The sequence below is a fragment of the Phodopus roborovskii genome, unplaced genomic scaffold, assembly GCF_943737965.1.
Source record: "Phodopus roborovskii unplaced genomic scaffold, PHOROB, whole genome shotgun sequence".
NCBI classification, from domain to species: Eukaryota; Metazoa; Chordata; class Mammalia; order Rodentia; family Cricetidae; genus Phodopus; species Phodopus roborovskii.
Genome location: NW_026126433.1, coordinates 2,057,363 through 2,162,322, shown reverse-complemented (window position 1 = coordinate 2,162,322; position 104,960 = coordinate 2,057,363). Strand labels below are relative to the sequence as shown.

Below are 104,960 nucleotides of genomic sequence, written 5' to 3'. Positions count from 1 at the left end.
GTATGTCTCTGTGTGTGTGTGTTGGGGGGGGGTGTTGCACGTCGAAATCAGAGGACACTTTCAGGAATCAGTTCTTTCCTTCTGCCCTGTGGGTCTGGGACTAGAACTCACTTTGCTGAGCTTGTTAGCAAGTGCTTTTAACTGCTGGGCCATGTTACCAGTTCCCTTTCATCCATTCCCCCACCCACCTGCAGGGCCACAGTACAAGACTCTGGGCCAAACAAATCAAATCAAAACATAACATTAATACTAAATAAATGAGTTTGAAACAATAGAGTAAATATAGAACCTGAATGGTAATGACACAGAAAATCTGAAAAACTAATAACACCTAAAGAGAGAGGGACTTCAAACAAAAACACCAGTTCTTCCCAAACAATTCCCTAAAATTGAAAAGGATGGGACTTTTCCAAACTCTTGTAGGCCAGCATTTCCTTACACCCAAATCAGACAATGACCCAAGACACACACACTACACATACACACACATACCTACACACATACACACACCTACACACATACCCCCACACACATACCTACACACACACACACACACACACACACACACACACACAGCCTCTTGTGTGTATTGTCTTGTGTTACCCTGAGTCTCTGCTAACAAAAAGACCTTCATCAGGTGTAACCCTTCCTTTCCAACTGGTATGTACCAGAATTCTGAGCAAAAACAAATCTACTTTTTCTAAAACTTGAAAATAGAAACAAAAGAAGGAGAAGATAGGTGGGACTAGGAGACAAGGAGGATTCGAGGAAGGAGTAAGAAGGAGTCATCATGGAGAGACTGGGGAGATGAGACACCGGCCCCACTCCCCGGTAAGATGAGACCACATGGAAATACTTAGATTAATAGAAATGGGTTAATAATTAAGACAGAGCTAGGTGATAAGAAACAAGTAACTGGCCAAGAGCCTTATATCAAATACAGAGTCTCTGTATGTTAATTGGGGCTGGCGCCAGGGTGGGTCCAGCTGCAGGAAAAACTACTCACATCAATATGGCGCTGCAACGTGGCTAATAAGAACTTCCACTTCAAATTTAACAAAAGCTTAAAAAAGGGTTTTAGAAACAAAAGAACAGAGACAAGCAAAGCTTCTTGCTAACACATTAATCAAAAAAGCAAACCAAATGAAAACTCTAGGTAGAAATCAATCACTAACAAAACAGAGATGTAAAAATCTCAAAAATAAATAACCCCTCCAAACCTAGCAATGACTCCAGCAGCACTCCAGCCACAGTCATTCCGTGTGATAACGCACACCTGTAATTCTAGCTCCTCATAGGTCTGGGGAAGGGATCACAGATTAAAAGCCCCAGGCAACATGATGAAAATCTGTCTTAAAAATAAAAAGTGAAATTTCAGCATTCTTTTGTGACAAACACTCTTGTTGTGGACTTGTGTTATATACCAATGTCAAAATGAAGGGGGGGTGTCTGGAAGCATTTCCCCTAATATCTGGATGAGCATTCCCTTTTGCCACTCTTAGTATAGTACTGGACTGTAGAACAACCAGGAAGAGAAAGAAATAAAAGTATACAAATGGGAAAAGAGGATAAATTGTCTCTCTTTGAGATAATATGATCTAGTCATAGAAAGACCTCACTAAGAGTGAAATAAATTTAGTCAATGAAATTGAGATATACAAAATTAACATACAAAATCTTTGTTTTTGTGCATTAATAACGAACTTCCTGAGAAATGATGAAGGCAATCCCATCACCATAGTTATAAAATAAGTAAATAAATTGCTTATGGGGTCTGGGTACGTGACTCAGTTGGTAGAGTGCTCGCCTAGTATTCAGAAGGCTCTAGGTTTGATTGCTAACACTATATAAGTTGGGTGTGATGGCACAAGACTGTAAACTGCTTAGGGATAAACTTTATTAAGGAGATGCAGGTGTGGCACTCGACTTTAATCCCATCTCTAAGGAGGCAGAGGCAGGTGGGATGTCTTCCAATTTCAGGCCAGCCTCGTCTACTACACAATAAGTTCCAGGACAGCCAGGGTTATATAGTGAGACACTGTCTCAAGAAACAAACATTTAGAAAGCATATGAGTAACACTAATGAAAGAATTGAAAGACATACAAGAAACCACCCCATATTCTTGAATTGGAAGAATTAATACTGTGAAGATAACCATGCTACTCATAGTGACACATAGATACAACACAATCTCACCAAAATATCAAAGAACTAGAAAAAAAATCACAAAATATATATGGAAATAAAAAAGACCCAAATACCAAAAAAGGATACGGCTAGAGGAATTACAATGCCAAATCTCAAGATACACACAGTGCTATATCATGGTAATGACCTGGATCCTACAAATAGACAAAAGGAACAGAATAAATAGACAAAAGGAACAGAATAAAAAGTTTAGAAATAATTCAAAACATCTACAGCCAATTGATCATCAATAAAAGTGTTCAAAACAGCACTAGAGAAAATAGAAACTCTTTGCAGATGGTGCTGGGAAAACAGGAATGAAACCTGATTCTTATCTCCAACTCTACACAAAAACCAACAGAAAACAGATATGAAGATAATACCTGAAGCTACAAAACCACAGTGAGAGGCTGGTCATGGTGACCTCCACCTCTATCCCAGCACTCTGAGGCAGAAGCAGGCAAACCTGTGAGTTCAAGGTCGGTTTAGTCTACACAATGAGTTCCAAGACAGTCAAGTATATACAGAGAAATCCCATCTCAAAAACAACAAACAAAAGTCTACCAGGGGTGGGGGTGGGGGATGGGTGGGGTGGGATAGAGTGGGGGAAGATAAGGGAAATACATCAGGACTTTGATACAGATGATGATTATTTTTGGACAAAATCCAAAAAGCCCAGGAAACAAATGCAATAAAGAGACAAACAGGATTGTATAGGGCCAAGACACTTCCGGCAAAAAGGAAGCAAACAAAAGAGTAAAGAGACAATTTACAGAACAGCGGATGTTTGTAAATTATTGATCTGATAAAGACTTAATGTCAAGAATATATTGTGGACTGAGTTTCTTAGAGAGAGAGAGAGAGAGAGAGAGAGAGAGAGAGAGAGAGAGAGAGAGAGAGAGAGCAAGCCAAGGACAACTGATTAGAACTTTTCAATTGTGGAGAATTACAGGTCTATAGCCAAAATTACCTGGTATGATTTTTAGTACTCTTATAGCTATTTGTTCCCACACCTGTGTTTGATTTAATTTCCTTTCAACTACCGGCTAAAATACTTTTAAATGCATAACATAATAGCATTATCTCCCACCACCCAAACTTAAGGATGCTATCAGAAAGTATCTGGAGACTGCATTCCTGATTCCCCAAATGCCTTGATTTATGACTTTCTTTAGTTTTGGACCCAGAAAAATTTGTGTGACCCTTTCCATGTACCAAATTTGTTAAATATACTATTAAAACCATGACTTGAGTATTATTTTTTATCTTGTTTTTGACTAAGAAAGAAAAAAAAAGAACAAAATAAAAGTAAAAAAGCAAGACATAACAGAACAGAAGTCCTGAGTCTGACAATCCTTTGACTGAGAGCGTCTAAATGTCATTTTGCGGACAGGGTGATTTTGGTCTTGTTAGCTTTTCCTCTCTGAACTGTGCCAGCACATTGCTGAACGCTCCTTCCTGGAGTTCTCTGCCTCTAAAACAGATGGTGGGGCTAAGGATGGCTGACTCACAGCCCTCTTTAAGCCCCAAAGAAATAATTACTCCTGACAGTAATCCTTTATCTAACCCTCACAGTGACCTATGCCTTAGGGTGTATTTCCAGAAGCAAAACTTAGTTAAGACTTGGGGATCAGCGATTCCGTGTGGGAATCTCCCAAGTAAAAAGGAGTAAGAAAAGGCAGGGTAAAAGTTAAACACATCTATCAAGTTTTGTTAGTCAACTAAGAACAATTCCGGAACTAGGTTCCTCCTGCATTCAGTGACTCAGTGGCCCCCATCACCACTCATGCAACATGTTTCCGTTCCAACATTTGCACATTTTCCCTTTGCACATGCTCCATACCCACTGTGAAGCCTGCCATCAGGACATGGTCTCTCCCTTATTTTGCCCTCCCCTCCCAACACACACAATTCCTGCTCAGAGGCAACCTTTTGCATCCTGCACTCCTGCCTAATATATCCCTTGTGTGAGGTCTGTTGCACGGTGTGATTTTCATGTCATTCTTTGGCCCTAATTGTCAAGATAGGCTTTTGCCATAAAACCCTTTCAACTTTGAGTCTGGCTTCTCTTCATCCCTTTGGAAGCTCTCCTAGGTCAAGGATTGTGCCAAAAGTTTAGCCTTACCTTGGGGGAGGGCAGCCTTTTGTACCCACAACCAGGCAGTTACTAACCATAGGAGAAGCTACTTCCTTTTGGTAGAAGGCAGAGACTCGCTGGGAACTGCTCAGGAGTATCAGGGAGTTGGGTGTGCATCCCAGTACAGGGGATGGGGCAGGGTAAAAGCAGTGCCCACCGAGCCTGTCATTACCTCCCTTCTCTACTAGTAACTCGAAACTACGAAGAAGGAAAAAAAAAATGAAACACAAGATAATGTGCTGGGAGAAGAAAGGAAGCTATCAGAAGGGAGCAGGAACCATGGTGGGCTGCAGTGAGCAAGAGAACAAAGTATAATGACACAGACACGACAATGCTATGATCAAACCCATTGCTAACCTAAGCCATAACCGTAAGTGAGGTAAATACAAAACAACAGGATGCCAGTTTTATACAAGTGAGGTAAATGGATAGAAATTGTATCTCAAGAGCTCTCTAGCTGCAAGGGAGGCATGGCCAAAAAGAAAAGAAAAAAAAAATGAAAATACATAAATGGTAGGGAAGCCATGGGCTTTACCTACGTACTCCTGCAATTCTGGATTCTGAGACTCTTCTGCTGTTTTCAGCCTTTTTCTAACCTCTATTAGGAAATTATTAACTATGTGTTCCGTTCCCTAGTTACAAACAAACATTTCAACATTTGGAACCTTAGACCATAATGTGAAAAAGAGAGAGGAATCGGGTGTGGTCCTTGTCATCACTGTTTCAATGCACCCATCGTAGCATTGTGAAGGGTCAGCAGACTGCATTGTTTTCTCCCTTTTCTAAACATAATGTTAGAATTTATTTCTATATTGTTCCCTATGGTGTTTTTCTCTAATCATGTCCCAAGCTAACGGCCAACTTGTTTTGTTTGTTTGTTTCTGACTGGTTCTTCCTCTATAATCTTGTGATTTACACACTGTAAATTGTTTTCATTGTTTTATGGTTATGTTCCAAGAACTGGCTAACTATAAAAATTACATATACTTTTTCCTATGATCATGAAAATAGCTAACTAAAGTAACAAATATTATGCTTTTGTAACCAAAGGTCAGAGCCTGACTATAGAAAGGCTCCCCAGCTTTTAGTCAGGCCATTTCTCTCTCAGACTTTCAAGGAGACTGGCATTTCAGTGTCTGATCCTGGTTTAGATACCATAACAACATGTCACAATGAAAAAAAATCACTATTTTATTCTGTTCAGAGGCATTGCATGAATTTCATAAAATTTGAACTGAAACTGATGAAATAATTCTACAGCAGTATACACACACACACACACACACACACACACACATATATATATATATATATATATTTTTTCTTAACTCCCCTAAGGTAGAAATTAGTTAATCTATGAGTTATAGGAAGCTGCAGTTGGTGTTCATTTTTATCTTCATGTCTAGTAAGTCTTTCTGTGTGAAAGCAATGATATCATTGTTTGTTTGTTTTTAAGACTAGAAAGTCATGTTGATCATGCCAGGCTCGGGGTCCCTCCATGCTGCTTGTGGATCAGGATGTTGAACTCTGAGCTCCTTCTCCAGCACCATGTCTGCCAGTGTACTGCCCTCCATGATGATAATGGACTAAACCTTTGGCACTATAAGCAACCACCTAATTAAATGGTTTCTTTTATGTGTTGCCTTGATCATATCTTTTCATAGCAATAGAATAGTGATTAAGATGCTCCCCATGGATTCAAAACCCAGAAAGGAGCAGAGGCAAGATAAGGAGTCAGCTGTTGATCTTATTTAGCAATAAAATATCAGAGATACACACTAGAAGATTACAAATAAATAAATAAATAAAATAAAAATAAAGCCTACAATAACCCCTAACATAAAAAATAAAACAAAACACTTCTTTATTGACTAAGTTCACATCATCAAACCACAAATACAAAGAGAATGGACACAAGCATCTATTTTAGAAAAATCTTTAATGATTGTTTTTGAACAACACTATGAAACTTAAATATGTAGAATAACTGTATTTCCAATCAGTTCATTTCACTGTTAAGTTCTTCACTTGAGTTTCAAAGGTCTTAGGATTGTCAGTGATGCCTAAAAGTCTAAGAAAAATCTCAATAAGTCGTAGCTCAGTGTAAAACTTCCTCAGTTTCTATTTTTTTAAAAAATTGCTTCAGCATTTGGATGAGAGGGTATGCTACATCACAACGGTCTTTTATCTGTTTTTGGATGCTATTGGCTGTTCAGGCCAGTTGGTTTCAACATTTACCAAGCACCTACTATGTACCAGGCACTGCACTAAATGCTGGAGACATAAAGATGAGATTGATGTGGTCCCTGTCCCCCAAGGAGCTTATAGTCTCTTAGAGGCCAACGGGCAATATAAAGAAAAAAATGACAAACATGTCAGTGACCTTAACACTGGGCTTCTAAATACAATAGCATGTCACTGCTTGCAGTGGTGAGGTCAATTGCTGTAATCAGTTTCATGTAATGGAAATCATTACCACCTAGCTTAATTTTAAAGTTTTGTATGATAAACGCAGTTAACACTAGAACTTTACACCATAGATTTTCAAGTATTTCATACTTAGGAGTATTATTGCCCACATTTGTGCTATAGTCAGAGCTTGACTGCGGGTTGCTGCCTCATTCACATCATTCACATCTCAGCACACTGGGGTTCAGTTTCTCACTGAGTTTATGAATCAAGAGAGCTAATTCTTCCGTTGCTTGGCTCTTGTCTTCCAAAAGTTCATAACGAAGGCTGGAGATATCCTGCTTGATTTCTTTCAGTTCACCTAGAGTATTTGTATTAAAAAAAAATGTGTAAATGGTGATTTGCTCTTCATATTTAGACAAAAAAACACCAAGTGAAATTTACTCAACCTGAATACATTTGCTTCACAGAGTCTCCAAGGTAGATATTTCAAATTATTCTTTAAGTTGTTTAAGAAAAGCCAACCTTAGCAGGATGGTGATGGCACAGGCCTTTAATCCCACCACGCAGGCAGGCAGAGGCAATAGGATCTCTGTGAGTTCAAGGCCAGTTTGGTCTACAAAGTGAGTTCCAGGACAGTCAGGGCTATACAGAGAAACCCTGTCTTGAAAAGCAAAAAAACAAAACAAAAAGGGAGGGAGGGAGGAAGGGAAGAAAGGAGGGAAGGAGAGAGGGAGGGAGGGAGGGAGGGAGGGAAAATCCAGCCTTTAAAGGCATAATGACCTTTAAAGGAGCTCTAAAGTATTTTGTGTCTGTAATAGTAAAACTCAGTTTCAAGAAGTGCCTTTTGTTGTTTAAGATCAAATCCTGTGTAAGTCAGGCAAGTACACCTGCCACTGGGTTATGGCCCAGCCTTTCTTTAAGGTACAGGGTTAGCCAACTACAACATTACTCATAATGTTAAAGCAAATGATTAAGATGTGTTTTCATAGGATTAAAGTAAAAGCACACTTTTGGAGTGCATGATGATGCATGCCTTCAATCTTAACAGTTGGGAGGCAGAGGTAGGTAGATGTCTGTGAGTTTGAGACCAGCCTGATGTACAAAGCAAGATAGGAGACCCTATCTCCAAAACCAAAAAACAAACAAACAACCCCTCCCCCCCAAACAATCATGCTGTTCCCTTGCTAGACACAAGGAGTCCTTTTGTTCCCTTTTGGCAGATGGTTGACACACAAACATCTGTCAGCTTCCATTGCTCAACTAAAAATAAATTGCATTAATGTGCAAATACATAGAAGTGAATTTATGTCAAACTTGGTGAAGAGAAAGGAAAGATACAAAGGGAGCTGCTCATTAGATAGTGGTAAGAACATTGGGCTGGGTCTGCCTGGTGCAGAGGCAGGTTGTCAGGAGCAGAGGAAGCCAGTGGAGATGTCCCCTGCAGCATGCAAACTCCTGTCTCTCCAGGAGAGACAGTGCTGAGAGGTTAAAGCCCAGCTGCTCCAAAAATTCAGTGGGGCAGTACTCTGAGCATACATGGATTGCAATGGAAAACAGGACTGTTCTGGGGAGTCACTTAACTGTGATGTAGAGAAATCATTGGCATTGAAAGTAAATTTAGAGACAGAGATCCTAAGAATCCATCCTGATAACCCATGAAACTCAGATTTCATCTTTTTTTTTTTTAAATAATAGACTAATATGAAAAGATATCTCTGAGGATATTTCCCTTTATTAATAATCTTTATTTTTAAGTGACAAATAGTGATTATAAATATCCATTGGATACAATGTAGGGTAGTTGTTTATCAGGACAGTTTCATGATGCTTTTTAAGTTTAATTTGTATGATTAATGATTATAATTATGGAGACAGAGCCCCATGTAACCCAAGCCTCCACCTCACTGTGTAGCTAAAGCTGGCCTTGAACTCCTGACACTGTTGCTTCCACCACCTGACTTCTGGCATGACAGGCATGTGTTACATGCTCCAGTATGTATGTTTTTTTTATTATATAAAATGTCAAATGAACTATAATTCAGTAGTAGAGCATGTGCATAACATAGCATGTATGGAGTCATGGATTCAATTCTTAACATCACAAAACAACAACAAAAAACAAAACTAAAGATACCATGAAAATCTTTTCATTTTAAGAAAGTCTTAATAACTCTTATTCAAGAGTATATATCAGCCATTTGTGAATTCATTTTGTGGCACAAAAAAAAATCAAAAAGTACTTCCTGTGGCATATGGGAAAATAGAGGAATAATGTGGTCTGGTTTGAAATAAGTCTCGTGTGCTGAGTGAAGGTTCTCCCACAGTGAGCTCCTTCATCTCTAGTCCCTCTTTCTTTGCTTCTGAATCCACTGAATATAGGATTCAGCCTTGGACTTTAGCCTCCCAGATAAAAAAAAGAATTGCCTCATCAAATATGCTTATGTGCTATTAGTCAACTTTCTTATTAAGAACTTCCTTCAAACTTGATCTTTACCAATTTCCCTTTTGGGGCAAGGGTTCAAATGCTGATCATTTTTGGCACTATTACAGTCACATGACTTTCCATGTACATTAGCTAGCTCTGTATTCTGAAAGAGGCTATAGAACAACTGATAAGATTTCTTTTTCTACATTGTCCATTCCAATATCACCTTCTTGAGCCTATTTATAGGCCAGCATAATAGGATATTTTTCCCGGTCCTTCATTATATATTAATAGTTTTTTTTCCTATTAACATATCCCACTGGTTTGACTCAGATTTAAAAGGGACTCATTATGTTCACCAGGAAATGGTTTCAAAGCCCATTCATCAATACCATTTGCTAAGTTAGCCGTTCTCTTATCAGGACACACAGATCTAGTGGCAATTTATCTGGGTTGGAAAGAAGCTTCCATTTATTTTTAATTATGTATCTCTGTGTGTGTGTGTGTGTGTGTGTGTGTGTACATGTGTGTGTGTGTATGTGTGTGTTTGTGTAGGTGTCTGCAAATGAGTACAGGTGTCTGCAGAGGTCAGAGGCATTGCAAAGTCCCTGGAGCTGGAATTACAGGTAGTTGTGAGCTTCCCCAGCATGGATGATGGGAATCAAACTCAGGTCCTCTATAAGACTAGCACTTGCTCTTACCTCTCCAGCTCCAGGTTTATTTCTTTCTGATTCTAGTCCTGTGCTGTGGTGCTAGCCTTCAATCTTTATTTATTTATGGTTTGGGGCTTAAAAACCTTTTCTTGACAGTGTTTTGCTATGCCATTCTGATTGACCTAGTACTCACTATGTAACCCAAGGCAGCCTTGAACTTGCAGCAATAACCCTGCCTTAGCTCCCATGTTCCTTAAATTAGCTATGAAGAAAGGTGTTTCTCAACTGGAGATGCTTACCTTCATTCACTTCATCGTTTTCTTTGTCGACTTGTGCTTTCAAAACATACCGTTTTATGAGTCTTTTCATTATCTGCTGTTAGGCGAAAAGAAATAATTGAATCAGTAATGATACACATAAGAACATTCAGTCTACTCTGCAGAGCCTTACATGCCTGTAGAGCAAACAACACGGGACTGGGCTTTATATGACCATTCTCAAGAATTGTCCAAGGTGCAGAATTTAGCTCTTTCACTTTCTGCTGGAACTTACTACATAGCCCACATGCTCTTTTCTTTTTTAATCTTGCAGTGAAAGAGCTTTTGTAAAAGTTGGGTTGGAAGATATTAACGGTTATCTTTCAATGGATAGTTTCTCTCTAAAGTGCTTTGAACTCTGTTATCACCATATACACAATGTTATTTATCTCTATTTGAAAAAATAAGTTAATATAGGGTCAAGGCAGAGCATTTGGAAAATAGAACAACAACAGAAATAAACAAAATCACCGATAACCACCATCCAAACATAATTACTGTTGTTATTTGGGAGCGGGTTATTCTAGTATCTTTGTGTTAGATTTTATGTGTGTGTGAATATATTTATAGTTATTGTTACATTTAGTGTTTTCTGGATTTCACATATTTTGTTGCATTACATGTTTGTCATCATAGCAACACATTTTGTGACTATTTCTCTAAGCCAAAATAAATATTCTTAAAAATGTTCTTAGATGATAATTGTTTATTCATGAGAAAAAATTAATTAATACCATATATAAAAATGAATTCCAGTTGACTGTACATGTGAAAAATAAAGCCTTTTAATCTTTTAGGAAAAAAATCATTATTTCAGATTATATTTCTTTGGTTTTGGTTTTATTTTTTTTGAGACAGGGTTTCTCTGTGTAGTCCTGGCTTTCCTGGAACTCACTCTTTAGACCAGGCAGGCCTCGAACTGGCAAAGATCCACCTGCTTCTGCCTTTGCCTCCCAAGTGCTGGGATTGAAGGTGTACACCACTACTGCCAGGCACAGATTATATTTTTTTAAAAAATGAGATAAAAATTCTATTTACAATAGAAACAATGGTAAATTGAACTTCATTGTGATTTAGGAACTTCTACTTATACAGATACTACTAAAAAAACAGAAAAGGAGGTCACAAATTGGGTGAAAATATTAGTAATTTCTATAGTTGAGAAGAAATTTAGAATCAAATACAATAACTTTAACAAAGAAAATTTCAAATAATCAGTATTTTTCAACGGGGAAAAAGACACCTAGATATTTCACAGAAACGGAATCATAATTGGTAACAAACTTACAGAACACCCTTACAGTCTATTCTAAGGACACACATATTATAACAAAGAGGAGATGCAGGTTGACATTTCATAAAGAAAATGAACAAGACATACATATGATAATGACAAGGGCTGGAGAAGCTATGAATCAATGACAATTGTTAAATTGTCCTGGCTTGAGAGCAAATGGACAAGACACTTTGGAAACAATTTGGTGTTATTTTCTAGAGTCCAACACTGGCAGAAAGTTCACTGCACACGTGGCCAAGAGACATGACAACAGAGTTAGAAGCAATGTTATCCTAAGCAGCAAGAAGCAAACAATCCAGACAAGCATCAGGAAGCAAGGAAAATCGAGTCTCATAGAGTGTGATCTTCCTGTGTTCCTTCATCTAATTAATGAGCCACAGCCACACACACGGGGTGAATCTTAGAAGCCCGATGCTGAAGTTGGGCATGGTGGCACCTGCCTTTCATTCCAGTATTTGGGCACATTTGGGACTTTGAGGACAGCCTGGTCTACATAGCAAGACCATGTCTCAAAACAAAACCAAGCAAACAGGAAAAGAAACATGATGATGAATGAAAAAAAAAAAAAAAGCTGTGTTATAGAGCTCAGGACCTGGTAAGTCTAGGTTATATATATTCCTGGAATATTCCTACATGGCATGAACCTACATTTGAAAAGAAAACCAAGAGGGTAGGAACCCACACTTCAGGAGAACAATTGCCTCTTAGATGTTGGCAGAGATGTAAGTAAGACAAGGGAAGTGACAACTAAGGGCAACAAACCAATACTGCTGTTACTAGGCTGGGTGTGGCTTTGCACATTCACTAAGTTGCTTCATAATTCAGTATGTGCTGTAGTATTCTTGTGCATACATATATCACACTTAAAAGATAATTCAGGAAAGGAGTGAAAGAATTGTGAGAATGGAGAAAACAAGTTTTAAGGCAGTAAAACATTTGAAGCTAAGTGAAGTGTGAGATACTAAGGTGAATAAAAGGGGGTGGAGATTTAGGGCAATCTGCCAGTGTCAGAGAAAAACGACAGCTAGGAGACAACAGGGGTCACATGGTATTAAAAGGCCCATGTTCCCAGTCGTACTACAACCCAAACCTGCAGGAATCAGCACCCCAAACTGCAAGTGGGGAGGACTGGGGATGAGAAAGCACAGAAGGCAGATCTGGGACCAGGATGCCTTGTATGATCTGAGGGTTAATGTCAAGCAAATTTATTAAGAAGTACATCATCCTATATGCTATTTATAAGAGGAGAATGGGCCAAGGTGAGCAGAAAACTAAGTCAAACAATGTTGTCAAAGAGAATGTAGGATATCTCAGACACAGCTGCCTCAAGACTGTTGAGCACAGGCCTTCAGAGGGAAAGGTTGGGTTTCCAGGAGCTGAAACCTTAACTCCTTCAAGACCGTGGCCCTAGCCCCAGCTGCAGCCTTGCCAACTGTGGCCCCAGGCAAGGACACAGAACTAGTGTTCCCTTTGTCCATTCATCAGAGCCTCTGAGAAAGTTCTGGATCCACCCAGCGCTCCATTCAAAGGAAACCAGACTAGGAAAGACAGATCTAAAGCTCACTGAATCATTTACCATTTACTGAGAGCTAGTTTTGTACTGTAGCATACACACATGCACTCTCTCTCTTTCTAAATAAATAAATAATGGTGGAGAGACGGCTCAGTCATCAAGAGCACTGGCTGCTCTTGCAGAGGACCAAGTGCAGTTTCCAGTACCCACCGTGTGGCTCACAACCATTTGTAACACCAGTTCTAGGGCATTGATGTCTTTTCTGAACTCTATAGGTATCAGGCATATATATGGTACACAGACATAAATGAAGGCAAAATACCCACTCACATAAAATAAAATGATGACTAATAATGATAGTAATAAATTAAGCAATGACTATTTTATGAGACTGACACGCCCCCTATTGCGCTAACAAGGTACCTAACAACTATTTTTTAAAAGAGTTGGGGAATATTATTAACAAGTGATGCTGAGTCATGGACTATCCTATAGGAAAGCCAACAAGTTGATCCTTGCCTCACACAGTATTTTACAAATGCGGCAAGTGGATTGAAGACATAAATGTATGAATTAAAACTTTTAGGGAAGCATTCTTGGTGCTCTAAAACAGTGGTTCTCAACTTGTGGGTTGCATATCGGATATTCACATTATGATTCATAACAGTAGCAAAATTGCAGTTATTGAAGTAGCAGAGAGTAATTCTATGGTTGGGGTTAGCACAATGTGGGGAACTGTATTGAAGGTTGCAGCACAAGGAAGGTTGAGAACCACTGCTCTAAAAGATATCCATGAGATGCACTTTCAAGTCAAATGAGATATTTTCCCCTATTGTCCTAGGATTAATAATAAGTTCCAAACTTGTTAGAGAGAACACCAGTTACCTTACATCTAAGGACAAGTTTTCACCACCATCTGATCCACACCACTCCCTCGGGGCAGTGATTCAGACCAAAATGGAATTTGCCTCCTACCCTCTACAGACTCACAAGGAAAAGGCCTCCTGAGAAACAAGGGCTCCTGGGTCCTATAACTCCTTTATCCTCTAATTGTTCTGTGTGAAAGGGAAGGAATGCTGCCTCTGAAGCCTTCTGTCTCTGAGAAAAGGAGCTGAGTGACCTGATCTCTGCTAACTGCAGTCCTATGGACATCAGGCTTGCTGGAGGCCATTAAGACACAGGCAGGAACAAGTATGAACTACCCTGTGCTCTGACTGACAAACATCTAATCTCACTGTGGAAATCAGGGTGGAAGGTCCTGGAGAAACTAACCGAGAACTACCATATGATCCAGCTCTGCTTCTCTTGAGTATGTATGTATGTCAGGGCCCTACTTCAACACAGCAGAGAGATTCCCGAACATTCTAATTTATTGCTGCACTCTTCGCTATTGACAGGGAATGAAACCTGCCTAATGTCCATCAATAGATGGATGGATAAAGAAAATATACAGGTGGAAGTTTGTTCTGTTCTAAAAAAAAAGAATGAAATCATAATATTTGTAGGAAAAAAAGAACAGAACTGGAGATCATTATAGTAAGAGAAATATTTCTCTCATATGCAGAACCTAGACTTAAATTAATATAGACCCAATGTTCTTTTTAAACACCTTGCATTATTTATTTGTTTACTAACCAATAAACTAGTTAATCTGTGTATGTGTGTGATGTGTGCATGTCTGTGTGAAGGGGGCTGCATGCACAGGTAACAGCATGAGTATGGAAGCCAGAGTGTGGTCCTTGTCTTCTACCTCAGGTGAGGGGTTTTTGTTTGCCAGTGCACACACCATGGCAGCTAGCCTGAGTTTCTGGGGGCTCTCCTGTCCCCTACCCATCTCACAGGAGGAGCACTGGGATTACAGATATGCAAGCATGACGGTATTCAGTTTTATACAAGTTCTAGGGATTCCAACTCAAGTTTTCATGATTGTGTGGCAAGTACTTTACCTAGTGAGCCATTTCTCCAACCCAGTGTTGACCCCAACACAGTGTCACTCTAGCCTGGGTTTTTCTCACATTCATGAAATCTTAAGGAAAAAATAAACTTTTATTTTTAATTGTGTGTGTGTGTGTGTGTGTGTGTGTGTGTGTGTGTGTGTGTGTGTGAGAGAGAGAGAGAGTTTCTGGGGGTGGGTTGCGATTTGCCTGTGAGTAGCCAGAAGAGGGACCCAGAATCCCAGGATCTGGAATTCTAGGTGGTTATGAGCCGCCTTGCATGAGTGCTGGGAAGTGAACTCAAGTCCTCTGCAAGAGTATATGTGCTAATGAGCACCTCACCAGCCCCTATGGCAATCTTCTTGCCTCTGCCTCCTGGGCGTTAAGGTTATAGGCACACACCATAATGCCTGGCTTTCTTTGGTCTTTCATTTTTGGAGCAGATAGGCCATGTGTTTTGTAGTTGACATTCCTTATCTTTTTTTCTTTTTTAATTCTGAGTTCAAGTGCTTGTAAGGAAGCTAAGAAATCCTTATGTTATCTACTGCTCAAAATAGAACTACAACCACCAAGCATGTAATTAGAAAAAACTCTTGTAATGTGAAAAAAGACATACCCTCAGATAGTCATTATCTATATTCATTATCACATGACTATATTTGTAATAGTCAAAAGGTAAAAAATGAACTAGATATTCTTTGAAAAAATGAACAAAATGGTTGATTGACACAGCAGAAGTTTTACAATAATAAAGAATGAGATATTCGTGTAGCAATATGGAAAACTCTTGGCAGCAAAAAGAAGTATCTGCAACAATTTTTATTATATTATTTACATACTTAGAAAATACACAAGTAAGGAGCTAGAGAGATAGCTCAACATTTAAGAGTGCGTACAGCTCTTCCAGGGGTACCAAGTTCAATTCCTTATTTATACCCATGCTGGGCAACTCACAACCACCTGTAACTCTGGCTCCAGAGGATCCGATGCCTTTTTTTCTAGTTTCCACAGGCACTGTATTCAGTGTACACATACCATCCTCCCTACATAATTAAAGATAATAAATCTTTACAAACTAATCCAAGCAAACAAACAACCCCCACAAAGCTAGTGTATAGAGCTATGAATATAGTTATGTAACTGGTAAATATACAAAAGCAGGCATGAGAAAAGCACACATAAGACATAAGGAGAAGGTGAAGCTCTCCATGAAGGGGAGGAGACAAATTAGCAGAGCAGGAGTGTTTTAATTGCACTGATGACTGAACAATGCCAGAAGAATATGTCAGAACATTAACATTTGTTAAAGCAAGGTGTAGTAGCATAGATAAGGTCACAACAAGTAAATAAGCACTTTTCTTGGTGCTATAAGCATTTCAGCTGTCAAAGAAAATGAGAATAACTCTGGATTTAAAATTGTCTTCTGCTGAACCAGGCCCCCTGAACATGGGTGTCAGTTGGGCAGTTGGGGGCCTTGGGCAGTCTATGGGGCCATTGGCAGTGGAACTAGTATTTATCCCTAGTGCATGAATGGGCTTCGGAAACCTACTCCCTATGAAGGGATAATCTCTCAGCCTAGGTACACGGGGGTGGGGGTGGGGGGGTTGGGGAGGTAGGAGGGTGCTAGATCCTGCCCCAAATGATGAGACAGACTTTGATGATCCCCATGGGAGGCATCACCCTCCCTAGGAGTGGATGGGGTGGGTGGGATGGGGAGATGGGGGGAGGAATGGGAGGATAGGAGAGAGAGTGAACTGGGATTGGTATGTAAAATTAGATTTTTTAAAAAATTTAAATAAATATTAATTAAAAAATAAAATTATCTTCTATAAAATGATTTTTCTTAAAAACCTCTTGCCAAATTGTTTATGGAGACAAGGTCTTGGTTATGTAGTTCAGGCTGGCACCAAATCCATTATACTCCTCTCTTAGCTTTATAAATACTGAAATCACAGATGTGTACTTGCTTTCAAGCCTGGACTAAAACCTCTTAAAAATTAAGGTGGGGGATTACTCAATTGGTAAAGTGCTAGCTGTATAAGAATGATGTCCTAGGCTGGGTGTGGTGACTCACACCTTAAATCCCATCACTCAAGAGGCAGAGGCAGAGGCAGAGGCAGGCAGATCTCTGAGTTCAAGGCCAGTTTGATCTACAGAGTGAGTTCCAGGATGACCAGGGCTACATAGGGAGACCTTGTCTAAAAAAAAAAAAAAATGAGGACCTGAGTTTAGGTTTATAACACCCTCATAAAACCATTGACAGGGGAGGGACAGACTGGTCCCCAGAGCTCACTGGCTAGCCATCTAGCCAAATCTGGAAGTGTTGGGTTCCTTGAGATATAAGATAGAAAGTGACTCAGGAAGACACCTACAATTGACTTTTGGTCTCCACATTCACAATACACCTGCACATATACAAACCTTTGTGAACTTGTAATAAACATACACAAATAAGAATTGAGGGGGAGGCAGATGTCTGGGAATAACAAAAAAAAAAAAAAAAAAAAAATCTCTGAATTTGAATAAAAGTCTTTACCAGATGAAGTTCCATTGGTATTATTCAAGAAAGCCTAGAAGCTAAATTTTCACACTCTCTAATGTAATCTGCTGCAAGATATTTTACATGTCTCCTGAAACTATGCTTAGAAAAAGTCTATGGAAGCTTGCACTTACTGCCCGAAGGGAAAAATGACAGAAAATAGATTGTTTTAAAAATTCATCTGGAGTTCACATGTTTCTAGAAGCAGTCTGAACAAGGTCTCTCTCATCAACAAATCCTCACCAAAGGGAAAATAAATAAGCTTTTTATCTCGGGGAAAATTACGTATAGAGGTATAAAACTTTCCCCTTCAAAATTTGCTGTGTTCAAAGCTAGGCTCAGTGGTACTCATCCTCTGTCACAGCAACAGCAATAGATAGAGAAGGCCAGTCTCAGCCATCCTCAGTCACATTCCAGAAGAGCTGGGTGACCTGAACTTTTGAACATTAGAAATAAATTGTGTCTTCTTCCAGCCATTCAGTAGTTGCTATTTGGCAGTTCTGGGAGACTTCTTAACAAACTAAATGTAATAAATATAATGACACAAGACCCAAGAACCTGTACAAATCTGGGCATGATGGCACACACACACCTGTAAATCCCAGCATTCATTGGGCAGAGGCAGTAAGATCAGGAGTTCAAGGCCAACTTCTACTTACTGAGTTTAAAGACAACCTGGGCTATAGGAGACCACATCTCAGATAAACACCAAACCAACCAATCAACCAAGCACCCCCCCCAAAATAAAAAAGGGACATCAGAAAGAGCCAAGTGTCAACTCTTGAAACACTAACCTAATATTCATAAAAATATCAGCCAGAGATTTTTTGTGAACAAGACAGACTAACTAAAATTCCAAACTTCAAAGAAAAAAATGAATAGTCAGGTAATTTTGCAAAATAAAAGTCATGAAGTAAAGGATATCAATTTGTACATGCTTTTTTGTGTTTGACTTTGTTTTAAAGTTATGTATGATCATAAAGCATTTGCAGATAGATCAACAGAACATAACAACAACAACAACAAACCCTCCCAGGAATAAGTCAATTTGGTATAGGAGTTTAGTAAATGAAAAGCCAATAGAAAACAAAATAGTATTCAACATAATGAACACAGATGAACCTAATCATCAGGAAAAACTAATTTAGACCTCCATACCTCATTACATTCAAGTATATTCTACATGGATTAACTATTTCATATGAAATAGTGAAAGAACCAAATGCATGTAAGTTTAAAGGTCATTTACATAATATGTCTTTTAAAGTACCACATTAGATCCCAAAGCCATTAAAGCCTTTTAATGTTGACTGCAAAAATTAAAAAGTCCAGGACATGAAAATAACAGACAAAACAATTTAAGGCATTCACATATTGATGAAAAACCTTCTTAGCTCATGTCACTGGTAAAGGTTGATAGTTTAACTATTAAATTTTTTATCTTAATTGGTAACAGAAAGGCACATAGATCATTAAACATGACATGGCCAAGTTTAATCACAATAATCACACAGTAAAAGCACTTGACTATTTCTGTGAGGCTGAAATAAAATCCCTGGCTGGCTTTATTTCTAGCAATAGAAGACAGGGAAATGAAATAAACTAAGTACCACCATCTGGCAGACTGTAGTCATCAAAGAAAGGCTTCAACAAGCAATTAGTCAATAGAGCTTGCCAAGTTTTCCTCTTCTAAAGAAATTACCAAGAGGTGAGTTATGCCCATTAATTAACATCACAGACATGTTTTGATCCTCTCTACACCTTAGATATACTAGAATCTAAAAGAATTGAGGGTCAAAATGACTAGTCAGATGAAACAAAGAACTATAGTCTCGTCTGTTCTAGATAACAGTGTTCAAATCTGCATGTAACATCATCATTCAAAAGATATTGTAAAGCTATACTGACATAATAATAGAGCTCAGCAATCATTTGCAAAATAGATTTCATGGAAATAAAAGTCAGTGAGGTATACCAGATCTTATACTGAGAATATCACTTATTCTAGTATACTATATCCTCTACTCCTTTCCCCAGAGCAGAGTCCATACAAATATTTGTTTTTTTTGGAAATTATAGAAATGCTTAGTGGTTGCTTTTGCTGAGGGTCAAGGTTTGATTCCCAGTACCCACATGGTAGTTTACAACCACTTGTAACTCCAGTTCCAGGGGAGCCGATGCCCTCTCTGGCCTCCATGGGCACTAAGCATTTATGTGGTGCACAGACATACACATACACACTCACACAACATATAGAACTATAACTTAAAAAACACACTCACATAAAATATAGAAATATAACTTAAAAAAAAAAAAACTTCGTTGCCAACACTGCAAAGGAAATCCTTCTTGCTGAGCCTGGTGGTACAGGCCTGTACTTCAGATTCTGGAGAGATTGAGGAAGGGGGACTGAAAAATCCTTCCTGGGCAACTAAGTTGGAAGTTAAGCCAAGAAACTTAGAGAGACTCTATCTCAAAATAAAATAAAATAAATAAAAAGACTAGCACTGTAGCTTGGGCAAGGCCCTCGGTTCAAACTTCAATCTTAAGAAAATAAGAAGTAAGGAATTTTGATCTTAAGAAAATAAGAACTAAAGAAACAACAAAAGCCCTCTTTTTTTTTTTAGCAAAACAAACAAACAAAAAACAAACACAAAGAGAAAAAAACAAAACAAAGAGGTTGAGTTTTTAAAGTCCCTGAAGGCTTTACAGTATATATGAAGAATGTATGATTCCACACATACAGAGACACACAAGGAATCACACATGATAGAGAATGGCTAAGGAGTGCTTACCTGATAGCGTGTTGGCTGATTGAGAATGCTGTTAAAACTGTGTGATTCAAAAACTCTCGAGTTAGACTGAGTGAAGAGGTTTAACTAGGAAAAAATACAATTAACCTAGTAAATTAGAATACATTCATTTGGAATAAGAAATATAGTCTATTTGATTCTCTTGGATGGCATTTCTGGAGCCAGCACGTTTGAGGAACATTTTGTGTGGGCTGATTTTATGAGGGGTGGGGGTTTAAATATTTCCAAAGGCAAATATCTGTGTGAGACATGTGTACCTTCATTAAAGCACTGGCAAGATACAGTGTAACAGAGCTGTTTATTAAGAATGTATGTTAGAAGTTTGCCCATACCTGGCATAAGTTTTCCTGGGGATATGCATCAACCATCCAGAACCCCAATGCCCCTGAAGTGGCTTGATTGGTTGCTGAGCTCAAGTTCCTCTCCTAAGTTGAACAGAAACCTACCATGGGTGTGGGTAGCCTTACAAGTATTTTGAAGCCCTACAATACCACCTAAAATAATACTTCTTCCCAAGCATCTTGCCTTACTCTGAGCAAGGATCAGACCTTTGGAAAGAACTGGGTTCAAGAATGAGGCTTTGCTCTCTGTCTCATCTATCTATCTATCTATCTATCTATCTATCTATCTATCTATCATCTATCTGTCATCTATCAATTATCTTCCATCTATCATCTATTTTTTCTGTCATTTATTTTCTACCTATTATCTATTTGTCTGTCTGTCTACTATATCATCTATCTATCTGATATCTATTTCTCTATCATCTATATCACCTATCTACCTATCTATCTATCATCATATATCCTCTCTCTGTATGTGTTTGTATGTGTGTGTCTCTTTCTCTGTCCCTGTGTCTCACCTCAAGTTTTGAGTAGGCAGGAGAAGAATGCTAGCACTGAGCCTAACCCTGTCCATCCTTCACACAGGCACGAGCAGGGCCATCATATCATTCAAGGGCAAGCTGCCATGTACAGGAGGTGATTCAAAAGTGCCCCCCCCCACAATTATATTCTCTCTACCTCCTGAACATCACGGTGGCAATTCAGGAAGGTATGGCAGGCCAGGGCAGAAGTGACAGGACTGGACAAGTCCTCTTGTTCACTTTTTTGCTAGGACCTGCTACTTTTCTCTCGGCCACTGGAGGCCAGTATCTGCCTGCTGACAGAGCTTAGCTGACCCAGCAGGGAATCGTTTCTTAAAGTCCTTCTAAAGAACAGTACAATAAAAAGGAGTTCAACTCAGTGTTTAGCTGTGGGTGTCTGCTTCTGCTTCCATCAGCTACTGAATGGCTTTCTGGCAGTACACGCTTAGCCCTTTTTCATTCACTGGGGAGGGGTGGTGGTGGTGGAGGGGTAGCCAGCTTTCGATGACCTGGGTGGCTCTGCCTACTGTTAGGACTGACAGTGTTTGATAAAGGTTTTGTCATTTTAGGGAAGTTCAGCTACTTAAGTCTTTATTATTACAAAAAAAATCCTCTCAAGAGTGGGGTTTACACTGTTTTGTGCATCAGAGAACATCCCTTGAAGTTTTCTTTCTGTAGGTAGCAGAATTCATGGACTTTGGACTTGAAACGGTCATAATGCACATGGTGGCACCAAAAACCAAGGGAGTAGAGACTTAGGCTTCACTGAAGGCATACAAGGAGAGCTGGCCAAAGGGTGCCCACTCCTGCCAAACTCCTGGATTCCAGTTGCAGAGAGGGAGGAGTGATGAGCAAAGGGGTCAAGACCAGGCTGGAGAAACCCACAGAGACAGCTGACCTGAACTAGGGGGAGTTCATGGACCCCAGTCTGATAGCTGGGAAACCAGCATTGTACTGTCTCAGACCCCCTGAATGTGGGTCTCAGTTAGAAGGCCTGGGCAGTCTATTGGACCTCTGACAATTAAACCAGGATGTATCCCTGGTGCACAAAAGGACTTTGGGAGCACATTCCCCATGGAGGGATACTCCCTTAACCTAGAGGCAGGAAGGCCCTACCCCAAATGACTTGACTGACTTTGAAGATCTCTTCTGGAAGGCCTCACCCTCCCTGGGCAGTGGATGGGTGATGGGATGTGGGGATGTGGGGGTTGGTGGGGGGCATGGGAGGATGGGAGGGAGAGGGACCTGGGATTGATATGTAAAATAAGAAAAAAAGTCAAAGAAAGAAAGAAAGAAAAAGGAAGGAAGGAAGGAAAGAAGGAAGGAAGGAAGCCTGGATTCCACCCATGCTCTGTACTGGCTTCAAGCCAGGTGACCTGGCAAGGGGTGAGTTACTCAAATGGCTTCAGGTGTCTCAGCTATAAAACTGGCTGGGATAATGATATCCACTTCACACAACTGCATGAAGTTTAAACACACAGCAAAGCAGCGTGGAATCTGACAAGGATGGGCACGGATGTTTGATGAGCTGGAGTGGGGGACACCCCATTTAACCCTCTCAGAAGCCCCATGACTTTTCCTCTTTTAGCTGAAGCAATTTATCTGTGTGGCTTGCTGATAGGTCTTAAGAGCCAGAGCTCAGACCCAGGTTTATTTAACCCAGCAGCGTCCCCTTCCTCACATGTTCCCGCATCTCGACATGTGTGTGAGATGTTATTTGAACAAGGCAGGGACAGCCAGTCACTGATGCAGGGTCTACTAGCACTGAGAGACCACATCCTAGTCACACAAAATGTATCGAGTAGTCACTTTCTTTTCAGCTTATTTTTAGGTGCTGGAGTTCAAACCGAGGGCATGCTAGGAGGCACTCCAAGCACAATGTCACTTTCTGTAGGAGTGAGATTCTTGGAAACACACGTCTACCTTTAAAAAAATAAGGAATTAAGTTGCATTAGAGAGAAAGCCTCTAACTTTGCTCAAGAAGGCCCATGTTTGCTCCCTAGGTGTCTACAGTGTTACAGTTGGAGACCATTTTCATCGTTTTTTTTTTTTTTTTTTTTTTGAGAAAGAATCTCACTCTAACTGGTCTCAAAAATCACAATATAGTTCAACCTGGCTTCAGACTCGGTATCCTCCTGCCTCTACCAAGTGCTGGGATTATGAGCATGCAGCACCACACCAGGCTCCGTTTTCACAATTTTAGACAGAAACAACAGTCTCATTCATTTGTTCCCATCTGCTTCCTTCCCTGTTATTTTAAATATGCCCGCAATGTTGTGTCTCCTACCCCAGTTCTATATATGGAAACTAAGTTCCTAGTGATGAAGTGTCACCATGAAACTCTCACTTTCCTAGTTAATGAATGGCTTCAGTGGGTCAATTCAAAGCTTTATTCTTCTTTATAAAGAGCATTCATTGCTATTTGGGAATATGCTCACGCTCGTATCTATGACATGGCACTACAGGAAAGATGATTTTGCTCAGTCTCTCTAAATATAGTGCTAGTGACTATGCATATGCCAAGGGGAAGGCCTGAAGTTAGAGTTACTTAACTTCAGGGTGACTGCTTCGAAGCACGGGAACATGGACGGACAATAACTTCTGCTTTCATGTTTAACAAGCTTTTCGTTTGCTTGTTTATATTATGGCACTTTACATAGGGCATAGACTAAGTGACTATTTGAAACACTCTGCAGATAGTATTAGTCTATGAGAGACCATGGAATAGACAGCTAACTTCAATATCTTGTAAGATCTCAACAGAAATGAATGAACAAGCATCAAAAGACAAAGGCATGGAACATTTGTTTTCGGATCTTGGCATCTTCTCAATACCTACCCTGGACTTCGAGTTACCCATGCCCAACTCCAGATCCTTCTGAAGTCTTCTCCTCCTGCATTTGGAAAAGTTAGTGATCCGCATGATGAAATAAACAAAGGATTTTGGACTAGGGACCAGACTGAAGGGTGGAGGTAATGTTTTTCCATCATCAAAGTAGGATAACCAAAGTTTTGAACGTGCAAACTTCCATTCTACATCGCTGTCATCCTGTCATAGAGCAAAACTCATTGTTAAAGTAGTAATGAATTTCTAAAATTTATTTTATTGTGTGTGTGTGTGTGTGTGTGTTTCTATGTGCTTGTGTGTGTGTGTGTGTGTGTACACATATCCCTGTGATGGCCAGAAGAGGGGACTGTAGTTATAACTGTGTAGTTGTGAGCCACCTCACAACTGTGGGTCCTGGGAACTAAAGTCTGGTTCTCATTCCCTTCAAGAACAGTGTTTGCTCTTAACTTCTAAGACATCTCTCCAGCCCCACAGTTACTAAATTTTACTAGACCTGATGTATGTTCTTACAGTAACTACATCATGTTTTAAACAATTAAGTAATTAATTGCATTTATCTGCATGTGATTCCTACATGTGTACATGATATAGAATCACATATATGCTATTCAAATGCTTTCTCTTCTACACATCTCTGTCTGTACCTACTGAAACGTAACCAGCAATTCCCATTCCTCATTCCAAGGTAAAGCAAAAAGGCAAGAAAAAAAATTCAGAGTCAAAGAAGGATAAAACTATTAGTCACTGTCTCCCTCTGTCATCCCAACCATTTCTTCACATTCATCATTGTTTCTCATTCTCTGCCTCCCTCCCTCGTTTCCCAGGCCCATCTATTCCAGGTGGGTATAGATGCTGTGTGCTTTACTCTAAAGGCTGCATTGATTTTTGCCTTATTCATCTTAATTTGTTTTGTATTGAGGATTTCACACTATCACAGGCTGGCCTGGAACTCACACTCTAGCTTAGGTTACCCCCTGCCACTTCCTCCTAAGTGCTGGAAAACAAGCATATGCCAACACTCTTCACTGGATCAATTGCATTCTGAAGTTTGTGTTTGTACTACATGTCACCAAATGTCACATAAATCCTACCAAGGCCAGGACTTGTCTCCATCTTTGCTTGTTCCTAATGTTCCCCAGGGTGATTGGCTCAAACGTCCTCATTGACAAAGAACATGAAGCAGGGTCACAGGTTTAGGAAGTGGGCACCTTTAATCCCCAGAGCCTATACTGATGCGACCATACATTCAGACATCTACAGTGCTGTACCTTTGGCTTCTGTAGGATCTACTGCACTGGTTAACCCTGATTGGCACTGTGACAGGATCTAGGCTCACTTAAAAGATAAATCCTGGGGCATTCTTGTGAGAGAGATTTTAGGGTGAGTTAATTTAGGTAGGATGGCCTACCATAAATATGGGTAGTTGTGGTCCAGGACTGCATAAAATGGAGAAAATGAGGTAAGGACCAATATTCATCTTTCTCTGTGTCCCAGCTGAGACTGCAGTGTGACCAGCTGCCTGAAGCTCTTGCTTTCCCCCACCTCGATGTACTGTCTGTCAGCCCAAACCAAACTCTTCCTTCCTTAATTTGCATTTGCCACAGCAACAAGAAAAATTACTAATACGCCAGCCCCCTGTGTTGAGGACACTATATAAGGAACAGCCATTACCGAAATGTGCTTAGACGCTAACTGTGGTGCTGCACACCTGTAATTCCAGCACCTGGGAACATGAAGCAGACAGGACATCATGAGTTTGAGGTCTTGGTAACATAGTGAGGTCCTGGGAAGCCTGGCTATAGAGTGAGACTCTGTCTTCAAAAAACCAGATTAGCATAGCTGTTCGGTGGAGGTAACACATGTCTAAGCAAAGACACTAAATCCAAAAGAGGGAGACATTTAAAAAGTGCAAAACCATGAAGAAGGCTATGGAACCAACACGTCCAAATTCCAATGCAGAGTAGTTTCCAGGGACTGAACATTTTGTCTAAAGAGTCACCTCAACTGCCGTATCCTCCACCAGGAGCAGTGCTGGGTGGCTTAGGAGTAATAATCCCCCTATAGGCAATATTTCCAGTCAATAGTCTTAAAGCTTTTGAGACACAGGGGGTGGGAAACACTTACCTCAATTTCTTGGTATGAGCTATTTATCATAGCAATTAGCATGTTGAGTAAAACAACTACCATAGTTACATTGTATATTCCATAAAGAACATATCCAATATTCTCTATGAATTTGTGGTCATATTTGAGGACAACAGAAGTCACTTCGGACAGTCCAAATATGGACCAAAACAAAGTCTTGAAACTTTCTTCCACACTGTTGAAAAATTAAACAAAGTAGTGAATAGTTTTTAGCGTTAAAAAGTAAAAATCAAAATGTTAGTATCTGATGCTACACAGATGTAAAATATTATTGTAAAATACTGTCATCATAAACTCCTAACAGTTACTTTAAAAGAAAAATTATTACTATTTACTTCATGTGTACTGGTGTTTGTTTACATGTATGTGTATGCACCACATGCATGCAGTGCCTGTAGAGGCCAGAAGAGGGCGTCAGATACCCTGGAACTGGAGTTATGAAGTATGTGGATGCTGGGACTTGAACCCAGGTCCTCTGCAAGAGCAACCAGAGCTCTTAACTGCTGAGTCATCTCTCTAGCTCCTTAATAATTGTTTCTAATAAAACATTTTAAGATAATGTTATGATATTTTATTTTTCAATTTTTTTGAGACAGTATTTCACTATGTGGCCCAGGCTGGCCTTGAACTGATCATCCTCCATCCAACTTCTAAGTGGTAGGTTTCCAGGCACATGCTACCATGTCCACATTGTTACTGTACTCAGTAGCAAGTATCCCCTGAGATTTGCAGGAGGTGGTATCAATGCTCAGCTTCACTCAACAGGAGGAAGATTAAGTGACGTCAAAACACCCACGCTTTCCTTCTGGAAGGATGGAAGTTAAGAGACTGATTTTGGAAGTGGTTTGGAAGTTTAAATCAAATTTAAATCAAATTAAAACTAAATATCCACTTCAAAAGAGGATGTGCAACTCACCATGACTTGCAATGAAGTAATTTGCGCCTAGAATAAAAACAAACTCAATACCCAGAGAACATACTAAAGAGCTTTGGTACATCCCGATGGTGGGATGCTGTGCCCACTGGGGATAACGGGGCAGGTTTATCTTCATACATTCATAATATAAACAACAGCAAAGATGTATCAAGTGAAAAAAATGTGGCAAGTGTGAGCGAACTGCTTAGTCATCTAAATACAAAAGAGAGGGCTATATAAATGCTTACATTCTTCTTTTTGGGGAAAAGAAATATCTGAAAGTATTCAAAGAAACCATGGCTTCCAAGAATGAAAGGCAACTTATGGATTGAGGGTCAGAGTATGAAGGAGAGGCTTTCCACTGTAAACACCCTCCTGTTTGTTTTTTAGCACAAGAACCTGCAGTCACCCCTTGTCATTTGTGGGGAGTTGGTTCCTGAGGCCCTCATGGGTATCAGCATCTCTGAGGATGTGCATGGGAACTCCAAATAAATGGTATTGTACTTCCAGGTTACCACTGTGCCATTTCTGGTATTATTTAAGCCATCTCTTGGTCACTTACAATAGCAAACATAATGCGAAGCTATGCAACTAATTGTTATACTATAGTGTTTAGGGAATAATGTCAGGAAAAGAATGTGCAAGCTCAATACAGATGCAGTTCCTTAAAATAATCATTTGACCCATAGTTGGTTGCACACGGGTTACGGATTCTGAAAGCCAGCTGCACTTCCTCCACAAAAATACTGCGCAGTTGGAAGAGGAGGGAGACAACCGAATGAGAGTACCCCCAGTCCTTCTAGCACAGGTAGTGTGCAAGCCCTGGCCAGACTGAGCTCCAAATTTCATCCCTCACATGACTTTTATCCACTGCATTGAGCTTGTTTTGCCACATGATCTTCAGATCTGTGCAATGAATAAAGACTCCTTAAAACAGTTCCACAGGTCAAGTTCATTGTGGAGCACAGGTGGAAAACTCTTACCCCTCACCCCAGAAAATCATTTATGAAACCAGTACTCAAAATATTTTAACAGATTTTTAAATAATAATGAAGCCTATAAACATGCAGTTTTAAATACTTGTTTACTTACTTATTCATTTAACCACTCACCTACGATTGCTTAACAATCTTGTATGTTCTAGAAATGTTGCTAGTCCCTGGGGATAGAGGCTGAGAATAAAGAATTCTGTTCCAATAGAAAGTTTCCCCTGACACAAAACTTTAGAGTGTGAAGTTGCAGCATGCGGAGGCAAGAGGCTGCACTCTTTAGCCTCAGTTTCTGAATTTGTTAAACCTGTCATGGCACAACCCTGCCCCTTCCTCTTGCTCCTTTACAAACTTCCCTGCCTGGGCTCCTTGCAGTATCTGTGGGTTGGGCTTGTATGGGGAAAGAGGGACGATGGGATGGAGCGGACACTGCAGTTCTGAGCTCCTACTGTGGGCAAGGGGCTTTATATAACCAGCCTTACGAAATCCTCACAACGACCTTATTTAAAAATCTATCATGCTTCTTTTAAAAATGAGGAAAAGGACACCAAGACATGTTCAGTAATTTAAACAAAGGGCACAGTTAGAAAATAGCAGAACTGTGTTAAAATCCTGGCCTGCCAGACTTCCCAGCCGATATTCCTTCCACTATAATATGTTGCCAGGCCTCCATTCAAAAGAGAAAAGAAAAATGTAATCTATCATATGAACTATTGTGAGGCAGGGGACACAGGGAATGGTCCAGGTCCTGTCTATTCACTAATGGAGTCACAGGATTCTTTTGTTTTGTTATTTATTACAAAGGACACGATGCTGTGCGGTATCTACGGGGAACTTACTGTGTAGCTGGCACTATGCGGAACAAAGGGGAGCTGGAGAGAGTTTATGATATTCCTGCTTTGCTTACAAGGGCTGAACACACAGGGAGGGACCCATCCCCAAGACAACCAAATGCCTATGGGTGACAGAGAGAATCTAACAGTCTAGGTAGCTCCATGGTGGGGGACCTTACAGTGACAGTGACTATGGAGGCTAATCAAGAAAGGCTTCAGAGAGGAGGTGACTCTTCAGGGCAGGAGGTGGAACTCTTTTTAGAGGAGCTGTCTTTCTGCTTCCTCTAGTCCCTGTACTCACTACTGATGAACACATTAACACAGAAGCTGAAAATGTAATAGACCTCAAAATGATGAAGCTAAATTTAGTGTCTATAAAAAAAGAGAGACATCCACTATTAGACATTTGCCATCCAGTTTCCTTAAAATGGCCCCTCTGGTCTGGTATTTTTCCAAATCCTGATCAATTCTTCACTTGCTGGACCTGCTGGAATTTCTTTTTTACATCTTTTTAGGATGATGTCTTACTTACGTGGTAAAAGCAGGATTGACTTTGGCCCCAAGGTAGTAAGAATAAAGGATGAACATGCCAATCATGAAAGCCAGAAACACCATAATGAACAGAACCATGAACTTGAATATGTCCTTCACAGTCCTTCCAAGGGAGATCTGCAAGGGCCCGAAGCTCTCGTTTGCAGGGAGGATGTATGCAATCCTGGAGAAGCTTAGAACCACAGCTATGGCATAGAGGCCTTCAGATATGATCTGAGGGTCAGAAGGGAGCCATTTATCTCTAGCTAGAAGAGGGGGAGAGAGGGATTTTAAAAATGGAGTTTTTAATTTATTCGTAACTATGCAAAGCAAATACTGCAAACAGATCTATTATAATGACAAGTGGTTCTTGCTTCAGCTGAAACTACTGGCAATTTAATTAACTGTCCAGGCATTATTTTTTAATGTTAAACTAGAAACAACATTTTTATTTCAGTGGATGAAACCCTATTATGAAGACACCAAGATGGCCTTAAAAGGCACAGAAACAGAATAACCAGTGTTCTTAGTTCATTAAGACTCTTGCTTGTTGATGTCAATAGATAATGTTTAAATTGCAGGTACTGCAATATTGCATACTTTGGAGACTTCCTTAAAATGTTAAAGTGTCTGTACTCTTCACGACATTGAGTCCTAGTCATACAGAGTCTTCCTCCCAAAAAACCACAACACTTCTAAATTCTGTGTTTTAGGCTTTCTTACCTGTAAAATGAGTGCCAGGTAATAATTTATTCTATCTTAATTAATTTATTATGGTAATTGGGTGAGGCAAGCACTCTAGGACTATGCAATATCCCTGTGCCTTTATTTATTTATTTGTTTGTTTGTTGGTTTATTTTTATTCACATGCAGGCTCTCACTAAGTTGCCCTAACTGACCTTGATCAATGTAGCCTGGCAGGTTTTGGGCTTATGGCCTTTCTGTCTTAGCCTCCTGTGTAGCTGGGATTGCAGGCCTGGCTAAAACACAACTATAATGCAAATTCACCAGTTATAGCTCCGTAATGCTGGCTTGTGCCAGCAAAGAAGCCATAAGTCTCTTCCACTTGGATGCCCTTGCCCTGGCCCAGACAGTGTCTACTGTTTCCACATCCAACCTTGTCATATGTATGGACTTTAGCTTCTGCATCCTGCCTCTGTCGGATTCCATTCATCTTATTCTACATCCCTGAGCATCTAGATTCCCAGATTCTGGAGCTCATGCTCTCCCTACTGCCCACAAACACTCTACATATTTCTCATGCAAAGCATACAGTGGCTACCTATTAATCTGAGGTTTGGCATTCCATAATTTCAGTGATTGATGATCAACTGTAGTCTGAAAATATCAAACAGCAAATCCCAGAAGCAAAGAATGTATATGTTTTAAACTGTCCAGCCTTCTAAGCATCATAATGGTCCAGTCTCCACCTGCTCCATCCTTCCTATCCTTCATCCTCTGTCCAGTGATCCACAGTGTATAGGCTGTCTGCCCCTTCCTTAGTGCCTGAGTAGCAGTGGAGCTTATCAGACTGACAGTCTCTACACAGTAGGTGTAGAAGCTTTTATCTTAATCATAATCCTAGAACTCAGAAGTAGTGATGCTGGCAATTTTATTATAGTAGACTATTATAATCTTTGTGTTTTATTAATTACCAATCAATCATGGGCTCTAATTTATAAACTAAGCTTTATCACAAGCATGTATTTACACGTGAGAGAGGACACAGTATATGTATGGATTGATTCTATCATGGTTTCTGGCATCTTAGAATATCCCCAACTCAGACAGGAGAGCTACCATGACTTTTGGGTTGTGAGCCTATTTTAAGGGCTGAGCTGTCCCTCCAGCCATTTCTTTCCAAAATGCCCTTCCTGAAATGCAAAGAGACCCTGCAGCTAACAACTCACCATAGGTGAAATACTGAACCTCAGGTGGGAGTGTGACTTCACTCAGGTCACTCTCTTGTACGTGGTTGTCCACATACTGCTGTGCTTTGGTTGCCTGCAGGAAGGCTAGGAACCGGGCCGTGAACGCAGCAATGAAGATGGAGAGCATGCCGAAATCAAGCACGTTCCACAGCTGCACGATGTACTCCCGAGGGCCTTCCAGCCAGAGCTCCTTGCACTCAGACCACATCATCCCTGCACAAGAAACCAGAGGCTGAGCCAATACTCTGTCCACAACCAGGAAAGGTGAAACTCCAGCACCTTCTGTGTGGAAGGACGCTGTGAGGCCCTGTTTGTAGCTGAAAGGAAGCTTCTGCTCAGGGGCTGATAGACTCCAGCATGTCAGAGTTTAAAGAAATACACATGACACCAGGATCGCTGCTCATACGTGTACAGATGACACAGAATGGGGGACAGGAAAGAAGCAAAGGGAAGTGCCAGTCCAGGGCTTTGTTCCATGAGGTTTTGGAGGAGCAGCGAGAAGGGAGTCTAGGAAATCAAAGATCACAGCAATGTAGAGGTACAAGTAAGGCTGGAAATGGAAAATGCACTGCAGACATTTAACAAGAACTGTGCCCTGTTACCCAGGAGCCCACCCTCCTGTAACTCCCTGCCTACAGGGGAGGCCAGAAAGGATCCAATTCTAGAAGAAACTCATTTGAGTAAAAAAAAAAAAAAATGAAGCATTCAGTTTAACAAATTATCCTGACTATGTACACATGGATCGGACACCTTTTGGTAAAATGATATGTCATTTACAGATGCGTTGGGTTACATTAATAGCCATGGTAGAGTGTGTGCACCTGAGGACCACAGCTGGTTGAGGCCATGAGGTAACTGAGTTAAGAACTGGCCTCCTCACTCAGAACAAGAGCATACAGGTGGGGGCAGAACACAGAACCACTCTGGGAGAGAAATCAATGCACAGGGTGTTCCATTTCCTGGGATGGAGCAGAAATTTTTTTCCCCCTCACACTACAAATTTTCCTTTTAACACAGCTACTCCAAATGAGTTATCAGAAGTTAAATAACAAACATCCTAAAAGTGGGAACACTCCCAAAATCCCTGAAACAAAACAAATGTATATCAAAGCTTCTTTAGTCACAAGTTTTTCAATTAAATACTTACGCCTATGTTAGCAATTTGGTGTCACCATATACCTTTCTGCATTGTCCACTATTGAATCATTCAGTTATTTTCTAATTTAGCTGATGTTTAATGGTGATGCCCTCATCATATATAGCATAACAGTTTTAGAACAAAATGGCAATCATTTCAGTAACTATGTTTTTAAAACAGAAATTAGGGAACTTAAAAGGCTTACCAAGAACCCAGACCATAATTAGCATTTCCGTCCACGTGAACTGGGTGGTCTTCACCCTGAAGATCTGCTTGGGATAGTCAATAACAGTGATGTTTGGCAGTGTGGTGATACCCTCAAATCTGTCTGAGGCATTGAACACAAGCAGACCCAGAAAGATGATGAAGGAGGCAGCGTGCGCCACGAACTTCATGAAAGGGCTTCGAAGAATTTTCCCCAGCTGTAATAGGACAACACAGAGAGGAAGAGGGTGATATGAGGGAGGGGGAGATTGGAAGGAGGGGGAGATAGGAGGGAGAGGGAGGGGGAAATAAGGGGGAGAGGGAGGTGGTAGAGGAGGAAATGGGGGAGGGAAAGACAAGAGGGAGATAGAGATGCTCTAGAAAATTTGGCTTCTACTTGCAACCATCACTATACAGAATAAAAATGAGTAAATGAAGGAAGTTGGAAAACTTTCTGTTGGCTTCAGAAGAGCTATTCAGGCTCGTCCAACCTTTGCATAGTTATGAATATTGCCTAACACATGTGTAGACATCAAGTCACAATGTCAGAAGGCTGGACTCCCTTGACTGGTATGCACTGTGAAAATTATTCTTTTTAAGGGGAAATTTCCCCCTAAAAAATAATGTCAAGTCTTGGAAATTCAGTTTCTAAATGTCTCCTCCTTTGTAAACTCTGCCACTCTTCTGCAAACTCCAGTATGGGGGGGGGGGTAGTTCTTACTCTTATTTTTGCATGGAAAAACTACTGCAAAGTCAAAATTCTTAGCCTGGAAAGGACACCAGTAGATTAACATAAGGCATTAAAAGTGGTTTTTTTTTTTTTTTTTTTTTTTTTTTTTGAGACAATTCTGTGTACCCTTGGCTCTCCTGGAACTTGCTTTGCAGACAGGGTGGCCTTGAACTCACAGAGATCCACCTGCCTCTGCCTCCTGAGTGCTGGGATTAAAGGCATGTGCTACCACTGTCTGGTACATTAAAAACTTTTTGAAGAGTAAAATGATTACTACACAGAGCCAGGCAGTAGTGGCACATGTCTTTAATCCCAGCACTCAGGAGGCAGAGGCAGGCAGATCTCTGTGAGTTAGAGGCCAACCTGGTCTACAGAGCAAGTTCCATGACAGTCTCCAAAACAATACAGAGAAACCCTGTCTTGCAACCCCTCCAAAAAATTACTACACTGTAAATAAATTTTAGTTCTCACTTCCAAATAATCCAGAATCATCATGCCATAATCATATTTTAAAAGGAAGAAAATATAAGAATCAAGATAAATATCTTATTAATTACTACCTATATAACAGGGAAATACAAAATAACTAGAACTTCCAAGTAAGGTAGCTTGATTAAAAATAATAGAGTTTTGAAAATTATACATATAAGAAAGACATTTTTAATGGCTATCTTACAATTATGTGAAGGTGGTTCCTTAAAATATCCTGTGACACACTGTCCTTAAAATTCCCTCATTCTAACAGAAAATGAGAAGCAATTCCTCTTGTCCCCAGGGCATCCACAGTCATCCAAGGATGAGGCACATTGGACATATTTGTCAAGTTTGTTCTCTATTCTGCACACTCTGAGCCTGGTTTTTAACTCACTCTGTGACCTTAGAAACAGATTTGGTTCACATTTGTAAGACTAACTTCAAAGGAATGTCCAGAACCTTAATCTACTATCAACAAATGACCAAAGAATGTTAAGTATTTCTGAATTTGAGCATGTATGCACACAGTTGTTACATTTCCATACCAGACATAGAAAAATAAGCAACAATACAACCACACATCTTGGAGCTGAGACAGCTATAGAGGGTGTGTTTAACAACACTGCCAAGTCACATGTAATTTTTGGGAGTTGCCAAAACTGTTTTCCTTAAAGAGTGACTTTTGAAACTTTAAATGAGATGAAAATAAAAAGCATACCCATCTTTCAAATGTGGAGGTTTTGTTTGTTTGTTCACAGTATTGGAGCCAGGGCTCATGCACACTAGGCAAATATCTAATGATGAATTTTGTCCCAACCTAAGACCCCCTCACCCAGGTCTGTGTGCAGAGGCTGGAGGTCAGAATCAAGTGCCATTCTTCTGGGGCTGTCCACCTTGGTTTTGAACCTAGAGTTCACCAGTTAGCTAGACTGGCTGGCTAGCAAGTCCAGGAACTTTCCACCTGCAGCTCTCCAGCACTTTGATGGAAGACACATGCTATCACCTCTAGCTTTGTATGAGGATAGTGGGGATGGAACTTGGGTATCCATGCTTACAAGGCAAACTCTTTATCAGCTAAGGTTTCCCCAGCTCCAGAATTTTCTAGTTGTCTCTCCACTCTGTGTAATAAGCACAGCCATGCATGGGCTCTGTGTATGGCTAAGTTTCCAGCTTTATTTTCTTATGACAAAACATCACTACTCAGAGAGCTGTTATTTTATAAGTGGTAAAAATGTTCATCCCAAAATTCCCACTGCAGCACTAACCTGCTGTAATTGACTGAGACACCTAAAGACAGACTCTCCAGTACCAGAACTTTGGGATTCATTTCCTCCAGAAAAGGGAAACTGGTTGGGTTATAATTTTCTGCTGACTGCAGGCTCTTACGTGTTTTATTTTCTAGTCTTTAGTGTTTATGTATTTAAAGAATTGTACAGTAGCTCCTCCATGGTACATAACAAAGAATCCATCAGTCATCAAACTTGCTCAAAATGACAAACGTTCTACCTTTTATTGTATGGGGCAGCTCAACAAGGAAATGAGACAGATAAGGGAGTTTTCACACACCGGGAGGAGGCTGCTTAGCCATGAGGCAATGCTAGCCTTACAGGGTCATTTATAAGTGATCTTGACTAATTTTGCCTGAAACAGATTCTGATTTAAATAAAATTAGACTTGAGAATATAAATGCGAGATTAAAGGATCTGAGGGCAGCTCCTTCTCCAGGAAGTGCCTCTTATTACCAGAATGCAGATTCTGTTAGCATGATTCACATGTTCTCTATACATCTTGTGTAGGAGATTTCTTAATCACAACCAAATTAGCTCCTCTTGGGAAGGTTGAGAGGAGAAAGGCATCAAAGTGAACCAAGCAAAATCAAGCAGTTAGAAAAAAATGAAAGCACCCTCAGTCCAAGTCTACTCATGTTGCAACTTTCCAGAAGAAGAAAGGACTTGAGGACCAGCCATGGGCATGATTGAAGGTTAAATGGTACCTCTGATACCCCCCCCCCCCCCCCCCCCCCCGGTTTCTAATGGGTTCAGATGAATGCACTGAAAACAGCTGTTTTGCGCTCTCACTGAATACAGCGGTCTACTTCCGGTCCCCTCTTCCAGCCAGCCCCACCCACGTTCTCCTTACTATGCTGTCAAGTAACTGCACAAATGCTTCTTCTCTCCAGCCACTTATTGCTTCCTGTCTACCACGGGGATTTGACCCTAAAACCGTTACTTATGCCTTCAGCTTTTGCACTTTCCCAACAGCGATACACATTGCACCCAGCACAGAAGGGAGACGGAGCTAGTACCCTGCTACAAGGTGCAATCCAATAGCCGATAGCAAGGAACGGAAGGCCCAAGGCCACGACCAACACGACCAGGCACTTGATAGCGATGGTCTGCTCCCGGAGGCCAGAGAGGTTCTCATACCAGATGGTCAAAAGCTGTTGTTGGCAGTTGGGGTGAGCCACAAACTGTTGGGAGTAGAGTGAGAGAAAGGTTAGCCTTCCCCTGTCCACAGTGGAACATCCCAATTCACTCTTTTCCAGAACACAGCCTGCCAAAGCCTCTTGTGTCTTAGTCAAACCTGCTTCCCGTGAGAACTAAGGTGGGAAACCAAAGGAGAAAGCTGATGCTGTCCTTACTCATAGTCCTTCCTGGTAGCTGACTCCTCTCTGGCAACGGGTGACATTGGCTTTCTTTTGTGAAAGTGCCCCCTCCATGCTACTTGTCAGCTCTCTTGCATTCATTTCAAAATGGAAAAGGGAGACAGTTGTTGACTAGAAGTAAGAAAAAGGTTACTAAATTTCTGAGTTGCTCCTAAAAAATGCACGGAAGATACATAAACGATGAAGGTTTGAGCCTCTGTACTGTGGCCAAATATGAAAAGAGCTGCAGAGTTGTTACCCAGCTAGCAGATACCAAGCAGGGCTCACTCTAGCACCACCCTTAACCACTGAGCTACCTCCCCAGCCCTGTTTTTGTTTCTTAAACCTCGTCCATTTAATTTCTATATACTTATATCTTGACTCTAACACATTTTTAATGTTCTCAAAAAAGGGTCTCAGACTGTATTTCAGGCAGACCTAGCAGCGATTTCTTTCTTTGTTGGATGACTTATTGTGAAAACATTGTTGCTTTGGGACAAATACTGTGTCTTCAAATTCACATTTTGAACTCCTTACTCTCAACTACTGCCCTTGCGAGGCAGGGCTTCAGGGAAGATTGGGGCTTGGGGAGAGAGTACATGAAATCATGAGATTTGTGTCTATGTATAACAGACACTCCCCCCGCCCAAACACACACAAGGCTCTGTTTTTGCCACATGAATTACAAAGAGAAGTGAGTACTTTGCAACTCAATGGGTGGCCCTGCTGCCATCTTAACCTCAAATTCCCAGCCTTGTGCTATAAGGAATGAGTTCCTGTTGTCTATAAATCACACTAGTTATGGTGCCTTGTTTTAGCTCCAAAACTGCCTAAGAAATACCTGACTGAAGGTCCTTTCTGATTAGCCCACTATTGCTAGCTGCTAGGGGTATGTTAGGTCTTCTTTCCGAACCGTTTACTTACTGTCTTCCTCTCTCTTCTCCTCTCCATTTTTCTTTTAAGATGGTGTCTCACTCACTATGAGCCTAACTTCTCTTGAAATTGGGATCCTGCTTCAAGGCTCTTGAATACTGAGATTAAAGATGCATGCCACCACATCTGTACAGTTCACAATCTCAAAACTGTCTCACACGCTAACATAGTCATTAAGTGACCTCTCGGGAAATGCTGCAGACACAGTCAGGACTGAAGAATTCCCAGGTCTGTGTTCCCTTGGATTCCGAGACAGCCCCAAAGCTCCACTTTTGCCCTTTGCTATATTTAGACTTTCTTTTCTGTTTCACCCCTTCCTCTGCAGCTCCTAAATGTCTATCCTGTTTATTTATTCACTCTTCAGAATGCTTTATACACTCACTATCAGCCAGCTACTGCATTGGACATTTAGTATAAAATTAAAATAGGAGAGTCATCTGGTACTGATGGTGCACACCTTTAATCCCAGCACTAAGTTGACAAAGACAGGTCGATCTTTGTGAGTTCAAGGCCAGTCTGGTCTACATACCAAGTTCCAAGACAGACTCCAAAGCTACAGAGAAATACTGTCTCGAAAAACCAGAGAGAGAGAGAGAGAGAGAGAGAGAGAGAGAGAGAGAGAGAGAGAGGAGTGGGTGTGGGGGAGAGGGAGATGGAATGGGAGGATAGGAGGAAACTGAAGAAACTGCAGTCAGGATGTAAAATAAATAAATAAAATTAACAGAAAAAATTAGAATTGATATTATTTTAAACCATGAGCAGACATTTCTTCAGAGCACATGGCAGGCTTTTGCAGAATTTTTGTTTGTGCAAAGATGTGTTGCATTTGTTTAATTATGTTGCTATATTACTTTGCCTGCCTAAGGCACCTGATTGGTCTAGTGAAAAGCTGAATGACCAATAGTAAGGGAGGAAGTATAGGTGGAACTCCCCAGCAGGGAGAGTAAGTAGGGGGAGCAATTTAGGATCGAGAAAGAAAGAAAAGGAGACACCAGGGAGATGCCAGGGGCCAGTCAGACACAGAAGAAGCAGGAAAATGGGTCATACAGAATGAAAAAAGGAAAAAGCCCTGAGGCAAAATGTAGAGGAATCAAAACAAGCCAGATTAAGTTAAAAGAGCTAGTGGGACAAGCCTAAGCTAAGTTGAGCATTCATAATTAAGAATAAGTCTCTGTGTCTTTATTTGGTAGCTACTAGGTAGCCCAAAGAAAATTCCAACTATAGCAGGCTATCAATAAATGCAATGTAAGCCATTTTAATAAAACCAAACTCCACGTCTTTATCAAGACAATAAGTTGGAACAAAACTGTCTTAGTAGAAACATCTCAGTACCTAAGAGGTCCGTGTTTGTGAGACAAGATGCTGCACGGATCCAAGCCCTCTGGAGACCCCAGCCATCCAAGCTAAGGACAAGGAGATGGGCACACCAAGAAGCCACAGGGTGAGCATTGAGTACCACTGTATTGATTACTGTTTGGGGGAGTCAAGCATGTATTTTCTGGGGCAACCTAAAAGTTTCTATAAGGCACAGAGTAACCACACTGCTACCAGACAAAAGCACTGTTTCCATCTGGGTGGATGAACTCGCTTCCCTCTAGGGAGCATCTGCTTGCTGTGGTCTGAGAGCATCTCCTTTAGAATTCTTGTCTTGTCATGTGACATTCTGAAGAGGTGAGAGAGGTAAGGGCTAGAGGAGGTGGTGAGAGCTTCCAGTACCGCCCATCTGTAGTTTCAGCTAGTTACAAGACTGGAGGCAGAGGATCACTTGAGTCCAGGAGTTCAAGACTGGTCTGGGTAACTCAGCAAGATCCTGTGCTTAAAAATAGCAATCCAACTAAGAGGTGGCACAGCCATTGCTGAAGGATAAAGACCCCATTCTTCCTCCACAGAGGACACCGCTAACGCTTCTGGAGGGTACGGCCCTGCCTGCCAGTACCTTCATCTTGGGCTTTCCACCCCAGAACTGAAAAAACACATTCTGTTTTGTAATCCACCCTGACTCAGTTATTGTCACAGCAGAACAAATGAACCAAGACACTGCTTTCCTTACAGTCTAAACTGTACCAAAAAAAAAAAAATTGTATTATTACTATTGTCTCTGCATGTGTGTGTGATCAGGAGGTTGCCATGGAGATAAGGTGAGGGTCAGAAGACAACCTGTGGGGTCTATTCCAGGATTTGCAGTGTTTTAGTTAGGGTTTTTATTGTTGTGATGATGACCATAAATGAAAGCAACTTATAACTCTCAGACAACCCTCCATCACGAACGAAGGGCAGGAACTCAAGGCAGGCACCAAGAGGCAGAAGCTGAAGCAGAAACCGTGGAGGGGTGCTGCTTAGCCGCTTGCTGCTCCCTGGCTTGCCTAAGTTGTTTTTTTTTTTTTTAAATATATAACCTAGGGCCATCCTCCTAGGGGTGTTATTGCCCATAATGGGCTGGGCCCTCCCTTATCCCCATAGACTTGCCTACAGGCAACATGATGGCGACATTTCCTCAACTACGGTTCTTCTTCCCAGATAACTATAGCTTGTGTCAAGTTGACACACCAATCAGGGCATGGGGGTTGAACTCTGGTGGCCAAGCTCTTCCAGCAAACACTTTTCCTCACTGAGCCATCCCACCAGCCTGCTTTTGTTTGTTTTGATTTTGAGACAGGGTCTCAGTCTGTAGCCCAAGCTGGTCCAGAGCAAAAAGCAGTCCTCCTGCATCAGTCTCCCTCAAGCCAGAATTATAGGTCTGAGCAGCTCCCAACACTTGAAGACAGAAATACTGTTTGGTTTTGGACTTTTCCTTCCCACTTCTCCCAACAAGGCCATCTGTAAATCCAAGGAAGTGCACCAGGGCCCTAATCACCCTTTCCACATGGTGTGTGTGAGATGATCCACAACCACACTTGTGGCCGGCACCGCATGCTGCCAATACTCACTATATGTTAAAACCTAACATTTTACCTGTTATAAAATTGACCTATTTCCTGTCAATAGGATCACAGCCTATGCTCTTCTTGAGATGTATAATACATCCATTTAAAAGCCAAACAAATAGATTTTCCTCAACAATTTAAAACTTCTAATACAAATACATAAGACACATTTTAAAAATAAAACCAATACAATATTAGCAAGTGAGAGCAAAAAAAAAAAAAAAAAAAAAAAAAAAAAAAAAAAAACCCTAACCCATCAGGAGATGCCTTTGTTTTTTCTTTTCACAACTTCAAAATATGACAGTGCCCTTTAGCTCTTAAACCACTCTATTTCCTGGAAAAATATCCTCATGATACCACACTATCATAGCTGGCTGCACCAGATTTGTACATTTTTTTTCCAACTGCAGCGGACCAGCAAATTGAAGTCATTACAAAAATAATACCCAGATTTGAGGTTTTCTGATTCGAAAAGAAAATGCTTGACACATAAGAACATTTCAATCTTTCAATGGAGCAAAACTATCACAGCGTTACAAAACACACACACACACACACACACACAAAGAGAGAGAGAGAGAAAGAGAAAGAGAAAGAGAGAGAGAGATGACTAATAAAATGTAAGCTGAACCACCAACCAGGGCAGGAGATGGAAAAAAATAGGCTTATAGTTAAAAATTATTATGGTATACTATCCTTTTCAACTGTCCTCAAACAGGTTTACTGTTGTGCAAGCTCCCCCCCACCCCGGGGGAGCTTCTGCTCTTGTCTTAATGACATTGTTATGTTAGTCACATGTACATCCCCCATTCTCCCTCTGAACCGCTCAGGTCTGAGGCCTCTTACACTTTCTGAAGAGAAGCACACCCGTGGATAACTGAATGTGTCCGTATTGCTGCAGGTCTAATTTTCAGATTACTTTTCTGTTAAGGATGAAATTGGAGCACTGGGGGAGAACTCGGGAAATTATTTTTCTCTAGAGCCTAGTTTTACAGACCAAATAGCTTACCATATCCTGTAAACAAATCTCCTATAATAAACAGTGCTCACCGTGACGCAGGTGTGTTGGGGACGGGGACAGGCCCTGCTTTCATGGCATGGATAATAGAGAGGTATGACCAGAGTTAGAATGCAAGGGAGACAATCCACTTGAAGGCAGTAAAGACACAATTAAGTTACTGATTTCATCAACACCACCAAGTACTGTAACTATTCTTTGAGAGCAGGAAAATGGACTTATATATTAGCATTTATTTATTTTGGCAGAGGGTTAAAACAGGTTTCCATATGGACCCCAGGCTGGCCTGGGGTTAGTGGTCCTCCTATCTCAGCCTTGTGAAGCACAGTCATGTGCCACAGCTAGCCGATATTTATTACCACAGGGTTTAAAATTTTATTGAAACTGTTTTTACATTTATGCATTTTATGTGTGTGTGTGTGTGTGTGTGTTTTGCCTTCATATGCACCATGTGCATGCCAACAGATGGTTGTGAACCATCATGTAGGTGCTGAGAACTAAAACCACATCCTCTGCAAGAACAGCATACTCTCTTAACCATGGAGGAATCTCTCCAGCCCCTTTCTTTCAGATTTTGTTGATGCACAGAAGTTTCAAACAATATGCTGTCAAGCTATTTGTAATTTTGTTTTAAGGCTTACTTTAAAACAATTTTTATATCTATAAAGGTGTTTTTACATATATGTATGTACATTACATATGTGCCTAGTGCCCACAGTGGCCAGAAGACAGTGTTGGATTCCCTGGAACGGGACTTATGAATGGTTGTGAGCCACCATGTCAATAAGGGTAACCAAACCTGGGACTTCTGCAAGAGCAGCGAGTGCCCTTAACCTCTGAGTCATCGCTCCAGCACCTCCAGATTTCTAATATAAATATATCAAAAAGTCCTTTCCTAATAAATAAACATTAAAGTCATAGTCATATATGTTGATTGGTTACAAATTCATTGTTAACAATACCACACACATTGCTTGTTTGCTTAAAAAATGTTTAAAATTAAGTAAGGTGTTCACTTTGCAAGGTGGGTTGGCTAACATGAGCTGTTTCTGCTAATATGACACTTTCAATGGAATGATAAAAAGCTTGTGACAACTGAAATCAATTTTCCCCCTCTCAGGTGCCAAACAGAAGAGATTCATATTACAAAATCCGTGACTTTGTCTGGACACTTTTCTAAAAATGGCTTGCCATCAATCTTGTTTAAAAGTACCTTCCCCAAAACATAAGGAAAACCTCCCAGGATGAACACTCTAAGGAGGGATTTAATTATCTTAGAATGGATCTGTTCCTTTAAAAGTTGTTTTCTTTCCATTTCTAGTGAAAATAAATCTTCACATCATTAATGACTGACCCAAATCCCATGGATATGACACAAAAAATCCTTGTGTTGTGGTGTATGTGTGTGTGTGTGTGTGAAAGAGAGAGAGAGAGAAGGAGAGAGAGAGAGGAAGAGACACAGAGAGAAAAACAGAGAGTGAGATAGACAGACAGATAGACAGACTGACGGACCAGAGCCTAGTCCACAGCCAGTCAAGAGCCCAAGGTGACATCTGGACTTGACCCTGGAAGCTCAGGTCTACTTCATGAGAACACACCACAGAAAGAACAGAAGCCACCACTGTTCACTGATGACCAGATCATACTCTAGATACAACCCTCTTAAACTGCTGCTTTGTCAGCTTCTATCTTTTATTATTAAAGATTTAGCGTGTGTGTGTGTGTCCAGCATTAGATCCCCTGGATCTGGAGTTACATATAGTTGTGGGGTGCTCAACATGGTTGTTAGGAACCAAGCTTGAGTCATCTGGAAGAGCAGTACATGTTCCTGACCACTAAGCCCTCGCCAGTCCCTGCCAGCTTCTCTTAAGTACAAAAAAAAAAAAAAAAAAAAAAAAACCAAAACCAAACAAACAAAAACAAAACAAAACAAAAACCTCTCTGTTATATAACATACTTACATTATCCAATTCTAGAAACTGAGCCTTCCACCACATGAGATACTTTGACTACTGTTTTCATGAATTGTTTAATAGCTCAATGCAAACTAGAAAATGAAAACACAAAAGTTTTTCTGTAGTAACCATAATGAAATTAACTGTAGTCTTTTTTTATGGCTGACATGACTACCTCCGTATCTGTGTTACATCAGAAACATCACTACTATAGTTCCCTACTATAGTAGAACCTTATTATCTATCTTACCTGGTTTATAGGTAAAATAAATAACAGGATCAACATGGAATTACATATATTATGGTATCTTACAAATGCATAAAGTAGCAGCATTATCATCATTCTATTTTTAATTTGTTTTGTTTCTGAGACTGTGTCTCATGTAGCCCAGAGTGGACCCAGACTTGCTGGGTAGCTGAGACTGGCTTTGAACTCATGAGTCTGCTGCCTCTACTTTCCAAATGCTGGGATTAGAAATGTGTGCCACCATGCTACTATTATTACAGACAATGAAATTCAGTTTGTGGAGTGCTTGGTTTATCCTAATCCATTGAAATTACACTAAAACTCAGAGGCACATAAAAGATAGAATCCTCTTATATGAGGAAACTGAAATGCTATCAAGAAGTCCTGGATCCTATAATGGGTAACAGCTGGGAAGGGTCAGGACCTGAAGACATTTATTTACTGCGATACCCCCTCAATCCTTCCATCTGTTCTGAGTTCTTTCCAAGTGTTCCTTTGGATTGCATAGACGTCACCACTTGACGTCTATGGATGACTGGCTCACTCACCTTTTTTACTTCATACTTAATGGCAAGTTTGACACGACTCAGTGAAGCCTTGTGCCTGTGTGTCTCCAGGCCTTCTGCTGACTCCAGATCTCCATTCAGAATGGCTTCCACCTCCTCGGAGTCTCGACACAGGTCCAGCACGCCCACTACAAAGTCTTTGCATTGCATGGAGAGCTTCCTGTAGTCATTCTAAAATAAGAGGTTTGGTATTTAATGTCAAGAATTCCTCTAATTCAACAGCAAGTGCTTGGGAATGGGGGGGGGTGGTTAAAGAAGTCCCTGCCTGGGCAGGATAGGCAGCCCCTATCTGGATACAAGGCTGGTTAAGGCTGATATAGTTGTATTTCCCTGTCCTGGCTGAGTTTCCTTCTGCACAGCTACATGAGAGCTCTGAAAATTACATGGTCATGATCTTACCTACATGTGGAATCTTAAAAAGTAAACTCACAGAAACAAAGAATAGAATGGTGCTAAGCAAGAGGCCAGGAGGTAGAATTGGTCAAAGGGACGATATGCTAATTGGTTTGATTTAACCATTCATCATTGTATACATGTATCAGCACACTATATGGTATACCCAAATACATTCAATTGGTTTTTTTGTTTTGTTTTGTTTTGTTTTTGTTTTTGTCAATTTCAGATTTTAGCTGGGCTGTATCTTTTAGTACAGGGCTTGCCTGATACGCATTTAGCGCTGAGATAGGGTCTCACTATTAGATTATACTGGCTTGGAACTCACTGTGTAGCCACAGCTGGCCTTAAATTATAAATCTTCCTGGTTCTATCTATCCAGTACTGTGATTGCAGTTGTAAACCACCACATCAGCTTTTAAAACTAAAACTTCTCCAAAAAATCCAGAGATAAGTGCTTATATAGGAGGACTACCATGGATTTGAGGCAAGCTTGGGCTCTGTAGTGAATTTGAGGTCAGTCTAGGCTACTGTGTAAGGGTCCATCTCAAAAAAAAAAAAAAAAAAAAAAAAAAAACCAGAAAGACAAAAAACAAAACATACAAACAAAAAAAACCAACCAACAAACAAAACCAAACCTCCCAAAACAAAATTAGCTCCAAAACAGAACTCCCCAAAACAAAATATGGTATGCATGCAAGTCATTGGTATGTATTAAAAAAATAACTAAAGTATAATTGCACATCTTAATGCCAAAATCAGTCCTGTTGCCTCAGGATTTCAGCTCCAGAGAGCATGGAAGCTAGCATTCACAGGACACAGGGGGTCTGTCAATGTGTGGCATGTTTGTAAGTTCATCTGGAACACTGGGATTTTGTCCTTTTCTGTGTTTTGTTTATTTTTCCTTCTCTACCTATTTTTCTTCCTCTTTCATAAAGGTAATTAACTAGACCCAGGGAGGACACTTCTGTTATTTAAAAGTTTGTTTTATGAAGAAAAAAAGAGACATTGGCTAGGTGCCATTGTTTTGACCAAAAGTCAAAACAAGTTTGTCTCTTTGTATAAGCAATAGTTATTTTGAAGCTAAAGCAGGGACACTTCCATAATGGAAACTTTCTAAAGTGGCAGATTGATGCAAAAAAAGTGGTCATTATGAAAATGTGCCCAGTTTCTTATCCATGGCCTTTCAGGAAACATTGCTTGTCAAAGATAGTTCTGATATCAACAGTATCAGTGGTACAAAGAACCTGCCAGAAATGCAAGTAGGTCCTGCCCTAAAGTAAAAACTAAGGAAGGACCCAGCAATCTGGTACAAGTCAGAGTTTGCAGATGACTGATGCTAACTGGACAGGAGGCGGGGCCCAATAGAGAGCCATCTTTCTGGTTCAGCTGAAGGTCATGTTACTGTTCCTTGCAGAAATGGAAGGAGAGAAATGGCTGATTATATGGAATTGGATTCTCCAGGGTTACAGAATATCAATACCTGAGAGAAAAGTTTCCAGGCCACTGGAACTAACACTTTGCTAAAAATAATCTGTGAATCTTTAATTCCATTTGCATATTTATTTGGTGTGATGGATAGCTGGCAGCCTCCCTGTTACCTTCTGAATGGAGCTCTATTTTTAGCCCATTGCATCCAGTTAAGGTACCACTGGCCATCTTCTGGGGAAGTGCCTCACTTTTGGAAACCCCATTTCTACCTTGGTGACTTTGACTAAAATTTAGGATATAGAGAAAATTAAACCAGACACTCTATAATTCCAGCATTTAAGAAGTGGGGGCAGAAGAATGGTAAGTTGGAGATTAGTCTGGGCTATACAGTCAGACACTGTCAGAAAAAACTTAAAAGTTAGCCATATAATAACTCAAATGATGCATCGAGGAAGTAGAATTCCTCATTTTGATGTGTTCTCAGATCCTGTGTCTTGATAAAGAAATGATGCTTCACACAGCAGAATTTCTAGGCTTCCAAAACATCATATTTCAGGAAGACACGAAGAATCCAATTTTCTTCCCTTAAATAATTTGGTTTGGTAGGCAAAAGCCACACCACCAACTAAAATAAACAAGAAGAGAGAAGCTGTTTAAAGGGTACACAGACTGGAATAGTTTCCACTTCAATTATCAGTAAATTCAGACAAAGAACATAACAGTTAATGCTTATTCCCTCATAAGGGAAAAGATAAAACAAATAAAATCCCAGTCTCCATTCAAGCTGGGACCATTAACATGATAGTATTAATAAAACACAAAGCTTCTGATTCCTATGCAAAGTGGGTGTCAGTTAAACATCCATCTGCCTCCCATTCCTGAAAGCTAATGCAATATTTTATTATAGCTTCCAGGAGGATTACGTCCACGATGTTTCCATATACAGCTCCTTTCTTAGCACAGTGTTGTAACTGGAGTTTCCTACTGCCAGTTGGTTGAGTGTTCTGTAGAATTCCGTGTAACAGAGGTTGTCAGAGAGACTTCCCATGCTCTGAACCAAGCTTTGTACTGGTAGACCGGAGGTGCTTCATTACTTCTTAGAGTTAGAACCTCGAAGATGTTCGGTTGAAAGCAATCTGAGTGATGTTTCGTTTCCCATAGCCTGACTGATCAGTCGAGAAAGAAACAAACAAAAGGCTTAGGGACCATACAGGCAGTAAGGAAAATGGCTTGTTTGTACAGATTAAACTTCCACTGACTGCTGAAAGATGTCTATTATACTGAAAGCAACCAGAGGAACTGATAATGATGATTTTTTTAAAACAGGATTTTATTCTGTTGCCCAAGATAGCTTCCAACTCTCTCGGCTCCAGGTCTCCTCTCGTTTTCACTTTCCTTAGCCACTTAGACTAAAGGCACGTGCCACCTCACCTGGCTACTTCAGTCATGGTGTTTAGATCTACCCAGAGTGCTCAGGCAAAGATGGAGAACTCTGGCCAATGATACCCTTTTCCCCCATTGTTAAAGTCTGCACTGTCTTCCAGGCCTCCCTGGGCTCCTCCCTGCCTTGTACAGCCTCACAACCCAGATCACACTGAAACAGAGACACCAAACTGCTCTCACGTTAGTTTTGTTGATTCAAATTCATGGTTCTTTCCCAGCACCATGGTCCTCTTTACAAAGTCAGGTGACCAGAACATGGACGAAAAACTCAAGGACCGTAAGGCTGAGCAATGAGGTCCAGTTTCATCCCAGCCTCTCTACACTCTTAATAACATATATGGTTTAATCTCCGTTCGGATCATGTACCAACTGGGTAATGTACTTGGATTTCCTCAACCTTTTCCGTAAATGGAATCCTACCTTCTGTTTGTCCTGTGAGGACTGAACGCCCAGCGCATGCTCAGAGTGCATTAGGAAGCTTATGTGCTTCAGTGTCAGAAGGCATGTTATTTTGGACATAAAGCCCAAGCTTGGGGGTGGAGAGATGGCCAGTGGTTTAGAGCACTGGCTGTTCTTCCAGGGGGCCTGAGCTTGGTTTCCAGCCCTTAAATGGCAGCCTATAACCATGTGTAACTCTAGTTCCAGGGGACCTCACACTCTCCTCTGGCCTCCAAGGGCACCAGACACACATGTGGTGCACACACATAAATGCACAGGTGACACATACACATACAAAAAAAATCTTAATAAATAAAATCTGGGCCAGGGATCCAAGGTGCCCAGACAAGTTTAGTCAGTATGATCTTGACCTCAGTTTTCCCACTTGTATATTGGGAGGTCTGTGTGATTCCCAGAGTCTATTCCTGCTATAAACAGCCTTCTAACTTTGGGTCATGTTTGTTTTCCCTTTTCCTTCTAACTCTACTGTGGTAAGAATTGAATCTTCTTTCTACTTTGGAAGAAAAGCAGAGGCACAGGGAGGGAAGATAGCTTTGTGTCCTTCCCTCCTTCCTTTCTTCCCTCCCTCCCTCCCTGCCAGAAAAGTCCATCACCAGTTCAATTAGAATCTGGAAATTTCCATTTGTGTTCTTGTATCTTAATAAACCACAGGCCTCCTTGCCATTGATGGTTAGACTTGAGTCTCCGCTTTTCGGAACAGCTATAGACATCATTTTGCACATCCACACTGCCACTTTGATAACATGTCACTGGCTGTCCTCCACCAATTCCTCTAAATGTATGACCTTGAGTGCCCAGGCTCCTGAGACAGTGACCTTCACATGTCCTCTGTACTCCCCGAGGGACTGTGGAGTGTGCAGAGGGTGAGAAAGTTTGCCTTCCAGGTCATCGCTAAGATGCTGGAACAGGTGTCTAAAAGGGGAAAAGATCCCCATGCTTCACCAGGGAGCAGCACACTGTCTGTCTCTTCCTTTTCAGGCCAGGACTCTGAGCTGACAGTCCCTCTGGGAAGGAATATAGTGAACAGCACAGAACAGGGCAAATTAGGTTACCTGCTTTCCTCAGGAACCAGCTTCCCTGGACCCATCATTCCTGTCAGAGCACAGCGGGGCTAGATTAGGGTTTTGACTGTCTACAGCCCTGACAGACGGATAGACGGAGTGCGGGGGTGAGGGTAAAGGGAAGATGGGATAAGAAAGAACCAAAAAAGATGGCCAGGGATGGGGAAGAAAAGCATGTGGCGAGGCAGAGTGACTACTCCAGAGACTGACTCCCGAGGAGCTGCCCTGTCCTGGCTCACAGAGGGCTCTGCCACTCCCAGGCTCACAGTGTAAGCTGGACCAGGGGCATCTGAGACACAGATGGCTTTGCACATCCTTGGCTATGGTACCTAACTGGGATTGTGCCCTCTCCTCTTTGGCGTTTTTACCTGTGGTATTTTCCCACCTCCGGGAGGTTCTCAGACATGACCCTTTGAATCAGAGTAAAGGAGATTCTAATCTGAGCATTACTAACGTGGACTTACATGGCTTCAGGGGGAAACTATGAATAACAAATTCTCTTCCATTGCTCCACCAAGGCGACTTCTCTAAGGGGAACTGCAAACATCACCATCTTTAGTAAATTATTAAAACATAATCCTAGAAAATATTTCCTTTTATGGAAGTTCTCTTGCAGAGTTTCAACATATATCAAATAAAGAACACAAGACAAGTTTCTCTGACATTTGAAGTGTCAAATAAGCAAATTTAGAATTATGCTTTTATGACTATCTCCAAAATGTTTGGAAGTATTTTTCCAAGATACTTTTCTATTCTCTTTGATAAATTTGAAGCTTAAATTTGCTCTACCTATGATCTGTCTAAAAAGTTTTCAAGCCTGGTATGGTGGTGGGGCATGTCTGTAATCCAAGCACTTGAGAGATGGTGACAGGAGGATCAGAGACCCAAGGTTTCCCTCAGCTACATGGCAAGGTTAAGGCCAGCTTGGGCTACACGAGACCCTGTCTTAAAACTCAGACCTGAAACAAAATCAAATGCATGGTGAATTCAAGGAAATAATTCTTTTCATGTAGTACATTATAGTTGTCCTTACAGGGAGTAGATATTAATCAAGACTTATTTTATTCTTCAATTTTCCTACATTTCCCCAATGATTTTTTTTTAACCACAGAAAAAAGCACTAATAGATTAACAAGATGGTTATACTGAGGCAAGAACTCCAAGACACAGCAAGGGTTGACAAAAGAATTTGTTATAGATTGAAAGTAGACAACCTAACTAGTGCCATTTTCTTGAAACTCTAGAGAAAGCAGGTTTTCCTTAGCTTGAATTATATTGCCATTGTGCTTGGGGGAAAAAACCATTTAACTATGAAAAACAATGTTAAGATGTGAAGGACAAAATAAACACTGATTCTGATACTATTTCTCTATGCTAAAAAGATTAGATGCTGAGGAGCCAGTGCTTTTGACCACTTCCTTACCCGGAGAACAAGAGAGTGGCGATCTGCTGAAGAGAGCTGATGGAGCTTACCTTTGTAAAAAAGTACCCACTTTACTTTAGCTCTAAAGATTTAAAATGCATAGGAAGGGGGCAGCAATGGAATAAAAATTTTAAATGGTCCATCATGAATGGAAAAACCCCGTGAGGAAGCAAACCATTCTGCTGGCCTTTGTGTCTCTGGATTGACTCTATAGTCACAGCTCACCACTCTAAATATGCTCCTGGAATTCAAGGTGAGACATTTGTCCCGTTAGCAAAGCAACTTTAATATCAACAATAACAGAGTTCCAGTGTTATTCTATATTTGCCTTTTGAATTTTGATTCTGGCAGGGGTGCCTAGTCCTGACTTGGCCATACACCACTGTCATCTACAAATGTGTTGAGTAGAAATCATAACCATCCTGGGATACACACAGCCCATGAAGCACATGTTGGACATGGTTACATCTAAAAATATACAGAGGCTTGGGGTCATGAACAGAACTTCAAAGAAACGAACACTATACCCCAGAAAAGAAAGCAGAGCTCTGCCTCACAGTGACATTGTGCAGCCTTCTGACATGGTGACACCATGGGACAGAACACAAAGAGTCTGGAAATGAGGTAGACTTGTAAAATCTCCCTTTCAACAAAGGGGAACACAGAACTTCTGGCTCTGAGTACTTATCCAGGCCACAGAGCAGCCGCCAGCCATCACCACCTTTCTCCTATGCTGTGTTATCTCCAATGTGAGTCTGCTGCAGCATGTCTCATTGAGCAGAGAAAGCCCATCAGAGCAGTGCCTTTCAGTTTAAAACCCACCGCAAAGCAAGACATGCTATAATCTCAGCATTTGGGAGGCTGAAGCTGGGGGATTGCTGTGAGTTCTTGACCACCAAGAGTTATGAAGTATGAGGACAGCCTAGGACCCTGTCTAAACCACAAAGAAACTGGACATGGTACACATTCTTATAAACCCAACATCAGAGAGATTGAAACAGGAGGGTTGCTGTGAGTTTGTGGCCAGCCTGAGCTATAAAGTGAGGATCTACCTTAAGACAAACAGACAAAATCTCAATAGACACGGGGCAGAACTGACTCCGGCACAGCAGGCAGGGGGCTTCCACTGGCCTACCTTGAACTCCTTCTCTATGTTGGCTAGCTTGGCCAGTTCATTGCTGAGTTCCAGGGCTGTGAGCACCGGGTCCTCGCTGGAGAGTGACAAGTATGCAGGGCTGGCCAGCCCCTTGTAAGCGTTGATCCTAGACCTTGAGTGGCTGAAGGCATCAAGCCGCTGTTTCTCCGCACAGTCAGCGCAGCGGCAGAAATAGTCGTGTGGCCGCTCGATGCGTGCGCCCTTGAGCAGCAGCAGGTGCACCACCTCGTACTTATGACAGTGTGCAGCCAGGATGATGGGCGTGATGTCAGGGGAGAAGCGCGTGCCATCCTCATCATAAGCATAGAAGTCGTCGTCCCGCAGTTCCTGCTCGCAAGGGCTAAGTGTCAAGCGCCGGCTTGCTGCAAAGCCTGGGTGGCCGAGGATGGCCTCCACGATGCGCACATAGCCCTTGCTGATGGCTAGCAGCAGCGCATCACCGATACGTGCCAGGTTCTCCTTTTTCAGCAGTAGCTCAGTCACCTCCAGATGTTCATTGCCTACAGCCAGCTGCAGTGCGTTCTGGCCCATGTAGTCCACACAGTTGACATTGAGCGTTTGTGACTCCTCCAGCATCTTGCGCACCACCGGGATGTTGCCGTATTCTGCAGCGTCCAGGAAGCGCTCCTCCTCAGCTGTGAGGCTGGGCCCACGAGCACCAAACATGAAGGCCGGGCCACGCACCGCCTGGCGCCTGCCCTTGTCTCGCATCCCTGCAGTGCGCCACCTCGATGGGCTGCCCTCGGAGGACCTGATCAGTGGGGTGACAAAACAGTGTGGGACTTTGATGTCTATAGCTTTCTCCCCCAGCAAACCCGGCTGCAGACCCGAAGCCAGGGAGTGGTGGGAGAAATTGCTAAAATCAACCACCCCAGACACCCCTCACCTAACACAGGCTGCCTGAGCTTCAGGGAGCAGTCCATGGCCCTTCCCAATTGCAGGTCCAGTTCATTCTGCCTTCAGATCGAAAAATAATGGGATAATTACCCATCCCTGATTAAAAACACAAACAAAAACAAACAAACAAACAAACAAACAAAAAATCCTGCAGCTTCATCCTGGTTCCTGCTGTTAAATAGCTTAGTGACAGAGCACTTGGCCTAGCATGTATGAGGACTTGGATTTGGTCTCTACTACCACAAAAAGAAAAACAATCTTGGAAATAGTGTCTATAGACACTCAGCATCCATGCCCCAGACTGGAGTATTCAATGGAGGCCGATTTTTGTCAAAATTCAGGACAGAATAGCCTTCTCTAGTTATTATACATTCTAAACAGAAATTATACATACAGCCCTATGTTAGGTTGAGTACCATCTTAATAAGGCCTTAGATTTAACATTTTCCCTTAAGGGAAAGCCTTCCCCTCACCCAAGGTTTACTTGCTTGCTTGCTTGTTGTACAGGATTCATCTTTGCAATGACCTAGACAAGATTTACAAAATATAAAATCCAAGTATCAATCTAGATCTACTTCATTGACAATAACTCTTGCTATAGAATTGTTTAATTACTAAAATTACACAATTGCTCATTGAACTAGAAGGAAATTACTTGACCAATGAATTAAGAATCACTAGTGTGACTTCGTGAACATACCTCCAGGTACTGCTCCTCTAGCCAGAACAATGTGCCCTGAAATCCTACCACAACTCACATTAGCTGAGATCTAGCTGCATCAAAGGCATGCCATAAATTGACGTGTGCTGCAACTTCAATTCATGTCTTAATTTTTATGAGTCTGGGTAAAGAATTTTATTTCCTGGACCTTCCTATCCCACATCTAAAATGAGAAGTTAAACCCAGAGGGTTGTCCCTTTGTGCTAATCCCAGAACTCAGAAGGCCAAGACCTTGTCTTCAAAAAACAAACAAACAATCAAAAACAAAAACACTTTAAAATAATAAGTAATAATAAACTGTTTCAGCGACTGGGGAATTGTAAAGGAGGAGGTGAGATTCAAATTAAAGGCCAGTCAGGCCAACTTAGTACACTCAAGGCCAAAGCTACAATAAGGTCTGGGGATAGACAAGCTGTAAAGGGCTTGTCTAGCACAAGACCCTGATTTCAGCAGCCGGGACTACAAAAACGGAGAATAAAATTAAGAGACCCAGATTTTTTGTGTTTATAAATAAAAGCTTTTGTATATGTTCTGGGTCTCTGAAAAACATTACAAAATAAATTATATAATTTTAACATTGTGTTTATCTGTAACAGCTCAATGATTGACACATTGTACTAGGCAAATATTGTACAAATACAAAAATCTCTATCTTTACCTTTTCAGTTGCATAAAATTTTTTTCTGATTCAAACGCTCAAAATAACTTTCTTTAAAATACAATTTTTTTTGTATGAGCTGTATCAAAGGTGTCAGTTAAGCTTTTTTTCCCCATGTTACTGACTTTTGAAGCAAATAAACCCAACTTAAAAGTGAATGGCTGGGAAAGCAGTCACTTTATTTCTATTATATGTATTTCAGAAACATCTCCTGCCACTGAAAAATGTATTCTCAGAGCCAGGGTTTGAAAATTCATGAGAAAGGACACCAGCCTCCCCAGAAGCCTGGCTAAATTAGGGAACTTCCTCAGCAGAGGAAGTGGGGGTGCCAGCACCCAGCTCTTCTTAGCTCTGTAGGCCTGAGACCTGGGACACAGCAGCTCTGGCTCTCCACGCCTGAGAAAACAGGGGTGCCTAGTGAAGGTATCCATGTACCCCAGGGCAGACCAAACTTCAGGGACATTCACCTTCCAGCCTAGCATGGAAGGTGAGCAACACATACTTGAGAAAACAAGGCATACTGTTCTGGCTGCACTTTCCCTGGAGCTCTGAGGCGGGGACCAAAGCACAGGGAAGGAACTTCCACCTTGCTCTTGAGCCCCCATGCACAGTTTCAAGCTATGAGCATAGTTTAGAACCTATTAATATGTATGCCTTTTAACACTGTCATTGATAATTACTTAAACATATAGGTATCTTGTTTGTTGGTTGCTTTGTTTTTTGAGACAGGGTTTCTCTGAATTGCTTTGGAGCCTGTCCTGGAACTAGCTCTGTAGACCAGGCTGGTCTCAAACTCACAGAGATCTGCCTGCCTCTGCCTCCCGAGTGGTGGGATTAAATGCATGCACCACCAATGCCTGGCCCATATAGGTATCTTTGGTAACCATTACATTATAATCTTTCTGCAGCTAAAAAAGTGATGCATGGTATGTAGGGTGGTGGGGGAAATGCAGGAGGGACTCAAGGCTGGTAGATGGATACAAATAAGAAAGCACTCACTGAGAGTACAGAAGAAGTTCAAACTCTACAATGAGGACTTTAGGAAAATCTTGTATTATTGAGTGTTATTTATTGGTGTTAGAGGTACTCATTTCATTGGGCCAATATTCTTACTGTTAAGTTATAAGCTGGGTTTGAATGGCTAGAATTTCGGTATAAAAGGTCTTGTTTCTGCCATTGGTAATATGTTGATATTACCTAAGGCTAAAAGAATATTCTCCTGGAGTATATCTGTGGAACTCCACCTTATACTCATATGGATTATCTTTGGAAAATGAATTCCTACTGAAGTATCACAGCTTAATGAACAAGATTTTTAATTTAATGACTTCCTTACAAAGAAACTAGCTATAAAGAACCTTACAATTTTATTTATTTATTTATTTATTTTTGCAAAAACAGCCTGAGTTGAGAATACTAGAAAATGATAGTTTCATCAATTTTTCTCTTTGTATTTCTTAGTATTTTTAGCCCTGTTAAAAACACTGTATCTCTCAATTACTCTGTACCAAAGGCCACTCTAGAACTCACTATATAGTCCAAGTTGGCCCTAAATCCATAGTCATCTGTCTGCCTTAGTCTCCCAAACACTGGGATTATAGCTATGAGCCATCAAGACCAATTAATGTTTTTAAAATTTCAAAATGCAAGTTAAAGAACATGATATTAAAGGATACACACATTATCATGAAGTTACCCACTATTTTTTTTGTTGTTCTGTTATTTGATAAGAGTAGCTAAAAATCTATTCATCTGTCATGAATCTCATTTACTGTACAATGTTCTTACCTAGTGTCCCTGTGTTATAAAGCAAATACCTTAGCATGTCAAAGTTTTCCTCAATATGTATTTTTCCAGAATCTTTATCTCCACAATGGAACTAAAATGTTTGATTTTAGTACTGTGGTTGTTTGAATGAGGATGGATCCCACAGGTTCAAATGTTTGAATGCTTGGTTAATGGAACTGTTTGGGAAGGATTAGGAGATAAAGCCTTGCTAGAGTAGCTATGGCCTTGTTGGAGGAGGTGTGCCACTGGGGGTTGGGGTAGCCTTTGAGGTTTCAAAGGCCTTTTATCTCCTTGACTGCTGCCTATGGATCAGGATGTAAAGCTCTCAGCTACCACTCCAGATATACCTGCCTCTAAGCCACCATGCTTCCCACCCTGATGTAAGAGTTGGTCATGGTGTCTCTCCACAGCAACAGAATAGTGACTAAGATAAGTTCTATACAGCATAAGTCAAAATACCCAGTCTCACACTGTGTTTAAAAGATCCTAAGTTACTGAAGTGTGAGGTCTGAGCTCTCAATCAAAACAAACTATACCTTACACCATCACTTAAAATAAAAGAGCTGAGTGAGAACTCCTTATTTCGCATGATTTACAGTAAGTGGATCCTTCAACTTTCCTTACAGAACTGAAATAGACTCCCATCGTCTGCACCAATGCAGCAAAGTCAGCCTCCATGGGTAAACAGGTGTCCATAGTCAGATGTGCCCAACATGTCACTTCTGACACAGCTTCTGAAATAAGGAAGATGCCAAACCCTGAGAATGCTAAGAGGACACTTTCCTCTCCTAGGACTCTCATTCAATGGCTCTACACATTCAGCACTTTGAGGGCGCTCTGAAGAGGCTTTGCTCCCACAAAGCACTGGAGCAGCACTGGCTGTCAGTACAAATTCTGCAAGGCTGTGTTAGGCTTCTTCACCAGTGCTAATGTGGACAACCTTACCATCCAACTGTTGCAGACCGAACTCGCTTCCTCTCAGTTCTGCCCCTGGAACCATATGAGAACATACAGGGAAAGCAGCTATCTGCTTGCAAGCCAGGAAACATCCCCACCGGAACCTGACTATGTCAGCACCCCATCTCAGGATTTCAGGCTCCAAAACAGTTAGAAAACAGATTTCTGCTGGAGAAACAATTGATGGGGCTTTATTAACACGGTCAGAATCGAGTAAGACCCTTTACATTTGCTTGAAGAATTTTTAATGCTTCCTGGGATCTTTGTATTTGCACAAATATTTAAGCCAATGAAAAGTCCTTCAGGAACTATTTTTGTCCAGCCATTGGGAACCTTCTGCTCCACTCCACTCAGAGGCAAAAATACAAGCAACACTCCCCAGTTGTCATAACTTTCCATGGAGTCATCTGACCACTCTAATATTGTTTCTGCAACAGTGACCTGAGTTCTACCTGAAGTATGTGCTAAAATACAGATTTCCAGTCTTATTCCAGAGGAACTGATTCTGAATATCCCAGGGGGTAGGACCCTGGGATATGTATTTTAAACGAACACCCTTGGCAACTCCTATATGCTAAAATAAGGGCTCCTGCACCATAAAGCAATGGAATCATCCTGTATCAATGACCCTGGGTAATCAGGCTTTTCAGCACTCACACTGGCCCTGCCAAAATTAAAGCTAAAATGCTGTGTTTGAGTAGCAAAGGCTAAAGGATGTATAAGCCTACATTCACTTAGGTTTTGCTGTTGTTGTTTGTTACTATTTAACATTTGATTTACTTAACTATTTAAACATTTAACATAAGGTGACTGCCACAGCAGCCTACACAGTGTCTTTCTCTGTGATCACTTAGTGGCACATTCTCGATGTATCAATAAGTGAAGCTTTTAAAAAACGGTTACTGAATTAGGGAGTTGAAAGTAATGAGCAGATTCAGCCAAGGACACAGATTGATTACACCTATTATAAGGATTCAAGTGCTAAAGTCAATCACCCCTGGGCATCAAGAAGCTGCTTTCTAGACGGATTTTTGTCTTTTAACTTTTATTCCACGTGTTTTAAAGACTTTTAAAGTTATTTAAATTATACAGCAGCATGTTAACAAGCATCCCTTTAGTGCGACTACCACACTCAATCCCACATAGCAAGGTCATTTCCTACTTATCATTATCCTTGGAGCACATCCCAGTGCCTGAGGAGAGGTGCTCCTGAAGTGTCTGTGCAACTGAGCAACCTATCTTCCCATGTGACCTAAGGGTCCTTAGGACAGCTGTAACTCAGAGATATCCCAGCATTCCTAGTATGCACATCTCAAAGTCCTGGTCAGGTTGGCAAATGTCGAGGTCATCTGCCGCCCAGGATTTGATTCAGAGTCCTGAAGCTTTGGGCTGCTCTCATGCTGGATCTGTCTTTCCATCCTTGCCTGCACCACCCTCCAGGGCTTCATCAAATCACCACTGGGTTATCACGGCAGCTCTATGGTACAGACAGGAGGGAGGCAAAGCAGGGCAGCCTTGCTGAGCACCTGACATGTGCGTTGTATTTTCAAAGCACTATCAGATTCAATTCTCCAAACAATATTATGAAGCAAACTCTTTTTCTCTCTGCCTCATAAATACCAAAATTGACGGAAAAAAAAAAAAAAACCCTTCCTAAGGTCACTCATCCAGAAAGGTGCAGGTCTGGGAGACCGTGGAATCAGTCCACTTTGGTGTTTCCGGGGGCTCCCAATCTTCTTTGCACCCACAGTCACCCCAGCATAGTGTCTTTCTCAGACTGTGGTCTACCATGCCAAATATCACCATCACATATTTCAGAGTCAACACTCTTCTAATTAATATTCAGGAATGTCCACAGCCCCCCTCTACCTGGCTTAGCCAAACCTGTTCTCAAATTCACCCCATCCAACCTGTAAACACATAGCTTCCTTTCCTCCTATTCTATCAAGGCTATTGTCTAAAGATCTGTTTTTTAGTTTGTGTTTCCAAATACGGGGGCTTTGCCCTTGTACAGTGAATACATTTCCTGCTTATGGGAGAGTGAGCATGCAATACAGAAACAGGTCAAGCTAATATTCTGGGTTTTACAAGAAAGAATAGGGTTTTAGGAGAAGAATTTGTGTGAAAAGAAGGTGTCCTTGGCTGACCCTGTTCAATTCCTTCATTCTGAAGGACCCCCACCACAGCATGATTTCATCTCATCTTATCACATGGACAGGAGAGTTATTACCACTTTCCACAGCAGAGCATGATGCCCACTGTCCTGGGGAAGAAGAACAAAGAGAAGAACAGGAACCACAAGCGACATGTGGTTTCCGGAGTGTCGGGATGAGTGGGTGTTTCCTAGCGTCAGTAGAGAGGTTGGTACAGTGGGAGCTTTCTCCTGCCAATTCTGATTCCCATGTAAGATGAGGTCCAGGGAGCCTGCATCAAAGCCAGGGTGATGTACCAAGGGTGGGCGGACTACTGGTGCTGAGAGGGAGATGGAGGATGTCATGGACACCAGGAATGTCAGCTGTAACCCGACAAAGAGGGAGCACTTTTTCCTTATAGAGCAAATCAGGCAAGATTAAGTTGCTTCCTCTGACCAGAAGTACCCAAGTGGGTGTCAAGTGTGGCCCCAAGAGCAGAAAGAGTCAAAGAACATGAACTCTCACTATAGCTTCTCAACATCATCCATCACAGCCCATTGTCACCATAACAACCAAACCAGCAAGAGAAGACATGTCATTTAACAAAGCAGGGGGGCATAGTTTTCATTTATCTAAGGATACCTGGGAGGGGGAAGAGACATGTAACCCACCCAAGAACAGGGAAAGGGTTGGCTTCCTGGGAGTATTGAAAACCATGCAAAGAACCCTTTTACTATATCACCAAACAGCTAAATGAGGTCGGCCTTTCAGCATCTCTCCAAGCATCCTCGGTGATGGTTATAGCTGGACCACACAGAGTAGAGCCTCTTTGGAGACTGGACAGAGACTCGGGAAGTAAAAGCCTTTATGCACTGACTCTGGATACAGAAAGACACTGCCCTAGTTGGCCATATTCCTGAATAATACAGAGCAGATCTTCTCTCCCTTTCAGCTCATGTAACTGCTTAATTGCTTAATTAACTTAATTGCTTAATTTATTGATTGCTTAATTCGCTTGCTGAGTAAGTGTCTGTTTACTAAGCAAAGAAAACAAGACAAAAAACTTAAAACTAATTTCCACCACATATTGGATATTGGGTTATTCTGTCTCTTGTCTTCAGCCCGCTGAAGACACGAGAGGAGGTTCTGCTCATCTAAGTTGTTGTGATTGATTTCTTGACTCTACCTGCTTCTGGAATGTTCCTCCTGCTGTTGTTTTCATCCCCGAACATCTTAATTCTGTCCTTCATCAATTTTTCTTGCTATGGTTTAGCTCACATTGTACCTTAAGAAAGAAGTCTAAGTTCCCCAGGGTGAAACCCAGGTGTTCACTCTGAAAGAGGAGGTTTTCTGCCCTTTCTGCAATTACTCTTGACCGCATGGGCCTGGACTTCTGTGGTGTGGATAACTTCATAAACAACTGGAATTCTGTCTCCTGGAGTATTCTCTTGAGTGGCACAGTTAGATAGAGGGTAAGTGTTTAATACTTACTTTAAACTTCTTATGTTTTCTCCACAAGATGCAAAACAGTTCACTCAATATTAGAAACACTTGCTTGGTGATACTACTGTTGCTGATAAAAAAAAAGGCCATCTGAAGCCAGGTTGTGGTGACACATGCTTTTAATCCTAGCACTTGGGAGGCAGAGGCAGGTGGATCTCTGTGAGTTCAAGGCCCACCTGGTCTACAAAGCTACAAGGAGATACCCTGTCTCTTTCTCTTAAAAAAAAAAAAAAAAGGCCATCTGAATGATAAGTAAGGTCCTTGAGGTCACAGAAGAGAGGTAGAGAGTTAGATTGGAGCTCAGAAGTCTTCTCTCAGACACTTAGAGATGTACTATGTATGCTATATGCTAACAAGAAAAAAAAAACATACATTAAACGGAAAACCAAAACAGCATGGTGAAATCATTATTAACCCTGAAACATTGGAAGTTTTGATTCTACAGTGAACAGCTTCTAAAATGGCTCTCTGGATTAGATGCTAAATACCTTGAGACTATCGCTCAGTGACAAATGAACATTTAGTCACCTCAGCTTCTTTATTAAAACAAGGTAAATAATTAGCCAAACACTCAGTCCATGTAACAAGCAAACAAAGTGATGCCATCAGTGACAGCCATGGCACTCAGAATAACACAAAAACGTTATTTGGGGCAGTTTGCCATACTGAAGAAAAAAGCTGAGCCAGCTGACCAGAACCCCACCACTCACGTCAGGTGAGAAGTGAACCCCACCACACATGCCATGAGGGGCAGGGAGGCCAGAAGGAGCTACAGGCACCAGGCAACCACTGTGCTACTTGTGGTACTGTGGACAGTGAGTGGGAAGAAGTTGCAAGCTCTGACAAGGAACCTGAAAATCAGCAATGAAATGTCAAGAATCAGACAACCTGTATGTAGTGCCCCTATCGAACATGCCTGCCAATCAATGTAGTCACTGCTTAAAACATCTAATGTTATTCATCATCCCTACATGTGACAGTAGGAGAAGAAATCCCACAGAGAGCTCAACCCTGCTACCCCAAACTTGTATCCCTTAACATGTGACCACGAAGGGAAAAAGTGGCATGGCAGCTACTCCAAACGTCTACAGCCCCTAAGAATGTGAGTACTGCTCCTGCTGAGTCTGCAAGCGCCTGCACATAACAGACACCACAGCCCATCACCACCATAACAACCAAACCAGCAAGAGAAGAAGCTTCATGTAACAAAGAAGAGTGCATAGCTTCCTTCTACAAGGATTCCCATGTAGTGTTGGAGAGATGGCTTAGCAGATAAAGGTGCTTGCTGTCAAGTTGACAAGTTTAATTCTCTGGACCCATGTCGCGAAAGGAAAGAACTGACTCCAGCAAGTTGTTTTCTGACCTCCATAAGCCCCCACACCAATAAATATATAACTGTTACAAAAGATGTCCATGCCACAAAAGTAAAATGTAGAAATTTCCACACTTATCAGTCCTGGAAAATAGTTGGGTCTCTATAGTGAAGAATTTCTAAGTTGCTGTTGGTTAGAATTCCATCAGAACTCTTTTTTTTTTTTTTTTTTTTTTTTTTTTAAAGACAGGGCCTCACTGTGTAACGGCTGACCTAGAACTCATTGTATAGGCCAGGCTGGCCTTGAGCTTACAGAGATCCACCTGCCTCTAACTTCCAAGTGCTGAAATTAAAGGTATATACCACATTCAGAATTATTAATGAATAGAAAAGCAAGCCTTTTTGGTGTATGTTAACTGTAAGGGACAAGAAGCTGTTGGATATTGGAGTGGGGAAGCTCAGGTTTATCTTCACTTTCTTTCATCTTCTTCTCAAAGTATGAATGATAATTTTTCCAGATTCTTAGCAGCTAAGACCAAACAAAGCAAAAAACTGAGCAGTCTGTTGTTTCCGCCGAAGCCCACTAGGAACAAAAAGGGGAGCTCCAGCATTTCCTGCTTGACCCTTCTTAAATGTGAACACTCAGGCGAACACCTTCTAGAACGTACATATTTATGCTCCCTGGAATGCATTTGTGCTTAAGGCCATTAAGCCAACTTCAGCAATACCGTGTTTGTCCATTTTCATGCCTGTCTCCTCAAGCATTCAGTCACTTCCCACAGAGCACAGACAGGCTCTTTGCCCATGTGCATGGCTGTCATCCATGGTGGAGAGCGCCTGCTGAAAAATGGGTGGTCAGATGGCACCGGTACTAATTGCTACATTTGAAGACTCAAGAAAGAGACAGTTTTCCCTCAGACCAAAGAATGCCATTCATCACATATGACAATATGTAACTTTTTAATAAAAAGAACACATGAATGCATTAATGAAAATTAATAATCAGTTATTAAAGTAATATAAACAACCACTCCTTCAATCAACTTTTCAATTATAGATTTCTGCTTAATTACATTTGGTTCTTGGTACACTCCAGTCCAGAAGTATTTGGTAAGTTAGATGACGCCTTTTGATTTTAACCTTATATAAAGTATGTCTTAGCAGGGGGATCTGAGGGCAGATAGGGATACATCATAAGATTAATAATGTCTAATGATTAATTAATAATTTGGCCTTCCTTATAAAATAAATTTATTTTCATGATACCATTTGAAACTTATTTTTAACATTTCAGAAGAATAGAGATAATAAAATAGAAAACCCTATGGATTCACTATATAATGGAATAAGAAGAGAGACAAAATGAATTCAAATGACAAAAATCGACTGACTCAAGAGACTCTCATATTTGGCTACTTAAATATTAATCACTATATATTAATTTTGCATGTGTTGCCTCTTATTTTATTAAAAGCAGAGAGACCTGGCTTTTTCTCATGAACCTCCACATCCAAAGCCCTAAGTATGAACTTTTCAGATGTCCATTCCACTCTGCCTCATCACCCTGAAACCTGTGTTTCATCAGAAAATTCAAATCACCAACTTTATTTGACAAAAATGCTTCTAGAGATGTTAAAATGGAGTAAAAAGTCATTGAGGTCAAGATCTTTCCTTAACAAATTGCACATCTGTGGACATTTCAATATCATTAAAAATTACAGTTATCAAGTATCTTTTACTGCTTAATCTTTTAATACTGGGGATAGGAGAGGATTCTTTCTATTTATTTTGTTTGTTTTGTTTTTGGGACATGGTCTTTCCTATGTAGCTCAGCTTCAAATCCATAGTGATTCTCTCGCTTCTACCTCCTGAATGCTGGAATTACAGGTATAAGTCACTATGCTAAGCTTCGTTTCTCTTAATAGGAGAGTTTCTAACTAGGTAACAGTAGTTAACTATCCCTGACCTAGATGTTAAATTAAAGGCAGAGTGCTGTAGCCAGCCAAATTGTTCTCATAATGTCACTGCTGTTTCCCTTCTGTACAAGTGTGAAGTTAGCCACCCCCAGCCCACACCTCGCCCCTCCATGGAAGGCCAGCCTCCCTGATGGTCACCCTGCAAGGCACTAGCTAGACTCCCCACTTAGAGTAATACTGTTATATGCTAAGGGCAGTAGGAGGTAGGCTGAGAGCCAGAGCCCTCTCCTCAGATGCCTGTGCCCAGGCAAGGTGATTATGCTCCCTGAGGAGCCAGGATACTCAGGCCCCCTTCCTACCAAGGGTACATGAGTCCTGCTAACAGTTTTCTTCCACCAACACTTTTCCCATGGTGTTTTATTGCGTAATTGTAAACTGGGGCTATGACTTATATAATATTGTAAATAGGAAAAGCTTACTGTTTAAAGATAATTTTAATGATTAGAAAGAATGAGACACTTGCTATCCCATCACAGGAGTGAAAATCCCTAATGTCCTACTTCTCAGAGGATGGGCAGTGTAGGACTGGGAAATGCTACCTCTGTGGTACTGAGGCAACTGATGGATGGGCAGTAATACTAGGCAGGGTCACTTTGGATTGGAGAGGTCCTCTCTCTTCTTTGCCCTGGCTTGGTCCTCCTACTTACCTCCCAAGTATTTTCAAGTTGATTTGCCATCAGCAGCTATGCTGCAACGATGACTTAATTGGATCTCACAAATGAGTTAATACTAATTAATAGTTGCCTATATTGTTCTTCCCTGGAGTAAGTTTATTTTAAAATGTCTTTGAGGAAGAGATAAATGTGTTAACTAAAGGAGGCCACAGCGCAAACAGTACAGCCCTGGGAACCTGGGTATTTCAGATGACCTGGGACTGCTGTGACTTAGATATCCAGTTGTAGTTTCAGCTTCTGCATTTGTAAAAGGAAGAAGGGACATGGCTTCCCTCTGAAACATAGGGCTGCTCTTTAGAATACTGTGTGTCTGTTAAATGTGAAGGAGTAGTTCTAAAGATGGCTTGGGATGGGGATGTGGGGGTCCTTACACCACCATGCTTAAAACCATGTCATGACCACAAATATTCTTCCTTCTGCCATCTCAGTTCTGTTATAAAACATGCTGTCAGCATGTAAATAAACACATCACAGCCACAGGGGTGTTTGGTTTCATGCAAAGGAATAAAGGACTTTCTTATCCCCCTTCTCTCCAAAATTCTTCCACGGAGAAGAACAAATAGTAACACATAGCCCTTAAAAACAAGAGGCATTTGTAACTCCAAGCCATGGTGTGCGAAGATGGTAATGAGAGGACAGAGTAGTTCACTGCTTAGAAGAAAGGCAGGTGATCCAGACAACCTGGCAGAAAGCAGGTTGGCTGGGAGTTCAGGGGCTCCTAGAAAGGAAAGATCAGGCTGTATCCTGAAAGGAGTAACCTGCTGAAGTCTAGACAAAAAACCCCAGCAGACTCTCTTCTAAAGAAGAGAGAATATGGACTTTCTGGAGACACAGAAAAAAGACACACTAGATTTGGGCATTCCAGAGCAGGCATCAACCAGCAGGAATTTCTGTCCACTTCCACAACACTAATTTCCCAGTCCCCCCTACCTTAAGAAGTGCAGTTTTTAAAAACACATCCCTGAAATAAGAAAAAAAAAAAAACATGCTACAAAAAAAAAAAAAAAAAAAAAAAAAAAAAAAGAACATGCTTAAGGAAAGAAAAGAGGTCTTAAAAATAACATTGTAACGGCTAGCCAGGCCCTGGGGATGGAGCTTAGTGCAAATGCATGTCCTTAGCATACATGGTTGTGGTGATATATTATTTATGATTTAATCAAGCTTGCTCTAGGGTTCAGGATGCAAAGCCAGCCACACTAGTTAGCTATTGAAGCTAGGCAGTGGTGATACACACCTTTAATCCCAGCAGCCATACTAGTTAGCTGTAAGAAGCTAGACAATGGTGGCACATGCCTTTAATTCCAGGACTTAGGATGGATCTCTGTGAGTTCAAGGCCACCCAGGGGCTACATGAGGGTGAATCAGTCTAAAAGATTACCAAAGCTCATACCTTTAATGCCAGCCCTAGATATATATATATATGAGCCCAATGTCTCAGGCTGGATTCTGAGAGTAATCTCCAGCCATGTTAAGGAGAGGCAGTAGTCTTAGGTTTGGAGGAGAGCTTGTGGAAACAGGATCACCCCTTTCAGTCTGAGGTAGAGGTAAGAGCTAGCGACTGGCTTATCTGTCCCTCCGCTTGAACCCCAATATCTATCTCTGGGTCTTTTATTATTCATGCTACACATGGAACCCTCAGTTTAATTCCCAGACCCTGTGCATGTGATGTTTCAGGAAGAATAATATAAAAGATAAATGTTGAAAAATAGCAAAGATATAGACAAACTAAACCAGTCTAGAAAATCTCATGTTAGAATAATAGGGATTCTGGAAAGAAGCAGGGAAGGAAAACTGAAAATAGTGATTAAGAAACATTGCAACAGCAAAAGAAACATTTCAGGAAGTAATACAAGAAAATTTCTCAGAACAAAGGAACTCCAGGTCAAAGGGTCACCAAGTATTCTGGCAGTGCAAAGCTACCCCCCCAATCCTCCCAAATCCCCCACCTCCCAGGGCCCAGAACAGCAAGGATAAAGAGGCCATTCTATAAGGCCACATGCAAAGCAAGCCAGAAAAATCTAGAAGGAATATTTTCAGGAAAACTGTCTCAGTTGGAGACAGTAGAAGACTTAGCTAAAGAACCAAAACCCAAATCTGACAAATAGTTATTTCAAGAAAAGTATGGAACTATAAAAGAAATGTAGCCATATTATACTATTCGTTAGATAAAAGCAGTATGGTTGCATGATTAAATAATAAAGGCTTTAAGATGTTGGCCAGAAATTGTAACAAATCATGTCGTGGAAGATGAGGGGGAAATAGGAGGTATATGTTAGCAAAACTTCTCAAGATTTCTGATGGTAGTCAATGCTGGCATAACAAAATGTCAGCACATGCTGGAGTTGAAGGTGGAGTGGAACAGAGTGGAAGGAAGTGGAGTGAGTAGATAAAAGATGGAAGGATGAAGAAAATGGCTGGGGCTTGCCATTCGTAAAAGCTTCTTCAATTCTGTCTAACATGCAAAGCTATATTTGTGCATTACTTTGACACTGTATAAAAATAATTGAAAACAAACTAGCAAAATGACAACCCTGTCTTATACATGATGAAGTTGTGCCTCTAGGGCACAAAACCGATAGTGTAATGAAAAGTGTCAAATTACCAAAGGTCTTAAGTTTAGTGCCACTCTGTGCTCTACTTGAAAATTAATTACTGTAAGGAAACCTGCCTTTTCCTTTATAACCCAGTCAGAATTTCCTCACAGTCTAGAGAGACTCAGCAGTCACATGAGAACCTGGAGTTCAGCTCCAACACTGGGAGGAGGTGGTATTTACAAACTGATAATTAAACCAATCCCACACTAGGTTCTTATCCCACAGCCAAACCCACTACAGAAACCAACATCCAGCTAGATAATATGGGATATGAAGTTGTCATGTCTTCAGCCCACCCTTTCAAACAGCTGAGCATCAACAGCTGTCATTAACTTGCTTAGTAACTTTTAGAAATTATGACAGTGACAAAACCTGCTCTAAGGAGCTGTGACTCAAGCCAGAGTATATACAAACACAAACTGTTGTTTTCATTATAACTAATGTTTGGTGCAGAGCTCTCTTTTCCAGAAGTCTGCCTTTTTAATGAACACACCCTGATAATCACAATAACTCTGATGGTATTCACTCACATGTACTAGGATTGATTCATGTTTACAGTAGACTCAGAAATATCTGTTGTCTTGAGTTTTCACCACCAGTCTGCCAATGTTTCCATTTTCTCAGAGTTTTCTAGGCAGCCTAGAGCTAGCACTGCCCTGACCTTCACCCTCTTCCTCTTCCTTTCCGTAGAACAGTTTTCCTTCCAGTTTAGACTCCCTATGCTTTTCTCTTCATTGTTCTTTGGACAGTGATGTGAGCACACAACTCCTAAACAACTCCTCAACAGCCAGCTCTCAGCTTCTTCTGAGTCCCAGCCCGGAATTTCCATTTCTTTCAGGACACTGTGATGAGAACCATCTGAGAAGCTAGAACCTTCTCACAGCTCCTCTCCTTCCAACAGTGCTATCAACAGTCCTGGTTAGCCAGGCCAGGTCACCCAAACTACCCCAATCCATCCTCTTTTTGAAAAGTCTTTATGCAGAGCACACTGAAAAAGAAAAAAAAAAAAAAAACCAATCCCCCAGATTTCATTTGCAACATGGTCTCTCTTCCAGTTTCCATCTATCACACTGACACTACCTGTACAGATCCCAAGCTCAGCCCTGACAGCTACAGCAGCCTCCTAATTTGTTCCCGCACATTCTGTCAGCTGCCATTTCAGTGCATGCTGAGCAGAATGACTGAGATCACATTGCTTCTGCTTTTAAACAATCTAAGGCTCCCTATTGCCGTATCTTGACACACAGACCTTTCACGTTAATGCCCATAATCAAAACGTCTCCAAATCTTATGCTCTCCTTCACATACTCCATGCTCCAACCAGACTCATTTAATGAACATGTTCCTGAAACATGCCTGGCAGTCTTAGAGGTGGGGCTAATGGCCCACCCTGTCTCATCCTACGAATCCTTCAGGCCCATATTGGTGTCTTTAACATCTCCACAAACAAATATCCCCCTCTCCTTTGTACTTGATGCTTCACAGTTCTGTTTTCATTTGGCTTCAACTAATACTCATTTTCTTCAGACTTATGGCATCATGGTCCAAGCCTAGCCTTTTTCTCATTCTGCCTCACAAATGGAAGAAGGCTTCCTTCCTCATCTTTGTGGGTTATTGTATCATGCCTGCACTTTGCACACGGGTCCCCTTGAGAACATCTTTGAGCAGAGACTCATGAGAACACACTTCTAACTTTCCATGTTTATCAGATGTATTTCATAATTGAAAACTTCATGAATGAAGTACTCTCTGATGATGCTATTTGGTCTTAGTTTGCAAACAAATGAGATAGAATAGCTTTGTTTGACTCAATGGTTCCCCCAAAGGATGAAGATGTTTCATTGTGATATAACAAATGGCACTTTTCCCCCTTCAGCCCTATTAAAATTCCCAAGTGGAAATCTAGAATGTGGACTGAACAAATGAACAACAGTGTGCGTGAGTGTGTGTGTGAGAAAGACAGTGTGTGTGTGTGTGAGAGAGAGAGAGAGAGAGAGAGAATGTGAGAGAGTGTGTGTGTATGCATGTGTGAGTATGTGTGAGACAGTGTGTGTGTGTGTGTGTGTGTGTGTGTGTGTGGTGTTGATGATGATGATTCTGTCACCAAACTACAAGGAGGATTACCAGTGGAGAGGAAGAAATCTTCCAGGGGGGATATAGTAATGGGATGCATTCAATAAGTAGAAGGGAAAACCAGAGGAAGGGAAAGAACACCAGTGGAGGAGGAGGAGAGGGATGGCAAGGTAAGAAGATGCTATGAGGAAACCCATCACATGTATGCAAACCTAAAATATTAAAGAAAGATAAGGGCTTGAAAAGAAAGTGGGACCCTGTTCTTAGCATTCTACTGAGCGTCAAGCTCAGATGTGCCACTAGTTTACTGAATGGGACTCAGGGGCTGGCGCTGCTAGGTTGGTTATCTATGCTACTCTGAGTGCAAGGCCGAGATCCACTCACCTTTAAACAGTGACATAGAGACATAGTGACTTTACTCAACACAATAGTAGGAACAGAACTGCTCCCTGCAGCAGGTATCAAGCCAGTCTCTGATGTTACCAAGTGTCAAGTAAGCACTGCTCCTTAAAGTGCCCAGTCCTTTCGACCTTAAAAAAGAAGGAACGGCACACGTGGTGTTGCACTGTGTGAAGTCGGTAGATGCAGGAAAGGAGTGATGACAGCAGCCTCCGAAAGAACCCACTCCCGGGCTTTGTGTAACCGACCTCAAACTTCAGAAGGGAGAGCCATAATTTCTAATCTGTCCTACTTTTGCGAATAACCGTGTTAAGTGTCCTATTTACTCGTTATTTAAGGTAATATAAGAATTTTGTAAAAGTCAAGAAACTATACATGCTCATAGAAACCCAGTTTGACACAAAGAAAAAGTTCTGAAACTTCAGAGGGTGGAAGCGAGGCAACAGCCAAAGGGAATGAAGATCCCAAAGGATGCTCTTTCCTTCTCTCCATTTCCTGGAGCATTTCCACTGCACTCTTTTACCAGTCACTGAATTCCGCCAGGATGCGCAGCCCATTTTAAACCGGGGCCTTTTCTGAAAGATGTGCTCCCCACTACTGTTTTCTGTTTATGTTCCCCTCCAGCCTAGCTGAGGCCTGAGCTCTCCTAGGGTTGGACCTTTTGAAGCCACGGACCGGCAGCGGACAGGCTTCGGGCAGTAGGCGGCGCTGCAGAACCCGTGTCCTGACCGAAAGCCACCTGTCCAGTGGCCCCACCGACGTGGGTCCCCAGGCCAGAGACCCTTCCTCCCTTTCTCCCAGGACACACTTTTTTTTTTTTTTTTTTTTTTTTTTTTTTGGGCACGGGCAGCGCACTGCCAGGGAGAGTAGAGCAGTGCCCTTTGCATCTTTGCCTTTGGAAGTTGGCTGGATGCTGTTGGAAATGAACCGGTTCTTTCTCACTCACTTTGTTATCAACTGCTACTCGGTGGAGAGAAAACCAGAAGAAAGCAGAGACTTGGAAAAGGAAGAAGTCAGGATTGGAGGGAAGGGGAAAAGTCACCGGTCCTGTGCCTGCTGGGAACCACCGCCCAAATTGTCCCTAAGCGGCCCTCACAGCTGCTGCCCTAGGGGTTTGGGTGTGAGTGTACCGTCGGGGAAGCATTTCACCCACTGTGCACTCCGCACCGCACCTCACCGTGCCCTGTCACCTGCCTTCCACCCTGGCGGTCCGGAGAAGGGAAGGGAACCCGTCACCCGCTGTGGGGCGGCTGTGGGTCGTGCGCACACAGTAGGATTCAGGACCTCCAGGTAGCTCGGGGTTCGAGTTCTGAGTGGCCGCTCTTTCTCCCGAAGCCCCGCCGTCGGTGGCCGTCCGCGGGCAATGCCTGCACTTGAGCCAGCGAGCCCGGCTGGGCCCGAATCCACCGGGCAAACAGAACGGCGCCGCGCTTAGCGGGTCCCGATCCCGGTCCCGCCCGCCCCGCTCGGCCGCGCTCCGGTACTCACGCGTCGGGCCCCGGGGACGGCGGCGCGCGCTGGCAGGGCGGCTCCAGCCCGCCGTTGACACCCCTCCAGCCCCGGCGGCGGCTCTGCGGCTCGGCTCCCTCGGCCTCGCCATCCTCCTCCTCCGGCGCAGGCAAGGTCACCCTCGCGGGCTCCCGGCACTTCCTGACCTTGGTGGACATAGCGGCCAAGCGCGGCGCCGCCCGCAGTCAACAGCCCAGCCACCCCGCGACAAGCCCCGGGGGTCGCGGCGACGGGGACGCCCGGGCCGAGCGCGCGACCTGCAACGGAGCTCGGGGACCGCGGCCGCGAAGCCAGCTGCGCGCGGTCTGCCGGCCCGACAGCATCGCGGCGAGACGGCGTGGTTTCCCTGAGAGGAGAGGGAGGAGGGAGGAGAGAGGGAGGGGAAGGAGGACCAGTCCCTCGGCAGACTGCGCTGCGCAGGATGCAGACAGACCAGCAGGTGGGGAGCTGAGAAACAGCAGAAACTTCTCTCCACTCTCCTTTCTACCAGAGCCCAGAACCTCCTTGCATCTGCAGACCTAAGTTTCCTAGGAAAGGAATAGGAATCGTCGATTTGTGAGCTTTCCCGGAATCGGGTTTTACGCACGCTTAGCTCTCCATATTCCCAAAAGCATTGCTAATTCCCTGTTGTCAGGCTTAGCAGAATCCAAGGGGGTTTAAGTGTGGTTCCTGAGTCCCAGTTCCTCACAGCAGGTCAGTGTCTAAATGTGCGTGCAGGATGCTTTAGTTCTTATAGTCGCCAAGCATCCAACTAGCGTTCTGTACTTTTCAAGAAGTATTTTACAGACTAAAGAATTTTTTTTCTTTTGAGACAAGGTCTCACTCTGTGGCCCAGGATGACATGGAACCCAATATCTGACACAGGCTGGCCTCGGCCTCACCGCAGTCCTTCAGCTTCAGCCTCTCTAAATTATAGCGACTTCTGCACATGTGTGTTGGTGTGTGTGGAGGCCAGATGCCAAACTTTGGTATCCTTCCTTAGGATCATCCATCCTAGGTTTTGAGACAGAATCTCTCACTGGATCCCGGGACTTCTGGACTTGGCTAGGCTTGCTGGCTTGCCATGAAGCCCAGGGAGCCACCTATCCCTACCTCCCCAGCTCGTGTCACCACACCAGGCTTTAAAGAATGAGCTGGGAATGGAACTCAGGTCCTCACTAAATTATTTTTAAAGCTTAAAGGAATTCACTTGAAAATTCAAAGTCACTCAATTTTCTGGGAGAAAGAATTACAGACTTTGATCACTGAGCATTTCAGCGATCAGTAAATGTAGGTATCTTGTTATTGTCGTTCTATTTGTTTGTAGTGGAGCTGGGAGTGGAACCCAGTGCCCAGGGCTAGGTGCTTCCATTTCTGAGCAGCTCACCGGCCTGCATGCCTATCGCGCACATGAGGACAGCCTGGGATAGAAAGACTGAGTGAATTACCCCTGTGAGCAGGTACAGGGAAAGCTCCCATCAGACCCACGGAATATTCGAGATTTTTTTGTCACCTAGGACAGGCAGACACCTTCTGCAATGCATCTCAGAAGAATCACAGACATACCAGCTGTGGTAATCACAATGCCAAGAAATACCAGCCGTGCTACAGTAAGGTGAAGTGAGATTTGTTCACATCTGACTTTATCCAGTGGATACTATGCTTCATGGAGAAACAGTTCTTTTCAGACCCAAGACAAACATAAGTACAGAACCGTGGATCCCTTTAAGGTAGCTCTTAAGAAGTCCTCAAAGCCCTCTATGCATTCCTTCACTGGCAGTAAGTAAGCATATATGAAGGAAGCAGTGGTGTTTGGTTTCCGCTACAGGGAAGATGGGGACATTTGGAAGTCCCTTTCACTCCTTGCTTCATATGAAAGTCTTAATTTTGGAAGGTGGGGTACCACACCCTTTGATTCCACCTTTGAAAGACTTGTAAAGCAGATTGCCTCTTGCACATCAGAAGCCCTGCCTCCAGCCAGGCTCCTGCTGTCCTACCTGTTTTTGTAGCATACCTCTTGCCTAAGATGGGGATCATGTTCAAAGCAACTCTGATCATGACTTTTCTGCGTAAAAAAAAAAAAATCTCTGGTGACTCCCCACACATTCATTTTCAAAATCTACATTGGTCATGCAAGCTTCTGTGATCTAACCCTGATCCTTCTGTCTCCCTCTTGCTCTACATCATGGACATTCTAACTCTGTCACTCCTGTTCATCCCCTGACCTTGGGGTCACTTTCTCATTTCCCTGTCCATGTCATTTACCAACACCAAACTGTCCTTTCATCCACTCCCCTAATGAGCTAGTGAGAGGTCACTGATAGATAGCCTGGCAGTCTCTAACAGCCATCCTTAGGTTCCCAGAGATACTGGAGGTTGCTTTACTGTGTGTCTGTGAGTGTCCCACAGTCTTATCACCTATCAGATCCTACTATATACCTGTGTTCCTCATCTCATCATTTGAAGTTAACTCCTTGTGTGCTGGTCTCCTGTTTAAATGGTGAATTCCTTCTTGTTTTGAGCTGTCTGAAAGCTCATCTTCTGTCTTTGCCATTTAACTGAATCCATCATGCACAGAACAAAAACAGAACGTGTTGCATAAATTAACAAGGTCATGGGTTCCTTAAAATTACATGAGTTGAGTTCATGATCTGGGTTTCTAAGGCTCTGGCGGTGTAGAAGTCCTGAGCATTGTTTCCAAGGGCTACCATAGCAACATTTCAAAGATGGAGTAGCTTAAACAATTCCAGGGGCTGGCTGGAAGTCTGAGTTATAAGTGTGAGCAGAGTTATCAGCTTCTTTGGTCTCTCTCCTTGGTGTGTGTGTGTGTGTGTGTATGTGTGTGTGTGTGTGTGTGTGTGTGTGTGTGTGTGTGTTTACCTTTGCCCTGTGCTCCCACATGTCCTTCCTTTTGTACCTGTCTACCATCTTTGTGGTGATATTTTGTTTATGATCTAACAAATAAAGCTTGTTTGAAGATCAGAGTGCAAAGCTAGGCACACTAGTCAGCCATACAGGCCAGGCTGTGGTGGCATACACCTTGAATCCCAGAAACCATACTAGCTAGCCATAGAAGCTGGGCCTTGGTGGTGTACACATTTAATCCCAGCACTAGAGAGAAATATAAGACGGGTGGAGACAGGAGTGCAGGGTATTCAGTCTGCAACCTAGGCAGCCTGAGGAGCATGTAGTCTGGAGATACAGTCTGAGGACAGAATTGCCCCATCAGTCTGAGCATTGCTAGAGGTAAGAACTCCCTAGTGGCTGGCTGCTTTGCTTCTCTGATCTTCAGCTTTAACCCCATTATCTCTTTCTGGGTTTTTATTATTCATGCTACACACCCTCCTCTTATAGGGACTCTATTCATATTAGATTAGGGATCGACTAAATCGGTCACCCCACTTTAGCTTCATTACGTTTTTGAAAAACCATCTCTAACTACTGTCACATTCTCAGATCTTTGGGTTTGGAGGCACATACACAGTTCAGCCTATGATACATGCTGAGTCTTCTGAGGAACATATCCCGTCAGAGGCTGATGATCTTGTTTTTGACTCAGGGTTTCATGCAGCCCAGCCTGGTGTCAAACCGGATATTGAATTTTTTTCCTGATCCTCCTGCTTCAGCTTCCCGAGTGCTGTGATTATAAGTGTGTGCTGCCACACCCAGTTTAGGAGGTAATTGGAGCCAAACCCATGTTTTGCTGCATGTTAAGCAAGCACACTACCAACCCAGCTACATCCTTAGTCAGATCTAAAGATTTTATCCTTAAGAGCTGTGGCTTGGGCTTAAAGAAAACCCAGAAGAGAGGAGAACTCAAAGAGAACAGTTCCTAGAAAAAAGGAACTGTGGACCCTTCTTGGCGTGAGCCAGCTTTGTCTGTTTCTTTTTTCTGCAGAAGAGGGCCTTCTCATTGCACATGTGTGCTGTCGCTGCCTATGTAGTCTGTTAAGTTGTGTTTCCCGGAGGCACATTCAAAACCTGATACTTCTTTGGGGAACCAAAAATAAATATTCAAAACCTGAACCATTTTCGAGTAGAGACTTAGTCGCTGAGGAATAACTGAAAGATAACTTTAAATTTTAATTCCAAATAAAATAGTGCTTAAAAAAATTGATAGCAGGTGATAGTTCCCAAATTTGCTCCTTGTTTTCTAAGAACACTTTGTACCTTTTTTGCTTTTAATGAGTAGAGCAAACATTTCTTAAGGAAAAATGAGAAACTGTTGAGAGTGGCAAGGGCTTCAATGGCAGAACAACCCATACCTCCTTTAAGATCTCTGCTACATCATAGAAGTGGAGAAACTTCGCATATTCCCACCCCTAGACAAAGAATTATAGGCAACTGTCAGAAGAGGGAAAATTTGCCTCCCAAGGATGAACCCTCTTACTGGTTGTTTAATACAAACTGGTCAGCCCTGAAGCCATATACACACAAACTGACTCAGGAGACAGTATTTATATATGTATGCATACATGTATATGTATTTATTGTAAATAAAAATAATAATAAAAGAAAAAGAGGCTGTCATTTCAGAATGTGGTGGCAGATGAGGGAGTGGGGGAAAGAAAGGAGAGGGGGAAAGTGATGTAATTCTATCTTAATTAAAAATTTTTTTCATCTGTTGAAGTCTTCCATTCCTTATCCCAAACCCTACTCTTTTCTTTGCAATGGTTGAGTATAACACATCTGAGTAAAGACGCTGTGACAGTCATTTCATGGTACCACAGCATGCAGGTTAGTTTCCCCAAGGAGCAGGGACTGTCAGCTATAATGTTTCAAACACACATCTTTCAACTTTCAGAAGAGTAAAAGCCTCTTACAAATTGACCTTGTTTTTTTAAAAAAGTAAGTTTACATCACTAATTCTTAAAGCAGGATAAGTTAACTATTAAACTAGGAAATGCTATATTAGAACAATTAGTCCCCAACCCAACATCTCTGAACTTACTATATACTAATTGTGCTGGCTAGTTTCATGCCAGTTTGACACAAGCTGAAGTCATCAGAGAGGAGGGAGACTTAACTGAGAAAATGCCTGCATAACATTAGCCTGTGAGCAAGCTTGCAGGACATTTTCTTAATTAGTGATTGGTGAGGGAGGGGACGTCACATTGTGGGTGGTTTCATTCCTGGGCAGGTGGTCCTGGATTCCATAAGAAAACAGGCTGAGCAAGCCATAAGTAGCAAACCAGTAAACAGTGCCCTCCATGGCCTCTGCATCAGCTCCTGCCTCCAGGTCCCTGCCCTGCTTGAGTTCCTGCCTGACTTCCTTTAATGATGAACTGTGATGTGGGAGTGTGATCCAAATAAACCCTTTCCTCCCCAACTTTTGGTCATGGAGTCTCATCACAGCAATAGAAACGCTAAGACACAAATTAATAGCCTAGTGCTGTTTTCACAGAATTGACAGTGTCTTGTAAATTGTATGTCACTAATGCTTATAGTTCTTACAAACCATGCAGGTGCCAGGCAGTTTCCAAACATTAAATGTGCTTCAATTTTTTTTTTTTTTTTTTTTTTTTTTTTTTTTGTGAGTCGGAAGTCTGGAACTTAAAATTTACTCTATTATAGAAGTAAGTTATGAATGATTTCTGTCCTTACAGGACAGTTAGCTTAAACTTATTTTAGTAGCCATATGAAGAAACTATCTAAGAGCATATAATAGGCCAGAGGTTTGTAATCAAATCCCACCCCCACCATTCCAAGGCTCAGTGGCCTTTGGAAAGACTACTCAACCTATAGGAGCTTCTGTCACAGGAGTGGTTATAGTATGTACAGTGAGACTATTACAGTGATTGTGATGCAACTCTGCCCACCACACTAAGCCCTTTGTCAACTTTAGCTATTATCCACCCGCCATTGTGACCCTCAGGACAACAGAATTGCAAAGTCTGGGTATGAAAGCCAGGACCCATCCCGTTAGGTTTAAATTTTACTTTAGTTTGTTTTGGAATTTGTGCTTATAAACAGTATCTCATGTAGCTCGGTTGGCTTCACACTCACCTATTTTAGGATGACCTTGAACACCTGACTCTCCTGCCTCTGCTTCCCAAGCACTGGGATTATTTGTGTATGCTACCATCCATGGCTCAAAACCAACAACAACAAAAACCAGGCTGAGTGTGGTGGCTCATGCCTTTTATCCCAGAACCTGGGAGGTAGAGGCAGGTGGATCTCTGTGAGTTCGAGGCCAGCATGGCTTATATAGCAAGTTCCAGGTCAGCTAGGGTTGAAGCGAGATGTTGCCTCAGAAAACAAAGCACAGACCCCAAACATTTTATTTAATTTATTTTTGATGTGTTGGGAATTAATGCTAGGCAAGTGTTTTTTCACTGAGCTCCTGCCACAGCTTGGCACATTTCTATGTTATGTCACTGTCCACCTGTCTGTTGTCCATACTAGGCTCTAAGTCCTTACAGGCCAAGGAGACCCAGGGAGTTAATACACATCTTATTTGGCCTTACCACACTGGTTTAATCATGAAGCTCCAGCTAGTGAGTGTTCAAAAAAATGGTGACAAATAACAATAACAACAGCAGCAGCAGCAGCATTAATTTGACAAATGTGTGAGGTGAAGAGATCTAGAAATGAGGGGCAGGGAGACATCGTCCTTCCCTGGATAGGAGAAGGCAACATGGTGCCCACTACAAGTAGCACCTGAGAAGGGGCAGAATCTTTTCCTGGGTGTGTCTCCTACTCTTCCTCTCCATCTTTTGATACTTTCCTGGTACCCATTTTCCCCTGATGTCATATTGCTTTAACCCTCCCACAGAGTTGCCCCTCGGCTCTCTCTGTACTTCATTCTTCACAATGATCTCTGCAGCCCCATGGTCTGAATTGCCGCCCCTTCAGGAGGGCCATTCTTAGCTGTTAAAGGTGCAATGTCTTATACAGATGCACACACACATGTATAAATACCTAAAGGTTTTATATTTTCAAAAGTTGCACTAACCCCTCCATAGAGTAGAAATACGAGCTGTGTATTAAAAGCGGCATCCACTCCACGTGCAGAGCTCCTCTAGCCCCTCATCATGTACTTGTCTGACGCTGCCGTGTTTATAACTGTCCTTCATCTCTGGCCTGAGAGCTTTGATCCTTGTGCTGCTAACTGAGAAGTTGTGAGTGAGAAGCAAGGGGGTGGGGTGGGAATGCAGACTCTTCATAAAGCTTGAGGACTATCACATTTTACAGATGAAAACGTTCACTGCCCACCACTCCACAAGAACAAATCAGGCTCATAGAGGGCTTGTGATAACTTTCCCACATGGCTGGACCCATTATTGATCCATTTCTCTATACCCAGGGACCCTTCTGCATACCTAGTAATATGTTTTTTAAAATGTGAAACCAGTGCTCAATGGAATCTTGTAAGATATACTTGATGCGTATCACAGTGCTTTACTAGTGACTTGAAGAATGCCAACTCAAAATCCACTTACTAAGCAGGCTTCCCACAACTATTGTGTTTGGAGATGTGAGGAAACGTGGGCAAAGCCTGAGCGTTCATTTCTTGACCCCACTCAGTGTGAACATTCAGAAAGCAAGTCTTGCCAGCCTTTATTTTTGGAAAGGTTAAAAACAACTCAACTTCATTCTAAGCCCTGCGATCTCTGCCGACCTTCTCCCAAAAGCTATTTAAAGATATGTTCCTCAAAGTTATATTTGTCCTTCCTTGAGGGCGAGTGAACGTTCCAGTCACTCACACACAGGGAGCTGGCAATGGCAGATCCTGTAAGTCACCGAGTCACCTGTCGGGAGGAGAGGCTGTGGCAACTGAGTGGTGCAATCTTTTCAGTTCTATAAAGTAGTCATTTAGCTTATTCATCCTACCCAGGCTCAACTCTCTAACTACTAGAAATTCCACTTAAACACTAAAAACCCAAGTGTAGCCTGTTCTTATGAAAATGCCACCCTTTTGTGTCTCATTCGTTCTGTGCATCATAAATGTCTTTTACAACCCATAACAACACAGTCTTGTCTCAGCCTGAAATTGCTCTATGATAGGATCAGGGTGATACTCTTATCTCCAAATGACCAGGTAAGTGACCAAGTGGGTTGTCTGCCTGTGCTTAAAAGCATGAGTAGCTATTCCCAATGACAGGTGCAACACAATTTCAAAACTCTGTCAGTCTGAGCAGCAGAGGTTTAGGGAAGGGAAAGTATCACTAGCCTCACTAAGGATACACAAAGGACATATTTCCTTGCTACTATTATGGTCTTCCTATGTTACCCCTTCACTTTAACTTGTGACTTGAGGCCAAAGTAAAGCAAAATGACAAACAGGTGAGAAAACAAAACAATGTAAAAAAATGTTTTCTACTTCTCCCTGTATTTAAGGAATAAATTACCCTAAGTAATAAATCACCTTAAAGATGTATGAGACATCTACACAGGATCTCAGTGATTCCTTGAATGACAATTTTGTTTAAGAATTAAATCACAGGGTCTGGAGAGATGGTTGAGTGATTAAGAGCACATACTGCTCTCTCAGAAGACTTGAATTCTCTTCCCTTTGTTGGGCAGCTCACAACCACCTGAAACTCCATGTTCAGGAGATCTGATGTTCTCTTGTAGCATCCAAGGTTACATGCACACATGTGCATTCCCCACCCACCAGACACATGAATACATGGACACATAATTAAAAATATAATAAAATCTTAAAGATTAAAGCCTCATATTCATACAACATGCAAAGATAGAACTCTGTTTCTTGTGTTGTGAAATTATAATGCTGTAAAAGCTTTAAGGAAAAAAGTATGAGAGGAGACTATAGGATGCAGAAAATGATGGGTGTGGATGGAATATTTTCAAGTACATTCAGTCTCATCGCCTGACAATGCTCGATTCTCTGGTCCAGTTTAATTTCCCCAACATACATTTTCATTGGGTATGTATTTTTAAATGTGACTTTGCTTGCCTCTTTGTACCTTTTAAAATGCATTGAGTCCAGGTCACCTAGAGGTTCCAGCAGGTAAAATAAAAAGCACCTGGCACCAAGCTTGACCTGATTTAGTCCCTGGAATCCACCAGTGGAAGGAGGGAGCAGAGGTTACCCGCTGACCACTGCCAGGGTGTCACTGTGATTGGATACAGTAAATGGATGAATGAATGAATAAAACATACTTTCATTTTAAGTGAATAAGATGTATAAAATGTATCCAATACTTTCTCAGAAGAGGTTTAGATACCAGGACAAAACATGTCAATGTGGCTTCCATGGTAATTCATGGGTAGCCTGTAACTGCCTTCAAAAAAAGTTGCCCTTGACTGAGTTAGTGATTAAGAGAACTGTAAATGACATCTATTCAGCCTTCTGGAAAACTTGAACCTGCTTATCCCCTGTATGTATGATGACTGGACACATCAAACTGGACAGACCAATAACCAATTTAGTAAACACTCCAATCCTCATTTAAACTTGTGCTCTTTCAAGTAAAGCTTTGGCTACAACTCCATTGGAGACCCCATTGTATTTATGAGTGTGGAGGTAGATAGAGGCATCAGTAGGGATCTTTTATGGTAAAGCAGAAAGGAGACAGGTTATAATTTTGGCATGGAATAGATTTAGCCTTAACTACAACACAGGATAATAGTCTAAATTATAATTGGAAAGTACAAGTTCTGATCTTAGCTCAGTGATTTATTCTGGAGGAGTTGAGTCTGGTGGACTCTGTGGATGCCTAGGGAAGGCAGTACTTCTGCAAGCTCAGAAACAATAAAAGCCGAACAAGCAATTCTTATGCACCAAAGCATTTCTTATAAAAGTTATATCAGCCTTGGCTCTAACAACAGCAACAACAAAAACCATCATTTCAGTAGGGTGTTTTGTTTGTTGAGGACCCCTATCCCTTTAGCCAGCAGCTTAAAGCTCCAGCATCCCCAAGGGGGAGAGAAGCTTCACACACAACTGCAAGAAGGTGGCAGTCACCCAAGCCATAAAAGGCTCCAATTTTTATGCAAAGTCAGATTAGTGAATCACAGGTGGATTTTAACCAAAACTGCATTGAAGGGCCTCTGCCACCAATAATACCTCATTCAAAATAATCAGCTCATCCTTGGCTAGAGACAGGATGCATACTGTGGCCAAATGCATTAAAACCCAAACAGCCCTGGAGATAACTCGGCAACAAGCCAATATCTAGAAGTGAATTGACTGAGGAGAAATAATAAAAAAGGGGCCATGAATAGCAACAGTATGCCAAGGATTTATGGATTGGGACAGTTGGAAAACAATTGGGAAGGGGTTTAGCTGGGGTAACTTCTTGGGAAAACTTACAAGAAGATTTTATTCATGAATTTAGATCTGCACTCAGAGCCCATTCTCTGTAAGAGTAAATTATAAAACTGAGTTAGACACAGTGAGGAAAACATTACCAGTACCTATGGGAAGTAAAAATTCCAAGACAGCTGGGTGTTGTGGCACACACCTTTAGTTCCAGCACTCGGGAGGCAGACACAGGCAGATCTCTGAGTATGAGCCTGATCTACAGAGTGAGTTCCAGCACAACCAGGGTTAAACAGGGAAACCCTGTCCAGGAAAAAAAAAATAGTCCCAAGATAGCAATGTGGTGAAGAATTAAAGAATTTTACTACAAGAAATCTATAGTGTATCATTCCTGGAAGATCTGATTAGAGTCTGTGTTCTGTGCCCCAAAGTCTCAAATCACCACTATCAACACCTTTATCAGCATTAGAAGCAACACCAGCACCACACCACCACACCACACCACACCACACCACCACGCCACACCATACCACACCACCCCACACCCCACCACACAACACCACACCACACAACACCACACCACAGCATAGCACCACCCCACCACACCACCACCCCACCCCACCCCACCCCACCACACTACACCACACCACACCACACCACCATATCACACCACCACACCACACCACCATACCACCACACAACACCACCACCCCACCCCACCACACCACACCACCACACCACACCACCACCACACCACACCACACCACCACACCCCACCACACCACACCACACCACCACACCCCACCACACCACACCACCCCACCACACCCCACCACACCACACCCACACCACCATACCACACTACCACACCACACCACCACGCCACCATACCACCACAGCACACCACACCACCACATCACACCACAGCACAGCACACCACCACATCACACCATACCACACTACCACAGCACACCAAACCACCACACCACACCACACCACCACAGTACCTCCACAACACCACCACAACCATCATTTTCATCATCATCATCACTGTTGTCGTCATCATCTCCATCACCATCACTATTACCACCATGTTCATCATTACCATTACTGGTAGAACCGGATACTCTTCTATCACTGCTTATAATTGGATATGGATTAGGAGGGGGCCCTAGAAATCTAAAATGAACCCAATACATAAAACAGTGTGACTGCTTCCATCCTTTTATCTCTCACCACTCTTGATAACACCAAACTATGAATCCATCAAAAGATTAATTATCCACTGTATCAATACCCTCATGGCTCTGGAAATAAAAGACAGTCATAAACACAACCCAGGGTGTGCATTATTAACCTCCTAGGTAAGTCTCAACCTGATCAAATTGACAGGGAGGATTAACTGTCAATGCCTTCTCCTCCCACATGTTCTCTACAAAACTCCTGTATTCTGCAGCTGTTTCATCTGAAGCTCAACATCCATTACCAGCACAAACCGTCTCATCTTCAGCTTCTTTTTGGAAAGTTCCCTATACTTTCTGGGTCTTGCTTCAGGCTCCCTCTCTTTGCTTGTCTCCAACTTTGACATCAATGTCCACTGGCCTAAGAAACTTGTCTTTATTATCAGTATCTGTTTATCTCCACGATATTCCTAATTACTGCTCTCTGATGTTAGTCTTCAGTTCTGTCATTCTATTAGCAATTTTGCTACATTGCTCATCAAGGATTTTGTGTCTGTGCAGGTTATCCCCCAAGGTACACAACTGCAGATGATCTTTCCATTTTCTCAGCCTCTGTTTCCTGAACCCTTCCATCCTCCGCATTCTACACTGTACCTCAGTCACCATTTTTTTTTTTTTAATTGTATCCTGGAATTTGTCATTACAACTACCTAAAACTCCTTCATTACAATTTTCTGTACCTTACTCCGACCTTTGACACCCAATGCTGTAGCATAATTCCAGCAATGCTCCATCTTTCCAGAGCCTCCAATCTGTCACTTTGCCCTTCTGTTACATATGCCTCTTACCTAGTTCAAATTCCAAATCATCATAGCAGCTCTCTAAATAATATGGTCCCTCTTGCGTCTTGCTTCTCTTTCTTATATCCACTTGACAAACCTACTTTCACTGTATTATGCTCTCCATGTACAGATAGGCCCAAAGGAAAACAGAACGATATTGCCTGGTGTGACAATAAAGAAAGACCAAGAATAGCAAGTGTCTTTTTATGTCCTGTGTGATGGGGGAATAAATGTATCAGCTCTATATGTGGACAGAAGAGCATGCACAAACACATGTATGATTTCTAGTCAACCACCAATGTTTTTCCTTTTAGGTCTTTTTTTTTTTTTTTTTTTTTTTTAAATAAAGACTAGCATTCAATAAGTTATTTAAGAATTTAGTTTAAAGATATTGCCTTATTGTAGGTAATGGAATAAACTGGTAAGCATTGTAGTGGGAGGGGTTGGTATTGATGGCATGGACCACTGTGTTTCTTGAATCTCTTAAGTTGAGCATCAAACTTTGGATAGATAGTCTTCACAGCCTTGTCAAGCAACAGTTGGATGCATTTATAGGAAGGCTGGATTAGAGTCTCTTTTTGAGATAGGGTCTGCCCAGTGACCTGGAATTTCCTCTGCAGGTCAGGCTGGTTTTGAACTCACAGAGCGCCAGCTAAGAGTGTTCACCTCAAGCCTGGCCTGGATCATAGTTTTAATTTCTGAGAATGCCATAAACCCTTTTTCAGAACAGAAGTTTTATATTCCTGGTCAATCTCTCCCCTCCATGGCCTATATCCATCTTATTTCTTTTGCTATTTTCTTTAGTGCTCATTTGTTGGTTTGAATGCCCATGAGAAGCTATTCTGGGAGCTAAGGATCATATTTGGAACAGATAGATGATGCTATTAATGGCCCTCCCAGACTTTCTTAATTGATCATCTGATGCATTACCTCCTGTAAGACAACTGGTGTTCAGAAAATACATGACTAGCTACCAAAACACCTCACCATAAAAAGGAGAAGAAGCAACTATCCTGTGACCTAATCCATTTAATGTCAGGTGCTGAGCTAGTTTTGATATTTTCCATCATTTATTTTGGTGATGAAATTATTAGAAACTGATGCTGGCCCATAACAGATGTCACAGGATCATGATGAAGGATATAATCATGATCTGTGGTGCTTGAGTTTGAAAAGCCACCTAGACTTCTGCATGTGACAGAGTCGAGGCTCATCAATGACTATGTATCGGAGGACTGAGCATTTATAAGATTTGCCCAGAATGTACTTGCCTGCAAACTTTCCTGATTCACCAAAAGTTCTTCCCATATTTCTTCCTAGTAACTCAATGAAATATGCTAAATTATGTAGATAATAAATGCTAAGCTTTTTGTTTACTACATTGTGAAGTGATTTAAGACTGTGATTTTCTATAACTGTATTACATGCTTAGAAAATAAGTCAGTTGACTAATGCATATATTCATTCCTATAAGAACTCAATATCTTATTTCTCAGTCATACTTTGGACTCTGGGGCTAGTAATTTTTTCCACAAGAAAATGTAACATATGCAATAAATGATTGTAAAAAACACTAGTTCTAAATTTTGCTTCATGTTTATCAAATATCTTCTATTATCAAATACTTGATTAATTATCAATATGATGTGTATTGGATATGATACAGACATGAATATTCACAGAAGAATAATTTATAACAGATAAGTAGAAGCAATATAATGGAATTCAGTGGAATTAATGGTGTTCTCATGCAACGGGACGCTACAGTGATAGAAAAGACATATTACAGAAGAATAGGTCTAGATGTGGGAAGGTCAAGTGACATTAAGCCGAACAGTGTAGGCTTCATGAACAGTTTTGTCATTTTCCCCTGTACACCAGGGGTTCTCATCCTTCCTGATGCTGTGATCTTTAACACAGTTCCTTGTGTTGTAGTGGACCTCCCCCAGCAATGAAGTTATTTCATTGCTACTTCATAGCTGTAATATTGCTGCTGTTATGAATCATAATGTCTGATATGTGACCCCTATGGAGGTCATGACCCACAGGTTGAGAACTGTTGCTGTAAATAAATAAGCAAAAGGACAGCAAGGACATGTATATTCTAAGAGCAGGAAAGAGGAGAGATGTCATAGGTTTTGGAGACTTAATGAAATTTCCTATAGTTATTCCACGATCTTCCAAGTTTTTACAGTGGTTATCTGTTGTTTCTATAATTAGAATACTTTTTGAAGTTCAGTTTCTCACATTACAATTAGCTTTTTCTTTTTTCATTTCATTACCCAAATAAACCAGCATTTAATATCAACCAACAGAGATATGCAGGAAGATACTTTAGTGTGTGTGCACCCATGCTCCTGTGTGTGTCTATGTACATGGGTGTTCATGAACATGAAGGCCAGTTGATAGCCTCAACTGTCTTTACTAAGGAAGGATGCTGTCTACCTCTTTTTTTTTTTTTTTTTTTTTTTTTGAGACTGAGTCTCATTACTGGCCTGAAGCTCTTCAAAAGGCTCCCAGGATTCACCAGTCCCTGGCTTCTCAGCATGTGTATTGCAAGAGCATGCTTCCATACCTGGCTATTTTACATGCATTCTAGGAATTGAACTCAGGTTCTAATGGTTATCAGTTAAGCACTTTATTGACTGAGCTCTCTCCCCAGACCCCAAGAAGATATTTTATTTTTGTACTTATTTATTTATAATTTTTGGGAGAGGTTAAGTAAATTTTTCCTTGTTTTTATTTATTTATTTATATGTTTTATTTTGGGAGGGTTAAGTACATTTTTTCTTTGTTTTTATTTATTTACTTTATTGAGCTATGTTTCCCCACTACCATTTTCCCTCCCTTCTCCCTTTCCATCTCCCCCCCCCCTTGCTCCCCATGCTCTCAATTTACTCAGGAGATCTTGTCCTTCCTAGGTGGATCCATGTATGTGGATCTGTTAGTGTCCTCTGTTACCAGAGTTCTCTGGTGTTGTGACCTGTAGGATGGCTGTCCTTTGCGTTATGTCTAATATCCACTTATGAGTGAGTACATATTATATTTGTCTTTCTGGATCTGGGTTACTTCACTCAGGATAGCCTTTTCTAGTTACATACATTTGTCTGCAGATTTCAAGATGTCATTGTTTTTTACCTCTGGGTAGTACTTCATTGTGTAAATAGACTACATTTTCCTTATCCATTCTTTGGTTGAGGGGAATCTAGGTTGTTTCTAGGTCCTAGATATTACAAATAATGCTGCTATGAACATAGTTGAGCAAATGTCCTTGGATGTGAGTGTGCATCCTTTGGGTATATGCCCAAAAGTGATATTGCTGGGTTTTGAGGTAGACTGATCCCCAATTTTCTGAGAAACTGCCATACTGATTTCCAAAGTGGTTGTGCAAGTTTTTACTCCCACTAGCAATGGAGGAGTGATCACCTTTCTCCACATCCTCTCCAGCATAAGCTGCCATAGATGTTTTTGATCTTGGGCATTCTGACAGGTATAAGATGGTATCTCAGAATGGTTTTGATTTGCATTTCCATGATAGCTAATGATGTTGAGCATTTCCTTAAGTGTCTTTCAGCCATTTGAGATTCCGCTGTTGAGAGTTCTCTATTTAGATCTGTACCCCATTTTTTAAATTGGATTGTTTGGTCTTTTGATGCCTAGTTACTTGAGTTCTTTGTATATTTTGGAGATCAGCCCTCTGTCAGATATGGGGTTGGTGAAGATCTTTTCCCATTCTGTAGAGAGCCATTTTATCTTGCTGGCCATGTTCTTTGCTTTACAGAAGCTTCTCAGTTTCAGGAGGCCCCACTTATTAATTGTTGATCTCAGTGTCTGTGCTACTGGTGTTATGTTTAGGAAGTGGTCCAGGAAGGTACTTAAAAAGAACATTTTTTCCTATGAAGGAACTTCCAGATAAATTTTCTAAAAATTATATGTTATGTAAGCTATAACTATAAAGTATTAATGACTGGAGAGGTGGCCCAGCAGTCAGGAGCATGTGCTGTTCTTTGCAGAACCCTGGTTTGGTTCCTAGCACTCCTACCTGGAGGCCCATGAATGCGCCTGTAAGTTCAGTTGCACAGGATGTGTTCCTCTGGCCTCCACAGGTACATATCACTACCATCACCCACCCACACAACTGAAAAACAAGCATAAAACCTTTCCAAAGGTCAAAAACTAGTCCGGGGTTGTATGTTGCTCAGTTGGCAGATGCTTGCCTACCCTGCTTGAATTTCCGGGTTTTCTCCCCAATATTTTATAAAACTGGGAATACTGTTTCATGCCTATAACCCCAAACTCAGGAGATGGAGGCAGGAGGATCAGACATTTAAGGTCATCTGCATCTGCATATTGATTTAGAGGCCTGGGCTACATGAGACCAGGTTTTGAGGGGTAGGGAGAGGCAGGGGGAAGAAGAGGAGGAAGGAAGAAAGGAAAAAGAAAAAGAAAGGAAGGAAGTTAAAACATCAAAAAAGGTGACAACAACACAATGAACGAGAAGGAGGAGCCACAGTGAGCAATTAATTAGATGGACAGTTATCCTGGGGGATCGCTTTTAATCTTATCCAGCAGGAATCTAACAGGCCCGTGTTTTTCCTTTCCCGTTGGTACTAAACCCTCATGTTTCTCTAGTGATCTCATCACTTCTGAATAACCCCATTCTTGGACTCAGTGTCAGTATCTTACTAAAGCACCATTTTTGGAGTCCCCTGCCTTTAATGACAAGCCACTCTACTAATATGTAAGTGATTTTCATTGTGCCTCAGCCGTTTAAACCTGGAGACTTTAATATAGACATAGGCTGTAAAGCCCCCTCCTTTACTTAACTTCTGATGGGGAGAAAAATCGGTATCCTTTTCCTCTGACACTCAGCTATAGAAGAGAGTAAAGTGAACTGATTTAGCTGGTGGATAGTTCTCAAGAGCTACACAGATATGCATGGTCATCAGGGTACAGTGCTGAATGCCAGCCTGGGAAGGGGCAAAATAAAGAGAATTGCATGTAAGGGTTCCCCCTAAGTTTAAGTAAGTACAGTCAGCAATTGACCTCCCCTTCAATTTAACAATGTTTGTTTGCTCAGTTAACAACAGTGGAAAAGCAGTTTCTTACATTTAATATCAGCAAATGATGGTTTTATTTTCTCCCAGTATTATTTGGGGATAGGTAACAGAATAATTATGGAATCATGTTATCCCATTATGCTATATAAATTTACACACATTTCCTTCCAAGTGATTTCAAAACCACATGTGAAAATATGCATTTTCCCCCAGAGGTAACTTAAGCGCAGGATAAATTTAATAAGTGGCTCAATAAAAGTGACAGCAGGATCTTCATATTGCCTCGGGCAGGGTGAGTTTGAGAATGAGGTTGGGTAAATATTTCCCCACATACTTATCTAATTCATAAGGGCTGTGGAGAAATGTGAATTCTTGATGAAAATTCTAGTTTCCCTCCTTTCTATTGACCCACCCCTTGCTTTATTTCATTCACTAAATTAATATCCATATTAGAAATTATATTCCTACCAAGACTGCTGAAGTATGTTTTTTTTCTCATTAATTTAACCAAAAACTTAAAAATAATTCTTTCATGGAGACAAAACTAATAAGGTTGCTCAAAGAAAGACAGTAGCAGCTGCACACTGAAACAAAAAGAAATCTATTAAAAAGTAACTAAAAATGGAGCTGGAGAGATGGTTCAGTGCTTGTCTTAGCTAGGATTTTGGTCATGTAACATCATGACCAAAAAGCAAATTGGGGAGGGGAGGGTTTATTTGGCTTACACTTTCTACCTTGTAGTCCATTATGGAAAGAAGTCAGGGGAGGAACTCACACAGGGCAGGAGCTAATGCAGAGGCCCTGGAAGGATGCTGCTTACTGGCTTGTTTCTCATGGACCACTCACCCTGCTTTTTTATAGAACCCAGGACCACTCCAAGGATGACACCACCCACCATGGGCTGGGCCCTCCCACATCAATCACTAATTAAGAAAATGCTTTACAGCCAGATCTTATGGTAAACATTTTTTTTTTCAGTGAGGTTCCTTCCTTTCAGATAACTCTAGCCTGTGTTAAATTGACATTAAACTAGTCAGGACAGAGGGTAAAGCCTTATTGCACTAGTATCATGATGGATCCCAGTACCCACAGGGCCTGAAATGAAGGGGTTGTGGGAGTGAGGATGGACAGGAGAATCACTGGGGCTTGCTGGCCATCAGCCTGCCTACAGGCTCAGTGAGGCAGAGAGTGACAGAGTAGGACATCTGATGTCCTCTTCTGGCCTGTGTGCATACAGGCAAGCACACCCATACACATAGATGAGCGCACAGCACGGAAACACCACATTCACCATCAGCTCCTTCACAAATAATTTATATGATAGCCAGGCACAGTGGTGCACGCCTGGAACCTGGCACTCTGGAGTTTGAAAATTGAGTTCAAAGCCAGTCTGTCCTGTATAATACAGTCACTTTAAAACAGGGTCTCATATAGCCCAGGCTGGTATCACACTCTCTGGGCAGCCTCAGATGACCTAAACTTCTGATTCTCCTAGCTATATCTACTGAGAGCTGGGATCCATCACACTGGAGTTTCCTCCCTCCCTCCCTCCCTCCCTCCCTCCCTCCCTCCCTCCCTCCCTCCCTCCCTTCCTTCCTTCCTTCTTTCCTTCATTCCTTCCTTTTTCTTTTCTCTCATTTTCTTTTCTTTCCTTTTCTATGCATCACCACATCTTGTTCTATGTGGTGCTGGAGATCAAACTCAAGACTTTGTACATACAAAGCAAGCACTCTACTGAGTCCCAGCCCCTCACCTAGGTTTTTAAATTAAAATAAAGATACATATATTATATAACCAATGAATGATTTTGCCAAGCAATTTTTTTTTTGCAAAAAACAATTCACATCATGTTTTTCTCACAATATTGTACAATATACTGAAATAAAATCTCAAAGGATGACTTTATACCATCATACTCAAGTCTGTTAATGGATTTACTGTCATTAATACAAAATAAATGACCAGTGGTATATGTGCAAACAAGTGTATGTGTGAAGAGAAAGGAGTCAGAAAGGCTAAACGTAAGGGGATGATGGAGGCCTGAGGGCAGTTATGATGGATGATGGAGGACAGAGGGCAGTTATGAGGGATGATGGAGGACTGAGGGCGGTTATGAGGGATGATGGAGGACAGAGGGCGGTTATGATGGATGATGGAGGACTGAGGGCAGTTATGAGGGATGATGGAGTACTGAGGGCAGTTATGAGAGATGATGGAAGACTGAGGACAGTTATAAGAGATGAAGAAGGACCTAGGGCTGGTAACAGACATGAGCTGTTAAAGAGGATGTTGTAAAGGTAATTATTTCTCTAGTTCTAATTCAGTCAGATTTGTTTTTGTTGGTGGAGAAATGCAACAATGAAAGAGTAAAACTTACTGTGAAACTCTGCAGCTTCCCTTCCAAATGCCTATTCTACCTGTATAGCAGCTGCTCTTCACATCTGTGGCTGAGGGTTTGGAGGACGCTCTGAGGAGTATGGAGTCACAGAGCAGGTGATTTGTTAGGGAGAGTTCAATGCACACCTATTCCAGAAAGGAGGGAGGAGACAGACAAGAAAAGCAGAGGGACCTCTCAAAGCCAACCACTGCTGAACTCCCTCACAGACCTGCCCCCTTCCTGTCCTTCAACTGGCCTGAGCGGGAATGCCACCGGTCATCCTGACCCTCTCCCTCCTCTTCAATCACTCTCTGTCTCCTATGGTCTGGGGCTCTGAACCTCCTCCAGCCTCCTCCTGCTTTCTACTCCCACAGCCTCCTACGGATCCAGCACTGAGCTGCTGTGCTTCTTGACTTGCTCTGTGCACAGGCTTCTGGCCGCTTCTTTCCAAGTGTTATTTCATGGCCTTTTCTGCTGCCTATATCATCTTTCACACCCTGATTACATGCCATCACTCTCCTGTGACCCTCTACTGTGTGCCTGTTGTTTTTTGGTAAAGTTCAGGTTATTTATATTTCATTTTAAATGTTTCTTTTCCAATAAGAGTATGCTTCAATGCTTATCATATGCAGTTACGAAACAGTATGGAAACTTGTTTTGTCAAAGTTCCTTATGTCAGAAAGCTTTCAGCTTTATTAAGAAAAATATTCATATATGAAAAATGACAAAGATCTTTATGACATTGATTTCCAGTTGATCTTGTTATTCAAGTTTGTATGTTCTGTATCCATATACATGCAAAAATTAAGGCCAGGGATTTTTTTTCCTTTTGTATTATATTTTAGAGATAGGTCCTCATATAGCCCAGGGTGGCTTGTTTCCAAATGAATCCAAAGGCAACCTTGAACTTGTGATCTTCCTGCTGGGATGACAGACCTGCCCATCGCTACTCTGGATTAGGAGATGCTGGGATCAAACCCAGGGCTTTTTGGTATATCGAGCTGACACTTCACCCACTGAGCCATACCTCAAGTACCCATGTTATATTTTGTATAAAAACTGGATATGAGGCTGCATATGGCAGGTATCTATAACAAGGAGGCAGTAAATTTTGAATTTCAGCCTATGTTGGGATACATAGATGAACCCCATGTTTATAAAAACAAAACCAAATTGATAAGTATAAATCCAAACTAAATAAAAAGTGAATATATAATGCATGTAGGTTACGATCATCATAAAAATGAACCCCCATGTCTTCCTTTGTATTGGGAGTCTCCAGAGAAACAGAACAAATAGGAAGTTTTTGTGTGTGCATGTATATAGGTGTGTTTATGTATCCAGAGAAATATGTTTTCATATTTATTTTAATGGATTGGCTCAATCTACTTATAGTGGCTGAGAATCAGGTTGAAGTGAAGGAAATCTTACAGAATAATTCAGTCCAGGTTCAAAGCCTGAGAGTCAAGTGAACTATTGATACAAGCCCTGGTCTGGGGACTGGAGATGGGCTGGGTTGTCTGACAAGCAGGCAACAGGAGGGTGAATGCTCCTCCCTTTCTCTCTCTCCAGGCCTTCCTTGGGTGGATGATGTTCAACCACACTGGGAAGAGGGGTATTTTAAGAAGTCACCAATCCAACCTCTCATTTCATCCAGAAACACCCTCCTCAACACAGTGGAAAGTAATTTTTGATCTGGACACTCCAATGGTCAGCCAAGTTGGCCCACAAAGACAGAGGACACAGCACTCAAATGTTTCACACTATCACGTGTCTGAACTCCCTCCTCAAAGTGCCCATGGACACTTGCTACATCCTTGCTGCTGTACAGAGGGCTAACATACACGTGTTTCCTCACATTCTATATTCAGTTTTATTTACTTTTCAGCCTTATAAATTGGTGTCAAATATTCTGTACTCCCCCCCACACACACATATTCAATATTGTGTTGCTAAGATCCATCCACATCTCCATGCTCATGGATAGGTAAACTTAATATCGTGGAAATAGCTACATTGTCAAACTCAATCTACAGATTCAATGCAAATTCCAATGACATTTTTCACAGATCTAGTAAAAACAATCTTCAAATTCCCATGGAAGCATAAAAGGCCTGGGATAGCCAAGTAATCCTTAGCAGAAAGAACAATGGTGGAGATACCACAACCCCCAATCTCAAATTATATGACTGAATTATACTGCCTTGAACAACGTGGTACTGTTCATGTACATAAACAAACATGTAGACCATCAGATTGGAAGAATAGAGCATCCAAACTAAGCCTGAAGAGTTAGAGCCACCTAATTGTTGACAAAGCTGTCAGACACAGGAGCTGAGGGAGGCACAGTCTCTCTTTAGCAAACTGTGCAGGGCATTTGGACTTCCACATTCAGGAGAATGAACCTCATCTCCATCTCTCACCTTGCACAAAAATTGGTTCAAAAGGGATCAAAGACTTTGATGTAAGACTAGATGAAAATCCCTAGCCAGGCTGATGTAAGAACACCCCTTCCTTTCTTCCTGGATTTCCAATGACATGCTCCCTAAACCTTATTCTGTCCTCAATGTTTTAACATCTTTCATATTGACGTCTTTATATCTATGTGTTACATTATTTACAAGATTATTCATTTATTCAGCACATTTATTCAGGATGTCACTGGGTGGCCTATGTTGTTTCAAGTTCTTGGGTGTTCTGAATAAAGCAAGTATACCCTCTTGAGGAGGTGCTTCCTCTTAAAGAGACAAAATATGGAAACAGACAATAATTTCACACACACACACACACACATACACACACACAGAGAGAGAGAGAGAGAGAGAGAGAGTAAGAAAAGTGTATAGAGTTTATACGGTAAATAAAAGCAATTAAAAAGCTAAAATTAGAGTAGTATATATTCTTTGTTTCTAAATGTCTATCTGGTTATTTTTAAACCTTTGTGGTCACTTAAAAAATTATGTTTCTTAGGCCAATACAATGGCTCATCAAGTAGAGGTGCATTCTGAAAGGACTGGCAACTTGAGTTGGGTCCCTAGACACCACACAGTAAAAGGAAAGAACTGACTCACATAGGGCATGACACATGCATGCACACATGCTTACATAAACAGTAAATAAGCTAAGAAATGTAATAAATCTGTGATTCTTTTAAAAATGTGTATCTTTTGCTAAGCATTATGACGCATGGCTCATGCTGTAATTTCAGCATCCCTGAGGCAGGAGTGTGAGTCTAGCTAGGCAACATACCAAGATCTGAAAATAAATAAGTCAATAGTAAGTAAATAAATAAAAGTATACTTTTTACTGCTAAATGTGTCATTCATAGTCACATTTTCTCCTGAAATTAGAGTCACAGTATTAGGGGTTTAAGGGATTTCTATATCTGTTGCAGCTCTCCAATTCAACATCCTTCTCCCACTACACCGCCACCACCCAGATGGCTCATCTTGTCACCATTCTTGGTGCCTATGTGCTTTGTGCTGTAGTCCTCATGTTTGTGTTTCCCTTTGCCCAAAAAGTTAATTTCCATATCTTTTTCTCTGTTCTGGGAAATCTCTATCTATTCCTTAAGCCATTTTAAAGGTACCTGCTTTGAAAAAAATCTCACCTGATCACGGTATTACACCTCTCCTAGGGTGGAATTAATTACTCTTTCCTTTCTATAGTGGCGACATTGCTCCTGACAGCCAGAGTGGATCTCTTGGGTAGAGACCAGACTGATTTGGAATTACAGGACCATGCTGCATGCAGCAGCTATGCTTCTCTGCTGAGCAGTGTGGCTGTCCACACTAATCTTCTGAGAATGGAATTGAGTTCAGGAGTCCTGCCTGTAGTGCAGTGCTATCTGTGCAACTCATTCCTCTTCTGGGGTGTTCACGGTCCCTGATAACTACACTTATCTTCTGGGGAGGAATTCTTGACTTCAGATGCGAGAGCTTTGAGTCTCATTCTAATGGAGTTGATTTCCCCATCACAGCAACAGTATTTAAACTCTTTAAAAAAAATAAATGTTCATCACAAACAATATTGCAGTAGGAGTGATAACAAAGAACCCAATTTTTAAATTTGTCTTATAATAGTTTTTGAAATCATAATTACATGATTTTCTTTCTTCCCTCCAATCCCTCCCATACACCCTTCCTTGATCTCTCTCATCTCTCTCAAATTCATGACCTCTTTTTCTTTAACTGTTGTTATTCATACACACACACGCACATGTAACATGCTCATTCTGTATAGTGCCACCCATATGTATATGATCTCAGGACTGACCACTTGGTATTGGATAATTAACCAGGGTGGATGGGCCCTTTTCTGGGAAAGGATATTTCAGCTGCCCTCAGCATTCCCCAGTTATTCATAGTCACTTATTTGAAGCTGAGGACTCAATAAATGTCCCCTTCATGTTAGCATGTCCCTTGGGGTTGTCACTGTTCAAGTCTTCTTTAGGCAGCCATGTTAATAAGATGGCATGGGTATAGCTTCTCTACCATTTCTAGGAAACACAATCTCACAGAAAAATTCCTGTTCCTCTAGCATCTATAATCTTTCTACTTTCTCTTCCAAAATGGTTCCTGAGCCTCAGGTGAAGGGAGCCTATTCTGTACGTAGCCCAGTTCCAACAGCTCTGTGTTTCGATAGGTTGTGGTTTTCTGAAATGGTCTTCAAATGTTGCAAAGAGATTTTTTTTCTTTGATGAAGGCTGAGAACTACACTTAGCTCTGTGTTTAAGGATTAATATTTATAATGTCATCAGAATTTATGCTGGCTTAATAAAGAGCAGTTGTGGATTCCCCTCTAAGGCCCATGACTTCACAAGCCCTGGAAAGCCAGGTTGGCCATGTTTCTAGTACTAAGGTATGATTTATCTCTTGTTGAACAAGCCTTAAGTCTAGTTAGAGAGCTGTTGGTTCCCAGTAAGGTATGAGTAAGGATTATCACACCACACTGGTGGTTGCTGTAGTCCATTGGCATCGTTACTTGGTAGAGCTGTTAGTTGCTTCCCTGATTTGGAAGCTATCATGGCACCTTCTGTGGTGATATATTGTTTATAATTTATTAAAGCCATTGAAGATCAAAACAGCAAAGCAGCCACACTAGCAAGAGAAGCTAGGCAGTGGTGGCACACACCTTTAATCCCACCACTTGGGAAGCAGAGGTAGATGGAGCTCTGTTAGTTCAAGGCTACACTGAGCTACACAAAATATATCCAGTCCTAAAGAGAAATAGCTCACACAAAGGTGATCTCAGCATGTGGGATCATACATCTTTAATTCCAGGACTCATGAGAGGTATTTAAGACAGGAACAAGGTCTCAGAGTGAGCATTCATCCTCCAGCCACAATGAGGCTAGGAAGACCTTGATTCTCTAGCCACATTGAGGAGAGGCAGAAGTCTGAGGCTTGGTGAGAGCTCCTGGAGACAGGATCAGCCTTGTTAGCCTGAGGTGGAGATCAGAGATTGTGGTTTGGCTGCTTTGCTTTTCTAATCTTCAGCTTGAAGCTTGAACTCCAATACTAGTCTCTGGGTCTTTTATTTATTGTGTTACAACCTTCTGGGACCATGAAAGCTAATCCTTAGGGAGAAGGCATGCAGGTTAGTTTCCAAATTAGGGGCCTCTGGATCCTGTCTCTGAAGTTCATAGTGTCTTCAGCAATAGAAGCTACACCCATAGTCTCACCAACACGATTGTCTAAATAGAGTTAAGCAACGATAACAATAGATATGCTGAAGTGGACAGAGAAAAGGCCATGATGCCTTAATACTACACACACACACACACACACACACACACACAAATTACAGGCAACTAAGAAATTCTGAGAACAAGAGAAATAGTTTTTTTTTTCATGTAAGAACACACCAATTGGTTATCCAATACCCAATGCTCTGACCTGGAACATACATACAAGTAACATTATACTGACTGAGCAGGATGTATTTATGTATTTAGGAGGGAGGGAGGGGAGGAGGGAGAGAGAGAAGGACTATGTGTGTAAAACAACTAATGAAAAAGAAGGACATGAATTTGCAAGAGATCTTGAAGGGGTATATTGGAGGGTTTTAAAGGAGGTAATGGTGTAATTACATTATACTCTCAAAAAAATAAAAAAAATTATTTTAACAATTGCATTACTTACATTCAGACAATGTATTTTTTTTAAACTTTTAAAAATATGCACAGGCGTTTTGCCTGCATGTATGTATATCAAACTTGCACAGTTTCTGTGGAGGTTAAAAGAGGGCACTGGATCTTCTAGGATTGGAGTTACATATGGTTGTAAGTTACCATGTGGATGCTCTGAACCTCCGAGCCAACTATCCAGCCCTATAAAACATTCTCTAGCAGTACCAAGGTATCTCATTGCCCCCCACCCCGCCTCTTCTTAGATGCCATGCCTAAGATTTAGTCTACACCATTCAAAGACAGAGGAGATTGGCATGGACAGAGCAATCAAGTAACAATACCATTTCCTTGACCGAGTGGAAGAAAATCAGGTCACAGAAATCTGTTTTGCTTCCTGCCATTGAGTATTCATTCAATGTCACCATAACAAAATAGTGAAGCATACCCCAAACCTACGTGATACACCTGGATGTTCACAGACCCTTAGGGTTGGTTTCCCTCTTCACTGGAATAGAGCATGATGGGATAGGTTTGTGAGGTTCACAAAAATTAGGAAATAATGAGAAACTAATAGTTATTTTAATGACCCAAACACAGTAATACATTATACTTAAGTTTATAGAAGTTATTCTGTCAAGTTACAATGATTTTCAATGATATCTTATGGAAATTAATAATATTAGTGCTTAAAAACATACAAAGGTCTGGCTTTAGAAAAACCTCTGTCTCCCTAATTACTACTTAAGTAATATTTAGTTTCCTATAAAATTTAGAAATAAAACTCAGAAAGGCTGTCCTTTTACTTATAAAAAGTCAGTGGAGGCAGCGTTTAACATATGATTCCATTTTCCCCATTTTGTCCACTTAATCTCTGCATGAAGGACTTGCACCCTAATTATAGCAAAGGATCTTGGAAGGAGATAGACAGGACCTTGGCAGACTAGGACAGACATTTCACTACCCAAGTGAGAAAAATCAGGCCCCAGAGAGGCGGGACTTCTGATCTTTCTCAGTTAAGCAGAGAAAGGGCTAGATGTACATCTTGGGTGACAGTTAATTCCTGTCTGGTTTCTCTCAACCAGGCCCTGCTGCCTGCCAATCTCTTCAAGTATGCTGTTTCCACTGTCTTGACACAGAGAAGTGCCTTGGCTATGGGACAGTCTGTGACTGTTTGCCTTAGGATAAAATCCACCCCCTTAGCATAAGAAACAACATGGAAGGGCTTAGAGACAGGTTCAGGAATTCCTTCAACACTTAGTCATAGGGAACTCCTCTTAGGTCTGTGTCTTGGTTTGAAAGAAAACAGCTCTCTTGGAAATGGCGCTATGAGGAGGCGTGGCTTTATTGGAATAGGTGTGGCCTTGTTTGGGGAAGTGTGTCATTGTGGGGCAGGCTTTGAGGTCTTATATATACTCAACCTACGTCCAGTACAGTCTATTTTTCTGCTGCCTGTGGATCAAGCTGCAGTAGATAGAACTCTCACCTCCTTCCCCAGCACCATGTCTGTCTGCGTGCCACCATGATGATAATGAACTAAACCTCTGAAACTGTAAGCATGCCCCAATGAAATATTTTTCTTTATAAAAGTCATAGTGTCTCTTCATAGCAATAGAAACCCTAAGACAGTCAGCCACATCACTGGATTTCCTTTCACAAGCAAAGACAGACTGCACATGCATACCACGCCATCTTAGGTTTTGCTGTTTGTTTGGTTTGTAAGCAGGGTCTCACTATGTTATCAAGACTTGTGTCAAAATCACAGTCCTCCTGCTTCAGTCACCTGAGTGCTGGTCCCAGCCATACCTTTGGTTTGATTCTCTACCTGGAATCCTGATACACCCCAGACTGTAGGCACTATACAGTAGTGGGTAATCACCTTAGCTGATGATAACTAAACTCTCTACTCAAACTAAATGTCCTTGAATCCCAAAAGGACTGTGTGTCATTTACACTAGTAACTGGGCAGTTATCACAATGCTGCAATGTTCGTTTTTTCTTATTTTCAGCATTTTGGTCAAAGCAGAACATACATCCTAAATGATTCATGAATCACAAATGTATGATTCTTCAAGCTCTCCTCCAGCAAAGCTTATGCAGTGAGTAGTGTGAATCAAGGAACAGAACATTACCCCAGAATCCCCACCTATGCCTTGCCAGTCCTTACTCTTCCTATTTTTAATACAATAGAGTGCTTTTGGACTTTATGTAGATGGAATCATGTAACACATGCCCTCTTTTGTGTCTGCTGCTTTTGCTGGGCTCTGTGTTTGTGCGCTTTGAAAGCTTTTCACAAAATGAGCAGCAATACTGCAGTACTATCTGAGATTGTAATCAATGTATATGAGATGTTTCCATATCATCAGTTCAGAAAGACAGCAGCTAGTGTAAGGCATGAGTGAAATCCTTCTCCAGTGGTCATGGTAGCTGCCCCTCATCCCACCAGTATCGTTTGGTGTAGGTGGTGTCCCTCCCCCACAGCCTATGACAGCTCCCTTAGAGCAGGAGGGTATGAAGTATGGTTCTTGAATGAGATTTAGGCTGGGCAGCAAAGGAAAGAGTGTCAGATTTGGAGAGCTGTCTGCACCACTTGGCTCACAGTAACCTAAGGATAGGTTACAAGGCAGTGGTCTGTGTGGAAGACTTTGGATGGACCAGTAAGTGTGGTTATTTATTATTTATGAGTTACTAAAGCTTACCTGAGGATTCAGAAAGCAAAGTCAGCCCCCACAAGTTATAGAAGCCAGGCACACACTTCTAATCCCAGCAGCCAGAAGCTAGGAGGTGATGGTACACACCTTTAATCCTAGGACTCAGGATTAAGCGATAGACAGATCTCTGAGAGTCCAAGGCCACCCAGATCTACACAAGAGTGAATCAGTCTAAAAGCGAATTATAGCTCACACCTTTAACCCCAACATTAAGGAAGTATATAAGACAGAAGCAAGGGCTCAGAGAGGCATTCGTTCTCCAGCCACGCTGAGGAGAGGCAGAAACTGAAGCCTCAGGATTCTGCAGCCACACTGAGGATAGGCAGCAGGATCAGCTCATTCAGTCTGAGCTTGAGGTGAGGGCTAGTGGCCTGCTGCTTTGCTTTTCTGATATTCAGCTTGAAGTTTGAACCTCAATATCAGTCTCTGAGCCTTTTATTTATTCATGTTACAAGTAAGCAAGAGGCTTGCCTTTTGTTCTCCTGGGGAGAGAGGATCCAGCAACATGGGTAGCCCTGGGCACTTCCTCAGAGGACAGGGATGGCACAGGACAGCAAGGTGACAAGGGTTCTCATGAAGCACCACACAGGGACAACCAGAGCGGAAGCATTTGTTTAAAATTACTGTAGAGCGATAGTGAGAGTTATGAGACAAGGGGAGGAAGGCACCATGAGGTAGAGCGGGCACGCTGGGCACACTCGATGTCACTGTTGCTCTTTCCCTTACGCCATGGCCCCTTCCTGGAGATGCATAGCTGCACTACCCGATGGGATTGAGGAAGCATGCTCACAGCACCAGAATTACCTCCATGACAACTCTTCTGGTGGAAAAGCCACTCTGCATCGTGTGAGTCAGAACTCAAAGCATCTCAGGTAGGTCTGGAGGGAAAGTATCTCCCTGTGCCGCACAGGAGGAGAAAGGAACAGAGAGTTCCTTTTGTAGGGAAACTCTGAGAGACTACAGATGGTGGCATCTGATTTGACCTGTGAGGGGAAGACAGGACTTTCCAGATGTGACGGAGAAGGTGTTGACACTAAGTAGCTGAAAGACTGAGAAGGGCAGAGGTTACTGGGAAAGGTGAGATGGGAGAGAAGAGTGAAGTTGATGGGATAGTCTGAGTCTAGACAGGTGGGGGCTGCAGATGTCTGTTATCCTATAGGACACAGAGAAAGGAATGGATCCGAAAGAGATGGCTGAAGCTAGCCTCAAGATGGTTAAAATTAGAATTGACGAGAACTGGGGAGAGTGAGCCAGAGGCAAAGGCAGAACAGAGAAAAACAGCAAGGGGCGGGGTCAGGGTTGCACACAGCCTGGAGACACAGGATTCTTGAAGCTGAGCCTGATGCGGACTTGATACCAGGCTGGATGCCAGTCTGATGTAATTAAAATCAGTGTCACAAAATCCAGTCCCAGAGCTCCATAATTTTCACATCATGTTACATTTTCTACACAATCATATTGGTAGTGAAATAATTTCCAATTTGCAGGCTGTTATGAGACTATAACTGTAGTAAAATGAAGCAAACTACCAAAAGTAATACACATACACACACACACACAGGCGGTATTACCTGTAACAAACTCCTTTCTGTTGAGATTGAGAGCTATACAGCTTGGGCAGAAGGCAAGTTGTACATCCTAGAGATTGTGATGCAAAAATAAGGCATACTTGAACCTCATTTTCCCTCACCATCCTCTAGCTCATTGTCAGAGCTGCCATGACTGGGTCAGAGCCAAGCAGCTGGGTACAGTTTCCAGGAATCAGCTTATCAATCATAGGGAATTCATTTTCTAATCTAAGCAACAAAAGTGAGCTTGGAGCTTCTCTTTGCCATGTAATTGTCTTTACTGTTTAAGAAAAAGGTGCTGTGGGTGTCTCCTCTTATTCCAGATACCCCAAATCTTCTTGATAATACAGGGAACTATACCTTTAAGAGTAGCTTTGTTGCTGTTTTTGAGACAGGACCTCACTAGGTAACCCTGGGTGGCTTCTAAGTCATTAGGTAGACCGGAGTCCACCTACCTCTGCCTCCTGGGTAAGGGCTGGGATTGAAGGAGAGTTATCCAGTGTCCTGATCAGATTAATTTCCATGTAAGTCTCTAGAAGATAAATATCAGTATAGAAATTCTAATGAAAAGGCCCACAATGGAAAAAGTCTCAACTGACATAATTCTAAGGTGGGTATGCCAAGAAAACTCATTTTACTCCCTGTAAATTGAGAAATCAGTAGATTTCTCAAGGGAAAAAAAATAAAAAGAAAGATTTTTCTATTCTAGATAACTTGTTCATTCATTGTAAGATTTGGGAGTAAAACTAGAGGGAAATCTAAGTCCCAGAGAGTGAAAGAGGGTTTGAAATTCATCTTCAGTGATGCTGTATACTGGGTGTTCCAAGGAGCCTAAGTTCATCCTGAAGAGAGTCCAGGGATCACCCTGACTTCTTAACTGTGACCTTAGCTATTCTACAAACTATTTATTTATCCAGATTTGTATTGCTTTGTGTGAGCTAATCCAGGGGTTTTTAGGGAAGAGAGTAACTATAATAATAATTAATATTCAAAACACAATCATGAATGTTTGAGCTATAACTTTCCTTATAGAGAATTCTGCATAGCACCAAAAAAGAACAGGGGGCATCAGGTGAAAAGCTGCAGGCAGTGATGAGCTGGTGTGTTCTACCTCATCTGGGTGGAGAGCATGAGGTGACTGGCATGATCCACCTCATCTGGGCATAAAGTGTCAGGTAGTTGGTGTGACCCACCTCATCTGGGCGGAAAGAGTGTTGGAGCCCAGGAGTTCCAGGCTGGCCTAGACAACATAATACTACCCTAGCTTAAAAATAAGTTAATTAATCCTGTAAGAATTCTGATTAAGAATTTTAGGTAGTTTATGTTTTCCACTTACACTTTGAAACACAGATTTGTGATAATTACTTAGGCTCTGTATTCATTTTTGTGTGTTCTGCCAACATTTCTGTTGTATGTTACACTTTGGATCACAGGGGAGACACTACATTTCTGGGTGAGGTGAGTCATACCAACTATCTGATGCTTTCTGCCCAGATGTACAGCACTGTGCCTGGCTCATGATTGCTTTCTAAGCATTCTATCAAAGCATTCTCAGGAATAACTTCATTATGAGAAGAAGAGCGACTTATCACTTACATAAAACAATGGTACAATCTCTGGTGTGAAGTGCCCATTATCTGTCCTTTAGTTATCAATTGAATAGTAGTAATGCATACTACTTCTATTTAATTTAACAGAGACTCAGAGTTTTCCAAATCAGAACTTACCATTTGTAGGAACTGATTGAAGAGGCTCGTGGATTTAGTAGCTATCTCATTTGTTATTGCTGCACAACAAACAATCCCAATGCTTAATGGTTTAAAACAACAATTTATTTAGCTGCTGACAGATGCAAATGAGATGGCAGTTGAGGCTAATCTGACCCGGACTCAGGGGCTCTGCACACAGCTCTGTAATTTCCGGGTAGCTCTGCTCTGGGGACCTAGCTGGTTATCAACCTGGATTACTTGGCTCTCTTCCACCTCCATGTGCTCACTTGCAAGCTTATAAGAGCTTGCTTATGGTGGAGGCAGGAGTCCAAGGCATGAAAGGAAGCTTACAGTGTGCTCGAGGGCTAGAGTTAAAATTGCCATGAAGTTCACACCCGTTGCCTGCTATTAGCCAAAGCAATCAATCAAACCAGCTCAGATTTAGGACCATCCCTCTTGATTGGAGGGTATTTTAAGTTCTAAATACAAGGAGGCTTTTGGCTGGAGCTTGAACTGGTCAGTCTACCATGCCAGACTCTTTGCACATGTGAGAACAGTTCCTGAAAAGTACTTTCCTCTGTTTAATGAATATTTCTTATTAGGTGTGGTGATAACTTGCTTGTACAAATAAAGCCTGTCTGGTGGTCAGAGAATGGAGCTTGCCACTAGCTAACCATAGAGGCCTAGAGGTGTGTACAGACAGACAGGAAGTGAGGTAGCTGGGCAGAAGCAGGATATAAGCAGGGAGAAACAGGAAATTGCTCTTTTGTCTGCTGAGACTCTAAGGAGGTAAGGTATGGCAGTGATTTGCTCCTTCTCTCTGATCGCTCATCCTTTCTCTCTATATCTGACTCTGGGTTTTTACTATCTAGACAATTAAGAGCTTCATTTCCAATCAGGGATGGATGAAGTTTAAATTTATTCTTTTTTTTTTTTTTTTTTTTTGGCCTGTGTGAGATGGCAATGAGTGGCATTTTCTCCCAATATATTTTCTGATGTCAGACTTTATAGGTGACTATATAATACCTCACCTCAATGACTCTTCTGCCCTGACTAATTTCCATGCTAGTGTTAAGATCTTTGTTTTTCATCACTTATGTTTGGTAGTTGTTTTGTGCTACATTTGTAGGGTTTTACTATTAGAGTTATAACTCTCCATTGAAGTGAATTTTTTTTTTTTTTTTTTTTTTAGAAAAAAAAGGTGTTTTCTCAAAGACCATTATATTTCAGTTACCTAATACCAGGCTGGATTTCAAACAATCCTCTCCTGTTTACTATACACATTTCAGTTCCTCTAATTTTTTTCAACTTCCTTAAGATTCTAAGTACATTTGAAAAGACAGCCATAGAAAGAAGGTCAAGAAGTTTTGACAAGATCCCAAATAACACCTGCCCCCATATTCTTCTACATATGACTTAGTCGATCCCTTACCATGAATGTAACTCTTATTTTGGTGGCAATGCCTCATTTATGGTGTGGTAGAATTGATTCACGGTTATCTAACATGAAGACATGGCATGTCAGGCTGTGGTGGCACATGTGGTGATATCTCACTTGTACAAATAAAGCTTATCATATGATTTTATGCTCTCCTCATCACTCTTGTCACTATTTTCTTGTCAAGGCACCAAGACAGGCATTAACAAGGTTTGGCTTAAGTGGCACAAATAACTGTACTGTTAGAGCAACCAGTGAGCACAAAACTGAAATCATGGTTTACTCATCCTTCAGCTCATTGTCAGGAAATCCTTCCTTCCATATATATGGAAGTCCCGCCCTTCCCATGTTACATTTATCTTGCTCAATTTCAAACTGTTCCATGTTTCCTATACTAAAAAGCTGAAGTCTTTGGGGATGCTAATTTTTATTACATGAAGTCATATCTCTTGTTTCTAACTGTGCATAATCTATAGGTTTGATAAGATTTAAAAATTATTTTTATTTTATTGTTTTGCCTGCATGTATATCTATGCATTACAGCCATGCTTGGTACCTGTGGAGGCCAGAAGAGGGCATTCAATTTCCTGGAACCACAATTACAGATGGTTGTTAGCAGCCATGTGGGTGCTGGGAATCGAACTTGGATCCCTTGGAAGAGCAGCCGGTACTCTTAACTGCTGAGGTATCTCTCTGGGCCCTGCTAAGATTGTTTTATGACATATCTGCATCTTGACTACTTGTATTAGTTACTTTTATTGTTGTGATATCTGATGGGAACAAGTTAAGTGAGGAAGTTTTCCTTTGGTTCATGGTTTCTGCTCATATTGGGGTAGGATGTGTCAGACAGTGCAGTTCCCATTGTGGCAACCAGAAAAGACAGAATGAGACAGGAAGGGACCCAAGACCAGATAGACATAAAGGCTTGCTCCTAGTGGTCCAATTCTTCCCACTGAGCCCCCCTCCTCAAGTCTTCAGAACCTTCCAAAATTGTGCCACTACCTGGAGATCAAGCATTCAAACTATGAGTCTAATGAGGACATTTTACAGTTAAATCAT

The 104,960-nt window shown here is 41.6% G+C and overlaps 1 protein-coding gene across 2 annotated transcripts; it reads right to left on the bottom strand.

Moving 5' to 3' along the window:
• Positions 1 to 6,944: 6,944 nt before the first annotated feature.
• Positions 6,945 to 71,047, bottom strand: Trpc3 (transient receptor potential cation channel subfamily C member 3). 2 transcript variants are annotated; one of them, XM_051185796.1, is made up of 12 exons: positions 70,658 to 71,047; positions 51,465 to 52,236; positions 44,102 to 44,290; positions 36,138 to 36,302; positions 32,630 to 32,846; positions 31,266 to 31,499; positions 29,357 to 29,621; positions 26,066 to 26,261; positions 23,933 to 24,142; positions 20,211 to 20,294; positions 10,115 to 10,187; positions 6,945 to 7,095 (listed from the first exon to the last, which is right to left on the bottom strand). In XM_051185796.1, the coding sequence occupies exons 1-12, from the start codon at positions 70,834 to 70,836 to the stop codon at positions 6,953 to 6,955; spliced, it is 2,727 nt and encodes a 908-aa protein (XP_051041753.1). In that variant the 5' UTR covers positions 70,837 to 71,047; the 3' UTR covers positions 6,945 to 6,952. The 2 variants fall into 2 exon arrangements, with proteins under 2 accessions (XP_051041753.1, XP_051041752.1); XM_051185795.1 differs by having other exon boundaries at positions 10,115 to 10,190; positions 70,658 to 71,046.
• Positions 71,048 to 104,960: the final 33,913 nt, after the last annotated feature.

What these genes read in the sequence shown, in the direction of transcription:
- Trpc3 (XM_051185795.1), bottom strand. Translation starts at nt 70,836, where the DNA reads ATGTCCACCAAGGTCAGGAAGTGCCGGGAGCCCGCGAGGGTGACCTTG. An exon ending in ACATAGAGAAGGAGTTCAAG is followed by an intron (nt 44,291 to 51,464) that starts GTAGGCCAGTGG and finishes CTCTTATTTTAG; the next exon opens with AATGACTACAGGAAGCTCTC. An exon ending in TGGGTAACTCGAAGTCCAGG is followed by an intron (nt 20,295 to 23,932) that starts GTAGGTATTGAG and finishes ATTTTTTCCTAG; the next exon opens with TTAAACCTCTTCACTCAGTC.